This window comes from Podarcis liolepis (assembly GCF_965112155.1).
Source record: "Podarcis liolepis genome assembly, chromosome: 8".
NCBI classification, from domain to species: Eukaryota; Metazoa; Chordata; class Lepidosauria; order Squamata; family Lacertidae; genus Podarcis; species Podarcis liolepis.
Genome location: NC_139560.1, coordinates 34797976 through 34942154, shown reverse-complemented (window position 1 = coordinate 34942154; position 144179 = coordinate 34797976). Strand labels below are relative to the sequence as shown.

The following is a 144179-nucleotide window of genomic DNA, read 5'->3' as shown; positions in this document are numbered from 1 at the left end:
TCCAGACACTGATGTTTAGAGCGAATTACAAGCAAGTGAATATATATGCTAACTACATGACTTTTGTGAATTTACGAAAGCACACCCATTCACTAAAATAGAAATGGCATGGTATTATCATCACCACCACCACCATTTGCTATTCAGTTTGTACCAAAAAATAATAAATTACAAACAGATATAATGAATGAAAAGCCAAATTTAAAACAGTACATCACGCAAAATTCCTACAATTCCACAATATAATAAAAAGTGCAAGGTACCAGATATAATATGTACCACAATATAATATGTACCACAATATAATAAAAAGTCCGGGTACCAGATAAGTCCTAGATACCATGTTCTAGATATCAGGCTCAATTTAGTTTAATGTGTCTTTCTTCAAAAAGGAAATGCCTTTTATTGGGATAGGATCATTTAAGTTTGGGGACAGCCAACTTCTGTAGTCTTGGGGAACTGCTTTCATCTACAGAGTGCTGGAGGATAAAAGAGTATGCCACAAAAACTCAGTAACTCACAAAGTAAAGTAGATGGCATTGAGCAGGAAAAGCTTCATAGTTATGGTGCACATTGGACAGTTATAACCAGAATTTGACACACAAAGTGACCCACTACCAAAGATACCATCCCGTCTGTCTGTCTGTCTGTCTGTCTAACACACACACTTATCTTTGAGTAGAACTTAGTAAACATTTTACTACACCTTGTTAAAAGTTGGTAGGATCAGCAGCACTCTATTGAAATTGCTTTGGGTGCCCTCATTTGACCTGCACTTGGCCATTCCTGATGTGCTCTCTCCCCTGTAATATACTCTTAAAATATGTTTTTGATCCCCCAGATGATACACACGCCATGATCTCTGAGCAGTGAGAGCTTTCAGCAGGTCAAGGTCATGGCCTGGGTTGGTTTCCTTTGAATAAGGTCACAAGGTTTTAAGTGTGTACACACAGAGAGGTTGACTCCAACAGATTTTGCTCCCCATCGTATTTTTAGTGGAACTCTGCAGCCTTCGATTCTCGGAGAGCAAAATCAGGCCTTGTGTTTTCGGACTCCATTCCAATGCTGTCTGTTGTCTTCTTACTCACATCTACTCTGACACACTTACACATTGATAACTCACCTACAGCTGTGTGTAAGTTGGGGTAAGCAGACAAACATGTTATTTTTGCTGCTCTTGAATTATCTCTAGTTATTTAGTTCTTGTGAAACGATATTGTCCTAGCTCACACTACAAAAGTAGATGCTAACCCAACCTGGCCTGGGCTATTTACTTAATGTTCTGGTTTTCAGTTTTAGCAGTCCTTTTCTTTTTGCAGTTTCCAGTCACACAACTATAGAATCAGCCACAAGGGTAGAGGGAATCCCTCACCTCAATCCTATAACACTATGCTTCAACACCCAACTGAGTTCTGCAAAATTTATCTCATTATGCAACCTATGGCCCATTAATAAATAGATGACTGGGTAATACAAGAATCTGTTTTTGCTGTTAGTGATCCATGGGTCGTATACAGCTGACAAGCTTTACTCAGAATAGATCCACTGAAATTAAAGGGCATCATTGAGACAGGTCCATTAATTTCCAAGATTATATACAGAGATAATGTCTATACACCCACCTACCCACAACCCAGTAGGATTTTGATCCTTCCCACATGGGTAGCATAATGAGAAACATGACAGTTAGCAGAAAAAAATCCAGTATCAACACCATCCAAGTTGGTAATAGGCAGTTATTTTTGTCTCCCTTCTCAGTTCACAACTGAAACAACCACCTCAGACATGGCAGTTAGGTACCATCACTCCAACACGGTCAGATAAGTCCCAACACCTGGCCTACCAACCTGTCTAGGTTTCACTTGTCTCAAATAAAATTCCACCCCTCTTGTTATTATAGGCCACTGGCAAGAAAGGAAGTCGGTTATAGGAGGGCACCAAGTCTGGCAAGGGACCAACCAAATTAAACACGATTCCGATGGAATAAAGCTTAATTCCTTTTGAGGTGGCTTGAGGGCACTTGGTGTAAAATCTACATTTCACCTGCCTTGCAGCTGTTATATTGTTCAGAGAAATCAATAGCTGGCAGACACTTAATCACGTTTAATGGAGATATTGAAAAGACAAGCACAAAAGGCTCTTGTGTAGATCTGGCGGAGTTCTTTGAAGCATTGAAGAACTCACCTGCAGCCAGGATGAATGATGTAATCTGATAAACAACCCATTCATGAAATAACTTCACAAAAAAATCTATAGTAGCGGTCATATTTATTAAGTACTGTCAATGCTCTTGGCGCTTGGCAGAGTAACAATCAGCATGAGTGGTCTCTATGCCAGTTTACACAATCGAGACTTTAACAGGGGGAGACCACAGAGGATGGAGATGAGAATAATTGTACGGTGCAATCACATTCCTGGGAGTAAGTACCACTGAATTAAATGGGACTTACTTCTGAGTAGACAGGTAAAGGATTAGCCATGGTTAGTTTGGAGCAAAAAAACCATCAGCCTGACTTCACATGTAAAAAAATGAACCAAGCCTTGTGCTTTCTTGCTCCAGTACAGAGCAGGGGAGAGTGGAGACTTTTTAGGGGTACCAGCACATTGCTAATTCTCTTAAAACCATAGCTAAACATTAGCTATGGTTTAACATTACATGCCAACCAGGCCAGGAAATAGACATCCATTTCCACCCCAAGCTGACATCTAGAACTAAAAGTTGCAGCTGCTATTATAATTGACATACAGATACAGTTATTTAAGGTTTACATCAGTGTGCAGTGTTTTCTGAATACAAGAGGTCAGCTTTTGACTCAAAGCAACTTGCTTGCAATCTAAAATTCAGCACAAGGGAGACAGGAGGAGAGGTAGGGCCAAAATGAGAAGAATGAGTTATCATTTCTTGTGCGCTTAGTATATGCACTTAATCTTAAGTTACACAAGAAGTAGGGGGTTGTACCAAAGGCTAAATGGAAAAGGTGGGTTTCGAGGAAGGATCTCATCACACAAGTGATTTGGGAAGCAATTCCAAACATATGGGACAAAGTGCAGTCTTTTGAAAGAGCATGAGACCTTTGGACAGCTAAGGGTGGTTGAACTGGAGAAGCAGAGGTAGGGATTTGTTGTCATTATGTATGTCAGCTCGGAAAACATGTACAGCTTTCCTCAGGATAAATGTTCAGAGTAAAACTGAATAATAGATTAGATTGTGTTCACATCAGACTAGGGTGAGGTCTATGACCACACTTTGTCTATTCCAATCTAGCAGGTCAATAGGGATTCAAAGCCCCCTGGCACTCAATTTGTTGGTACAGATATTGGGAGCCGTAGCAAAATAGAACTGAAATATACATACCTCTGAAAAATGTCAGTGTCTGAGCTTCTCACAAGAAAATGCAAGCATTTGTGTATCAGAATATCCTTGCTGTGATGAGACACATGCTCCAACAATGCTCCACTCCTTCAATTCACTAAGAAACTCAGTTGACTCCCTCATTTAAAAATTTAACCCTAGAAGCGCACACACGCAAAAGTAATATTAATAGCATCCCTCCCCCCTCGCTGAATAAACACGAGGAAGAAAAAGCATCTGGAACTTTTGGCGAAACATAGATCATTTCAAATTGGTTGAATGCTTTTTGGCAAAGAAGGGACTCTCTGGGGACCCAGGTTGGTTGTCACAAGTTTCTGCTTGCTGTGAAAGGCCTTAGCAGGTGGTGTCTTCTTTCCTCGTCCTCCTTTCTGTAGTCATTATGACAAAAGGAAATGACATGAAAGCTTGTTGTGTGAATTGAGCTGTCAAGGCAGAGCTGTGCAGTGAACTTTTAAAGGCAGGGTCACAGCACTTATGAGATGGCTCAGCAACATTTACAGGTTTCTGTTGTTTTTTAAAAAATTAATAATCCACAGCTCAGCTTTTTACGTATTAGGTTCTCAGGTCCGTTGGGGGGGGGGTGCGCCTTCCTAGCTTTTCCTTGCTGCCATCATAAAAGTTAACTTTTTCACCTTGAGGTGTGACAATAGCTTTTTCATGATTTTTCAGCTGACAGCATTTGACTACTAACATCTGCTTCAGCTAGGATTTCCCTCTCTCTTTTTCACCTGGCTAGGCTCCTATGCATGTCAAAAAATCAGTATATGAAAAAAGCAAAAACCACTCCAAAAATCACCCCCATGTGATAAGAAAGTTGCACCTGTTGAATTTCTGCCTAATAACTTTCTTCCCTATATGACTGATGAAGAAAAGGAACAGCTGCATACAGTTTAAAATTCAATATAAAACCCTCCCTTACCCTACTGCTTAGGGCTAGTAACATTTTAACACTTTTAGAAGAACCAGATTAATGTTTTATTGTGGGAAAGGTGCATAATCAGACTCAGTGATCAGAGGGTACAGATGTTTCTCCAGCACAGATATATTATGTAAACATCAAAACTATTACCATGGACAAAAGGAAATATAATTTTGATTGTTAGGTGAGGTATTCCATCTACAGCTGTTCACAAAAAAGAGAGAATTTGAGTATGTGTGGAGAAGGAACACGGAGGAGCATACTTCTAGTAAAAAACCTATTAGCCATTGAAACAGTTAATTTTTTCAAAAAGGGAAAAGGAAGTTTTGTTCCCGCCAAAAATTATGCAGTAACAACAATCTCACAAAGAGCGTGCCAGATGACCCACTTGTCACGCTCATAATGGCATGCCATCTGGTGTCTAGCATACACAACGTCTGGCTGTTTGCCAAGGCAGGCCAAGATAACACTCACAAGTTGATCTGGTCCACTTCTGGTGTGGCAGGCTCTGGGAACACTGCCATACTGCTCTTCTTAGTGCTTCTGAGTACACTGAACTCACTCATAAACTTTTGTTGACTTTTATATATAAATAAAGGCAGACTTCCAGTTATGAATCAGACATAGATGACTGAAACATCTGGAAACTGGAAAGTACCTTGTTTTGTTCTTTGCAACCTGAAAATATATGCATCGATCCAAGCAGCTTGGTGACGTATTGCTTTTTTAAAAAATGCTCTCCATTCATACAAGACCTGCTGTATCTTGAACAAAGATGGGGATGGATATATTTTATGGGGTATGTATCAAATTTTACAAACACACAGGCTTTTAGACTTCAGAGGTTTGTGTATGTCACACAAGCATACAAAATGTCAAATAACTACCAGTCAAATTTAAACTTTTCAAAGAGAAACAAATACAAATAATTTCATTATTTCATTCAATTTACATCTTATTTTACCTCATCTACTTTCTTTGTTCTGCTCTGCAAAGTTTTTGTTTCTCATTCTTTTGAATGTATCTCAGATTTCGCTGTCTTCTGACATCTTTCTGCTCCCCACACCGCCTCTCCTACAGACGCACCAACTCTCTTCACCCATCTGTTAACCCATTTTAAATCCCCAACTGACATCTATAAACACTATCTGTTGGCTTCCATTTTCTTATCCCTCATTCCGTCAACTGAGATCTTAGTTTGTTGCTGTACATGCCCCATATGTTGCCCAATTTTTCTCCCAACGTCCTCAATCTAGCTTTCCTAGATCCTTTCCTCCACACTCAATACCAATCTTGCCATTGTCAGAAGAAGCCCCCATAGCCCAGAGCAAGCCAAAAAATGGAATTTCCAGAAAGTCTCCATACTATCAAAAAGCTTAAAGTAACTTCTTCCAATGTTGGGTAATTCTCTATATGAAAGCATGATCCACATTTAGGAATCAAACAAAGTATCAATACAGATTACACTTATTTCCCAGAATTAAATGTCCAGTAGATATGTACATAAATGTTTTTATTTCTGTGTTAAGGTCTCCTGCTTTGTATGCAAGATTCTTTTAAGTGAAACAAAATCTGCAGTAAAATAACAAAACACAACAAAACGTCAAAGATATTCATCTTATAATTAGAGTCAAAACTTTAGAAACGTAAATATTAACAGATGCTGTCATTTTCCAACATGCATGTTTGGCTGCTGCAGGTATACAGTATTCTACTTATATATATATATATATTAAAAATTGCAAATGCACCTAAGACTGCAAAAGTATCAAAATATATCTAACATGGCAAAGGTTCAAAACCTTTTATTTATTTCTTTTGCTAAAAGCAACACGAAAGCAATTAAATGAAAGATTCAACCAATACCAGCTCCAGTTTGTACTACTTACCAGAGACCTATGTTAAACCTTGGTACTGGAGGCTTTGGTACCATTTAAAAAGAAAAATACAAATAATTTGCATACCTCCTGCAAAGCAGCAAATCTTTTAAGCATAATAGATGAAGACATGGAGTCAGCCCAAAGAGCTGCAGGCAGTGTTTGTGTGTACACTGCGGAACTTTGTTCCCCCACAGACCAGTCCCCTGCTATGCCTTGTCCTCCCAAGAACTACTCCAGAAAGTCAGGGACTCTCCAGAGAATCTTCCAACGTAGCACAAGAAACTAAAGCTAGAATTGGAAAATCCAGGCAGCACTGGTGCACACACTCTTTGGATCTTGGCATAATGGTTGTAATCCAGAGAACACATTTTAAATACAGCTAAGCGCTTGTGTATACCCAGAAGGACAAGAGGCTAACACACACATACTACTTAAAACAGCCATCATGACTGTAGCTTGCCACATGGCCTTGAGGTGGGTAGGCTGTGATTAAAAAGAAGGCAAAAGTCAAAAGCCACGGTAGGAATGGTTCTCTGAATTACAGTCTTACTATGCTAATCACATCACTTAACTCCTTTGTGCTTCAGGTGGGGAATCTTCTAAAGAAACATACTGAAGAGAGAACACACCAAAACCAACAATGCCAAAGGGAATCCCAAACTGGCTTCTCACATTTTGAAGAGGAAGAATAATCCTCTTATCAACAGAGCTGATCAGAAAAAACGCTAACAGTTTTAACACTGGATAAAAACCTTGAGTGCCTATTAAAGGCAGCGAGGTGAATATTCCTATATATAAATATCCATTTAAAATAATAAATAAATAACTATGATACGGGGCCTTAAGCTGTATTTAAGTATGCTAACGTCAGAGATTGCTTTACATACCACACACACACAATATTAAAATAAGGAATATCATTTTTAGAGTTCTTGGTGTTATGTGGTATCAGGTTTCTTTCTGGTAATTGTGTTTCTCCATGCACAGCAACAGTTGATATCAGTTTAGCTTGAGAACATGCCATCATTCTATTTGTCATTTTACATACAGTGCATATGATGCTCGCTCTTTCCATCTCTCATAGCAGCAAGCAGATTCTGCTAGTATCTATAGCAGCACACCCAGGAGTGGAGAGGAAGAGTGTCAGATTTATAAATAGATAACACCTACAGTACACAATTCTATTTTCCTGTCAGTATTAAGGTTGACAGCACACCATTATGTTTCGCAAGAAATTAACTAAAAAAACAACAGCTACAACAAGCAAAACTAAGACATTCCTTCAAATCAGACATAAATAAGTGCAAATGTCTAAAGCAGGTAAACTGAAGCAACTGCTGTAACCTGTGAAGATTAGAAGCATGTACAAATATTAAGGGGAAAATGAATTTTCATTTTAAACAGTTTTGTAATGGGGTCGTTGAGGCATCCAAGAGCAGGCATAAATGGTTTTAGAAAGAGTTCACAGCCTAAGCGCAAGTAACCATAGGTCATCCTTAGTCATGTGCAGGCCCACACACAGGGTAGGTGGGGAAAATTGAGGGTGACTTGAGCTGTACAGAGACAGAGCCAACAGCAACTTCTGTGACTGTGTTGGCACTTCTCCCAAGCACAATTGCAGAAACCACTGCAACTAACCAATCTACAGCCCAGTTCACACCAACATCTCTCCACACTTAAGCAAGCACAAAATGTGGCCAAGGAAAGCCCATGGCTGCTTGTGTCAAGAAAAATAACTATATGAGACGACTCTTATTTCTTTTAGAGGTGTAATGTAATGCATTGGTGTTGATTCCTAAATAGGGCTACAAGGTGAGACATAGCATGTCCTCTTGTTCTGTCCCTACACAATGTATCCCTTTAATAACCAGGGTCCTGTAATATTTGTAGTATAACTAAGCTGAACTTTAAAACTACTATATTAGACCAACATGATTTAAAAGGGAATAGTGCAATCTTGAATAGATGAAATGCAAATTCATGTATTTCACAGCATGCAATCTCGCTGCTATTCCATGCACCAAGGTTAAAATTCGCTCTTTCTCATTTTTGCTGGAGCTATTTACCAGGAAAACAACATCCGCTTCTAGACAACCTGCATACATATATATATATATCTGCACACTGAGGCTGCAATCCTTTGTATCGTTTGTGCCCGCATAGACCCACTTCTGGGGCTGGCATTCGCAGAGCAACCCAGATACTTCACGCATCCTGCCATAGCAGCTGATCCTCCACCACCATCCTTCAGAAAGGATGCTCATTCTCCCTTTTGCCACTTTCACAGTGTTTACACAGCTCAGGAAAAAAACAGAAAAGAGGAAGTCTCTTTCACACAGAGATGTGTTTATACCTTGCACCGTGCTTCTTTTGAGACACACCACAGGCCACTTCCTTTTATTCCTGCTTTGATTTGATTAGGAATAGTAGGATATCTTCAGAGACACCCCTTAGCCAACAGACAGCTCAGGTACCACCACCATTCCAATCTATCTCCTCAGGTAAAATATGATGCATTTGTGGAGACTGAGAGCAAGTCAGAGCAACTGTTGTAAAAGGCCAGCCCAACTGAGCTTCCTCTCCCATTTTCCATTTGTAAACTTCTGCAAGGTACAATGTTTCATGACACAGTCAATTCTGATACTTCATACGATGTTGGGGCCTTGCTCTCCTTCCCTTCCCTGGGCTATTTGTAGGATCAACAGTCACCACCAGAATCAAGATGCTCTCATCCCTGTCAAAAGGCACAACCTGCAACTGAGAATATGAGCATCATCTTTTAAGATACGGATTCTTCACTGTCACAAGCTGCTCACATCCTCTGACCTAAAGAGAGCTCTTCTATCAATCTACCCATGTTAGAGCTTTGCAGGAGTAATCCCACTGCAGAAACATTGATTTCTTCTTCTTCTTAATGCCCCTGACTGATATATACTGGAAAGTTCTTAAGTGTCCTACCAAAATTAAGGCAGTGATTGGAGTCCCAAAGACTTCACAGACTAGAAGGAGAATGGGGCTCAACTGGCAGGTTAGCTTTAGACTCATATTCAAGAAAAGACTGAGGACTTGGTCAGGACTGCTGCTTCTATGGGGAAAGGATAATAAGGGGATGTAGTTCATCTCAAAAACTAGCAGAATGGACTGTGTATAAAAACACTGCATGAGGCTGAGGTTACAACAATGGAAAGGAGGAGCAAGGGCCAGCAGTGCTTAAAGGTGTTGTCTCTGAGAAGTGGGTGTTATGATACTACTCCTCTCCAATCTGCAAGCAAGAGCAAGTTTGTCCTGGCTTCCTCCTGAGTTTGTGTTGTTTTGCAAAGCAGCAGGAATATGCGAGCACTTGGTGAGATTGCAGCCTTAAGCTTTAAAATGAAAATAAATTAAAAAACAAACCCCCTTCCAAATTTACAAAAGTCTTCCTGCTCCCACATGCTGTACAATACATTCAACAATGGTCTCAGTTTGAGATTTCTGAATACTGATGCTTTATCCTAATAAAAATTAAATTCTTCCCTTTGTCTACTCTTATTAGAAGTACCATTCTCAAATAAATACATTTAACACTGTAGTTAATTTTGTGCAGCATACCTAGTTCTAGTAGTGCAACTTTCTATTCTTCCTTTAGTCTTTCTTTTGTGTTTATAAAAATTGCTACATAAGCAAATGCGTTTAAGCAAAAGCATTCTCAAGGAGTTGTGTAATGTTTTTCTTTTACAGATCACTGAGTACCTGTAAACCTACTCTACATTAAAAGCTTCTTAAGAACAAGAGAAATGTATAAAGAATTTTTAAAACGGCTTAAAAAAATATTCCTTTCACCATTTTCTTTAGAGTGGTCTTTTAAAAGACCAATTAAACTTGCTTTTAAAAAAGGTTTAAAAAAAGACTTAAGTTCTTCCTTATAATGCAGCTTCAACTCAAAAAAGTATCCATACATACATTACTGGGAAAAAATCTCAGTATAAAGTCTGTAGTATAAAGGAAAAAGGTAGAATGGTACATTTAGCGACCATCACAAGATCAGAGCCCTTGAAGTGCTGCCAGTAGCTGTATAGGTGCTCAGGTATCTTCTTGCTTGTTCAGTCATAATAAGCTGATCTTCAGTCTTCCCATAAACAACAGCTTCCCATTCACAATTGGCCTGCAACACATGGTCCAGGTAACAGTTACTTTCAAGTCACATCAAAAATTTTTGTTTATAAGCGAAATATGGAATCCAATTGTGGCTGCCTCACAGGAAAAGTAACTTCTCCTGGCATGACAGAATTTCAGCTTCCTCTTCTCTCTCCCGCAGCCCTACCCCCCACCCCGAAAATTTGCTCCATAGGGTTGGGGGACCCTCTGGAGCAGATATAGGGAGAGTATGGGTCACAAAGAAGGGAAAGTACATTTTATGACAGTATCCTTACAACCAAAACTTAAAATAAAATGTATCATTTAACAATAAGAATTCAGCATTTCTCAGTTTCACTAAGTGGCCCTAAGACAATGCTCCTATTCTCAGCCTCAGCCCCCTCATCTGGAATGTGGGAATAATCACACCAGCAGACTTTACAGTTCAATATAAATACATTACTCCAAATACAGAAAGATCTGTTTGATGGCACCAAGCTTTTTTGAAAAGTTTCTTTTTTACAAAATGGCACAAGCCTTTGTAGGAACAACTCACTTCAGATGCTGAGCAGTTCCATGAAATAGGTTGTCACCTACGAAAGCTTATGCTATTTTAAAATAAAAAGTTTTTAAATTGTCAGCCGCAAGGTGCCCTTGAACAGATTCCTCTATTATTTAAAAACAAAAACAAAAAAGGTTTCATACTATATAATCAAACATTACTGAAAATGCCTGTGAACCACTTTGCACACTTGGCGCTCCAGCCAGGTGGAGGTACAACTGCCATCTCCAGAGGACTCTTATAAAGGTAGGTATTGAACACCAGCATTCATTTTACTTATGCACCGGAGCCAAAGGGGAGGGCTGGATGTGAATATGGAAGGCACAGAGAGGCCTCTCAGTCAGAAGCTCTCGCTACGGGGTGGGAGGAAATCAGAGCTCCACTGAACCCATAGGAAACCTCTGTATGCAGATACTGTGCCCAGTAAACTGACTTCGCCCTTGAAATGCATGATAAGTGATTATGATGATTAGTTTTAAAGACAGATAGTGTGTTCAAAATTCTATTCACAAAAAGAGTGCATGCATGCTCCTAGCAAATAGACAACTTTATTGCTGACAGCTTTCAAAATTTGAGTGGACTTCCAAATGGTTTCTAGTCCTGCCTGTTTTGAGGAACACATCAGGAGGAACAGTTTTCCAAGGATGGGTTCTCCTTCCTGACATTTCATTCAACACACGGATGCTGAGGCTGAGGCCAGAAGGTATGTACCCATTAGATGCATGTGCACATACAGTAATACATATAACATGTTTGGAAGCTAGCATCTGAATTACTCTTAACTGTCTTGCCCACGTTTTTCTGCAATGTGGTTCTAGTGCACCATTATCATTGCACTATGTGGGATGCTGAAACCTCAGCAGTACTGTTCCAAGTCTACAAAGAGGGCACGGCACTAAAATCTACATGGGTACTACTGGACTTAAAATGAAACCTTCATATTTGCATTGCATATTTCAATACCAATGCATCATATTTGCATTGATAAATATTGAAATTTTAGTTGTAATGGATGCATCGTGAGCATCTTGCAGAAAATAAGCTGCATCAAGAACCCTCAATTCCTTATTTATATCTAAGCTGCTAAATACAAACAGAAAGGAAAGAATGTAAAAAGTAATCTTCCAAAGAACATATAGCTAAACTAAATAAAGCAGAATATTAAGATGCATTGAATACAGACCTGGAAGGTTTTTTCTGTTTTGACATTTTTTGAAGTGCAAGTATTCTGCTTTTTCTTCATTGCTACATTCAGCTTTGTTGCACTGGAATCCTGTTTCTCTGGAGTCCTACTGCCTCTATTGTCATGTATTTCCAATAATGGAATCATCAGAAGGGATGTAGTATATATATTTTCTGACTAGAAAAAAGTTTAAATCAAATAACTTAATTGAAGAATAAAAAACTGACATACAGGCAACTCCCCCATTTACATTCAAAGGCATCACGTGTTTAAGTGAAATTGTGGGCAATATGTGCATGCACGGTCACATATGTATCAGACATTCCTAAAACAGTCACTACCTGTAATACAAACAATAAGGCCCAGCAGCTTCTTCCCTATCATTAGCAACCTTATAAAAGTGGCATACTTCAAAATAACCAGCATTTGGCAATATGACTTCAATAGGCTGTATCATCTTAATTCCAATAATTCTAGATTGAAATATTTTATGGATCCAGATAAATGTGTTCTTGTATCTCTAACACAAAGACCTTTCTAGCATAAAAGCCGCATATAAATAATAATATTAAAAATGCTCCATTACAAAATGAGACAAGACTGCTGTTTTTCTTGCCATTTAAAATCTAAATTTGGTAGTAATATTTTTAAAGCCAGTGTCATGCTTGGTTGTGCTACTTGTCAACAGAGAGGATTTGAAATAACTATGACTTACAGAAACAAATTAGTTTACATTCTACCTTAAATATGTGCATATTTTAATTCATGCTGATCACCTGTACATCTGGAACACTGTCTTCTGTGAAAAACTGGGCACCAAGCTCTTCTTTTTCCCAAGGATCCAAAACTAATGACTTCCTGACTTTCTTCACAGAAGGATTCTAGGAGCAACATTTTAAAGAAAGAAAGGCAACTACAATCGTTTCCATAATCCTTGCAATGCTAGAATACTATGTATTTTTAAATTGTTGTACAGCTCCACATTTCACAGAAATCACTAAGCAGTTTACAAGTATCACAAGTAGATTAAAGAGTGAAAAATTCCACATTTTATAACAGCACAGAAATAAAACATTAATATTAAACCAAAATAAAATTAATGACTAATAGCAATTCCAAATTACAGAAATACAATCGACAACAAGCCAAATATACAAGTATGTATTTACAGGTAGCAACAGCTCTCTCACTTCTGCTATCTCCCCAACCTAAGCTTGCAACATAAAGTGGGGCAAAATTACACACTCCCTGCCCCTATGCAAAATCACACACTTCTCTGCTCCCTATCATTTCTCCCTCCAATAATACCCATTAAAAACAACAAGGGTGGGTGGTGCCCTCACCCTCTTTGTAAAGGAGCTTTGAAAAAGGGTAATGTAACTTACCTCTAGTTTGCAGCCCTTGTAGAAAGAATCCTCTTCTTCCTTGAAGAAGATATCTGTTCCAGTTTCCTCCTTTAAAACTTCTCTGATATCTTCTTCCAGATAGGCAAGGGGCTGTGACTAATCAAACAGGTAAAATACATCAAGCAGAAGGCAAGCCAGGAGATGATTTCTCCTAAATATCATGGAACTACCAGTATGTACACTACTTTTAAAAAAACCATTTAATTCCAATGCACAAGTAATTCAACTGTATTCTTATTGAATTTATGGAATATCCAGAAGCAATCCAGCACAACACTATGGAAAGAGATGAGGACATTAACAACCAATCAAACCATGCTTCTCTATATACCTATCTACTAGTACAAAGGATTACCATTAAACTTTCAAAGGAAGAAAGAAACAACAACTGGTTTGAAGCAAAGTAACATGGCCTATCATAGTATGGTCTTATATTTAAATAGAAGTCCCACTCTAATAATGATGTGATTTCTTACCCACCCTCCATTAGGAGTTACAGCAATTTAAAACTTAATATTTAAAACAGTTTAAAATCAATTACATTTAAAAAATGGGTCCTGATATGTGTATGTGTGTATGCGTATCCAAGGCAATGTGAACCAAAAGTTACGTAAAAGGAATATGAACCAAAATTCTACATACCACAATTTTCAGAGGACCATATTTTTTTTCTTGAGCAGCTAAAGCATTCTTAAATGGAGTAGGGGTCCTTGGTGTTGTACCTAGCAGCGATCTTCTAATAGTAGGTGTCCTAAAACTTTCCAAGAACCAAAGTTATTTATACAGTGTGTTACTATTTAGATAGTCAAAATCAGTCATTTTAAGGATTGAATCCACTCCCCCACTTTCCTTTGATGGTATTTGCAAAGTAATTCTTCAGCGCATCTAGGTTCTGTTTTGTTTTTAATTCATATCTAAAAGCCATTTAAAATCATATACCTACCCTGCATTTTCTTTTTGATCTTTGGGTGTTACTTCTTTATTATGTAAAGGTGTGGTAATAAGAACCTTTTGCCCACAAATTGGAGTTGATGTAAAGGCAGGATTTTCAATGTTAAACTGCTCATTTCCAGAACAGGTGTTGAAGAACTGCACATAAAACAAGAACACAAATTGTTCCATGAAAATTGAGCAGTTTTGCTTTTATTACTCTGCCCCATACACACAATTATGAGCTGTCCAACTTGTAGCAAGACAAATTCTCATTCAGCATCATGCCATTATGAAGATTTCATAAGAATGATTCTCTAGCCTTAGGTCAGAGAACAATGGGCTGTACCCAGGTATGTTTTACAAGTGTAGAACTATCACTGGATACAAACCAATCAGTTAATATCAACAACATCATTAAATAAATAAACAAATAAATAAATAAATTTCTATACCACCCTTCATCTGAGGATCACATTGCTGTCTTTGCAACTAATGAAAACTATCTTTCATTCTACTTTGACCTTTTGCTGAACTTTTGGAGTACAGTGGTACCTCAGGTTACAGACGCTTCAGGTTACAGACTCCGCTAACCCAGAAATATTACCTCGGGTTCAGGATGAGAACAGAAATCGTGTTCCAGCAGCGCGGCAGCAGCAGGAGGCCCCATTAGATAAAGTGGTGCTTCAGGTTAAGAACAGTTTCAGGTTAAGAACGGACCTCCAGAACGAATTAAGTACTTAACCCAAGGTACCACTGTAATCATTCCAATATTTTCAGTGATTTTCTGTAAAATTGTTGGCTTAAAGCTGTGTTGGATTTACGCCATTCAGATAACACTGGAAACAATACTAATTTGTATGGAAGAGCTGCAAGCCATTTATAGAGCCAATCTCAATTCCTGACATGACACAACCCAAGACAGGTCTGAGTCACTTATAGTTAAAAAGTGCAGAACCAATGCACTGAGCAGGGAAGAGCTGCATATTTAACTACACAATTGTTACAAGTGAATGAATAGTGTAACATCATCTTTTCTTGATTTATAGGATTTAGTAGACAACCCTGCCTAACCTATTCAATAAAACCAAGTTTAATTACATTAATTTTATTTACCTGGGAAGGAGAAAAGGGTAGTGTTTTCACTGGTGTTTGTTTTAGTGCAAAATTGGAACCATTGCTACAAGAACCATCGTTCTGTTCATTGACTGATGGTGATAGTCCAGTTCTAGTTTTCTTCTTCTTGCGCAAAATAGTTGGAGGAGTACTGAACTTGGCTGTGGTTGGAGATGCTGACTCTTCGTCGTCACTTGATTTTTTGCCATCTAGTACAACACTTACATTAAACTGGCACTCCATGGCCCCATCATTGTGCTGAATCCGCATTAGTTTTACTGGAGCTTGACTGACAGGGGACGTAGCCGCATCAGAGAGGTCAAAGCTGGTGACATCACTCCATGCTACAGGATCCTACAAGGGGGAGAAAGAAACATTGTGCCATGTGTTTATTGGAATAAACAGAATTATTTATTTCAACAGAATTGGACTGGTGGGATCAGTTGCTTAACTATGCACCGTCATTCTAGCACAAAATGACTAAATTTAACTCTAGTCCTTACGTGCATGTCTTTTTAGTTTGAATTCAGTCTCCTAATTTTCTCTCATCTTATTCCAGAATGTTAATTCCTAATTCTGCATTGTTTTTCTTTACAAAAACCAATAAAGCAGCTAATAGTGAAACACTATTATTATGTAGCACTTGCAATACATAGAACAAATGCTATATATTGTGCTAATGTTAATATTGTTTGTTTGTTTCTCTTTTGCATATTATGAAAAATAACTGTTTATTAAAGGTTGGAAATAAGATGATTCAGACTTACAGACTCAATGAGTTCTAGTGTCTCTGCAAATTCTGGAATGGTCTGTAGAGATGACAAAACCGCATTTGCCTCCACAGCCAAATATTTGGTAGGAGAGTTCTGCTGAGCTGTTGCAGTCTGGGTTTCATCCAGATTATAGAAGTCATTTGTTTGTTCCCCAATGCCATTTAGGGCATTTGTCATACTATCTTCCATGATGAAGCCTCCAGACCAGTTAGAAAAATTTCCAGCTTGCTAAGAATACAAAAAGTGTTGCTTTTTATTGATATTAAACATGAAAGATGACTAACATAAATTACTTTTAGGCAACCTAGGTCCCACCTGCACTATCCACTTAAAGCAGTATCACCTCAATTTACACAGTCATTGCTTCACCCAAAGAATCCTGGGAGCTGTAGTTGGTTTTTTTTAGTGTTGTGAGAGTGGTTGGGAGACTCCAATTCCCCTCTCAGAATTACTATTCCCAGAGTTCCCTGGGAAGAAGGTCTGATTGTTAAACCACGCTGATTGGCATTTAGGCTATAGTTCAAGCATACTGGGATTCTAAGGAAAACACATTCCGTATGCAGAGAAAGAGCCAATGGCAGAAATAGCACAGACGCTACTATTGTGCATGCAGCTACCTTCCTGCAACATTTCCTTTGCCCTCCATAATTTAGCAATGAAAGGTATTGAAAGCACCAACTTTCTTCTAAAAACTCTAAGATAGTTGTCCTAAGTAGCACATTATGTCATTCAAGCTATCTCAACTGCCCCTCCCTCTTGTCCCACTGTCCCAGTTGTACAGGGAAAACCAAGGGGACTCCCTCGAGGATTCCTGTATAAGCAAAGGAGAATGGGGAAGCAGAATCCACATATGAAACAAATCAGAATCATGAAGCTCATTCATTACTTTGTTTAAAATATGCACAGTAAAAGATAATTAGCCATCATGACATCATGATATTTATACAAAAAGTTCTTACAGATGAGACTCTCTTTCTCCTGATTTCATTCTCAGCCGACATAAGTAACAGCTCAAGTTCCTTAATTTTTTTCTCTTTGTCAGGATCATCATCAAATGGCTGCTGGTGCATACATTGAAGGAAAAAGACAACACCAACACCAAAGGACAAAGTGTTATGTTTAGGGCACATTACTGAGAATGGCAACATATTTGCTGTTATAATTTTCTGCAAACTCAATTAAACTTTGATAAGTTCTCATTTAAAACATGGATTGCCTGTGCTCGCTTGGGCAGCACATGTACTAGGGTTGGAGCGATACAGAGAAGATTAGCATGGCCCCTGTGCAAGGATGACATGCAGGTTCGTGAAGCGTTCCATTTTTTTAAAAAAAATGGATTGCCAACACAGAGCCCACAGGTTCACATGCACCCAGAGGCCTTTCCTGGTGCCCATAAGTTCCACCCCCACTGTTCCTCCTGACTGCTTTTCAAGATTAGTTGCAACATAGGAGAAATTCTGAAGGATCACAGGCTCACTGGGGATGATTATTCCGCCACCCCATGCCAAAAGAACTCCTCACAATACAAGTAGTCTTCAAAGAAGCCCTCTGTTGGCTACAGAAAGAGGTTTTTGAAGCTTAATTAGAGTGGAGGAGAGGTGATTGTGGGTTGCAGCTAGGGAGGAAAGGATTGTTGTTTTCCTGCCCAGCTGCAACTCTCCAAAGTCGCAGGACCTGAGCAGAGGAGCACTATCCCCTCCAGCGGTTTCCAGCAACTGGTATTCAGAATAGTTTGTTTTAAACTACAGTATTATTTAATACAATGTGCTAGCCAGGCCACTGTAGGCCACACAATCTCTATCTGCACCCCCCCAAAGAAAAGGGGGAACACCTTATAACCTTTGAAACTAATTTTATAGACACATTTTTCACCTACACAGAATTCCTCTCAAAATGCTCTCCTAGAGGTCACATTATATACAAGCCATTATTCATTTTAATGGAACTGCTGCTCAACACAATCCTGGTGATAAAGTCCTTAAACTAAAACATTTGCATGCTATCTGCCAAATATTTTCATAAAAAGCTTAAAAATTCATCATTATAGACAGAACTTACCTGAATGAAATTTGAAGAAGTTGTGACATGGTCAATGCAGTTGCCTTCTGTTGAAACATACTGATATCCTGGGATCTAACAAATCAGAACTGTTCTTTATACACTGATTTTATACACTTTATATACATTTTTCAATTTCAGCAATTTTTTTAAATTTGACACATACTTCTTTTCAAAAACTGATCAATTTGAGACAAACGAGGAACTCTCAGGTTATTAAATTATAAAAGAAAATTTATCCACCGTATCACTTTCATCACAATATCCATTTATCACACTTTTAATTTATCACGGTATCACTTGGAGACGAGATCATTTTCCGAGTTTAAAAAAAAAAGGCTTATTGAGGCAGTAAACATTGGATTTTTAAATAAAAATTCTGAAGATATTTCCTCAACAACAATTTCTTTAACAGCAATAGTTTCTTTGTGATATAAGTTTTAACAGAGTGAGCAACCTTGGTAGGGTTGTCAAGATGCAGTGCACATGCTCTTTGATGGAACTGAGTATCTTGACACATCTCAGTCTAAATTAGCTGCCTAGTAGCTTTCAATGTTTCACTGTTGATATTTAAAGCCCTAAACAACTTGGGACCAGGATACATACTGTAGCAGACAGCCTCCCTTGGCATAAACCAAGCCCGTCTTTTTTGTAAACCGCTTTAATGTTTTTTTCTACAATCAAGCAGTATATAAATTTTATGAAATAAATATATTTCTAAGTTTTCACAAGGAGAAGTGGGCCTTCTCAGCAACAGCACACACCTCAGGGATATCCTCCTTTGGGCCATTCATGAGGCAAAGACAGTAATAACTTTTAAATAACTCTTAAGAACTAACATTTACTCAACTCTTCCTGGACTCCAACTAACTTCCCCAACCTCTGTTTTGTACCCTGCCCAATTTGTAATACATAGTTTTGTTATTATTCTTCATCTGTTTTTGGAAACATTACTCAGTGTCATTTATTATGATGGTTCTTACACAAACCACTCCAATTTTTATTATATCCATCAGTATTCATCCATCACTATGCATTTTAATAAATAAATGAAACAGAAAACATCTATACCAGAAAAAGAGGGAATTTCAGCAGATTAGCTTGTCATGCCAGCTTCATCTAGGGAAATCCCTCACTTTACATAACTATGAAAGGTACAGGCGCATTGCCTTATTTTTCACCTGGCTAGCCATAGCCCTCAGTCAAATTTCTAAAGTCCTTTGCAGAAGACTAATCTCTTCGAAGACCAAGAATGAAAAGAGAGAAGGAGAGGCAGTGTAGAGGGGGGTGTGAAAAGAGAAAGGGCTGCTGGGAGAAATAAAAACAGTGGTCCTACTCACCACTGGAGAGAATGCAGCACTTGACAGAAAAAAATTACCATCCATTTTAATATATGCTTCCAACTCCCGACACACACAAAAGGTTCTGAAGAACTTACATGTGCCTGCACTGGTATGTAAAACTGATTTGGGGTATGAAGATGGTCTGTAGATGCACAAGTTTTGTGCGGCAGTTTTGATGAACAAGGTCGCTCAGTCTTGATTCCATCTTGTAAATATCCTTCTTGTTCTACTTTTCTTCGCATAGTGGAGTTCCAATGATTTTTGATAGAATTGTCAGTCCTAAATCATGGGACAGATCCAGCCAAAGTAAAGCAACATAAAGTCTCATGTATTCAATGGATGAGAGTTAATCACCTTCTTAACTCTTATTGAAATGAATTAAACCATGAACACTATTTAACTTTGGATGTATTGTGCCCAAAATGTAGAAATTATGTAGTTACATATTGCATTGACCTGAGAGCTTAGCTATATCAAGATAGAAACATGAGAGAAATAATGTCTTAAGAAGGAAAGATACCTCTCAGTACTTCTCTAAATTAAAAAGGGAAATTTCAAATATTTCTAAAACAGTACAATATTTCTTTTTCATACTAATAGAAAGGGACGGGGGATCTAAGAGGATTCTTCCTAACAGAAACTTGGACAAGTAGAATTTAAAAATGTTTCTCTTCCTCCTTTGGATTCCACCCAAGTATTAGTTTCTTTGTTATTGGAATCATAGCCGTCTGGAGGAAGAAATCTGTATTACTTTAACTGCTCTGAATATAGCATTAACAACTATTTGATTCAGATTTTAAAATAACTCAAAATGCAAGACAAATTGCAGAGCACAAAAGAACAAAAGAGGAAAGGTATGCTATTTGATAAGCAGGACATTTGTAATTACTTAATCAGCAAATACTACAAAATCCACTGTGAGATACAGTGGTACCTCGGGTTAAGTACTTAATTCGTTCCGGAGGTCTGTTCTTAACCTGAAACTGTTCTTAACCTGAAGCACCACTTTAGCTAATGGGGCCTCCTGCTGCTGCCGCGCCGCCGGAGCACGATTTCTGTTCTCATCCTGAAGTAAAGTTCTTAACCCGAGGTAATATTTCTGGGTTAGGGGAGTCTGTAACCTGAAGCGTATGTAACCTGAGGTACCACTGTAATCCATTTCTTGGATATTTCTTCCTAGTTCACCCTTTAGAAACAAACTTTTACACTATCAATTCCTTCTATGCTGATTCTGGGGAGCACTTTCACAGCTTAGCTCTGTAACATTCTAGGCATGGCAGGGGGTGATGGGAGAGGGGAAATAGATGTTGCAATATCAAGCAACATCATGGGTACTTGAAGAAACTAAAGGAGTTCAGTAGATTGCTGCCTGGTTACTTGAGCCAGAAGGCCACAGGACATCTAATATACCAAACTCCCTTCTTTCCTTTTCTAAGCCTCAGTGGTTACTGGTTTATGTAATCATGCCTGCCCAGAAACAGATGCAAGGAAGGACCCCCCCTCCTCCAAATACACACACACACACACACCATCCCAATGAGCCTAGCTGGGAGAACTACTAGGTACTGCTCTACAAGTTTAAGTGAAAACTATGGAGATCAGTTGGGGACACTGGATGCTTGGCAGGATTGGCCAGGCAGAGGGACATTTATTGCTATGGCACAGCCTACTGCACAAAAAATTGAGTTAAGACATGACATAGAGAAGGGTGGAGCTTCTTTGAACATGTTAAACTGGGAGTGGGGGGAGGCCAGTGCCAATTATTTTGGCATAGGTTTCAGAAACCTAGAAATAACAGTGCGATTTTACCTTCCGGGAAGCAACTTCGCAATTTCAGCCCATCGATTTCCCAAGCGTTTGTGAGCTTCATAGATGATCCTGTCCTCCTCCTCAGTCCATGAAGATTTCTTTACCTCAGGATTAAGGTGATTATGCCATCGTTCTCGACATTGCTTCCCTATTCTTCCTTTTAAGTGCTTTGCAATCAAAGACCAACGCTTTGGACCATATTTCTGAACAAGCTCAATAACCTGGAACACAAATTGAACAGCAACAGTATGCAACTGATTACTATATAAGAAAACAATAGCCATATTCATGATAAAGAATTAGAGAATCCTAATTACATTTATTTAGGCTATTTTTACTTGGAAAAAAATAGTAATACTGAAGTAGTACAAGATTGTGTCAAGCAAAATGATAAACAGTTATATTTCAAAAGTTCCAAAAGACAGAGTGTCACTGACTTTTTAAATAAAAAATTGTACAGTTCCCAACCAATGAGAAAGAAAATGCATTTTAGAAAACAGTCTGAAATATATCACTCTTCCTTTCCACATACTGTGCGGCCAAGTACAGGGTGAAATTAGAAAGCTTTTAACATGTAAGAAAAACAAACCAATTGTTACATTTTAACACATCATAGTTAAATACATGACAGTGTTGTGAAAAACTGATAGCATTATCCTATGGGAAATGAAATCAATTTGGGAAAATATTCAAGCAATCTAATTTATATTTTGGTTTTCATCCAAGTAAACTCTTAAGAGCACAACAATGGGACTGTGGACCCCATCCTACAATTGGGTCAGCCAAAAGGTAAAAGCAGTAAGGTAAAAGCAGGGTAGTGCACTCTTGGGCAACCCTACTGTGCTTTCAGAAACATAATTAATAATCAAGAAAAATATAGATCACTTACCCTCTGATCCTCTTCCTTAGTCCAGGGGCCTTTAATAAGTTCTGGATTCAGGACTTTTTGCCAACGGTGCTGGCACTGAAAATCAGAACGATTCTGCAGAAGAATGAAAAAAAATCACTGTCCAACTGAAGACTCCATAACGCTCCACTATACACCCAGAGCTTCCATTAGGAGCTTTGTTGTTAACTTCAGTGTGGAAGACATCTTGGCACATGCAATGGAGATGCACATGTGGCTTTTGAACTCTTGTATGTAAAATAATAAAAATCTCATTGAAATAATTTCTACTTACTTGTAGATGACTAGCAATAAATGTCCAGTCACTTGTACCATGCTGTTCTACTAGCTTCTTCAGCTTTTCATCCTGTTAATACAGTTTTTAAAAACTTATAAATAGGCACATGACATTAGATCTAAACATAAAGAAAAGCCATTACCTGGTTAAGGCTCACCTCATCACGCGTCCATTTTACTCTGTTACATATCTTCTTCGTTCCTTTTTGTTGTGGTACTTCATAGTCATGATCTGCATAGTGAAGGTCATCATCATCTTCCTCACTGCAAAGTGCAAGCTAATATTAAGTTAACATTGACAGTGAAACCATGCTTACACAACAGCTTGAGAAATCTTTTTAAAAAAATAACAAATCATCAACAGAAGGCCCAATTCCAATTGTGGAACAGTAGCATGAGGGAAGGACAGTTTTCCTTCATTGTTTTCCCATTGACAGCCCCTGCACTGCTTTCAGTTAGGAAAAAGATGTAGGGCATCCAAGCAAAAGATTCAAATATTCCATTTAGGCAGGATCCAATACGGTCCTGAGATTAATGTCCTGGGTTTCTCAACTTAGTAACATTTGTTTTATATAAGGTCTGTCTTGTTGAAGAAGGGTGACTACATAAGAACTTGTTAAATTTTTATTGGAAACCACAAACATAACTAACAAGTGTCCAGATTGCATTAAAGGTGGCCCTGTGTATAGGGAAACACACCATGCATTTTTCTATGTTAAATTTATTTCTATTCAAGAATGTTGTGTAGCAAATAGCATTAAGCTGGGAACTCAGGATGAAATAAAAGAAATAGGAAGAAGTTTGTCATCACCCTTGTACCTCCTTGATGTCTGTGCGCCATCTACTGGAAAAAAAAAACCTAATTTCAAAACTATTGGGTGTTTACATCAAAAAATTTGTCCATAGTTGTATCACACTTCCTTCCTTCCTTCCAAAAAGAGGGTATAACAATTAAAGAACAGGGAAAAACCCACTAGCTTCTCACCTCCATCCCCTTTACAATATCTATTTGTGACACAATATTAATATTTGTAAATGCCCTATTTAGACAAATGTTTCAGCAGCTGCTTCCCTTCAGCCTTTCTAATAAATGTGCAGAAATAGATATTTTACAAATTTCCAATACACGTGAGGTGTAAGGTTACCAAAGAGCTATGCTTTTTAAATTACAGACAACAAGTGTACTACTGGTACATGATCGTCCCGGGATAGCTGGCCGGTTTGGTGGCACTGGATACTTTAAAGCCAGTCTAGACAGATATATGTGCACACATGCATGTGTACAGGATTGGGATAAAAGCAGACACTGAGGAACAGAGAGAAGGGGGCTTACAACTATATTGGGATAATAAAAAGCAGCACTATCTCTGAAGCATACTCTTTCCACATTTCCTCTGACTTCATCTAACTTAGGCTTTGAGTGTTTATGGAGACAAACACCTGCAGTTTATAGGTTGCTTAACCCATGATGTAATCATGAATGTCAGCATAACTCTCAGTCACCAAAAGTTTTCCTTTTTTACATTGCTGGATGCCTTCCTTGGTGTGACAGAGAATCCACACAAGAGGAAGTGAAGCAACTGTTCCTAAATAGTATTGAAGAAATCCTATTTTTCCTAAAGATACTTCCCTGTAAGGAATGCCCTGTAAGGATTTCCCCAGTGTAGAAAACAGTAACACTACTTTGACGAAGCTGGTACTAGTGCCATGATGCAAAGTCACAAACCACTGTATAAATTCAAGTGAGACAAATAAGTTATCCCATGTAAACTTTTTAGGAACAGTGTTCCCATGTACTGTAATATAATACACCCCCCCACACACACACTATGCATACATTCCTCATACACAACAGTCTTCTTTTTCTGAGGCCCTTATGAGATATGCTTAGTTTCCTATGTGTATATGATGAGCATGTACATGAGATGCCCACATCAACTGACTTCTCTCAAGATGTCATTCTTCAGGGAACTTAGCTCAGCTAGTATTTCTTTCTTTACTGTAGAAAGCAGTCACACTATTTTAAATTCTCTTTCTTCATTGAGAGAATGAGTAATTCAAAGTAGTCCCTAAAAATGTGACTATTATTTGAATTCACAGTATTTCAAACACAGAATATGATTTGCAAACAAGTTCTAAACAGTGGGTTGTATTCAACAGAGCGCTTAACAAAATGTTCCATCAATACAAAAGAATTTTTCCTTGCACAACACAATGTTCTCCCTCTCTCCTCCCCATATGCCCTCTCAAATATGTTTGGGGTGGTGTGGAGTGCACATAGGGAGAGGAAAAGGGGTGAAATCTCACTGCAAAAGCACAGCTATTTAGTTGAATGCTACCCCATGGTTTCAACATTAAAAACAAACCTTAGAAAGAACATTACTGCTCTGCTTTGTAAAGCGGTATGGCAGGGTTGAGCCTTGCACATACAGTAATAAATCTTATGTTATATACATTGAAAGCTAGGAGACGACTCAGATGTTTAGGATAGCAGTTGTGCAGTTCTTGATGCTTCATTTGTCTTGTTTTTCTGCTAAAAAAATAAAAGTTTTGACAAAACAAAGAACAAGAAATACTGCTTAACACTACATTTGAACCAGGCCATAATATCCCATTTTAAGCCATGTTCACATTCAAAAAGTCATTCACATTAGACTCAGTCTGTCCATTTTTACTTAGACATAAGTCCCACTGATTTCAAAAGTGGCTTATTTCCAAATAATTGGGCATAAGATAGTTGGCTAGCATTTCCAGAGTTGCAAATAAAACTAATAAACACAGAATTAAAACTGAGCCCACAAGTGTGTGCATGTGAACACATGAGAGAAAAGTAACAGGCTGCCAATTCAAACTAAAAAAAAAATTAATCCAGTTTCAATCATTTTTAATATTCTAATGAAAGTAAAAAGGCATTTTATGAATGTCAAAGCCATTAGCACACTACCCAAACTGCATTTGTAAGACCCATTGTTAACTTTAATCTGATAGATAAGTAATTCCACAATAGTTCTTCTATCCTCTATCCTGGATATCTAGTTTGATACTGTACATAAACTATCTACACCAGAATGAAATTATTACACATTCTTGTTTTGAGATCTGTATGTTAATTCTATGATCACACAGGGTGTAAATTTCAGAGTGATTTGTTGTAGAAATACGAAAAAAATGTTTGTACGAGAATAAAACACACTGTACATGTCTTTATATGCAGGCAACACTCTCTCTCTTGTCAGGTCCTTAAGGTCAACATGGACATTGCTTTCCTCCCCGTTGCAGCCCCCCCCCCCAACAACAATAATTAGCTTTCTACCTTGCCTTCCCAAGGAAGAAAACACAGTGCCATGTCTCATTTAGAAACAGCTGTACAATCTACTATTCTCATACAGAGGAAGGATAAAAAAAAGAAAAAACCACTGTATCGACACTACAGTAAATAAGCGACAGAGGGAATTACCAGGATAAGAGGACATGAATTACCAATATGAAAGGCTCTTTTGTCATTGTTATGTGACTCGATGCCAAAACACAAAAACAAAGAAAATAGGGTGGAACCCAGAGGGCAGTATAAATTTCCAAAGGGGAAGAAATCCGAGTGTTGGAATAGTGCTGTAGCTGGGGGCAAGGTGGAGAACCAAGTGAAAAGATTACTACTGAATACCCGAGAATCAAGTGAAAAGATTACCACTGAATACACAAGATTCTGTGTCCCCTTGTGCTCTGTGAATAATATTAATGATGGGGGGGGGGAACACCTTAATTGGCATTGGGAAGATGCACTCAGGTCGAGGCGCTGGGGCGTAAGAGTGAATGGACCAAAGGATCCGATGGTCAGGGCACGTGGAAACGGCAGCGAGGATCTCCTGAGGCGAAGGGATCTGTGGAGACGGCCGGAGGGCTGTCAGGAGCCCCCTGTTCCAGCGGATAGGCAGGGCTCAGGTTCCCCAAAAGTCCCGGGCAGCAGGCAGGGCGCTGGAGATGCCTTGGGGAGGGGGCGATCGGGAGGGTCTGCGGGGGCCACTCACCTGCGCGGCCTCTTCGCCATCCTTGGCGCGCACCATAAGGAAGGCGAGAAGAAGGGAGCGCGGCTGTCACCACCGGCCAAGGCGCGCAGCCCCCAGAGGGCGGGGAGGGGGGCGCGGCTGCCTTTTAGCCCCGGCCGCGCCTCGCCCCCCGCATGGGGGACATGGCCTTACGCTCAGCGAAAGGGATGGGAAGCCGGGCTCCAAGTCCCCCGCCTGGGGCCTCGCTCGGCTGTCACGGCTCGGAGCTCCTCCGGCAGGGCTGCTTTCCCCCAGGCGCCGCCGCCGCCGCCTCCACCCTCGCTGGCTCCTTTTTCTTCTTTTTTTTGTCCCTGCCGCCGAATCTCGCGCCCAGCCTCTTTCCAGAGCCGCCGTTTGAATCTGCGCACGCGGACTGCTACGCCATTGGCTGCTCCAGAAAGCACGCGACCAAGCAGGGGGGCTGGTGCGAGGGAGGAGGGGGAACGGCCAGTAAGAGGGGAGAGGTGGCGGGATATGGAAGGGAGCCGGAGGAGGGGCCGAGGGCGGGCTAAGGCGCAAGGCATGCTGGGGGAGGGAGTCCTTTCGCCTCGCAGGGCTTGTGAGGCGACAAAACAACCGAAACGAAAACGGCCCGTTTTTAAGGGCAGTAGCCAAAGGCAACTCAGGAACGGGCAAAATACCCTCTGGGATATGTACGGAGTCAGCCTGTTGTGCCGCTTTCCTTTTCCCCCACGTAAAAAGTAGCGAGAATCCGTTCCTCTTACGCCGTACGGTATACAAGACTGGGCACTCGTGAATTCGCCTTTCTCGGGAGAGAAAAATCTGTATTAATTAACGATAATACAATTGCCTTTAAAAAAGAACACGGCATTAAGAAAAGGAATGAATAGCAACACTGCGAAGAGATTTTATACCTGTCAGAGAAGCAAAAAAAAAAAAAAAAACAAGGTCTCCTTCGAGCCGGAATCGAACCAGCGACCTAAGGATCTCCGTGTGGAGCAGCGCCTCTACAGTCCTCCGCTCTACCAGCTGAGCTATCGAAGGGACGTTGAGTTCGCTGCTTCTGTTTTCTGTATACAAAGTCTCAGTACAATTCCTGGAGGGAAAAACTGCACTGCCTAATGCATTTCAAACTCTTCATTGGCATTTATCATTATGTTTATATATTATTAACAGCCGCGTATGTAAACAATTTTTTTAGGCTGGTTTTGACGGCAATAGATATAACCATGCAACTGCCAATAGTTCTATAATCTCTCTAAAAAGTCATTTCAGTAGTCGACAGTAAATGTGAATTCAGGGGCGGCCTTAGGGAAAGGTCCACCTGAGCTCAGCCGATGCGTTTTTTTATGTACTCTCTGCTGCAGTGAGAAGCAAAAAGCAAGCGCCTGTAACATCCACCCCCCCCAATGTTCTATTAGTTCCTGGGGTACTAACTACAAAAATTATCTTCCTTCAATTATCTTTAAAGTACAGTACTGTATGTTTCTTTTTCAACTTCAATGTCATTTGTGCTAGGTAGCTGGTTCCCTTCAAATACAACCAAACGTTAGAAGCACTATATAAATTAATGTATAAATTACAATAAAATAAAGCTGTAAGGGGTAAGCTGGATGGCTTTTTATTTTATTTTATTATTTTTAAAGATAACATAATGGATATTCCAAAATTAATTATGCTTACTGATATAGGAACTGCTACAAAACAGAAAACTTATTAAAAGTAAAATCTGTGACACATCTGTTGTGTTACATAGTGCGATGCCACTACTCAGAATGTGGCTTTTCGGCCTTTGGCTTGTGCAAATGCAGAGAGATGAGGGTTTTGAGCAATGCCGTTCTTTGATGGATGGGATAGCAAGGGATGGGAGCCTCTCATCCGCCATGGATCACATTCTGATGTGTTTCAGTTATGAGAAGCTGAGCTCACTGCTGGCAACTGTACCTTGAAGTGCCAGGATAATTAGTAGTGCTACCCAGACATTCAGGAAAACACAAATGGAGATGATGTTGGCAAGTCATATGCACAGGATGTGACCTCGGTACAATGTGGTGCCCTTCCATAGCTGTCAGCCTTCCCTTTTTTGTGGGAAATTCCCTTATTCCAGCGCAGTTTCCTGATGCTTCCCGCTGCTATCCCGGATTGTTAGATATCCCGTAGACTGTCCCCGGGACAGGTGAGGCTGCTGATCCCTTATTTTCGAGGCTGCTCCTCCTTTATTTTCAAATCTGAAAGTTGACAGCTATGGGCCCTTATGGGCCCATCATCTGAATCTGAAATCAAATCATGGTAGTTGTTGAAGCAAGGATCCTTCTTCCAGCTGACAACAAGCCATTGTTTTCAGGACTCCCTCTTCCCTGTTCTCCTCAACTGTTTTCCTGCATAACTCAGGAGCTTCAACGTAACTCAGTTCTCCTGTGCCAGTTTTATTGTCCACTGAGGCTGCCATGGTAACCTTTGCTCCGTCTCCTATATTCTGGAGGCCCTTTCCCTTCTAATCATAGCCTCCACGTCTGCTCTTCCTCTACCTATCTAGGTATGGCTGTATTTTTAGATCTGTTCTGAACTTCTTATCTCCGTGTGTGTGACCGTGCCTCTCTGATTCTCCCTGTTCAGCTGCACAAAGCTGAGGCCTAGTCTGCCAAGTGAGCCCATTTGGAAAGAATGAGCCAGTGTCATGGGTGTAGCCGGGGGGGGGGCAGGGAGGGGCAGCTGCTCCCCATCAATAAAAATCAATTAAAAATACATAGCTGAGGTTCTGCCCCCCAAAAAACCAAAAGCCTGCCCCCCAACAAAAATCCTGGCTACCCCCATGGCTAGTGTGCCTTCTCACTCTCATGCCCTCTGTGCTTCCTCCTTTCTAAATGTATGTTGTGTGTGTATCTGTTTAGTTGTGTTTTTATTTAGCTAATTTTCTCACACTGCTATACACAATACATGTGTACTGTTGCTGACCTGGATTCACAGAATTGCAGGGCTGGAAGGGATTCCAATATCATTTAGTCCATCTCTCTGCAATACAGGAATATGTAGTTGGCCCATATAGGCATTGAACCCATTACCCTGGCATTATCAGCCCCATGCAATGGAAGTAACAGCTGCTGAAGTGTTAAATGTGTCTATTTTGATTCATGTCAGTGTGCAATAAACAACCCCATTTTTAAGACCTATATGAATTTACATTTCTTATTAGATCTGCCATGATGCACTACTGCCACTGTCCAAAGGTTCACAAGAGTTCTATAACAGGTGTCTACTGAGGAAAGCTTGCTTACAGGATGTTAGAAGTGTTTGAATACTGAATCATTCAAAATGCTTTTCAATAAGTGTTTGCAGCTTTGTGCAAAGACTCGATAACTACATTTTTCTGATCTAGCAATATTTCAACTCCTTTTTTTTTAATCTAGCAATATTTCAATTCCACATTTCCAACAACTGAGTCATGCATTTAGTGGAGGAACTGCAGCTGTTTAAAGTCTGCTGACTACTGATAAGGCTGTACTATGTTGCTCAATAAACTGAAAGTTTCTAGTTGAGATCCAAAATATTTTGAATATAGAACAGGATGCATTTTGTGAAGTTCTATTCCACTGCCTTTATAAAACAAACAAACGAAACAAAACCCTATTTTGACAGGATAGCTTGCGGTACAATACACATATAAGCCTGCCAGGGAAACAGCTATACGGCCTCAGATGGATATTGTAACTCATGAATTATGGCAATTTCTATTTTTGAACGTTTCATGCAGACTCATTAGTTACATGTTCCATAAATAGGATGGAGGAGTTTCTAGTATGGTCAGCTGAGAGGGGCATGAGGATGACAAGATGTTATTTAAACCGCTAACCTATGGAAAGGCCTCAGCAAGTAAGTGTGAGGTGGGTAAATATCACTCACTCTCAAGCCTTTCAGATGGAATTGGTAGCCAGTTTGTGCCAATGAAGAATCACTGCACTAGTCATAGAGATTACAGCTAACTCAAGCAAACTACAACTCCCTGTATGTTGCAACATTCAAAGGTGTTCCCTAACAACAATTTGGCCCAGTGAGCCACTGCACCAAGGCTGCAGGTCCAAGAAGCAGATTCTAGTACCTACAGAAAGGGGAAATTCATCCTGACATTCTGGCAACAGGACCTAACTCATTGTAGGTAGGCAGGGACAGCCATCAATATGTGCTGCGAGGGGCAGTTGTATCCTCTCCATTCTTGCCAATGCTGCAAGAACCATTCTGGGCTCCTCACATGGCATTCTACATGCCTTTCTGTGGCTATGCTTGCCAAACATAGGATTATGTTCACGTTGCAATAAACAAGGCACTGCAGCCCAACTCAGCCAACTGAATTGGATGCCCAGCTGACATCCACAATACACTTCAGCTACAGCATTGGGCAGAATTCTGTTACAGTGGTACCTCAGGTTACATACACTTCAGGTTACATACACTTCAGGTTACAGACTCCACTAACCCCGAAATAGTACCTTGGGTTAAGAACTTTGCTTCAGGATGAGAACAGAAATCTTGCTCCGGCGGCGCAGCAGCAGCAGGAGGCCCCATTAGCTAAAGTGGTGCTTCAGGTTAAGAACAGTTTCAGGTTAGGAACGGACCTCTGGAACGAATTAAGTTCTTAACCCGAGGTACCACTGTATCTTCAAGGAGGCTGAAACACAATTCTAAGTGCAGCCATCCACATTCACTTGGAACACATCACCCAAATGCAGCACCACATGACATTTGTAGATTCAACTCCCCAATGATTACACCCATGCAATTCTAGACAAGCTGTCAGCAGCTTACTGTAGTTACTAGCGGCTAAGAGCAGGCTGGGGAAGGGGGGTGGGGGGAGTTTTCCAGGCTTGTAGTCATGTAGTCCATATCATGACATTTATGGTTGTTATCTACTTATGTCCCCCAGCAGATTTTGATTATTCTCTGTATTATTATTATTATTATTATTATTATTATTATTATTATACAACTAGGTAATCTTTTAGAATGGTTTTCATTATACATTAGTACTTGACTAGTCCTAATTGAAAATGTTTTGATATATAATTATAGCTAAGCAAAGATTAACAACTCTGAATTAATGCATTTTCTTCCACATAAGGATCAGGAAGTGAACCAGGAAGTGACCTATACAGAGAATGAGACAGTTCTATCCAATATATTTTGTATCTTTCTGTTCCATCCACTCCACTCTATCTCACCTGGTTGGCAGTTCCTTCTGTGGCAGCATGTCATTCTTGCATTGAGCTGTTAGCGGGTGGTTTGGGGGTAGCAGCTGCCCTGCTTAGGGATTTTCCCTACCAGTTCTTTCCACTGTTATTGTTTGTGCCTGCCTCAAGGTTACCCCTTACGTCTGCTGGTACATCTCACGTAGTTTGAGTGGTGCGGTTTTGTTTCAGCTACATGCACAGGACTCCAAACAGTGTTGCTATAGATACTTGTAAAACACTTGTCCTTCAAAGAAAGAAAACAACACCATACACCCTTTTTCATTAATCTGCTTTTTGCATAGGCACCAAGGCTGTTCTGCACACCCCTTTTAACTCAGGGTGGGAAAACTGTGACATGGAGAGGCCTTGTGATGGGGGGCTGCTGCTCACCTGATCTATACAGTGCTTACTTATTGTTGCTTGCTGTGAAGTAGAGAGGCCAGGAGATGGCAATGTCCATACAGGGGAAACATACCTGTTGGAGCGCTCCACTGGTGCACTTGCACTACACTGATCTCACTGCTTCCTTGCCCCTTTATCTCGCACTATCAGCTGCACCACATGCACCTAGAGAATCAGGTGAACAGTGGCACACCACGCCATCCGCTACTGTCAGTGACCCTTCAAGTGTTGGTCTCCAGTGCTCATCAGCCATAGCCAGCATGGCCAATGGTTAGGAATGATGGGAACCAGTCCAGCAACTTCTGAAGGGCCACAGGTTTCTCATACAGCTTTAGCTCATGAACTAGCCATTCCGCCTTGACCCTTTGCCCACATCCTGTAATCCAAAAAATCTCCTGAAGGTATGCTTCTCTGAAGTGAAGCAAATTTAAGACGAGCCAGGTATTAATGGATACAGTCTGTAAGTTACCCATGCAAATTTATGGGAGTAAGAGAGTACAAACCCGATAAATATTTAGAAGCAGAAACTCCACAGGCTCTTTCCCGCCTCTGAATCCAGTATTCTGAAAAATAGTTCCCATAAGCCTTATTTACATTTGCTCTTCTGCTTGCAATCCTGGGATATAATCATTAAAACATACTGGCTACATCAACATTTGACCTCTCATGTGGTCAATAAAAAATAAAAATAAAATTCCCATACTCAAGGTATGGGAAGGGATGAATCGCATCCAACTCTACAGAATTTACTCCCACTATAAATTAGGCAGGCACTATCCTCAATATGTTCTGGATGCCTGGTTAAAATATTTTAGTCCAGGCCTTTGCACCATTAATGCTGTTTTTTGCAGTTTTAATATCAGATGTGTAATGTAGGTTTTTAATGTTTTGTACGCTTTCATTTTGTTAAGCTGCTTTGGGACCCAGATGGCGACAAATGAAATACGATTTAAAAAAATAAATTCATGGACACAATTATGGAAGAACAGCTTGCAGATCTGTTCAGGTGAAAACCAATGGTTGCTGCTCACGTGTGGCTCACTTCCACCCAGCCATAGCAGCTAGCTCTGACAAAAGACAGAAAAAGCTGGCCTTTGCCCACATTACTAATAACAATAATGTTGGTATAGAAATTAGGAAAAAGTTGTTTAGCTTATGTTTTTAATATAGCAATCAAAGAAAATCCCAAATACTGTACAATAAAGTGTAATATAGTACACTGTTATAATACACTATTGATACAATACAGATAAAAAAAACAAATTAGTACAGCAATCACAAATAAAATCTGAGTGTGCTGAACAGCCAGCATTGTGAACATGGTATCATTGCTATTCTAATTGTATTCAATTTGTAAAGCACTTGCTGTTTTCAAAGGTTTCCTAAATATATACAGTACTAATGCTTATTTATACATTTTTTTTTACTCAATTACTTCCAAAAGTGCACTATTTCTCTTCCTGGCAATAACCTTCATTAAAATAAAATCTAAAAATACGAATCACTGTTCAGTCTTTTAACTTTACTACAATCATAGGGGCAAAGTTGGAATGCTGCCTTAAAGTATTTTAAATGCAATACTTTAAAATACTATGGGATATTCACAAGTATATATTGAACAAAGCTTTTTGCTGGAATGTCAGTACCCAAACTGAGGTTGTGACAGTCTGATTAGCATCCAGCATGTCAAACTGACCCAAAGAAAAAGTAGCTTAGATCTGAATTCTAAGCATACACCTAATTGAGTTCCACTAGAATTGGTGGAAATTGGAGATAATTCACACACATTGGGCTTATATGAAATCTAGGTGGGTTGCATGCGCACAGGGAAGAGCAGTCATCAAAGCCCTCCATTATGCAGATATACTCAAATTTGTCCCTTCAGAAAAAAACCATTTTGGTTTTGGAAAATACATCCTTTCTATAGCAGTTAGTATACAGCTGCAGCAATGGTCTTCTGTGATCTTTACTAAAGCAAAGAATAGACGTCATGTCTGGACACAAACACAGCAACTAAATACTGCCCCTATAACAAGTCAATTTCAACTGAAAATGTAGATTATTTAAAGCTAACATTATACAGGCAAAGAAGGGGAAAGATCAAATATTATTTGTAAAAATCAGAAACTTTGTTACACCTTGCTACTTTATTTTTAGCTGGGTAGAAGTATAGTACAACAAACATTCAAAAGTGAAATTAAGTGAGCAAGCCATTTTTTCAGTTGTGAAATAATTACGGTAAGTTTTTAAAGCTGAAACATCCAAGGGCTGACTCTCCAGAGAAATATAGAACAGTAATGTAGTAAGTGCACCTTGTATACCCACTAAAATACTACTAATGGAAAGCAAATCAGTATGCAGCAATTCCAGAAATTTCTAGAATGCACTTACTTCTTCATTTTTCTTCTCTGATTGTACAGAATTTACTCCCTCCTGAGTAAACCAGTGTATTGGTGCTGCTGTACTACTACTGTATTCCCACTTCCCATTCATATTTTTATATATACATTAAACTGGCTGTTCAAGAACAAGCTTTTTTGACTGACTTAACAGTGTTTGAAAGAAAACCATGGCCTTTCAATTGTCAAATTTTAGACCCACACACATCAGAAAGCCTGACGGTTGGTGAATAATAGACAGAATATTGAAATGTCTAAAGGAAATGCACTTCAGGCATCCCCTTGCCACATCTGAGATTTTCCATAAATTCATTTTATAGAGGACTCTCAATCACTCGCTGAAGCTGCAATCCTGTAACTAGTTGCATGTGCTTAAGCTCACTAAGTGAAATATATCACGTTAGTGGCAACCATGTATCATCCAAGTGAATGAGACCACCATTTATTTGTGCACATTAATCCCATTAACTCTGATGGAGATAAGCCTACATTGCACACTTGCAATATAAAAAATTAAATGTTAACCTTCCCCAACATACTTACAGCTACAGCAGTATTTTTTCCATAACACTCCTAAGCCAGGATGGGAAAACCTGTGGCCTTCCATGAATATTGGCCATGCTGGCTGGGGTGGATTAAGTTGAATGGCATCTAGAAGGTCACAGGTTTCTCAGCCCTGTCCTAATCCTTTACTATTTTCATTTTACAAACAGAGCATTGCAAACATCTTTTCAACACATCACACAAGAGCAAGAATACAAAGTGAATAACTTTGTATTTTTATTTTCTGAGTAGGGAAAAATGAAGAGTCATAACACAATTCCTCAAGAGAAAGGATTTCTACAAGGAACAGAAAAGAGGTACTTAACTCTTAGTTCACACCACATTAAATTATAAAATCATCCATGCCTTCCCAACTTTACAGCTCTTGCTCATTTATACATGCATTTTTGTGTTAAGGATGTTGACAATTATCCTCCTTTGCACACAATGAAAAACCACCAAAGTATTTCCAAGCTAAGAAGAAAAATATCAAACCACCAGGCTGTTTATCAACCCTACAATCCAAGCCAATTTTAAGCTAGCAGTGGCCATGATTCTCATCCAAAGAATCCTGGGAACCGTAGCTCTGTGCTATAAATCCCCCACAAAAATATTTCCAAAAATACTGGAATTCCCAAGCTTATGTGATAAAAGCCAGAGATGTTAACTGAATTTTCAGGATTTAGATATCCAGTGCAGATATCCATATGGTCAGAGAAAGAGTAGTTACATTCTGGTTTGTCTCACAAGCCATCTCATAATATATTAAAAGCTACCTTTTAAACTGTGGCATGGGATATTGCTGTGCCAGAAAGTCCAATATCACCCACCCCTGCACAATCCCTTGCAAATGGAAAACACTTTGGGCCATGGCCACAAGTCTGGTTGTGCGTTTGTTAGAAGTTACAGTGGTTTTTTATATTCCGCCTCAAGCATCCTGTTCTGTGTGGCATGATCAATTTTAGAATTCCCTATTTACATCACATATTTCATTTCTTGACCAAATTAAGCAGCAAAACTATATATTTGAAATCATTTATTTATGAAAGTTGTATTTGTATGTTTTATATATAAGCAGTGCATGAAATAACAAAAGATTTAGTCCCTGAATGAGAAAAGCAAAAAGGGTGTTTGAATGGATTAATATAGTTGAATGAACCAAGGCAGTTTTACCTTCGGTTAATTTCCCATATAAAAAATAAACCTTCCCTTACTTGGGACATTTTATCATAGCATTGCTTAGAGGTTTCCTGTGTGATTATAACTGCAGAAAGTGTGAGCATATTTTCAGAATATAAACATTAATACAAACTTAGTATTTGTGGACCAGGTAAAACTTGCATGTTGAGTAAACACTGGCTTCAATAGCTAAGCACTTCAGATTTCTTTTCAGTATCTCTTCTGTATTATAAGTCGTTTACTGTTTCAAGTTTATTTTCATTAGATGAAGCAGTAATAATGCACATAAAATAGAAATAAGCAAAGAGGCAAAAGTGCAACATCAGTATCAAGATAAATATTCTATCTTTACAGAGCAAATACTATGGCTGCTTAGTAAAAAATAGCACTGCAGATCTGATGAATATGCTGTTTAAGTGGATGACAGTTTAATCAACGTGATGCATGAAGACTTGCATAAAAGTGAAACACTAAGGATTTCCCATTTCAGGGAGTCAAAAAGAAACTTACTATATCGCTGAAAATCTGATGAAACTTCTGTTAAATTCCATTAATCCAACATGCTTAGAAAGTGTTAATAGCCAGCACTGATAACCAACTGTTATTTTCCAAAATCTTCCTGCACAAAAAGCAATTCCTTATTAGCCTGCTGCAGTTTCTTAAAATACTTGCATACTACTGCCTTTGCAATGTAAAGCACACGATAGTACTTTACCAACTCAAAATTAAACATGCAATCATTAGCCAACAGGGCAATGAAAAAGCTGTGCTGGCTCAGTCCGCCATGCATTGCTGCATCACCTTTGCTTTAGATTCATCTTATACTATATAGCACTTTGCCCTATCATTCTTTAAATGTACAACTTTTAAAGAGATCTCAATAAATATACATGGGTTTTTTAGAAACCTGAAAATCTAAATGGATGCAAAGTGTTCAGATCTAAGGGAATGCCTCTGTATGCTGGAACCAACACACTACATTTGTCAGATTTTCTTTTCACATATTAATCTTTGAAACATAATGATTTCACATGGGCTGGAGGATTAAGACTTTAACAGAAATAAAATTACAAAAAAAGAACCCACATCTACAGCAGATATTCATCCCAGTGCATATTCTAATAACTAATTTACAGGTAACTGAGAGCTAACCTGGGCAGCAAAATGGCATATTAAAAGCTATTGTCTATCACACACTTGCTATCATGCAATGAGTAAGATATAATCTTTGAAACATACAAGATTCAATTACTAATCTTATGTGGCCCAGCCAACAAACATTACATTTGCACAGTAATCTCTTGTATTTCATCAGTTGTTAACTATTCATGAATGATCCATTGGCTCAAATGTATTAGTGATTTCTGCATCTTGACTATCCATCTCTTCAGGCTCTTCCACAGAATTTCCCTTCTGTGCTTTTGATCTTGTGGAGAATGTTGTTCCCACTGCATTTGACATGTTACTGTCAGTTGTTTCTGCATTCAGATGTCCGCTGCCACTTGATAAAGAAAAGGATTCAGACAAACCAGTCTGAGGGCTCCTTGTTTTAATAGATGGACTTGCGGCTTCCAGTTTCCTTTGAGAGAAGTCTTGTGTCGCCGACTGCTCTGTATTCTGATCCCGCATGTGTCTGTCCATTGAAGCCTGAATCGAAGAAACCATTTCCTGCAATTTTTTCCGTTGTGCCTCAATCAAATTAGGATCAAGCTGCCTGCTGTCTCTCATGGTTCCTACTCCAGGAGCTATCCGTATTAGCTCACTGTTTCCAGAATCACCTGTGTACACTGAAGACTCAGATTTAGCAGAACTTGGACTGAAGTCTGTGCTTGTGCTTTGCTTTCTTAACAGTGGAGCTTCCCTAGCTCTTTGATGAAGTGATTGGCTACCAGCTGCACTTCCTAATGAATGGCCTTTCCCTTGAAACGCTGTTATATTGTGAAGTTGCTCTGACTTCTTTTTAACTACGCCACCGCTACCTAACTTTAGGAGTCCATGTGAAGGACTTGCTTCCCGGCTTCTTGAAGAAGCTTCTGCTCGCACTTGGCTTAGGGCCTCCTTAACCAAGTCTTCAACATCGGCGCCCACAGGAAAATGCCCAGCAACATCCACACAAAGTTCCACTCTATCTTCTGCTGCATTGTACACAAAGGTCTTACCAGGCAAGTGTGGAAAAGTACAATGCCTACCATCAGCCAGACCTACAGAAAGGGGAAAGAGATATTTTTAAGTTTATATATTGCTTCTTAATGATGGCTGTGAAGCAGATAACAAAGCATACCAGGGTCACATTATAAGCACAAAAGGTTGTATCCAACTATGTTCAACTCAGAGTGGCCCCACTGAAATTACTGGACCTAGTTAGTCAGTCATGTCAATTAATTTTGCTGAGTCATCCTCTGATTCAGACACAACCCATATAGCACTAAAAAACCCAAAAACTAAGGAAAAAACAAAAACGTAAGAGCAGACCTGTTGGGTCAGACCCTAAAGGACCATCTAATCCAGCATCATTTTTTCCACAATGGCCAACCAGATGTTTTTAGGAAATCCAGAAGCAGAACATGAATGTAACAGACTCTACCCAATGGCACATTGGAATACTGCTACTGCTCCTGGATGTTACATATAAACATCATGGTAGATAAAATATACATTTCTTAAGTTAAACACACAGCTGCTACATCTAAAATCAAGTTCTGGAAAAGCAAATGCCCTCTGGAATGGAGCTATAGAGCAGATTTCTGAAAGTGAAAGGGGACATTAAAAGACAGGCTTGTTTGGGCAGTAAATGCCATAACAAAAGACTTAAGCAGTAAACACTACTTTTATCCTTTCTCTTTAGTACTCTCTCATTATCTTCAACAAAAGGTTGTAAAAACTTGAATTGGAACTATTCAATGTAGTCTGAATAGGTCAATTATACATTTGTCACTACACTAGATACAATCCTTGTGACCTGCTCTTCTGATTTAGAGCACATTTGTAAGAAAAACAAGAGTCTGAAGTTTAAATAATGACTATACAGGAGAAAGCAGTCTTTAGATACATCCACTGAAATGTAATAAAAGATTGCCATGTATATTACATTCCAGTATTTCCATTTTAATATTGCAAAATATCTTCTGCAAGTCATCAGGTACCTTAAGTAACCAAAGTGGCAGAATTTGGTAAGGTAAAGGGACCCCTGACTGTTGGGTCCAGTCGTGAATGACTCTGGGGTTGCGGCACTCATCTCGCTTTACTGGCCGAGGGAGCCAGTGTACAGCTGGTCATGTGGCCAGCATGACTAAGCTGCTTCTGGCGAACCAGAGCAGCGCACGGAAACGCTGTTTACCTTCCCGCTGGAGCAGTACCTATTTATCTACTTGCACTTTGACGTGCTTTCAAACTGCTAGGTTGGCAGGAGGCAGAATTTGGTAGAAACACTGTTAACAGCAGTGAAGAACTGCTGGCCCATGGGCTTAACTAGGCTTGCCAGGCCCCTGAATGTGGCCTGCAAGGCCATTTTAGGCAAACCACACCCAACTGTCAGTCAATTGGTATATGACATCAAATAGCAAGATTTGTTATCTCCAAGCCTAGATCCTAACACTGTGATGCTTAGTACTAAGATTGAAGATAAACCTTTGCCTGCTTTTTATAGTAAATTGTCAAAGTGCAGACACATTTTTTTTATCTTGTAGTTGTGCTTGTGTCTATTTTTAAAGTTGTTCTGTTAATAGCGTTTTATAGAAGATGGTTGCTTTTACTCATGATTTGTTAATTATTTTATATGATTTATGTTTTAATTGTGATGTTCTATTATGTTATTGCTATTTATTGTATGTAAGCCACTTTGTGATGTGTGAGTAAAAAGCAGCAGAGAAATATAATAAATTTAATAATAAATTATCTCTGATCTTAACACTATTGGACCACAGCACAAAGACTGGAGATAAGATTCTGCTTGAAGCTGGAAGTTTGAATCACCTGACATCCTATGGCATCAGGTGATTGACAGGTTGGACATCCACCCACCTATCAAAATGACATATGGAGGGTGGGCAGGTTCCATTTGTCCACCCCTGATATAAAGCACACAGGAAAGTAGAAAACCAGAAAGAAGGAGAGTGGCTTAGAGGTAACGAAACGGAAATCAGTGGGCACTGACAATTATTAGCATCTTTTAATGAACTTTTAGATGTCATAGTGCAGACTGGGACAAGTTGTCAGAACAAAGATAATTATCTAATGTTTTTTTCAACAATAAAGCAATCCTGTTCTCATTCAAGGTACTTAATGTCAAGCTTGGCAGAAAAGATGGAACACTGAAAGGATTCTAACATCTTTACTGTTGTTAGCTGCTCTGAGCCCGGCTTCGGCTGGGGAGGGAGGGATATAAATAAAAAAATTATTATTATTATTATTATTATTATTATTATTATTATTATTATTATTAAACTTGTATAGAAAACAAAACGATCAATTTGAGGGCAGAGAAAACGCTGAACTCATGTGGTAATTACAGCCTCAAAAGTGTGTCTGCATATGTGTAATAGGCATGCACTCTGAATAACATATTACATTGTACATTAAGCCTGCAATTTATGCGTGTTCAGCTTTATGGGCTTGGGGGGGGGGAAATAAAAAATAAAATAAAAGGCAGTGGAAAGGGGTGGATACACACAGAGAATGAATTCTGAGGCTTTGTCACAACTCTGACTTGATGGAAGGAAAAGCATAATATAAACAAAGACTTTAAACTGTAAGGTGAACAAGCACTGGACTGGTGCATAGTGATAAAAAATTCCTGCAGCGGTCTTTCTCCATAGCTGTGCTGCAGACAAAACAATCGAGATCCTGCCTTTTTGTATCCTCTGAACTCAAGTCTGAGATTGTTTCTTTCAAACAAAACACATGTAGTAACCTAAAAATAAACCTTGGGTTACCACTTGTGTTTTGTTTGGAGCAAACAAACCATGAGGCCATGTTCAGAAGACATGACAAGCTAGGCTCTGGATTGTTTTGTCAGTGGCACAGCAGCAGCAGGTGAGAAGTGCCCTGGGAATTCTGCTCATTCACATTATAGTTTAAAATAAACCATGGTTTACCTTAATGTGATGTGCAAACTGAGCCACTGTATGTCATTCTGGAAAGTTCTCTGAACTACAGAAGTAAAAGGGTGGAGTGGAATGACCTGCTGCACAATGAGACCAGCAAATGCAGCTAGTTAGATTGAAGCTCTATGTTTCAGGATTAATTGTATCACATTCTCCTTTTCAGTTCTTGATTTTGGCTTATAACACAGATTTTGTTCCTCAATCAAGAAAATGAGCGTGCACACAATTTAGTTCAAGAAAAACTATTGTGACAACAGTACCACTAATTTAGAAGTCCTTACAGACCTTTACCCACTCTGTCAATTTCCTTTAAAGCCTGAAGCATTATACATTTCTCTCTACTATAGCAAGTGTGTGCCGCAACCACATCAATGGCTTTGTATCTGTAGCATTCTAAAGCATCCTCCTCTGTTTGAGCTGCTCTGTGTCATTCTGATTTGATTTGCTATTCAGGTTGAATCTGATCTGTTAAACCTGAAGCTGTTTTATTCCCATAACTATAAAGGGGAATTTAAAAAAATAGCTATATTTCCCCCCTTTTCATATAAGTGGGTGTAATTTGCAGGCAAAGGAGCTCATCCAGAGTGGATTAAGCTTGCCAAAGTTCAGGCAGACCCAACCAGTGGACTTAGTGCCAGGAAACATTTAAGTTGTTGGGGTTTTTTAAGAGTGTTTTATTTCTAGCAGAATTGCATACAAATTGTATGTATTGTTCTCTCCTTTTGAGGGAGTGAAATTGTGATTAAAGGCTAGACTTGTCCGTCAAAACAAAAGATCCTCCCACCTCTCCATATCTCCCCTCTTGAGCTCTGGGTGTTTCCTCAGTCAGTTTGGTTTCGATTTTGAGAAAAGAAAACAACAAAGGAGATGTTGTGCATGGTATTGAACTTTCTGGAAAAACGAAAGTAACAGAGCTACTTGCAGTATGAGAACTCCCTGATCTGCCCTGACACAACTTGTTAATGGCAAAATCAAACTAGGGAACAACAGAGTCTGCCCTGAACAGACAGAGTCTCACCCTGATTTGCCTTCTCGTTTGGGGTACACATGGCATGGTTGCAACACCCTCCCCACTATATGTATACATATGTACACGAAATTAAAGCTTCACAATAATTTTCTCTTAAAAACCATGATATACACAAGCACATAGTTAGAAATCATACCCATTGTTTTCTTCATTATATTGTAGAACACACCACCCTGATGGAACAAGTGAGGAAGTCCTTTTGCATAAGACCAGACATCTTCTCCTGTGGAACAGAAAAAAAGGGTTAGTTAACTAGCATAATTATAATTGGTAGGAAAATATGAACTTCATTTATATATAAATACAAATGCCTGTTCCCAGCATGTCACTAAAGTCTTTCTACCAACTTTCTACCACATTCTAGCATAACCAAGAAATCAAGACCGCAGTTGAGTTCTACCATCTTCTAGAGGAGTCAGGATGGTGATACTTCAGCTATACTGTAACATGTGAAGACACACAAAATTTTATTTAAAGATAAAGTTTTCAGGTCCCACTTTCAATATTACAATGAAGGCAAATGGAAAGCATGCTAAAGATATGAAGGTCCAGAGAAAGAAGGGGGGGAATAGTCTCTTCCCCTGGTTCCCGCCTCCCTTCCCTGGTCATCACATCTCAATAGGAGTCACTCTTTTAGTTTCCCTGGGAACCTAAGGGCCATTTCACACATGACAAAGTATTACCAACACAGCATTTAGCTACACACATTTTACTGAATGTATAGGAGTACTTGGGTACTTGGAGGAATACAAGACAACCTTGATTTTAAGCATCAATGAAAGAGAATAGTACTCTGCCAATATATCTTAATAGAAAACTCAAGCTACATTAACTTAACTCTCAGAACCGGGGCTTGTTCTAACTGTAGCAGTTAATAAACCAGGATTTTAAGAAGTGGTTTGATAGCCTATTTGTTTTAGCCAATCACAGATAGAGAACCATGACTTGTTCTGTTTGGACACTATGAGGAACTGTTGTTAATTCAAAAGGGAAAACTTTTAATCTCCTCTTTGCATGCAGAGGGAGAGGAGTTGAAGAATGCAGTTCCAAGGGTCAAGCGAGCATTTTTTCATAACAACAATTCATGCTTGTTTGAACAAGGTTACAGTCCTCCAAGTATGAGACAGTTCTTCCATAGAAATAATAGGCAATTGCTACAAAGGTTCCAACTTCACCCTGACTACTCTTCACATAGTATGCGTGCTTGTCTTGTTTAAACCTAAAACGCCTACCTTCCCATCTCCTTTCTGCCATGCAATGTTTCCTCCCAACCAGCCCCCTTGCATGAACATGAGGTAACCCACAGTTTTGTTTCAGACTTTTTCCCCAGTGCTAAATACAGTGGTACCTTGGTTTATGAACTTAAACCATTCTGGAAGTCCGTTCTTAAACTAAAACCGTTCTTAAACGGAGGCGTGCTTTCCGTAATGAGGCCTCCTGCCACCAGTGTCCTTCCACCGTTCGGATTCCGTTTTTAGACTGAGGTAAAGTTCACAAACCAGGACACTGCTTCTGGTTTTGCGGAGTTCGTAAACCAAATCATTCGTAAACAGGACTGTTCTTAAACTGAGGTACCACTGTATTCTTTTCTTAAAAGGCTTCCTGACATGCATGCAGCCACAATCTCTTTTAGATACTACCTTTATACTTCATATTCAGATGAGAACAAGAACTACTAGGAAAGACATGGTTGTTAAGAAATGGTTACAGCTGAAGAGATATTTTTCTCTGAATAACAAAAGTCATATGACCACAACACTTCATAAGGTTTGTTCTCAGTTAAAAGAAGTAAAGTTGCCAGTTTCAGTTTTGTTTCATAGTTTCTACTCAGTTTCGTTTCACTATTAAGCTTTCGGTTCATAAAGTTACACACAGAAACTTCCATTTTCTTTTGAACAGTCATTTCCATCATTTTATTTTTAGTGCCTTAACACACAAGCCTAATTTTCAAAGCAGCACAGATAATGCAACTGTGAGTGCCAAAAACATTCATGACACTGTGCAAATGTTACGCCATTCTGCAATTATCACAAGAGTTTTATTGGGGGGGGGGCTTTTTTTAAAAAATGCCTCAGCTGACTGGAAACCAAGCAATACTTTTGATGTCATGCACCCTGCAAGTTAATGGCAAAGACTGCAATACGTTGATTTTATTTGCAACAGTGCCAATTAATTTGGTTTAAAAGGTTTCTTAAAATATAACCTTCCATAGAGCTGGCTGAATAGCAGAAATATGTATATTATATATACTCTCTGGACAAGCAGTTCTGCTTTTAAGTTTGTTTTACTTCACCAAAACCCTGTTATGCTTTAAATTAAGACAGGAAGTAAGATGAGGTGTTGCAGTAAATATTTCACAGCTTCATATATATGCTTTAAGTATAGTATTTATAGCAAAGGAAGCAAATGAGGAAGCAAGTGAGAATCCTGACACACAAAAACTCTAGCTAGTTACTAGAATATTAAATTTCTTCATGAGGAAAAATTAGGAATACTGAGAAAAGTCCAGTTATCAGAGCACAACATTACACAAATGAAGACATAAGATAAAGCTGGGAGAGGAGAAAAGTGGCTTTCAAATACCCCTAAAACAAAGGTTGGGGAATCTGCTGTTTTCTAAATGTTGCTGAACTATCATTCCCATCACTGGCCACGTTGGCAGAGGCAAGTCTAAAGGGCCACAAGTTCTCACCCCTGGCTGAAACAGTAGTTACAGGTACTTTTTTTAAAAAAAAGTAGTTTCATTATTTTTAAAAGGAGGAACAGTTGTGCAGCAATAAAACTACTAGCACATTTCCAAAGCTTAGCAGGGTTTGGTATGGTTTCAAATTAGAGGACTGACCGTGTGTTAAGATTCCTGCATTGCAGGGGGTTGGGCTAGATGACCCTTGGGATCCTTTCTAGCTATGATTCTATGAATTATGACACCAACTTGTATTTATCTAATAGTTGGTCAGATCATGTATGGATTTCTAGCTTTATAAAATTCAGAGTTAGACATATCTCTACTCTTTGAAAAGTGAAAAGTCTTTTCCTTACCCATAAATGTTGCTAGAAGACACAGAGAGTACATTTCCTTGTCGATTTGTTCTTGGATTTCCTTGGAAGCAATTTTACTAGTAACAGCAACATCATCAAGTTTCACAGCATGGGCCGAGTGAACTGAAGCGGTCTGGCTGCTCTCCTCCTTGCCTTTGAGAATCTCTATAGTTACTCTGTCACCATGCAGTAGAGGAACAGGTTCATTTTCCTGCCCTTCTTTGGGTGGCAAAAGCTCTTTGGGAGGAAAGCCAACTCGAATACATTGCAAATGGGGAGGAATATTAAATTCTCTAGCGATGCTTTCTTGCAGTTCTAGAAATGTGGTTGTGGATTTCAAAGTGAGCATGGCCTGCCGCCCATCATTTGTTGTTATGCGTATTTTCTTCTCTTTTGTAGATGTTGGGGAATAAGGAGTCTTTGTAGGTGTAGCAGGTGCAGAAGATGGCCCATCAGGAACAGAACCTGCGGAAGATGTTCTAGGTGGCACTTTTTGTGCTTGTTTCAATTTTTCTGTTTTGCGTTTCTGCATTATAGGTGCCTGTTCTGCAATGTTTTGCTGAATAGTTCTTTCAGTTTTACTCATATTTAGCTCTTCCCTGTGCAATGTTTTTGTTTTCTGACCAGTAAGAATAATTTTGGTTGGAAGTTGAGATTCCAAGTCTTGCCCTTGCTGCACATCATCAACTCTTCGGGCATGAGCACCATCAATGTTTACAGGTGTATAATCATCAGGGTTCTTTTTGGCTGTTTGATGTAGAATGGTATTGACAACTTTCTGGACAAGAATCTCACTGCCAAATTCTCCAGGAAAATGCTTGGTAACAAGTTTCATTGCAACATCGTACACATTGCTGTTTAGAGAAGGATCACTTTCATACTGAAACCAGTATACCGTCTCTCTCACCACTCTCCCACCCCACTCTAGAGTAATTGGGAAAGCTTCAGGGAGATTGTCATACTCCTTATCTTCCCAATAATGCTTGAATCCACAACCACATTTACCACCTGTCGATCTGGTATTAGTTCTGTCCCCATCCAAATACACAACAGAACCATCATTTCTGACACGACGCACCAATGTTCCATGGCACCAGTTACAGACAGTCAAATTACTCAAGTTATAATCAGGTACAAGTACATCCTTAACTGGATTATAGGCACATACCAAATTGTTAAGAGGGAAACTATAATTTTTATCAGGCCTTAGCTGGCCATGGGTACTTTTTGCCAAATTATACAGTTTCCCTCCGGGAGCCAACCATTCAGGAGCAACATGAAGTTCTGAAAGGGCACCACAAATGAGACACTTGTGAAGGCGGTTGTCCACCACTGCCTTTTTAGCAGCTGCTGTGACATCTTCAGGCTGAACTCCTATTACACCAGTCCTTCTATAGAAATACTGATGTACATCAGCTACTAAACTGGGATGAATGCCATGCTTATCCATGAAAACCTCTTCCATGGCAGCAACCAACCTCATCAAATATTTGTCTTGCAAACTTCTGTCACCCCCAATCACACAACTACCATCATCTTCCAATTTGATGTATTTTTTAATAAGGTCCTGAGGTACTCCCCAAGCTTTAGGAAGTAATTTCATAGGCAATTGAGGCAAAGCAGCACCTTTTATCCCAACCAGAGGAATATAATGGTTACGGCCAGAACTACTCCAGGCAATACAGAGAGGTTTGTTCAACATGCCATCTTTTCCCATGCATTTTTCTTCTGGTATCAATCCAGGTAGAAAAGTGGCAGAGTAGTCTCCTGAACTACGCATTCCGCTCAGGGAATCCAAGAGGATGATGGGCCGGTGCAGTACATTGGCCAATCCAAATATGTGGATGTTTCGAAGGCCCATTGGTACACCCTCTGGGGGGACAAACAAAGGATCACATTCGTTTATGATGTCTTCCCATTCTGCCGCATCAATGAAGTCATGAAAGAGAGCTTTGTAGCGGCTGAGATTCTCCCTAAAGTGCTTCTTGAGATTCTCCCGCAAAGCGTGCCAGAACAGCTCCCTGCCCACCAGCGCCCGGGAGATCGCGTGCACCAAGCAATGGCCATCCCCATCCACGTGGACCGGGATGAGGCACTCCTGGCTGTTGTTGGCCTTCTTGATATCCTCCAAGGTGTCGTGCAAGTAGAGAAGGCTGCCAGAGCGGTCTTTGCCATACCCTACCGTGTCGACATGCTCAGGCTCAATGAGGAAGGCACGGTCGCCCAGAAGAGCGCAGTCAAAGATATCCCCCTGGTTCATCTCGGTCAGGAGCTTGGCCTTGCCCGTCTGCTTGTCCATGCCATAGCGGGCCAAGATGGGAGACAGCAGCTTGCAGTGGTAGTTGGACAGGCCCATGACTTTCACCAACTCGGTGTTCTTCCTGGGGGGCCCCGCCCCGCTCACCCCCAGCAGCGCGTTCCGCAGCAAGTTGTGCAGCACCAAGTCCGGGTCCGTCACCTCCTCCACCGCCAGCAGTTGCCGCTGCTCATGGCGCTGCCCGCAGTCCGTGCACTCGATGCTCCCGCTGCTCAGAGGCCCGTGCGCCGGGAAGAACAGCCGCGCCTGGCACTTGGGATCCGGGCAAGTCCCCGAGAAGATCCTCCGGTCCCTCTTCTTCGAGACCGGCGCGGCCACCGGCTGCTGCTCCTGCTGAGGCGGATGTTGCTGAGGCGGCTGAGACATCGCTCCGCGCCTCCTCCTCCTCTTCCTCTCGCCTGCCTGCGGCCGCTCTCCTTCCCCGCTCCCTTCGGCTCGCGGCCCCTCACAGCTTCATGCCCCCTCTCCCCTCCCCACCGTAACGGACAGAGCCTGACAGAAGCCGCCCTTCGTCCTGACGCGGCGCACCAGCCCCAACAGTGAACGCGGAAGCCTCCGGCACCAACACTGACTGCCGCTTCACTGCCCTGGCCGTTGCCCGCAACGTAACGGCCTTTCCCCTCCCCTCCTTCCATGCACACGGCGCAAGCGCGGCGGGCTGAGGCACACGGTAAATGTAGTATCCTCCGCCCAGGAAGTCAGGTCTTGTAGAATAGGGATCCCGGTGATTAAAAGACTACCGGTACCAACATGCAACGCGGTACAGGAAAAACCGAGAGCCATGAAGAGGGATGTTTTTGCACAAGGACGACCGGGAAATGTAGTGTTTTCTGCCGCGAAGGGCCGAGCGCGATCAAATAGACAGGGGCGCGAAAGAGACTACATTTCCCAGAATGCTTCACGACTTGCTCTCGTGGTTTATGGCGTCAGTGAGTTGACGAGGGGTAGGATGAGGGAGAGAGTTGTCGAGACGCTTAATGTGACATATGTAGCTCAGTTCGATGCGATCAATAGGTATTTCTCCGGGGCAAGTACATCAGACTGCAGCTTTCGACTAAACAAATCCTGTCGCCTCTTGGATTTGCTGTTCTCTCAGCCCGCAAGCTATACCTTATGGATACTAAGTCTGAGTAATTGAAATAACTACATATTCTTCCCCCTAGTGGGAGCCCTTCTAGGTCAGGCCAAAGGCCCATCTAGCACTCTGTTCTTACAGTGGCGAGTTAGATTATTATGATTATATATTTGTTTATGCCCTGCCTTTTTCCTTGATGGGACTCAAGGTGGCTTACAGATAAAAATATGAACTGCTGGAAACATAGGGGGAAATCTAAAAAGCAATTAAACATTGATAAAATTTAATCTATACACATATAGATGCTCATGGCAAGGCCTCAAGGAGGACCAGGGTGCAATAACATTATCCCCACTTGTGTTGCCCAACAATATATTTGTCAGAGGCATGGTACCTCTGACACAGTAGTCCACTGACTACTGGGAGTGAGATTATAGTTTAGCCATTTGCTGTGAGCAGTAGTTATTTTTGTTTGACCTGAGTATTTCAATATGTAGCTTCATTGGAAAGCCCCAGGTTCTAGTATAATGTGTGAGAGAGAAACTTTGCTCTGTCCACTTTTTGCGCATCATGCACAATCATATTTACCTTTTATATAATTTATATCCCAGAAATGAGATTGTGTGAGACTATTAAGAATGGGGGCAGGGGGGAATACCTATGCTGTCTGTAAACATAGGCAGAAATAACAGAAAGCAAAAAGTACTCCGAGATTAGGGCTGTTCTAATAATTGCTAGTGGTGTAAAAGCTGAATGGAGAAGAATGTTAAATGTTAGTGCTTAATTCCATGCAAGTGTTTAATGTGAGATGAGTGCTCTTCATGTATGCAGATTTTTTTAGTGTCCACACAGTGGAGCTAACATTGAAACATTTATATTCCCACCCCTATTTTATTAAAGATTATTTGTGCTTTTTTGCATAGGCAAAATGTTCCCTTTTGCATTCATTCTCCACTAGTGAATTCCTTTAAAACAAGCACTTTCAAACCATGCAAACTATATAAAGGATTCATTTCAACAGTAGAAGAAGCATTTGGATTTGATATCCCGCTTTATCACTACCCGAAGGAGTCTCAAAGCGGCTAACATTCTCCTTTCCCTTCCTCCCCCACAACAAACACTCTGTGAGGTGAGTGGGGCTGAGAGACTTCAAGGAAGTGTGACTAGCCCAAGGTCAGCAGCTGCATGTGGAGGAGCAGAGACGCGAACCTGGTTCCCAAGATTACGATTAGCCCAAGATTAACCACTACACCACACTGGCTCTTTGCATCAGCTCCTTGCTGATGCAAACTATGCATCCAGGCTGTGGAGAACCACTAACAATGACTCTGCTAAAGCCTTTGGTGATCAAGCAGGGATATAAGGGATCAGGCCATCCTTAAGGTACCCTGGACCTAAGTTGTTAAGGGCCTTGTAAATTAATATAATAACTTTTAACCTGACCCAGTAGTGTAAGGTGCAAACCAGTGCAAACTTTTGAGCACCTGAGTTATGTGCTGGCAATACTCTGTCCCCATTGTCTAGCCACAACTATTGTTGTCCAGACTTTCTAAACTATCGCAGGAATTCTGTCAACAATACTGTCAACTGTCAACAATACTAAATCCAAAACATATGCGATCCTTTAACAGCCGCTTTGCTGGTTCTGAATTATTCTAGAGAAATATGTTTACTATTACAGTAATTTGAGGATAAATTGTAACTTCTCTTGATTTAGTGTGCCTGTGAAGCAGGCACCATTTCTGTGGTTTGCTATGGTCACCCTAGTCACACAAATGTTTTATTTTTCACCTTTCTAATTGAAATGACATGGCCTTGAAGCCTAAGCAGCTCCTGCTGTGATCACATTAGACTCTATCAGCCAAGCAGCGTCTGGCCTGACCAATACATCACACTGGGGACAGACTTTCAAAAAGAACTGCTAGTACTGCAGGGATGTGTCAGTAGAATTTTTCTTTTGATGTTCTGAACCACCACAGTCCTGTTGCTCTGTAGTCTATTAAAGACCATTTCCTACTAACCATTAGGAAAATACTGTGCCTACATTCCAAAGAGGCTTGTGTGTAGAATTGGGCTTTGTACATGGTCACTTGGGAGGTGGTTTGATGCTGCCAGTTTTGAAAGCATTGGTCACCTGTTCTAGATGTAGCCCCCTACCCCCCAAAATGAGGCAATTGGCACTATCAGAGCTGGCTTTGCTGTCTGCTTTTTTGAGCCTATGATCCCAATTCAGCAAAGGGAGCCACTCGTGCAGACCTGGGCTCTGGACCAGAAATCCAGCAACAGCACTTGTACAATGCATTCCTATACATGCAGGACATATTTCAAAAGGTGGTTCATTTGCAGAAGCCTGCTTCCATGGATTTGGGTGCATCTTCTTATTATCATCATCTAGGTTTATACAATGTAGCAGACTTCACTGAATTTAATCTTTACTTTTGGAAAAGCACAGTTTAGAGCACAGTTGCTTCAGAGTAGAGCTGTCAAGGTAACTTGGTCTGACCAATTGGTCTGAGTGGTGTAATATAGCAAATAAGAGTATCGTCTGTAAGCTGAGAAGTCTGTCTCGGAGTTTGCAAACATGGAAATTATTTGGCAGGCCAATACTCCAAGTTAAAATCAGATGCCATGAAGGAAGAGGAGGGCGTGAGAGATTTTTTAAAATCAGTATTAGGTGAAAAAATCATTTTAAAGCTTTCCTAATATTTCAGGTAACATTAGTTCTGTCTTTTGCATTTCTGCATCTCAGGTTATAGTTCTCTACATTATACAAAACCACGAAGCTCTGCAACAGTCTTAGTATGCATTACTATTTATGAGTTACAAATGGGTCCTGCAACAAAATGTTACAGTAAGGAGTATTCCTGCTCAGGTTTCCATTTACTCCATTCCACCCATTTCTGTTTTTCCTGCCAACAGTCAGACAACATTTGATACCCACTGGTATCATGCTCATTGACTTGTTTTGCAATCCCCACCTCTTTTAGGTTTTCCCCCTAAATTGTTTTTGTACTTCTGCAAACCTTGGGCCTGTGCCAAGCCTACTGATATCTCCCTCATGTGTAGGCATTGTGTGGTTTTGGCTACATAAGGGCTGGCACTGAGAGAACTGAGTTTGCTATTAAAATATATCGTGATTTACCGGTAATCAAGTGTCTTTTCAACCTGCAGGTCACATTACATTCCCAACCTAGAATGATCCACTTTGGTTGTTGGAACTGGGGCTGCATACACACCATACATTTAAAGTGTATGGCTTCCCCCTACCCCACAAAAAACACCTGTCAGGAAGCTCCCAGAGGTTTCCAGATGTGGAGCAATTGCGAGAGCTGTGCAATCCTACAGGAGGCAATTAGCCTCATAAGGCATTCCTGTTTCTCACTAAAAGGGCCTTAGCAACACAGCTGCATCTTTTGGTCTAGCATGTCTAGAAACATCCAAATCACCACATCTGGGATAGCAGGGGTGCAGTCCCGGACAGCTCAGGGACCAGATAAAAAGCAGATGTTGCATATAGCTTACCCACCTTTGCTCTAAGTGGCTTTAGCCAGCCTTCTGTTAGCAAGACTTCAAGCACCTAAAACCATATCACTGCAGTTACTACTGCTGCTGCTGTTTTTAGGATATCCCAGTATAGATAACCTCCGTGGTTTTTTTCCTGGGGGTCCTCAAGGGTACGTAGTACTGGCACCTTTTTCTCCTAGAAGAAAAGCACTGGATAACCTTGACCATAAGATTATAAGTCTAGATTTAGAATGTGTTTGCAAGCCAGTCATTACTGATGGAGACTGAACACTTCATGCCAACACTCTGGGACAGTTTTCAGAATTTAGCAGCATGAATTCACATTTTTATGCCTAAATTTCTCCTGTGAACAGAATCAGGGATCTCAGCATATAGGGATTCAAATAGCCCTGGGAATCATCCCCCCGCCAACACTTTGTTCTTTCTGTTCTTTGCAATTTAATCAAGAGAAATGGCTGCCTTTTATCCATTGGCAGGACAGGCAAGGGCCAAAAATTCAATTAGGAAATTACAAAGGGAATGGCTGAATCATGTGCAACACTTATCTAGAATGTACCTATAGGCTGCTCCAGAGTGATGGCTTCCCTCCCTTCTGTTTCAGCTCCGTAGCACAAAAATGACAGAAAAGCACGCTGGGGGAAGGTAGAGACATTCTCTTCCACCCCATCCAGTGGGTCGTTCATCTGATCTGATAGGGTCAGCATGGGCTGAAGCCCCCTTCTCATTAGGATTATCGCTTCAGAAACCCTGAAACAGCAGCTGTGGCCCTGACAATAAAAACTGTTTGGCAAGCCTTCCTTTTAGGGTTGCCACATTTTCTTCTAGCAAGGCTCCTGTCCCTGGCTTTTCAAGTACAGGTGACTCCCAAACTCCAGAAGTGGACAGGGAAGCAAGATATAGGGAAGAAGATAAGGGAACAGTTTGGTAGCAGGCTAACAGCTGGGATCCCACAAGCTTACCCAGCAGTGGCGGCAGCAGTATTGTTTTCATTTCTACTTTTTCTACATTCTAACTTTTTTAAATGGTCCAGCATTAATATGAGAAGTGCTGAATTGGGTGGTTGCAACTACTCAGGACCAGGTTACCCGAAAGACTGCCTTCTCTTGTATAAACCTGTAATATCACTTAGACCATCTGGGGAAAGTCTGCCCATGATACCTCATCCTGCAGAATAATGCAAGGCGGTGACATTTTTGTCCATTTTCTGCTATCGCCCCTGTACTGTGGCATGACCTTCCCTCTGCCATAAGTGAAGCAGCAATCATCAGTTGCTTCAGACATCTTGTAAAGACATGCCTTTTTGCCCAGGGTTTCCCTGTCCCATAACCTGTTTTAATTTGTTTTAATTCTCTGAATTTCCTGCTTTAATTTGTTTTTATATGCCTTTACACTAATTTGTACACCTCAGAGTTCTTTAAAATATTAAGCAGTTTTATAGATGCTTTTAAATAAATATATTTTTTTATTATAAAAAAATTGCCATCTTAATTTCACCACAATGCCTCTAAGTGCAAATATTGCACCCTGCGACACTGGGAGAAAGATAGTGGCTGCATCTGCCCTGCTTAGCATTTATCCTGTTGGTACTGGGCCGCAACAGTAGAAAGTTATAACTCCTCTCCTCGCGCTCTCTCTCTCTCTCTCTCTCTCACACACACACACACACACACACACACACACGATGCCAGCATCAGTTCCTGTGGACCCTTCCTGGACAATTGGCCCTGGCATTTGCACCCCTAGCCTCATTATTCTTCAGCTGTCAAATTTAATTCAGAGTGGCATAACCCACTATTTACGGTAATTTTTGTCATTCCTAGTACATATTCCAGTTTCCATATGTCTGACATGAATCATCTTGCTATGATAGATGCATATTTACGCACACACAACTAAAATTAAAATTCCCATGTATTTTGCTACCAAATGGATACCATGCATTATATTGCCTCCGATAAATTATGTTGGTTGTTCTTGTTTTAAACTCAGTGTTCAAATGCAAGAAACAATTCTGGAGGATTCACAACACATCGCCATGTGCGTATCGGAACTGTTGGAGGAACATTCATATTTTACTGGCACAGTATGATCTCATTTATCCAGATGTCCTCTATGACATCTAACCCTGACTGCAGTAAATAAATTATGGAATTCAATTGCCACAGTAATTCTGGAATTAAGCCCTGACACTACCACAAACTACCAGCAGATCCCAGTTGTGTGCGTTTGAAAACTGCAAGCAGATTTATAGTGCAAGCCAATGCATGTTTCCTGGGAGGGATGCATTTCCACTGTGAACTGTAGGGCTCATAACAGAAGTGGGAAAGCTAGGAGAGCCTCCTGTGCCCTCCCTTGTGCAACTGCTGCACAACGGCCCTGAAGAGTTGGCCAGTTGCATCTTAACTCTCCAATAATTGCTGCCACCTCCACTCCCATTCAAAATCACAGCCCCTAGATAGGAGGGGAACCTGGGCTGCTCAAGGAAGACCCTGAGACAACACACTTGCAGTTCCCTGCCAGATCCATCTCAGTTTATGGGGAATGAAGCCGGAACCCAGCTCTCTGACTCTCCCAGAGATCAGAGCAAGCTGCTGTTCTTTGACAACCCCAGTCCTATACTCCTGTAGCATGAGCCAAGCAAACCTGGGCACATGGCAGATGCAACCCACCATACCCCTTAGCATTGATTATTGTATGGACTACATGGAACTGGCGGAAATGACTGGCAGAATTCGAGACCAGGGAGAAGAGTCGGTGGAAGAAGACTGAAAAAAATTTAAAGTATATTTACAGAAACATTGCAAATTAATGAATGTTAGAAGGATGCTAGAATGAAGTTATATGGTTTTAGCAGAACTGTAATAAAGAATTAAGTAAAAGTTGATTGATAATGGACCAAAAAGAAAAATGTAAGGTTAGACCGTTAAGATAAATTATAGAACAAAAATTGAGAAAGATGGAAAGAATTTGCGGAAAGAATTAATTGAATTAGAATACAAAAAGGGAGGTGTGAGGAGGTCGATGAAACAAGTAAATGAAAGGTAAAGATATGGAATACTGGATGTATGTTTTTTTTAATGTTATTATTCTTTTTCACTGTATTGCTGTATTGTTGTTTTTTATGTTATTCTTTTTATGTAATGTAATGTAATGTTTGTCTTGTTAATTTTTTGGTTTTCTCTCCTTTTTTTTTTTTGTAATTCCTAAACTTCTAATAAATGTCTTTTTTTTATATAAAAAAGCATTGATTATTGTAACTCGCTCTACGCGGGGCTGCCCTTGAAGCTGACCCAGAAACTCCAGCGGGTGCAGAATGCCGCAGCGAGGCTCCTTACGGGGTCCTTGCCGCGGGATCACATTCATCCAGTGCTTTACCAACTGCACTGGCTCCCGGTGGAGTACAGGGTCAGGTTTAATGTGCTGGTTTTGACCTTTAAAGCCCTATGTGGCCTAGGACCCATGTACCTACAGGACCGCCTCTCCTGGTATGCCCCGCGGAGGACCTTAAGGTCCACAAATGACAACACTTTGGCGGTCCCAAGTCGCAAGGTGCTTAGATTGGTCTCAACTAGGGCCAGGGCCTTTTCAGGACTGGCCCCAACTTGGTGGAACACTCTGTCACAAGAGACTAGGGCCCTGTGGGACTTGATATCTTTCCGCAGGGTCTTTGGCTTGGACTCAGTCTGACCCTTATGTTTCCCTCCCTTTATGATTTTGATCTATGGGCTACTTTTAAAATGAGGCTGCATTTTAAATTGCATTTTAACCTGTATTTTAAATTGGTTTTTTTCCTATTATGTTTTTATTGTAATTTTACTGGTGTTAGCTGCCCTGAGCCCGGCTCTGGCCCGGGAGGGCGGGGTATAAATAAAATTTATTATGATGATGATGAATACATGCAAATGTGTTCATAAAGCCTTGGAGATAAAATGGCAAAGTAGTCTTGCAAAACTATGTCTGGTGACCTTGGTAAAAGAATTAAGGAGGTTATGGCTGCTCTGGTTCAGCTAACTGAGGTCAATAACTGAGGTCAACACAGCTCTCAGCCCAGGATTTCATTATTATTATTTTTGCCTCTGATCATGCATTTCTTACATTAATTGAGATTATTAATCATCACTTTCAATATACTGTATACTCTTATCAACACTCCTTTTATGCAAGCGGCTTCCTAAATGTTCACTCATCCATACTTAATGAAGGAGAGCAGTGGTAAGACGGTTGCGGTATGAACACAGGATATGGCTGTTGAATTGCCAGGGATTGTGCTAAGATTCTAATTAAATGAATTAAACCTTCATAGTTAAAGGGAATTGTCAAATAAATTATAAAATGTCAATCCCTGTAGGCCCTACGTAGAGGCTTACGTTTGTATCCAGGCAGCATGCAGATGCAATACACCTTGCCCCGCATTTGAAGTGAGTTTCAAAATATATCTATATTATTTAAAAGTAAACGAGTTTCAAAAATTATTCCCTAATGCTGCTTCCCATACATGCATTTTATTTGAAACTAGCCTGAATTTAATTTCCACAGCATTTAAAAGTGCATTACAGTGCTTACCCTATCCATTCCCACAACTTTAGAGATCGCCATAAGATTGTTTACATCTATGGCTCAGCTACACATTGGATGTGTACTAATGTTTTTTTGGTTGTTTCCACATCAGATTCTTCTTGTTGAAAGATACACAGTCTGTCCCCACAACCCAAACTCCTTGTTCAAGTAAAAATTAGAAGAAACCAGCAAAGCACCTATGGCTTAATGTTCCTGTTTCACTGATAGGAAACTAAGGCTGAAACTGGTTGTTGTTTTTTTATATTACTTTTTTAAAAAGACTTTTGTATTTTCCATGTACATGCAAGGATATCCCACTTTGTCTTTGTGGAGAGGCTCTGCAGCAACATGAATTTATAGTGGTAAGCAGTGACACTGGGAGTCTTTGGGACCACAAGAAGAGCTTTGTTGGATCAGACAAATGTTCCTAATCATCCAGGATTTGGTATCGCACAATGGCATTCAGATGCCTTTGGGAAGCTCACAAGCAGAACATTAAGGCAGGCATAGGCAAACTCGGCCTCCAGATGTTTTGGGACTACAACTCCCACCATTCCTAGCTAACAGGACCAGTGGTTAGGGATGATGGGAATTGTAGTCTGAAAACATCTGGAGGGCCGAGTTTGCCTATGCCTGCATTAAGGCAACAGCCTTCTGTTGTTCCCAGCAGCTGGTAGACAACTTGGAAATTGCCTATCTTACTATTGCTTTTATTTGTCCCTGTATTTTTAGACTGCCCATTAGCTGTCAGTATTCACAGGGTGGTTTGCAGCAGTCATATTAAAACAATAAATATCATAAACCAATAACTAAACCAATTCATTCAGCAAAACTGACAAAAAACTCACATATATCTCAGCAGCAAACCGGAGCATTTCAATTTTGGCCTATCTCAGCAAGCAAGTCCTTCATTGGAGGCTTTTAAGCAGAGGTTGGATGGCCATCAGTCATGTATGCTTTGGTTGAGATTCCTGAATTGCAGGGGGTTAAACTAGATGATCCAACTCTACTATTCTATGATTTAAAGCCCATTCTCTGCCCCCACAAGGCCTAAGTTAAAAGATAAGTCTTGAGGTAAAGTCAACTAACTAAGGTGCTCTACATAGGCTGGTAACTCAAGCTGTTGTGAAAAGCGAGCGGCATTGCCAAACATGCTGTGGATGAAAGGAAACACAATACACACACCTTGCACCTTCACAGAAAAAGGAAGGTGCTTTATCACTTTCGTTTATGTCCACTTGTTTCCATGGGTTCAAAGGGCGTGGCAGCTGAGTGGAAAAGAGGGTTGTTGACTGACTGAAGCGTGGTGCATGGTGATTGGGAAGAGGGGCTTTTTGATGGCAGCATCCTGTCTGTAGGAAGCTGTCTTGAATCAGACTATGGTATTGTAGACAGCATGCTAACTGGCAGCAGCTGTCGAGGGTTTCAGATGGGGGACATCCCCAAATTCCGGGGGTTGAACCTGCAACCTTTTGATTACAACACTGATGCTCTACCACTGAACTACGCCCCTTCCTGGTTGCCACAATGTAATCTTTTTAGTACCAGGCAGTGAGCCTTTTTACCCTCAAGTCTTTTTAAACAAAACAAAACAAAACAAAACAAAACAAAACAAAACAAAACAAAACATGCTAACCACAAACAGAAATATCTGATGCTGCTTTTATATGCTACTTTTAATTTTATCGTTAACTTGAGTGTTCCTCGCCCTCTTTCTCTCTCTTTAGGCTGCCAATAGCTTTATAGTTATTTATTCCATAAAATTTATACAGTTTGATTGTAAAAAAAAAAACCTTCTTACAAAGAGAGAAAAAAATAAAATTGAGAAACATTCACTTGAAATCATCCAAAAGTTAAGATAATAAAAATAAATTAACATTACCTCCACTTTCTAAGCACCTGGGTAGGCAAGAATGGCATAAGCTGCCAAAAAAATTAATAATTGAAAGGTGAGCACCATTTTCTGTGTTTTTACAATGGTACCTCAGGTTAAGAACTTAATTCGTTCTGGAGGTCCGTACTTAACCTGAAACTGTTCTTAACTTGAAGCACCACTTTAGCTAATGCGGCCTCCTGCTGCCGCTGCGCCGCCGGAGCCCGATTTCTGTTCTCATCCTGAAGCAAAGTTCTTAACCTGAAGCACTATATCTGGGTTAGCGGAGTCTGTAACCTGAAGCGTATGTAACCTGAGGTACCACTGTATTTGAAAAAACAGGCCCCATCTTTGTAACTATTTGCTGGTAATTTTTAAATACAGTGCAAATACAGTACAGTATAGATAAAAGAACGGCCTCAAGAGAATGCTTCCTTTTAACAGCCAGCATTTCCTTGGCACGAGGAAGCTGTGATAAGGTGCAAACAGGTGATATACCTGTTGAATTTCTGCCTACGTCGAGCAGAGGCCTGCAGGGGTCACAACCGCCCACCAGGTGGCGAGACGTCCCGCCAGTTCCGCGTCACATGCACCTAAAACGCTGAAACTCGTCCTCGGATGACCCCGCCAGGCTCTTGCATCCATTCTGAGCGTCTCGCAGCGGGAGAAGCTGCATGGCGCCTCCGCTTGTTGTTGCAGCCGCAGCAGCAGCAGCAGCAGAAGTTGCAGCCGCCGTCCTCGGACCCGCTGCAAGCTTAAGGTAGGTTGGCGTTTCGGGACAGGGCTTGCCGGGCCCTTCCTTGCACGGCGCACCGCCAGGAGCGGAGCGGGAAGGCGCTGGCAGGGAGGAGGTGGTGGTGGAGGACGAAAGCTCCGTGGTGCGAGTGCGGGGAGTCCGGGAGCTGGGCTTGGGTGGGGCTGCCCACTGGGGCGCCTTCCCGCTTGGAAGTCTGCGTGCGGGTCTCTCTCCGCCTGCTGCTCCATGATCCCGACACGTCACGAGCCAGGGCAGGGAGCGTTCAGAAAGGACGCGAGGAAAGGAGACGGAGGGAGGGTTTGTTATATCTCTCGGCGGGGAAGCGCGATGTTGGGCTGGGCAGGAGGAGGTACGACCTGGAGGGAGGGAGGGAGCCGTTAAACGCAGAGCTCTGCATGTTGCAAGCGGGGCCATTGAGTTAGAAGGCGCTCGTTGTTGGTTGGAGAATCAAGGGGACCCGGAGGTTTGGCGCTGCAGTCCTGCGCGCGCTTTTGTGGCAGGGAGTCTCCTGGAACTCAGCTGGGTTTCCTTCAGTGTGGACTTGCCCAGGATCGTGGTGCAGTTGGTGTCAAAGCCACCGGAATTGGAGGCTGCTTAGATCCGAAACCTTGTTTGCTTCTGTGCTGTACTGAGGTCCTGAGCGAACGTCTTTTTCTCTTGCCTAAACAATCCAACTCAACTAAGGTAAGAAGATCACAGGGCTTAATTTGAGCCCTGGGGATTGTCAGGGTTGAGGCCTGTGGCATGCGGTTTCTACTCTGTATCAGGAAGTTTTTAATGCTCGATATTAAATTATTATTATTATTAGTAGTAGTAGTACTCCAGAGGAGGGTGAATGCTGAGTTCCTTTATTCTACCCGCAGAATGACTCTGAATAGACTGCTTTACTTTCAAATGTCCCACAAGCACTCATTATATACTAAGTAATGACTGGGTGATTTTCCTCTTTTTCTCTTAACTGGTGATCTTGTATTATTTTGTGTATTATCATCAGCACCGTTACTGTCTTTGTTTGCTCTTAATTTTCTATTACTTTGTTGTTGCTGCTGTTATTCATATTATCGCCTGTTTTGTAATGTAACGTGGGAATTTATGCGGAAGAACTTGGTCACAAGGCATGAACAATATAGGAAAGTGTCTGAAAAGCGTGTTGTAAACACTTTTTCATACTTCTGCTCTCAGTTAGTTGCCAGAGAGGTAAATGATTACTCAAGTTAAGTCTTTAGGGCAGACTTTCTGTGCAGGCTCTTTTTTTTCTTGTCTGTTTTATTAAATTGATGAACAGGATGAAGGAAGAGGAGATAATCCTAGAGGAAGCCTACTTTCCATTTGAGTGTAAATATAAGATTACACTGCTGAACTTTAATCTCAAATTTCCTGGCTGTTTGGTTCAGTTAATGGGCTCTTCTCAGCTTGCGTCTGTTGAGGGACTGAGAGGTTTTACAAAGCCTTGGTGTCTCTCTCTCAAATCCATTGTGTAGTCAACCATGCAGAAGCTTCTTATATTTCTTGTTGTCCCTTATTAAAAGTTCTACGTAGCAACTGGATTTTCTGAAAAATAAGTGGTGGTGGTGATGTGTAAAACAAAGTATGCCCACAGTGATTAAGAAGTTTCTTTCAAAATTATTTAAAGAAATTGTAATGCAGAATGTATAGGACTCTCCACCCTGATCACAGCCTAATCACCTCTGCTTTGACTCTTAGTTACGTATGTGTGTTACTGTGTCTCTGGTCTTTTCTAGAGGGATTTAAATCAAATATTTCCTACTTATCATTATTGGGGCCTGTTTGACATAAACCTGAGCCTCTTGCTGTATTTATTGCAAAATACTGTACATACGTAATTGTTTGTTGAGCTACATTTGAGTTGTTGTAAATTTTAATGGTTCAGAGTGCAATCTTCCAGCATCTTTCTGTGCATATCATGAAAGGGCATAAGAGGAGCAGCAAAAATGTCATTTAATATTTACTAGGATGTTTGTTTAATACTGCCCTTTCTGGGATGACTAGCGGTACTAAAGACAATAAACTCAAAATAATAAAATACCAGATTGACACAGATCAGTTTAATAAATATGAATAATCCCAATCTCTCCAAATTTGGGGAAGAGTTATTGCTCAGTGGTAGAGCATGTGTGCTTCATTTAGAAGGTCTCTTGTTCATTCCCTGACATCTCCAAGTTGGGCTGGATGAGACCACCATAGTCTGAAATCCTGGAGAGCCACTGCCAATCTGTGTAGACAATACTAAGCTAGATGGGCCTTCTAGATGGAGCTTCCTATGTTCCTATTCTGCTTGCAGATCAAAAACATTTACCCACTTAACAGCTTCTACAGAGCTGAATATAAAAGAGCTGTTTGATTGCTAACACTCTGAACATTTGTCACTTCCCCTCCCCTTTTAACTAACACAACTAGATCTGAAAAAAACTTTTTTCAGCTCGAAAGGGACTAAGTAAAATAGTCCTATAAAAGGCAAAGGGAAGAGAGATTCTGTCAGCAGCCATATTTCTTCATGAGAAAGAAATGAAAAGATTGGGTCTTAAAGCTTATATTGCCAGATCTGCTGATGTGTCCATACACATGTCTGTAAACCTGCACCTTCTTACACGTGTTCACAGAAATATTCCTTTGGGGTTGTTTAGTGGACATAAACGATGCCATTGCAGTGGACATGACTACTGAATACCAATGTCATTTTGCATATCTGGGGCCTGTTGTGGCTTGGGAGAATTACCCCAATTTGTTGTTGTTAATATATTCATCTGCAGAAAATGGCTGAAAGTACCGGTAAGTAAAAATGACTCCGCTGTGCTATGGAACAGAAAAGGTGGTTAGTTCAATGCAAGGCAAAACAAAACAAAACAAAACAAAACACAAAACACAGGCTATCCCAACCCACTTTGCCTTGAACATAAGCTCAATACAGTTGACTGAATTTTCACAGTGACTTGTTGGGGTACAAATGTGACTGGGTGTGGGGATTTTAAGAGGTGCTTAGTTGCCAGTTGGTGTAGTGGACAGCTCCCTGTACCTGTATGTTGTGAACTGCCCTGATACTTGTGGATGAAGGGCAGTATACTACTTCTTTCTTTCTTTCTTTCTTTCTTTCTTTCTTTCTTTGATCTGTGTTTCAAGTTTTCTTATCCCTGATTAGGCTCAGGCTTATTGTGGATGGATCTGATTCCATCCTGGGTTTCTAGAAACCCTCCATCAACACAGCAGGGAACTTCCTTTTAGAATGAGACTGGCACTTGCTTTCTCACAAGTCCTACAACGTGGGAAAATAGCAAACATGGCTAAGAGGCAAGGGAACAGGGAAGAAAGGCAAGGGGTCTAGCCAACGTGAAAAGGTCTGGCTCCCACAGTGATCTCACGGGGTCAGAGTGTATTGAAGAATAAGAATCCTGGAAGATTCCATAAAGTTAAAAAGCTTGGGTGTACAGGAGGGGTCTGTTTATAGGAAAATGCTTATCGAATTAGCATTAACTCAAGTGCAAAAAGTGATCTCATTATCATCACAGGGCTGGAAAAAAGCATGTTGCACTACAAAAGGCAGGGTTTGTTTTATATAATAATAATAATAATAATAATAATAATAATAATAATAATAATAATAATAAATAAATAAATAAATAAATTATTTAATAGGACAACAGAAGATAGGTGTAGTCAGCAGTCACTGGTCATGACATTTAAATTTTCATGCCACAGACTTGCAACAACCATGAGGGTCATTTTTCCTCTTAAGCATAATATGATTACGTAGCTAAACTGTGTTTGTTGTAAGAATTTAGCTTTTATTTCTCAGGTAATGCAATCGAAGCTGCTTCATTTAATTGGGGAAGAGTAGGCTTGCTAGATGAAATCTGCTACTTGCACAGGATAATTAATGGGCAAATTAGAGGCATTACCTGCACAATCTATGGCTTGGTTCTGGGTGTGGGGGAATAACTAGGCATATATGTGTACAAGATCTATTTTTTTGGGGGGGGGGTAATACTCCTTAACTACTGTGAAGAGGATTTATGGCAGGAACTGCTAATACTTCTCTTAGCTTAGGCTTTCTCCTGTTTTTTTGCAACAGGACCACCCTTGTTCAGAGCAAGCTGAATTACACATACAGTCTTGAGGCACATGAAGAGTTCCAGTTGGTAACCTGCTTATTGAGTCAGCATATAAGTCAGCGGTGGGAAACCTGTGAGCTGCCAGATGTTGGTGGACCACAGCTCCCATCAACCTTTCAGACATGCTGGCTGGGAATGATGGGAACTGGGAGTTTGCCAATATTTCCCCACGGCTGATGTAAGTGTTCAGGATTATGTGCTCCAAGCCCTCTCAATCAGTGTAACATTAAAAAAATAATAATTCTAGAGTTAGAAGGCATCTCAGAGGTTGTCTAGTCCAACCTCATGTGATTGCAAAAAATCCACTGGTACAGTATCCATGCTGAAATAGCCATTCAACCTGTTTGGGTATTTCAGAGGTGATGCAATGGCCTTGAACTTTGATATGTTGCTGCCATGTTTCCCTTCACTCCCACACTATTTCCACATTGCTGTTTGTCTCATGCAAGCAGTTGTCTCTTGAAGACTACTTCTGAATTTATTTGTCTAGTATATGTCATCTCTCTCTCCCTCTACCTTTCTCACACCCCTCCCACTGCCCCCAATACTCAGGCAGTCCAGCCTTTGCATAGGGGCACCTAGGCCCAAATGGCTTAAGGTATGGATATAACTCTGTCTAAGACTGAGCTGTGCAAGAAGAGCAAACTTATCCCTGTTAGATTATTGTTTACCTCTGGTAAATTATCTCTAGCCAGTTATTGGAGAATGAGGTAATCTTTCTGCTCTCTAGGAGTAAACACAGCATTTACCTCTTTGTAACATCCTCCGAAGGAAAGAGTGATTTACTGGGAAGTGTTACATATTTTTCTTTTACTAAGAAGACTATACAGTAGGTGGAGATGTTGGGATAGATTCTGACCGGAGGGAAGTCTGAGAGCTCTGGTTTCCCACCATCTTCCTCAACTTGTTGTAAATATGTCTGATCAGGAATATAAATTTTTTCTGTTTTCTAAAAAAGTTTTTATGACATTTCTGGGAACAGAAACAGAGCTGAAAACACAGAGGTGTCGGAACTTGAAAAAGAGGTAAATAAAAATTCCTGCAGTGCCAGGGGACATTGTCAACTTGCTCTGTTGCATGCAGTCAGGGCGACACTTCTGCTTTGGCTGGCACCCGGATACCCAACCAAAGAGTTTTCCTTCCACATGTGGCTGAACCGCACAATTTAAGCGGCATGCCCCAGGCTCCTTTAAATCAAGTAGAGGATTGTAAGATAAAAAGGCTGCATGTGAATACACATGATGGAAATGGCATCTTCTGCAATTCAGGAGCCAGTGTGGTGTGGTGGTTAAGCGCACGGGTAGGCAACCTAAGGCCTGGGGGCCAGATGCAGCCCAATCACCTTCTCAGTCCGGCCCGCGGACATGTTTTTACATGAGTAGAACGTGTCCTGGTTAAGAGTATAGAACTAGCACTTCAGAGACCAGGGTTCAAAGCTCCACTCAGCCATGAAGCTCCCTGAGTGACTTTGGGCCTGTCACTGCCTCTCAGCCTAACCTACCTGACAGGGATGTTGTGGGGAGTAAATGAGAAGGAGAACCTTGAGCTCTGTGAAGGAAAAGGTGGGATGTAAATGCTAATAAATAAATGTTGTAAGGGATGTGGTTTCCATGGCAGCCCCCCCCCCCTTTGTTTTTGTAACTGCTATATTTAATTGTATGATCAGGCTAGCCCTGAAACGGTGCAGATTTTCTTTCAATAACTGTATATATAACATGAGTGAGACTTGTTGCTTGAGGAGAAATGGGGTATGGCAACATGACTGTATGGCGCTGCCAAGGGTTTGCCTTGGGTTACATGAAATGGTTCTTGTGCACAAAATTTAAAAGAAAACTGAGCTAATCATCACAATCTACTATGATGGATTAAAGAAATTTTAAAAAGACATTTAAAAAAATAATAATAAAGCCCTTACTGTTATCTTTTTATATTTCTTTAAATTCATTTAAAATATTTGGTATATGATACTGAGGTGAAACAAGTGGTGCATAAAAGTTCAGTCCCCAAGTGGTCAGTGAGGGGGAAAGACCTGCTGTGCTCCAATGAAAGTGGTGTTACAGAAGAATACAGGCTACTTGGTTCATGTTAATTGTGCCTAGTAATTCTAGGCAGAGGATCCTGTTTTTCAGTTCAGTGATTTCAGATGGCTATTTCTATCTAGCAGGGTATTGTCTCCTGCTGTACTTCGGTGAAGACTTTAGTCTTCACACATCACAAAATCAGGTGTTAAGCTGCGAACATAATGCTCAGTTAACATGTAAGCTAAGTCAAACGGAGGCTCTGCACAAATGAGCAAATATTTGGTGGACTCACAGAGCCCTGTCCTACTGCTGCTATGCCTCGGTGTTGTTGGGGTTTTTTGGTGGTGGCAAGTTGTTGCTGTTGTTTCTTTCTAGTATCTATAGTTTAGATTTAGTTGTGATTTATGTGTAAATTGTTTAGTTTGGCTGTGTATTTTAAAAATGTTATATTTATTGTTTATGACTACTTTTGTTATGTTGCATTTTGCATGTTGTAAGCCCCCTTAAACATGGTTTGCTGTGGAAAGGCGGCATACAAATAAAACTATGTATGTATGTCAAAATAAAAAATTCCTTCCAGTAGCACCTTAAAGACCAACTAAGTTAGTTCTAGGTATGAGCTTTCGTGTGCATGCACACTTCTTCAGATACACTGAAATAGAAGTTGCCAGATCCTTCTATATAGTGAGAAGGTGGGGAGGGGTGTTACTCAGAAGGATGGTGGGAATGGGAGATAGGCAGATAGCTGGGAGAGCCTGTTGACGACTCTTAACGACTGTAATAGGTCTTACAGGAAAAGGCAAGGGGTGGGAAGGTGAGAAATGGTATACATACATACATATGTATGTATGTATGTATGTATGTATGCATGCATGCATGTATGCACCCAGGGCAAAGCGATGGTTTGACTTAGCATTACATCCAAACCTAGAGTTGTAGCTTGTCTCCCTGAGATGAACCACAAGGAGTAAAGGCCCTGGAGTGTGTAGAGTGACACAAACCATGAACAAGGTTTTGGATGTAACAGTGAACCAAATCATGGTCATTCACACAAACTCATGGTTTTGCAGGTTGCATGTGAACTGGGTCCCTGTACTGGGCTGGGAGCAGTGGGTGCTGTTCATGAACCCTGTCTAATCCTTCAGCTTTGTGATTTTACTATAACATTGAACTGAACTGATTTGTAGAGGAAGGCAATGAAAATATTTGGTGTTTGAGGTAAAATCTCTGTGTCCTCTTCACTGTCTTCAAGTTTTGGCATGTTAGCTGCTTGCTCTCCCTTACTGTTTACTGTGCAATAAGCAAAGCAGGTGGGCCATTGTATGAAACTGCTCCGAGAGGCAAGGTTTTCTTATTGTTCTAGCAATTCATCTTCTGAATGAAATCTGCTGTGGCTTTAAGCGGACCTGGTTCCGAATTAGGGTTGCTTTAGTCTTGGACTTTTATTGCGGCTGCACAGGAAGCAACTGTTCATGAAGGGAAAATATAATTCCAGCCCTTACAATTGACTGAGTGGGCTGTGCAGCTGCCTCAAACCTGGAAGCCTGCTTCCTCCACGCCCTTAAATATGTCAGTTTAACACTTGGGGTTTTAAGGCATTCTTTTCATGACCTATGATTTTGATTGCACACCTTAGCATTTTTAAACACCAGGGGTCTGTAGTGGCTGCTTGGGGAATAGGAGGAGCCTGATGGGCATAGCTGTTCTCACTTCCTGCCTCACATGTCAATGGAATGGCATCCTGTGTTATCCCTGGACACTGTTCTCTCGTCCTGCAGTAAATATCAAGTATTGTATTACAATACAGGCCCTTGCTTTTTTGGCTGAAACTCTGGGGCAATGGTTAATGCAGCCCCATCCGCAATGGCTCCTCCAGGGCCCATATGGACTCTGCAGACAAAAAGCAGTGAAGAGGATAATGAGTCTAGCATGTAGAAATTATGGGAAAGGTTGGATAAAAGTTTGGATTTCTGGTTGGGAGCTGCATCTGAATCACCAAATGAGCAGGGCCTGCTGGAGTAGAGAAATGGACTGACAGTAGAAGGATGCATGCCAAAGTGGGTAGGAAGTCCTTTTCAACGTCTTGTGTGTGTTTAAGCTCCCTCCAGAAACTTAAGCTGTATCACACCCTTTCCTTGGTGCCTACATAGCAAAGATGTGGCAACTAAAAGGATCGAGGAAGCAGTTAAAAATGTGTCAGTGCATGCATGCCAACTTCAAATCCTGTTGCTCTTTGGGTTGGGTTGCAAATGAATTGTGGTGAGTTTGTGTGTGTGTAAATTAGAGTGAGTATTTATGTAGGTGTCGCTATACTGCCCTTCACTATACTACACCAGGTGGTGCACAACATATCAAAACACATCAATGCAGAGTCTTAAAAATGATTAAAACTTCAGCACAAAATAGAAACAGCGTAAACTAAGGACTCATCCACACTTCTGCTTGTTCTATGAGTTCTAGGCATGGGTCCGAGAGGTTTTTCTTTTCTCCTACTGCTTTCTCTAGGAAAACCTGCTGTTTACCACTGAATCAGAACAAAGGTCAACCCTCAGGACAAAACAAAGACCTCTCAGACCCATGCCTAGAACAAGTGCAAGTGTGGATGAGCCCTGAAATAACATAAAACAGCAGAGGGTATGATAAAAAGCTGCCCTCAGAAATACTACACCACTTCCCAAAGCCTGGCAAAAGAAGCATGTTTTCCTCACTGAGGTGAGATGTACCTTGATGGTTCTGAAGTTTTATTGAAATAAACAGGCAGCTTGTCAACTAGGTATGCAGTGACACGGGTTGCAATGACTATAAAAGCTTCCTGCTGCTGGAAGCTTGCTACTACGCCAGCGCATTTGGTTTTTAAAAGCAACCTTTAAGCCAGTGTTTTTCAACCTTTTTTCGGCAAAGGCACACTTGTTTCATGAAAAAAAATCACGAGGCACACCACCATTAGAAAATGTTAAAAAATTTAACTCTGTGCCTATATTGACTATATATAAAGTAATTCTCTTGAATAGGAATCAAATAAACACAAAGAAAGTATTTTATAATTACTTTATTATGAAATAGTAAGTAAACAGAAATGTGAAAAATTATAAAATACTTTATTTTTAAATCTTTTGAATTTTTCAATTTTTCCCACTGCACACCAGGCAACATCTCGCGGCACACTAGTGTGCCGCGGAACAGTGGTTGAAAAACACTGCTATAAGCTATTGTGGATTATATCTAAGTATCTAAATGTTATCCAATTTTCCAGGGGAAGGAATGTGGAACATTAAGATATACACTGTAAATCATTTGCCCAGAGGACGTATTTGCTGCTGCCAGCTGAAAACTGAATCTGATTAATCTACAGTTCTATTTTTAATTATGTAAAAGTTGTTGATCCTCTACTTCTTCTTTTTTCTGTTTGAACCCTGACAAGTTTCATGTGGAAGAGGCAGTTGACGTCTTACTGCCTCTGTCCACAACCTCCTTCATTGTCATTTTAGTTAGTGAAGACAGGAGATGGCTTTCAGGTAGGTGGGCTCTAGACAGGAGTGTAAGGACATAAATACTCAAGCAGCTTACAATGGGTGATAGCCAACATTAGTCATACTTAAAGTAGACATCTGAAGGCAGCCGTGTATAGGGAAGTTGTTAATGTTTGATGTTTTATGCTTTTATATTTATTGGAAGTGTCCCATAGTGGCTGGGGCAACCCAGTCAGATGGGTAGGGTACAAATTATAAAAATATTTATTATTATTAGACTAATTGAAATCAGTGGGTTTCAGATACTTAGGTCAATTGATTTCAGTGGATCTGCTCTACATATGACTTAGCTGGATTTTACCGAGGGGCTTTACAAAGCACTAACACAGCTGTGGAGAGAAAAGAGCAATAGGACATAGACATTTTTCTGTAATTTACTGAGTTGTCAGGAAAGCATTTTTAATCTGTAATAATATTCTGCATTGCACTGTATAAAGGGGAAGGGAGGAATTGTGCCTCCATTTTTAAAAGAAGGGTTGTTAGTACGTTGCATAGCAGATGAATAGGATTCTTCATGCACTCATCTGCTGCCAAACACTGATGTTATTTGAAAACAAAGACTTTCTTCAGAGCAAAGTTTAGGCTGGCATGGCTATGAATCCCAGAATTATTTTACATTTGGATGAAAACAGTGGTGCCCTTGTACTTGTAGAGTGCTGGAAAGCTGCTCATCCCCAAGTCAAACCCTGGTAAGCAACTCTTTTTAATCTTGTTTGCAAATCCGCTGTTCTCCTGGTAGATACTGAAAAACAAACTTGAAATTAAAAACTAAATTTGGGCTAAAACTATTCGAGCCTATAACAGAAATTGGCAGTCTCCTAGGCCGTGCAAGTTGATCAGTCACAGACAATTGCATTCATGCACAACTATGGCTGCAAAAGTGAGAAGCAGGTATGTTGAGTGTCCAGTTTCTGCATGTGTGTGTATTGGTATAACAACTTTGAGGCAAGGAAGTGAGTTATGCAGCCATCCATTTAGGTGAGAGCCAAACTAGACATGGAGAAACTGTGTTAAAACACCTGTTTGTTCTGTTCATCTATAAAGTGGGAATGGAAGTAGACTATGCTTTGCACAAGGGACGCGGGTGGTGCTGTGGGTTAAACCACAGAGCCTAGGACTTGCAGATCAGAAGGTCGGCGGTTCAAATCCCTGCAACGGGGTGAGCTCCCATTGCTTGGTCCCTGCTCCTGCCAACCTAGCAGTTCGAAAGCACGTCAAAGTGCAAGTAGATAAATAGGTACCGCTCCAGCGGGAAGGTAAACGGCATTTCCGTGCGCTGCTCTGGTTCGCCAGAAGCGGCTTAGTCATGCTGGCCACATGACCAGGAAGCTGTACGCCGGCTCCCTCGGCCAATAAAGCGAGATGAGCGCCGCAACCCCAGAGTCGGTCACGACTGGACCTAATGGTCAGGGGTCCCCTTTACCCTTTATGCTTTGCACAGGGGCTGGGGAATTTTTCTCAGCCCGGGGGCCACATTCCTTTCTAGGCAACCTTTTGGGGGCCACACGCCAGTGGTGGATTGGGCCAGAAGCAAAAGCAGGCAGAGCAACAAATGTTCATTTTATGTTTGTACAGTAGGTTTATTTCTTTTTTTTATTAATATTTTATTAAGGGTTTTCTTGTTTACAGTGTAAGTGTAGTGCCTCGTATTTTTTCCCCCTCCATGTAATGTTTTTACAAATCCGTTTCATTTGTTGAGGCATTAGGGGGAGAAGAAAAAAAGAAAGAAAAAAAAAAAGAAAGGGGGGGTGGAGGGAGGGGAGATGGATGGGGGTGGGGTCTGGTAGCGGTGTTTCTATTATGCTTTATGTATGTAGAGTTTGGTGTCAGCGTGCTTGTGTTGTTCACTTGTGTTCCTTTCAGTAGGTTTCTTTCTACACAAAAATTCATGACAGAGTAAAAGGGCACATTTAAACCAGGCAAAAGCATTCAAGGCCAATGAGGAGTTAGGATCAGGGAGAAGTGATGCGGCCTGCCCCATCACTGTCCCTTAGTTCCACTATTTATATGGCTGTCAGAGTTGCAAGTATCTCAGATGCAACATGGACAAGTTAACGTCAAGGATAGCAAATAGGATTATAACATGATCCAACAGCCTAATTTTCATTTTGTTATCACCTGAATTCTCCCTTATGGGACATCTAGTTTGGGACATCTAGTATGGGACATCTAGTTTGGCCCTACATTAATAATACTGATTTTAGAATGAGCCTTTAAATTATCTGTCTTCTGTTCCTAATCTGCATGTGATTTTTGACTTCTTAAATATTAAAGATGGGTTGGGTATACTAGGTTTGCTAGGCCAACCTTATAAATTGGGAACAGTAGGAAGCTGAGGAAGTTTCCCCCTCATTTCATAGCAAGAGTTGAAAATGCAAAATAGATAGGAACTTGCAACAGTAGACTAAAGAAGTTGAATGGGTTGCTAGATTCTCAGCTCAAAGTGACGAGCAGTCACTTATTAGTGCAAGGAAGGTCTGATTAGATCTATCCAGAGGTATTCAAGTACAGCTTGACTTCATTTATTTTAAAGGCCTCATTTGTTAGATGCTGGAGTAAGATTTCCTTATCACCTTGTTTTGACTCTGATGGCATTTCTTGGCAATGCAACCTATTTGGAGATGTTTGTGGAATTTCAGTGGTTGCCTTACAGGGCTGGCATAAATTTCAAGCATTCTCTTATTTTACTTGTGAAGCGCTATTCAGAGTGGATTTGGGGAGTAAAGAGCTGTCTCTGATACCAAGATAATGGAAAATCCTACTAAGATGTAGCATCATTCCACAGATGTGTATTAGACCACCATCTGCGTAATTCATAATTACTCTAACACAAAGTTCAGCCTCCTAATGTAATGGAGGGCATTGAGGGTTTATTTTTAGTGGAGTAACTGGTTTTTTGACAACAGTTTTTAGAAGATGGATTCAACCAGGAGGTGTAGGGAGCTGAGATCTTGCCATGTTGAAGCAAACAAATGGCTAATTACCAAAAGCCAGTTAGCTGTGCCTTTGCAACATCACCATCATATCAATATGGTCATGAGAATGAACTTTCAGTATCCTTTTATAACTGTCTAAAGCAAAATAAGCAAACCTTTAAAGTTTCTGATCTTTTTGGAAAGCTATATATCTTTAAAAAATGATCTAAACCTAATTATCAATTTTTTCACACAAATTCCTTTTTATTTAGAATGTATAGTACACAGCTGAGCATTAAAGAGAGAACCATTTTGTTACTATCATAAACTCAATAGGCTGCAAGATTTCCTACTTACTTTTGCATTCTTTTTGGTTCAACTTAATTTTTCAAGTTCAAGTCTGAGCATATCCAGACTTGACTACTGTTTGGAATCTTCTCTGCTACAGTAGCTGTAAGTTTCTGTCGTTTTATAAGAGAAGATTATATGCGAGATAATTAGGTGCCAGATTGTAGGTCCTCAGTTTATTCTCTTTGTAGACTAGAAATGCGTTTTGTTTTGTTTTTTAAAAAAAGATGAAGTAAGGGTGTGAAGTTTTTTGTTCGTTTCATTTTGTTATGATGAAATGTCCTTCACACAGGAAATAAAGAAAGAGAGATTTCTTCAGGAACTAAATTCTCTCTCTCGTTACTCATTGTTTTGGATCTACCAAGTTCTCCCCCTCCCATTTTCCTTCTTTTATTTGTCCATCATATGATCCCTAGAGTTAATCAAATTATTTTTCATGCCTGAAGTCTACTGCTTGTTTTAAAGTGATCATGAGAGTTGGTTTACATTTTCCGCAACTGACGTTTTATAAGTTCACACTACCCCATCTCTGTGTGTCACAGATAACTCTGTAAATATATCAGTCACTTCTCCTGAGATGAAACAGAGGTGATTTCAGAGCCCTTTAATGAACAGGAACACTTTGTCCCACTTTTATCTTATTTCAGCACGCTAGTCTTGAGCACAAGTGAGTTGCTTCTAAGAGTGATAGTAGCATGACTGTACCTTGTATCATTAGAAGCTGTTTAAAATGTGTGTTGATGTAATATTTGCTATTTGATACATTAATAAGTCACGATCTAAACTCAAATTGCATGACTAACTCTGAGTACCCCACCCAATGGTGCTTTTAACTTAATATTTTCTTTTTAGAAAAACCACCCATACTCTCTGTGCTTTCTGGCAAATAGACTTTTGAAACTTAGAAGTCTCAGTTTCTAGAGGAGTAGCTGCATTAGTTTGTTGCAATAAAAGCAACAGTGTCTTGTGACACCTTCAAGTCAAACTTTAACGTTTCAGGCATTTTCTGCACTTTAACTGTAAACTTCCCAGATCCCTATGACACCAAGCTTTGAGGTTACTTCAGTTTCTTTTTTCACTGCACCTGTCATTAGGCAGAACTAAGTACCTCTCCACTGGAGTTGTAGCCACAAGATGGCCTACCAAACAAATTTTGGCTTTTTACAATGCCTACGTGAAATGATTGTGTTAGTGTTCCACAATGCACCAGCTCAGTTTTAAATCTAGCAGTGTCTTGTCATTGACACATAGTAATTATATAGTAATCTTTATGGTAAAATTACTATCCCCAGGCAAATGGTACTTGACTGCAGCAGAAGCTCACGTGGTATTTATGGGGTGGAGTGGGGAGTATTTTGAAAGTACTATATAAGTGCTTACATGAGGTCTATTTCTGTTTTATAAAGAGCAGAATTCTCTTTGTATTGTGGGCCACACAATTCTGAATTTTGTAGAAGATCATGCATTTAATACCTTGCATCATATAGTACTTGTTGTGCTTGTTACTTCAGTCCCTAAAATTTATTAATTTTCCCCATTTCTTTCTTGCCTTTTATGTATATTTTACAATTTATTTTAGCCTCTTTATGGCAGGGAGTAGGGAATCTGTAGCCTTCAGGTGCTGGACCAGTGGCGCCATCTCCAACATTGGGCCCAACCTCTGTGCATTGAGTGAAGGTCTCAAGGGAGAGCAGCATTCCTGTTCATAGGGAAGAGCTTTCATGGGTACAGCCAGCATCCCTTTTCAAAACTTTACTCAGTGTACAGAGCTTGGAGCACAGATCCTGGAGGGCAGGAGATGCTTTTCTTTAGCTGCGTGGAGCCCTTTCGCACAAGAAACACTTGAATGTGGGAATCTGAAACCCATCTTTACAGCTCATGAATGTGCCTGAGTGCTACTGCTCTAATTAGAGACCCAGCCATTGTAATATTTGGAACTTGTCTTGTAATTTAAGTCTTGTCTTTAATTCCTCTGTTTCAGCTGCAAAGAAGAAAGCATTAGCACTTACTTAAATTTCTAATTTAGGCATTGTGTTAACAAGCAGGAGTGAAGGTCTGGTCACACATGACACCAGAGCTGAAAAGAGACATAATATTCTTAGAGCAATGGGTCTGATTTGGGAGCACCCTTGCCATTTTTAAATCCTATTCTACCTCCAGGGCTAAGTCCTTGGGGTGTGGGGACAGCTTTGCAAGTTCTTCTCAGATGTTCTTTCTGCCTTCACCTTAAAAGTGTATTTGTACGTCTCTCATTTTTCAGCATATGTTGGAGCATGGCCACTGTGGGACAGAAGAAAGGCAGCCATTTAAAAAACGACAGCTGTAAATTCATATTCTCAATATGGCTGCAGAAATGCAAAACAAACGAAAAGACACACAGCTTATAGTTTTATGTGAAAAGATCATGGGTTTTTAGAAACATTAAAAACTAAAATATATGCAGCCCGTTTAGTAGAAGAGGCAAGTCAGTTTGCTTTCCCTTGTGTAAACTGAGCTGCTTCCTTGCTTGCATTGAGGGGACAGCTTTGAAATTGAGGAGCACTCTGTGCATGTTAGATGATGTCTTTACAGCAGTGTAGCCCTAAAGCCTGGCTGATTGCTGGCAGCTGAATTAATCAATAGTTTCACTCCTATCAAAGTGATTTCACAGGAGACTTCTGATTTTACCTCTCCCTGCAACAGACGTGCTCCGTGGGTGCTCTGTGTAGGAGCGATTGTTGGAGGGATTTCTGGGGCTACGCGACCCCTAAAAGACCCTGAGCCGAAATATATCCAGCGGCGTCGGAAAGGGACCTCAGTATTCTACGCCTTTTCGGGTGAAAGAACAGGGAGACCCAGACGCATCAAAGTGATTTCACAAGATCAGCCTTCACTTAGCAGGCACTCTCCAGATCTTTTTGCAGTGCAGCTTCCAGTGGCCTCAGCCAGCACAACTGTGCTGAATGGAGTTGTAGTCCAAAACATCTGGACGACACCACCTAAGGGAAGGCTGCCCAATATAATTTCCTAAGTGCTGGAATATGCATGTCAAGTAACTTGGAGCAATGGTGCTTCCTTTAGAAATACAGAAACATTATGCAGTGTTATAATACTGCATCTTCTAGCACATAAGACCATGTGGTTTTAGTTTACTCAATCAATTTCCTACCCTAGAGTGATTCTTCTTACATATGCACATCGTTTAGTGGGAAACAGGAATGAGAAATATATTTATTATTTTGTGTATGTTCGGTTTCTGAACGTAATTCGTTCCAGAAAACCGTTCGAGTTCCGAAACATTCGAAAACCGAAAACTCAATACAGAAGCCTCAAAACGGAAAAATTAATACGAATAAACTCAATAAGGAAGCCGCTTTGGAAGTTCGACTTCCGAGGCGTGTTTGAAAACAGAAGCATTTACTTCTGGGTTTATGGCGTTTGAGTTCCGAAACATTCATCAACGGAGGAGTTCGAAAACCGAGGTTCCACTGTATTAGCAAATTTGATCAAACTTTGATAACGGCTAAGATTTTCAACCAGAGTTAAATGTTGCAAAGGTAGGTTTACGATGTCATCTTTGACAAATGTAACCAGTCTTCTCACAGGTGAATGTATTAGTCACAGACCTCACAGTGCTCCCTGCTAAGCTGAATTCATTAATATAATTTCAAGAACGTGGTTTAGAAACTGAATACCAAAGAGAGGGAATGCATCAGAGAAATTGTTTTATGCTCGGGATAATGCCTACTGATTTAGCAGTACATTATTAGGTACTATGATATGCACAGTGTTTGTGCATGTGGGGTGGTGGTGGTATGTAATTGTGATGAGAGACTGTTTTAAACTGGCATTCTAAGTTACCATTCAACTGCTTCATTTTTCCGCTTCACTTTAGTTAGGGCGATAAACGTTGGGAAGCTAAAATTCTGCATGTGTTCCTAGATGAATAAGGAACTTCAAACAGGTGGTATATGCATGTTTTCCTGAGTGAGGAGAAAAAACTTGATTGAGAGACCAGCAATATTCATGTGAAGTCCCAAGCAGGCTCCTGGCAATTGTGCCAATTGTCTGTTCAGATGGGAGAGCACAGATGGCTTAACCGAACCATCTACTCTTCTCTAAAAACAGGATTGATCCTACTGCCAACTGTTTGGTGCTGCGTGCTGCTGTTTTCTGCAACAGTGCTCACATTCCTCTGCTTAATTGTGCCAGAAATACTGCTGATAACTAAAAGACTCAAACTGAAGCGAGAAAACATTTGAAAGCATAACTCCTGCTTTCCCTTCTCCTTCCCGCTTTCCCCAACTTGTAAAAATAAGGGAGCTTGGCTAGAACCTTTTATACCTGATAGGTTAGTTCTCTAAATGCAGGACGTTAAAAAAAACCCACAAACCATCAGGGAAGCATTTAAATCTGCCGTCAATCTCTTCTGTAACCCAAAGTAGTCCTGTCCTAGCTAAGACCCCCTGAACCCCAGGAGAGATTTGGGTGCCAGAGGAAGCAGCTTCTAGGGGCAGAAGGGAGTGGGACAGTCACGTTCCTCCCATACAGCCAATTCTTTCTGGGGGGAAAATCCATGTTTATTTTAACACTGTTCAAGTAAGCATGCTTAGAATTGCAATCATATTTTCCAGTTTTCTTCTGTGAAAAGTGCTTTTCCTTTAAATTGTCACAAGGTCTAGCAATAGGTAGGAAGCAGGGAACAGTGAGCTGCTTGTCTGGGTTGGCTCCTGCTCCCAGTCTCTAGTGTACACTTGGTCCTTAAGTTTCATTTTTCATTTCTGGCCAAACTGCTGTAAATGTCAAGCACATTTTCTCCTGAAGAAAAGCTTCAAGTGTTGGTAATTGCTGTGTCAGGGCAATTTTTCAGATTTTTGTTTCGTCGCCTGCCACCATACTTATGTTGACATTTCCCTACTTTACTAATTTATGGCTTTTGTCAAATGCACTGCAGACGGCATCCAAATTATATTTTGAGTTATGGAGATGGTGTTGATTTTTTCAATGGAGAGATGCAGAAGCAATGCATTGCGCTTCAGACAACAGCATAAAGAAATGTGCTGGGGACTTTCATAAATATTGCAGTACCTAAAACAGGGCAGTTGCATAACTAGCAAAAGAGGCTGCCGTGCAGCTTGCTCTCATCACTGCTTATCAACCTTGGCAAATGTAGTGGCACATCAAAAGCATCAGGGTAGTTATCCACTCTTCCAAATACCATTCTTAGAGTAAAAAGGAAACACTGATTATGATATTTACAAAAAAAGCTGTGGGGAAAGCTGTTTTCTTAACATTCAGCAGTCTGAAAAGAAACTGCATTTATCCTTGCTGGGTTAGAAAATATCTTATTAGTGTTGGATTCTGCATGTTTGTAGCAATGTAATATGTGCTTGGGTGACCCAGTAAAAGATTTGCGTTGCAATGCAATTAATTCAATCTCTTCCTACGCATAAAAGGGAGGGGAGATTAGAATTAGGGATGGAGGAGAAATTTGATTCAGTTTGCATTGAAACCTAGATCTTTCAAATTTGTAGTTTCTAAAACATTATGAGAACTGAAGCACCTTCAAAATTTGCACTTATCCAAATTGTGCAATGCAGCTCTCCAAACCAATGTTTGCAAAAATGTTTACATTAGGGGGACTGCGTATAAAAATGTATACATTAGTAAAAATAACATACAGAATGTATTATATGAGGAAGAATTGCTAGTAACAATGTGTGCATTATTTAAAACAGCAGACAAAAATGTGTTTATCAGGAGAAATGAGCTGACTAAAATGCTGACAAATTGCTGCAGATACCTTTAGGACTGGAAAAATGAGAAACCTCAACAACCCTATGGCAGAGGCGGAGGAAGGGAGTGCGGTTGGTGTGGTCCGACCTGGGTGTCACCACTGAGGGGGGAGAAAAGGCCGGCGGAACTCACCGCAGGCCCTCCAGCGCGCATGAGCCATGCGTCTCTCCTGGGAGAGATGTGGTGGCTTGGGAGCCTGCAGGCTCTTCGCTATCCAAATGGTCCGCCCGCTGCCTCTCCCCCCCCCAGCTGTAGGTCAGCTGAGTGGGAGAAGGCAGGTAGACTCCGGAGGCCCTGTGGTGTGCCATGCCCCTATGGGTGGCTTTCCCTGCTGCTGGGCGCGCTGCCCGAGCGGATTCCTCTGCCGCTGCCCTGTGGTGCTTCTCTTGTATTTAAAAGCTTCTAACCACATCATGGGCTTGATTGTAGGGTTCCTTCCAGTGGGGAGAAGATACCACGGAAAAAGACCCCCACAACTTGCTTCATCCATGTGGCTGACAGCCTTTAGATGGTACAGGTGGGCCCATGGGGAAAGCACTTAGCACAGCGACTGTGTCATCTTTAAAGGGTTGTTTGTTGTTCTGTCTTCACTGCCTTATGCCAAGAAGGCCTCAAGGCAACTTAAAGCAGAAATGCGGTATAAACAAATACAGTATAATATATCAAAGAAAAAACAACAAGGAACAATGACTAAAATATCCATGTACTTAATACAAAGACAATTAAAATCCCACAACCTCAGCATGCTCACCATAAACACAACCAAGCCAACAAACAGCCCCATGACTATAAAAAAAGAAAGATCAGCGCAATCAGATACCTGGGAGAAGAGGAAAGTCTTGACCTGGAGCCCTCCTTGCCAACTTTTCAGTGCTAGGCTTGTGAATCTTCCTAGTGAAAAGAGGTGCTTCATTTAACAGTTCTCCCTAAAATTGGTCTATCTGGGTTAAACTAAACCATTTTTTTTAACCACACAGTAACAGTAAATTGTATTCATGGGGCATCAAAAGTTTCTTCTAATGCTTTTTTAATTTTACCTTGACAAAAGCAAGCTTTCTAGATAGTGGAGATGAGGCTTGCAACATCTGTTCAAAAATAAGAAAGCATAATTTAAAAATGCACAGTTCGTAAGTTGCAGTGAGAGAACCTCCCAAATTTACTTAATTCACAGCTTGTATTTGAGAGCTGCTAGTTCAGTGTTTTGATTGCTGTTTTATAATTAATCATGCCTGCCCATTTCTCTTTGAAGTTTTGTTTTTAAAAAACACTTCTGGTGACTCATTGAATTAAAACTTGGTGTAACGTTGGTAAGAATGCTGGCAGATATGCCTCAAAAACAGGATTTTATAAACTGATGCCTCTGCAATGTGGACACTGATAAGCTTCTGTTGACTCCACTTCAAAGGGTGTTGTTTCGTTTTGGGAAATCCAAAATGCTGATTTTGTGAAAGCAGAGCCTTTAAAAATTTTAAACAAGAGCAATGTGTTTGCATTTTCCTTGGTGGTAATTAGTTCAAGGGTGGATTTTTCCTATTCCCATTCAGAACTCAGAACAGCATTGTTTAGGAGAACATAAAAAGTCAGTATATTTACTTTTGTACATAATGTAATGAGAAAGCTTTTAGCATTAATTAGAAAATATTATTCTAGCAGGAACGCACCACCTTTTGCTCCAGACCCGTGATCATTTTGATCTGAGAGAGCTGCTGTGACCCAGTAGGCTAGACGAACAAATAATCTGACCTGGCATAAGGCAGCTTCTGGCCTTCTATGATGGGCATGCATATGCGAACAAATTAACTCATACTCATTCCTCACTTGTAGGAGAGAGGAGATTATAAATGAGATTTCCCAGAATGCAATAGGAAGAAGAAGAAGCAAGGCTTCCCATGATACAACAGTTTATGTTTGAAGACTTCCATTCACTCACTCTTTGTGGATAGACATCCCTGTTCAGTATAGTGTTTTGTATTATTCAATTAACTTTCTCTTCTGTAGTAATCCCTAACAGATGTCCAGGGCTGGATCTGTGCAGTTTGTGACACTGATTTTTTTTTTAACCAGTCTTCAGTGAAGCTACATTTAGAAAACCTGATGTTAAATAATTCAGACATGCAGCATCATCGTGGTTACTTGTGATTCAATCTGTTGTGATTCAATCCACTGAAATATGCTACTCCTTGTAAAGAGTGGAAGGAAGAACTGCATGGAGTCGCGTGACAAAGACCCCTGTGAATTGCCCACATTGGTTTTTAGTGGCTTTCAGAAAACCACAAGTGGAAACATGGGAATTCCAACTAATATACCAACTTGTTAAATTTCTAGTTGATTTTTTGACTTAACTAGATGGACTAAGGAGAGCACTGTCCTCAATTTCTTGCCTGAAGGAGCGTCTCCACCCCCATTGTTCAGCCGGGACACTGAGGTCCACCTCCGAGGGCCTTCTGGCAGTTCCCTCCCTGCGAGAAGTGAGATTACAGGGAACCAGGCAGAAGGCCTTCTTGGTAGTGATGACTGCCCTGTGGAACACCCTCCCATCAGATGTCAAGGAAATAAACAACTATCTGACTTTTAGAAGACATCTGAAGGCAACCTTTTTTAGGGAAGTTTTTAACATTTGATGTTTTAACTTCTTTTTTAATATTCTGTTTTGAGCCGCCCAGAGTGGCTAGGGAAAGCCAGCCAGATGGGCTGGGTATGTATGTATGTATGTACAGTGGTACCTCTGATTAAGTACTTAATTCGTTCCGGAGGTCCGTTCTTAACCTGAAGCACCACTTTAGCTAATGAGGCCTCCCACAGCTGCCGGAGCACGATTTCTGTTCTCATCCTGAAGCAAAGTTCTTAACCCGAGGTACTATTTCTGGGTTAGCGGAGTCTGTAACCTTAAGCATATGTAACCTGGAGCGTATGTAACCCGAGGTAACACTGTATAAATAAATAAAATTCCACTTATTTTTGCTATCTAGATTTTCTCTTTACTTCGTTTGTTTTGAAAAATTATAAGCTGCCCTTCAATTAAATGGTTCTCAAGGCAGTTTTCAAGCAATAAATAATAATGCTATATGTGCATACATACACAAACCTCACACAGACAACCCAGCAGCCTTTAGTCTTCTGCCTGATGGAAAAGATTCAGAGTATACTTCCTATCCCTTTGTGTCTGCAGTCCAAGGGCAAAACTGGCAGCTGAGTGTTCTTTCTGGCAGAGATGTCACATACTATCTCGCACTATTTGTCATATTCTTGTCTCTCAGCTGGGCATTCCAAACGAGGGTCTTCTCACAGAAGCCGGTTTTGTGCAGCAAATGCACATCTGGTAGTAATCTGCTGTGCACATCTGACATCTTCTTCCTAGCCCCTTGCAGGAATATCTCTTTTTCCCTCCACTTGGAGACTCCGTGTTTGGATCTGGGAAATGCAGGGCTACCCTCCCCATGCACGTTCTCCCTCCCACCCACCCACCTAAACATACTGTTGTTGCAACCATTATTGGAATGTATTTATGCAAATGTCACCGATATCTACTGGATATGGGATATGAAGTAGTGACAAATGTTCACATTCATACTGCTCTATAAACTCCTATTTATTTGCTTAAACATTTTTCTAAAATGCCTTTGGCTGTGCACCACCCCTCCTGGAATGCTTTCCCAGCTGTGCTGGAATCTGTTAATTCTGATCTCATGCTATCTTCATGAGGATTAAGATGACCAGAATTCTGCCTCAGCCACACGGTGACACTTTCCAACATGATTCTATGTATGTAAGTCCTATCGGCATACATTTCAGAGGTTTGCAAATAATGTGAGTTTGGAGACACAAGCTTGTGTTCATGCCATAGCCAGTCATCATGCCTTGAGAACCTTAGAAAAGTATTGTAGGGACAGATCAGCCTCCAAGAATGGCCTGCCATTATTTCCCCCCTTCTGGAAGAAAAGATACCAGGGGGAATATTTAGCAGACTAGTGGCTAGAAGGGAAAGATTTTAGCTAGGGGTGGGGAAGGCCTGGTCTCCAGATGCTTTTGAAGTTCCAAATGCCACCAGTCTCAGACAGCAGAGGTCAGGGATGAAAGGAGGTGGAGTCCAACAACCTCTGGAGGTCCACGGGTTCCGAGCCCTGATTCCAAGCCCTTGCCCACCTGCCATTCCTGTGCTCTCAATCACAGCATTTGCTACTGTTTTTCATTTAACACAAAAAGTTGGAAGAGTGGCTCACATGTCCCCCATGTAATTTTCAGTTTAGCTCTCACTGTAAAAGGAAATGAAGCTATCTAGTGTGAGGAGGAAGGTCGATTATCTACACTACCAGCTTTAATTGTCATTCCCAATCCTGGGAACTGTGGTTCTTTGGTAATATTCATGGCTAATGGACTTCGTCCTAGCAGTACACTAGGGCCAACCTAGGATGGGGGTGAAGCGTTGAAACAAGAGTCCATAAAGCCATCTAACGACTTAGCTTCCGTTGGTTGAAAAGACCTGCAATTTAAGAAGAGGAGCTATGAGGGACCTAACTTACACTGCTTATCATAGGAGAAGACTCCCATGAGCAGGTTTTTTGGTGGAGGCTGATTGGCAGTAAAGAGACTTGAGGGTTCTTAGCACCCTCACCATGAATAAACATTTATAAGACTTCTAGGGAGAAGCCCTGAGAGTTAAACGGACAGAAAACCGATATAAATTTGTGGAACAGTTGTACCCAGTTTGTTTGCCTTTATTTCCCACTAGACATAGCAAAGGGAGGACAGTATGAACAGTAGGTTGTTGTTATTATTATTATTTTATTTATACCTCGCACATCTGGCTGGGTTTCCCTATGGGTGGCTTACAGAATATATAAAACATAATAAAGCATCACAACTTTAAAAACTTCCTGAAACAGGGCTGCCTTCAGACATCTTCTAAAAGTTGTATAGTTCTTTGTCACCTAAAGGGAGGGCGTTCTACAGTGAGGGTGCCACTACTGAGAAAGCCCTCTGCCAAGTTCCCTGTAACTTCACTTCTCGCAGTGAGGGAATCAGCAGAAGACCCTCGGAGGAGGACCTCAGTGTCTGGGCTAAGTGAGACACTGTCTGGGGTGGAGACACTCCTTCAGGTATACTTGGCCCAGACAGTTTAGGGCTTTAAAGGTCAGCACCAACACTTGGATGTCAGTAGAGCGGGGGTAGTGAACCTGGTGCCCTCCAGATGTCGTTTTACTTCAGCTCCCATCAGCCCCAGACAGCATGGCCAATGGAGATGGATGATGAGAGTTAGAGTCCCACAACTTGCCGGTGGTGGCACGTTGCTCTGCATATGCTCAAGGACACTTTCCTCTTTATCTAACCTTGAACTCGGCAGTCCTTATCTCTGCAACAGAATGTACTAGGTATTTGCATAATTTAGACCTTGAAGATAATTTATTTTGCTCCGTGAGCCAGAAAAGGACGTCAAAAGAAACGTAGGACACTTTCAGGCAATGTGTAGACTCCTTTCTGCTGGTGTACGATTCTCCTCATTCCACTCTGTAGCTATTTCGATTCAATTTGTGATCTTGCCACTATCAAAATGTGTATTTTGTCCTGCTTGAGGAATATTGGTGTCTACTTTTGGGATTTGCTGTAACTCTGATTTTCCTTTCCCTACCCCAGTAGACCACTTTAATGAACAGTGTAGGTTTATTCCTTAACCTATCCAGGTACTTTCTGAGTAGCCTTTGAGCCCCACCATCAAGTAGCTGCTACAGTCAGACTATTAGACTGCTTAATTAAAATCCTTTAATTAGAGGAATCCACTAATTAGGCAGAGCCCACTTTCTAGTAGCATATTAGACAGAGCAAGCATGGGTGGGCCAATAAATCCAAGATCCAGTTAAAATAGAATTTATTTAACTTTATATGAGTTTAACAAGGCATTAATTAAATTTAAAAGTGGGAAAGCTTGTAAAGTGCCCCAAACACATAACAATACAAGCTTCCTATACTACATGGTTCCTGTGATGTTCTTTCTTCAGGAGGCTCATTAATGTTCCTGGTTGCAGAAAATAACCACTTGTTCAAGTGCAAATCATGTTAAGTACGTGTACTCTTAAAATAAAGAGGCCTCAAGAAACACTCTCCCACACACACAAGCACACACTCCTGGTCTCTCTTTAATGATTAGCGTCTCAATCAAAGAGGAATATTTGCATTAGGGAGCAGAATCATCATAGGGAGAATGAAAGGGGCAGGGGGAAGCAATAGCAAGGCAGGACAGGTTTATACTAAGTACTCATACAAAAGTATGCAACATAGGGAAACTGTAAAGTTTCCTTGTGTTGAAATGTTGATGCCATAGCCTTTCCTGCTATGTAACTGGCTAATCCCTGGTTTGGGTACCCGTGTGAGACAAGTCTTCCTGCAGGAAGTTGAGCACATAAACGGACAACAGTGACAAGCAGCTGGCTTGCAAGGGGTGGGTGGGAATTTTGATAATTCTGCTGGTGGATGATGGACTTTAATGCACAAAGGAAACTGGCCTGCATCCACACATGGTCAAGGAAAACTGAAACTTTCAGTTGTAGAAATATGGGGCTGATGATCAGGTTAAACTGACACACTTGAAAAATCCAGTGAGTTTCCTTCACAGTTGTGTATTCATCCCTTTATGGTTTCAGTTCCTGGTTTTTGAAGTGTGGTGATGTTTTCAGTTCTCCCTTCTATTTACTGGGGGGGGGGGGAATCTTGCTTTGCTTGCAATCTGTGTGGCGAGTAACAATTAGACAAGCTGGTAGCTGAAGACTGCAAATCTAGCCTGATAAATTCCCACCCATTTATCTCCAGGACAAGTTGACAGCATGTTGTGGTTCTCCCCAGTAATTTCTGCGGTTTTGGAACTTGCACAGTCTGTTTTACAAGACAGTCTGTTTGCTGTTTTGAGACCTTTGAACTACATTCAGTCACTAGAAGTGTCACAAGTCAGCCACTGGCTGTATTATTCATGCAGTCAGGTGCTTTAAAGCTAGCAGGGCACACAGCCTTAATGTGACTATGAATTTTGAAGATCTGCTGTGCCTAGCAATTAACCCTTATTCGTTTCAAAATTCCAAATAGATTTTCTTTGACTATAAATTACTTTGGTTATAAATGCTCCAAAGGTTTCCCTGTCCCCATCCCACAGATCTGATATTTCAGGCCTTTTAATTGAACACAAAAACATAGGGTAGTATTTCAGAGTACACCTATTGCTATTGATGGATCTAACTTAGTCATATTCATTTATTTCAATGGATCTACTTTGAGTAAAACTTTGTTGAATACCATCTCTTTTCTGCGCGGTGTCGTAGCAGGACTCAGTACAGAGATTTACTTCAGTTTTAAAGCAAACTATTTTTTTTTTTTGCCTTGAAACTGTAGACATACTCCAGAGTTCAGTGGAGAGAGGAACCTTGTCCATTTCTCTTAAAAATGAAGTAAAAAATGTGGAATGCTCTACCTTTCTTCCGCTGTGCACACACACTGTTTTTGTTTTTCGTTGGGGGTGGGGATAAAAATTAAGCTAGATCAATTTTTCCTATGTGGGAAGACCCTCCACAGTTCCTTGAGTTGAAACTGATAAGGAACTTGTCAATTTCACCTCTTTTAGGCTTTTCTGTCTCTGGAGAAACAATAGCAGTGTTGCAGAAGCTGTCGTGTGTGGTCAGGCAAAGCCTGTCCAGCAGCAACACTTAATGGGATGTGGATATGTTGATTGGCTGTTTTTATTGTAAAATCAATAAAAATGATTTATTTATTTTTTTAAAAAGAGTGATTGCATGCCCAGCTGCACGGTTCCCGTCCCCACCCCTATGCGCCCAACCTCTAACGGGGTAGAATGAGTGGACATGACAACTGTCTGGGATTTAAAATGGCCACAACTTTATTGATTTCCGGTGTAGGTAAGCCTTGCCATAGGCATTGGGCGTATATCCCTCTCAGCGCAATCAGTGCCATTGGGACAAGAAGGCAATCAGTGTCATTGGGGCTGCACATTATGCAGTTGGAACAAGGCATGCATAGGCAAACTCTGGCCCTCCAGATGTTTGGGACTACAATTCCCATCATCCTTAGCTAACAGGACCAGTGGTCATGGATGATGGGAATTGTAGTCCCAAACATCTGGAGGGCCGGAGTTTGCCTTTGCTTGGAACAAGAAAATCAGACTAGCAGGTGTATAAGCAAGACCCAAAGTTGGACGTGCAGACCATGGGAAGTTGTTTTCATAGTTGACCAAGTTAACAGTTGTCCAGCATTTCTAAACTATTATTTGGGATCGCTCATGTTGTGATGCAAGGTAATAATTTTATGTCTCATGATGAGTGGTCTAGCTCTCCTGTTTTTACTCTGTAGTAAATGCACCATGTCATATTCATTTTGAAAGAAAAAACTTCTATGAATGAACAGCCTTCATTGAAAGTCTAATTTAAAAAATTGTTGCAGAGTAGGTTTTTCACTCACCACAAGGAAGGCAGGTGCAGCCGTAAGCATAAACTATAAACCTATAATCAGCTATTACTGGTTACTGCAGAAGCAAGGAGTAAAGGCGAAAGAGAAACTCAATTCACAACTCAAGAAGGCCACTTAACTTCCTGGGCATAGATTCATTAACCTTTTGGCGACCTTTTCTCTCAGTACAATGAGTATTAATTAAAGAGTGTTGCTTATTCCAACAGAGATAAGGTATTTAAGAATAGGCTTCTTTAAGAATTAGTAATAGTCTGAACTTGGATGTGCTTGGTTCATTGAAGGTGCTATCAAAATTAATAACCAATTTACCAAATTTTCAATAGGGCTATACTAAATATGGACAAAAGTTGATTAAAGAGCTAATAAGTAATATTGGTTGGTTAGCCTCTTTTAACTTAATATTTTTGCTCTGTGTAGGTCTATCCTGCAGCCAGAATTGATCTTTGCAAAGCTGTGGTTTGCAAGCTCTTCATCTCTGACGTTACCCATTGCTGGATTTGTACCTTGCTCCCAAGAGACTGAAAGGTAAGGGATCCCTGCAAATAATCTCACTTTGCTTACAGTTTCTTTTTGTTAACAGTTGTGCTTTGCTGTAAAGATGTACAATCCAAACTTTCCATATTACCTTTTTCTCCTGTGTTGAAATAACATAATGGAAAAACCTTCATATAAGCCAGGCATATCCAACTTTTAAGAGACTGAGATCTACTCCCACTATTAAAAAACTGGCAGTGATCTACCAAAGTTGTTGTGCTTTTGGGGGGCGGGTCCAGTGATCTACCATGGACACCCCGTGATCTACCAGTAGATTGTTGGACACCCCTGATATAAACTATTGATGGGGGAGGGGAAGAGTTGCAAGACTGCTATTCTCCTTGAGATTCTAGCAGATGCTTTATGAAAGTCATTCATGCCACAGTTATGCTATGATTTTTACAGATGGGACCAAATCAAGATGAGATGTGGGAGCAGCATTGGTCTGTACAGACCACGCTTTTACAAGGAAGTTCCCTTCTAAATCAGCAAGTATTCACTGCAGATTTCCCCCCCTGTCTCACTAGCCTTGAATTACATTACATTCCTGGACTAGGAAAAGCCTGTTACTTAATGCTAATTCCTGGAATTCATGCCCTAGAGTCGTTCAGGTACAACATGTACTTGTTCTTCTTTAATCTTCTCTGAGTTGGAGGCACTTTATTCTTTTGACTTTTGAGTCGTTTGCTGGGTTTAGCAACTCGTTGGAAACAAAGGCTATAAGCTGTCTGAGCAGGGTCCACGTTGACATTTGTTGTGTACAGATTCCATTTAATGACTGTTATTCTCGTTGTCAAATCCATAGTGATGGGACCACCATGGCAAGAGCTCAGAAAAATCCCAACCCCAACGAGTTCAAAACCTACATTCTTGTTATGGTCAAAGAAGTGTATCAAGACAAGGCAAGAAGTTCTCCTGCTTGGCTAAGGATTGGACATGATACCCACACAAATCAATATCTGCTGGAGAGAGAGGTCCTATCAGTGTACCACTCTGCTAGTTCATTTATGTATTAGATCTCTCACCTTTACTCCAAGGAGCTCAAGGTGGTGGCATACATGGTTTTCCCCCTTCCCATTTTATTCTCACCACAGCCTTGTGTGATAGGTTAGGCTGAGAGATAGTGACTGGTGCCCAAGGTCATGGCTGAATAGGAATTTGAACACTAGTCTCCCAAGTCCTAGTCCAACATTCAAACCAGTATACCATCTGGGCTCTCTGTACTAATTATTTCTCTAATTATATGTTGCTGCAATGTCCACTTTGGCGGGCGGGCGGGGATACTTAGCAAACTTCTCTTATAATTCAGCCTCCTGCTCTATGTATGAACTCCACTTCATTTCTTGATGAAAACATGAATATGCATAGTATATTTGCATTTTAAAATACTATTGGATTGTTTGTGTAATAAAACCTTGGCTGAATTAATAAGATCTGACTGCTAATTGAAAGAAGGATGTTCTTAAGCAGAAAAGATAGCTAGAAACAACAGCTCAAGCCAGGATGCTAGGTGGTTTACAATACTTTATACATCTGTTCTTATTTCCTGTTTTCAGAGCTAGTAGCAACTATTAATGGATTTCCATCTTTTCCAGATTATCTCATGAATTGAGCTTGATTACTTTGTTTTGTTCTCCATATTCCACAAGAAACTCTGTAATCTTTAGAATGGCCTCTCTTATCTCTAAATGACTGAGAGTTATCCTCTGAGTGGGAACCTTGGTCTTAAATACTTCATAAAGGGAACAAAAGTCAAGTGATTGTTGCTGATTATTTTTATAGGTGTTAAAGGTGCTATTAGCATTCTTGTTTGTCCTAACAACCAGCTTTGGGTGTAGGTTGCAGTTTTCCTTTCATAGATTAGAAACTGTGGCTGAGAGCTGGTGAGTTGCTTCTTAGCTAATGAAACACAGAAACCAATGTTTTGTTTTAATGGGATAAATTAGGCCACAACTTTGTTGGTTATAGACGTGAGCGGTTTTGGCTTAGGCATTGGAACTGAACCGACTATATCTCTCCTGCCTGTCACACAGGTAGTCTCATAAGGGTCAACCACTGGTAGGGGGAGCGCTATTGATGTACATAAATTGTGAGGGTCCCCCCCCAGGGTCCCCAATGGAGTCGTGGCATGGCTGTAGCCCATACCCGGGCTTCGGACGGGAACCACACCCCTGGATCCCTTTAACAGAATACCCTTAAAGAGGAGGGGCAGCTGAAGGCCACAACCTCCCCCCCACAAACCATGTTTACAAATGCCTAACTGCCAAACCTTACAAAGTTGTGACAATTGCTACAAGGCAGGCGAAAACCATATGGCTGGTGCCAATTTGCTAAGTGGGAAAATTCCTACCTGCCTCCCGCGAACAGGCAACCAACCGTTGTCCATAGCAAGGCCAAGATGGAGAGCGCATAAAATAGGGCGGGGGGGGGGAGAGATCCGGCGCAATAGACAAAGGAGACCGAGCCCAGCCACGCAGAGGTTTAAATCCAGGTGAGCCATGCCCCCAGTCGACCTGATTGGTCGGCCATGGAGCGTGACGCAGCCGGGAATCCCAATGATGCAGGCGGCATCACCATGCCTCCCCCCTGGGAAGGGGAGCGGTCTTGCCACCTATGGATGCCACTTATGCCACCTATGGATGCCTGTTCTGAAGACAGGTCTTAAAAGTCCAACATCCTCTGTCCAGAATTCCATACTGGTTCTTGTGGCTCTTTTCATATTTGCTGAAAACAATTGCTTGCATTTCCCCCTCCCTCTACAAAAATGGTTTAAAAGACAAGTGTGTCTGCACAGAAATCGGGGACATTTATTCACAGTGTGTACATGAATGTGGGCCTGAGAGTCTGCTTGTCTTAGAAATACCTATTAAAGTTATTCAAATGGATTGAAGTATGTTGTATTTCAATGAAAAGTTTTGTTTTATTTAAGTAATATTGTTTAAAGGCTTTTTTTATTTTATATGGCTTGCTCTAAAAATTAACCAATCTAAAAATTAACCGATTAACACACCAGAATGGCAGTACGTGAGCAAATATGAGTTAGCTTAGTTGCACAAAATAATTCTGACAGAAAAATAGGACACAATCTAGCTGTATTTATGCAATTTTCCATTGTGTGTGTGTTTTAATACAAGCAATTTAATCACATGTTTTAACTCTTAAATTAGTGAGACTGATCTACATTTGATTGATTTACATTTGCCTTGCTCATGCTCTCAATTTTCGAGTAAGCCAGTGTAGATCAATAGAAAACATTTTTTCGTTGCTCTTGATAATGTATTGCTTTCTGTCAGTGGCTGCTAAATCCAAACAAACCTATTTTATAACCTTGAATTTCTCAGAAGCAACATAATTCTGAGCACAAAACTAAATTGGCTCATCATAATCTATATTTTAGTAGGATGTTTAAAGCCAGCCTCATAACTGAATTTTGAAGTGCTTTGTCACTTCAGCCAACACAAACATGGGTGTCTCCCTAACAGGAGAATTACATCACAGTGGCTTTATGGAAAAATGGGAGAGCACATACAATTGAAACATAGACTTCTATTTTAAGATGGGAACTATTGTAGGTGTATATTATTTAGACTGGGTATTATATGTTGACAACTTGAAACAGTATCAGCTTTACTAATATAATAACAATCATGTTCTCTGTGCCTAACAAGGGACCATAAGTGCTTTTTTTTTTTAAATGCTAGAGAAAGATTGCAATAACTACTGGCTTTTGAAAGAGAGAGGTAGCCATTGATACTTTGCTCCAGTTTGCCTTGTTGAAATCTGGGATCTTTAGTCCTAGACACAACTTGCCCTATAACTTCTTCAATCACTTTCTTAAATGTTGCAGATGGAGCTTCTACCAACATCTGTTTACATTCCTCAACTTTTTAAGATAAAGCCTGGAGAACAATTCTGTTAAACTTTGAAAGAACCATTATTTTAGTTTGCCCTGATGTAACATTATTTTGTGATTGTGGCTGTCTGACTGTTTTTTGTTTTCCTAATGGAGCAACTCAGTTTCCTGCATATTTTTGTATCTCTGTTGTTGCTCTAGATGCCTGCATATAATCATTTAAATTTGACCTAGTATAGCACTGCCTTGATCTATTTGGTCATACTTCTTTAAATGCCTTAGTGTACAGAGTAGGTCTTAATAAGCTTCCTGTTATAGTAGCACAAGTTAAACAGATAATTCACCCACTTTAGATTAATAACAAAACACATTTTAGGTACTGAACCACCACTTTTGGATGGTGATAGGAATATTCTTGTTCTTCAGAATTACCTTTCTATTATAAATATATAAGGCTATTTAAGAAAGAAAAAAAGAAAGAAAGATAAATTTATTGGGGATAAATTAAGCAAAATGGTCAGAGCACCAAAGCAAGAACCTCAAACTGCTGCCTCTAGAGCAACTCACTGGAGATAAGAGTCATTTGCACACTGTCAAAATGCAGAGAAGAGGAGCAGAATTGCACACCACCTTTTGTACACATGTACAAATTTATTGAATTTATATCCTGCCCTTCTTACCATAAGGGCCAATGAAGTATCATATGAGTAGGTTGTGGGAGATTTTAGCAGTCAAACCTAGCTGTATTTCAATGAAGTATTTTACCTGCATTATCTTACTGCTGTTGCATAAAGGAAAATGCATGACTGTGACCACAATTAAGTAAGTAAAGCATATTTAAACTTACTTCAAAGTGTGGTCTGCTTCAGTGCATGAGGGTGGGGGAGTCAGCTGCTTCTTGCAGCTGAATATATTTAAATATTTAATAGCCTATTCCTATGCTTCATTAATCTGTCGAACAATGGGATTCAATACTCTGCTACTAGGGCTCTCTGTGTGCTAGCCCCGTGGTTTTAAAAATAGGCACCACCAGCCACTTTTTTTTTGTTTGTTAACCCACACACGTGGGTCTCTAGAAGAGTAAATATAATTAATGTATCCTCTTACCAATTCCCATCACAGGTAGGGATTTAATTTTGAGTAAACAAGCATACATAAACAAATGCCTGCCTGCAAGTTTCAGCAAGGAAGTTCCTATCTCATCTTGGCCACAGACTAACCATGTGGCTTTAGGCAAACCTTTATTTTTGTGCCCCTACCTGTAATGTAATAATAATACTAATCTATGTTATATTCCTCTTGTAAGGATTAATAAGAAAATGCATGAAAAGCTCTATGAATATATCATATATGTTACATAAACAAGTTACAGTAGTATTTTGTTATTTACCAACCATGTTTTAGTGATGGTGGTATTTTGGAGTTAAAAGAACCTAACACAACTGGTACGTTTCTTATGTCTGCATATACAACCACCAAGCCTTACTATAGCCACACTGCTATTATTCTTAAGACTTGACTGCCCTCCAGTTCCCAGGACATCTCACTTGTATCATCTTCACTTTATACAAACATGGAAAGATAACCTTTATTTAGAAAATCATTAAAATTTAGTTTGCAGCCATGATTCAAATCAGTCACCTGCTGAACTTTTTGTTTCGTTTTATTTAAGGTTTGCATGATGGAATTTAAATTTACACAAGAGAGGCTGCATGTTTTAGATCAATACTGCTGACATTTTCTACATTTTGCTATACCTGGTGTGGTGGTCTTGAATTTTTGCCCAAAGACAACATATAATGGATGTCAAGGAAAGCTGCCCAAGTGTTAGCATCCCCAGCTCTGATGAACACAGAGTGAAGAAAAAAAGATTTACTGTAAGTATGTGAGCATAAAGCACTTTTCTCAGTCAATGGGGGCTTATTCTTGTGCTCCATTTCATATTCAGTTAATGGCGTGGTTTGGATGTAATGTTGAACCATTATTTAGCACTATGTGAGCAAGCCTTGGGCTGACATGGTTTGCCCTCCCTTCCTGCATGAGGAAGAGATTAGAAGTATGTGCTCCCTGTTTACACATCCAAATACTGTGGTTAGCTTAAACTAGGCATAGGCAAACTCAGCCCTCCAGATGTTTTGGGACTACAACTCCCACCATCCCTAGCTAACAGTACCAGTGGTCAGAGATGATAGGAATTGTAGTCTCAAAACATCTGGAGGGCCGAGTTTGCCTATGCCTGGTTTAAACGGTAGTTTATTTAAACAAGCCAGAATCAAAGCATCGTTTATTATTCTGGCTTGTTTCAACAAACCATCGTTCAGATTAACTCAGTTTAGATGAAACAAGAAACAAGTCTGATGTTGATTGATCCCTTAAAACAAAATATGTTTAGTGTTGTTTCCAAAACATGCCTATTAGCATATATGCAAATTTGGGTGTGAAGGTTAATGTGTTAACTCTGATTTTATGCATATTGTAGAATTTAGTACACATAAAAAAGAGGAACCCAAGGATATTGTAACACTTATGTTGTTAAAGGCTTTTAAACATCTGAACTGCATAGCAGATCAAATTTATGTAAGTTGCTGATCAGCATTATAAAAAGCAGAAAGCAACAGCATAGACAGTGGATCTTTTTATTTATTTAAAAAGCCCCAATGAATACAAACACATTAAATTACACTATTTCCCCTCTTTGTTAGTCTTGGTGCCTTTTGCTTCTGTTTCCCTTTCATTGTTTCCTGTTCTTTCTCCCCACCCCATCCCAGTAGCTTCTCTGGATGTGATTTGTATTTTTATTCTGTGTGTAATTTTGGCATTGGACAACCTTCTGTATTTTGTTATAGGACTAAACAATATTTCAATAGTATTCTTCTTCAGTAGGTTTTGGAAATTGCTGGATTGTAATGACAACAACCTAGTACTTCTTTCAAAAACATGGTCTAATTTTGTTTTGCTGAGCAGTTTCCTCTGCAGCTGAATGATGTTGACCATCATAGCACTCTTCCTACCCTCTCTGGCACTCCCTCCATCAATATAATGCAAATATATTGTAGCCGTCTCTCCTTACCTCCGAAGGAAAATACTGTTCCAAAGCAGAAGTCTTGTTAGATCAAAATGGAACTTAAAAATGGGCCTTGTTATATCAAAATGGGACTAACAGGAAGCGTCAGGATTGTAATAGGTGTGAAAAGGAAAATATTGAGTGGACCAGTGAAAGAGGAGATATTTAATACTTTCATCCTACACCATTCCTAATTAACCCCTCCCACAAGCTGCTCTTAGAATAGAGTAGAAAAAAACAAAGCATGACGGGTACACCCTTTTTCCCCACTGCAGGTTGTTTTGCTGCCTGGAAGGGTAATTAAAGGTAAAGGTAAAGGGACCCCTGACCATTAAGGCCAGTCGCAGAAGACTCTGGGGTTGCGGCGCTCATCTTGCTTTACTGGCTGAGGGAGTTTGCGTTTGTCTGCAGACAGGTTCCGGGTCATGTGGCCAGCATGACTATGCTGCTTCTGGCAAACCAGAGCAGCGCACAGAAACGCCGTTTACCTTCCCGCCGGAGCGGTACCTGTTTATTTACTTGCACTTTGACATGCTTTCGAATTGCTAGGTTGGCAGGAGCTGGGACCGAGCAACGGGAGCTCACCCCATTGTGGGGATTCAAACTGCCAACCTTCTGATTGGCAAGCCCTAGGCTTTGTGGTTTAGACCACAGCGCCACCCACATCCCATGGAGGGGTAATTAATTTGGGGAAAACTGAAAAGGATTAGGGTCAAGGTGTCTCCTTTAGGACCGCTGAAGGAAAAGTGTGTCCCATTCATAACATAAATAGATTAGAAGGTTGGAAAGGCTAAACTATATTTTTATTTTGGAAATGAAATGTGAGTCCTCTGCTTCATATGGATTAAGGGATATAGTGTTATATGGATTGACTAATTAAGAGTGAATGTCTTCTTGATAGTAGGTAAAGAATAGTGAAGACAAAAACATTATTTACATTTACTTACAACATGCAAACAAGAAAGGATATTTTGTTAATTGTTGAGTTCTTATATTTGTATTTGAAAATGTTCTTAAAAACATCAACAACAAACCAAAAGCACACAATGAATTTAGAAACAAACAAACAAACAAACAAACAAAAACTAGAACTCCTGTGGCCATATTAAAGTGAGGAGGTAAATAAATCCATTGGGAGATCTGAGTTCACATAACATACATTATAGCCTTCTAAATTGGTTTCTTGAATTCCAAAGTAAGTGCAAACTCAGGATTTAATAGGGGTTTTTTGTTTTGTTTTTCATAATTCTTTGAGAACCAGAGGGTATGCTGTTTATGCTGTGGAATTAATGAGCTGCACTTCCTGATTGTTACTAGCAATAAAGATTTTTTTTGGGATAATATCTTAAGAGGTTGGGCTGTCACCTGATTTAAGAAACCTTGATTAGTAATATGTGTTAGTTTTTTCTGAAAACAAAAACCCAAATACAGTGGTGCCCCGCAAGACGAATGCCTCGCAAGACGAAAAACCCGCTAGACGAAAGGGTTTTCCGTTTTTTGATGCGCTTCGCAAGTCGAATTTCCCTATGGGCTTGTTTCGCAAGATGAAAACGTCTTGCGAGTCTTGTGATTTTTTTCGCTCCCCCCCTTTTTTCTAAGCCGCTAAGCCGCTAATAGCCTTTTAGCCGCTAAGCCGCTAAGCCTTTAATAGCCGCTAAACCGCTAATAGCGCTAATCCGCTAATAGGTTTGCTTCGCAAGACGAAAAAACCGGTAGACGAAGAGACTCGCGGAACGGATTATTTTCGTCTTGCAAGGCACCACTGTAATCAACACATTCAACCTGTTTTTCTCATTTGCATACTTATATTTTTACTTTGCTGTATGATCATTATGTGGCAACTCATATAAAAACTTAAATTATGATGGTGTAGACCAGCCTTTCTCAACCTTGTGTCCCCAGATGTTTTTGGCCTGCAACTCCCATGATCCCTAGCTCACGGGACCAGTGGTCAGGGATGATGGGAGTTGTAGGCCAAAAACATCTGGGGACACAGGTTGAGAAAGGCTGACAGTACCTAGCAAATAGATGGCGTGAGACAACAAAAAAGATTTTTATAATTGCACATACTATACATCAAACTCTTTCCAGTTTAGCTTTGTGTGACAAACCTTGTTAAGCTACTTCATTATAGTTGGAATGGTTGGGAGTTTCCACTTGGCAGCAATCAATATGCCATTAGTAACACATTACCAGCTACTTCAGTTCTTAATCTGTACTATTATTTATACATCTTAATCTGATTACTTCATAATGCAGTTCGAGTTCACATCCAGAAATGCTTATCCAGAGTTTCTTAATCTGTAAACATTTCCATCATTTGTGTTTTAAAAAATCAAATTTTCTACCATCCGTCTTTTTCAGCAGTTTGAGTAATCCAAACAGTGAATCTATTGTATATTGTCTAGTGTTAAATACCACTGGGTTAATAGTAGTAGTAGTAATAGTACTATTCCATTTACCATGGTTTTTTGTTATGCTTATACTGGCAGAAATAGCCAGAATGGGGGGGGCACTAGGGGCGCTTTGGAAGATGGCCGACAATACCATCTCTCTGACCCACACAGGGTAATTAAGAGGCTGTTATGGGAGTAGGCAGCCTCCCTTGTTGCCCCAAGGAAATGGGGAACACTGCCTTTGCCTGCTGTGCCCATAAATCACCCCCTAATTCGAAAGAAGGGGGTGAGGGCCCTAGGCAGAATGCCCCCTTGTGGACCTCGGCTCTCCTGGACGCTGTCTCTGATTGTGCACTAGCTGCAGCAATTTGGAATAATTAATTATAAAAGAAGCAAATGCACATATTTCAAGTGAAGTCTGCTAAATTAAGTAACCTCTGCGAAAGAAGACGATGGGTTGGAGAAACAGGAATATTTTACGATGAAGATACACCAAAGGCTGGATATGTTGACAACGGGACTGAATGGGGGCGACGGGAACTTTTTTACTTTCCTTCTATGTGATTTACAAGAACCCCTCCTCATTAGAATCGTCGGTTGAACTGACCCAAGCAGGATGATTAAGGTCTGTGTGGAGATAAACTTTAACCAAAAGTATGCTTTATGGAGATCGAGAAGCAATAAGAGCTTTTGGAATGGCGCAGCAATTAATTCGGAGTCGCCATCTTGCCAAAGGATTTATAGCCGGGAGGAAGAACGGACTTGTTTTCAGACTGCATTCCTGGTGAATCTCCTCAGAGGTTTTGAGAAAGGAGGCAGATTGGTGAAGATTAATGATGCTAAGACTGTTTTGATGTATGGAAGTGATGTTATATGGAAAACGTCTGGATATGGCTACTGGATAAAAAAAATAATATCCACGCAGGATTAAGAAACTGTTCTAACCAGCTTGTGGAGACTATCAGAGGTCACAAAGAGAAAGGAAAAATATATGAAAATAACAACAAGAGATGTGGAAAAACAACAAGAAAGGACTGGATAGTACTGTGAACATCATAAGGTTAGATTTGTGGACATTAAAACAGCAGTAAGAAGCAAGAAGTTGATTGGATCCCCTTCGGAACTTGAAATATGGGTACCCCCAACAAAAAATTAAAATTCGGCTGTGTAATTTGGAATTTATGTAATTTGGTTTGATTTGATGTGATTGGTCGGTTAATAAAAAATTATTCTTAAAAAAAAAAAAGAAATAGCCAGAATGGATGTGAAAATAAATTGCCATTGATTATTGGTTAGATGTTTCCCCTGGTGTCCTTTTGCCATATATACGTACTGAATATGTATACTACTATTATTTTTTTCCTTGATTTGCAAGTAGCTAATAATAGATGACCATACAAAGTAGAATGTGCCTTTAAAAAATGTACCTAGCAAAGCTATGTGCAAATTAATGTTCCCTTTGAATCAAGAGTCTCCGTTGTAAATTTGCAAACCATGCATTTAATATAACATGTACAGCTTTGCAGCATCTAGTCCTGCCCACTATAAATAGTGGCTGTTCTAATTTCTAGAGAATATGTTCTCTAATCATGCACAGTTCAGTTATTATGGAAGGTTACTGTTCTTGCACTACATTCTTTTTAAGCAATTGCTTAACTACTGTACATTTTCAACCCTTTCAGGATAAATCTAACATAACTCTATAGTTTATATCTGCAACTTTTCACTTTCATTAAAGTTTAATTTAAAAGCTACCCCTAGAAACATTTTGTTTCCCTGGATTTTAGGCCCTGGAAATATTGTAATAGTCTCTTTTTACTGGCATAGATCAAGAAGTATCTAGCACAAGTGAAAAGGCATATCCATTTGTACAAGAGAGGCCAAAACCTTTGCTGACTCTCCCACCCTTCTGCAGCCTCCACACCTCTCTAATGATTCCCCAGCATTCAAGACTGACTCTTTGATGAGCACCGTGGGAAGAAGGAGAAAGGAAAATCCCATTCCATAAGTCATGTTTTTCTCACTGGTCCAGGGATCCAAGATACTTAACAGGAGATAGCAATGCTGAAACATGCTGTTCTATATATGCAATTTTAACAATAAGCTCTTATTGCTGTGGCATTTACTTGGAGCCTCCGTTTTGGGTGTTCTGCACTGACGCTCTTGGTATCTTCATGTTGAAAAATCTGAATGTGTTCAGCAGCCCTGTATTGGAGAATGTAGTGGGCTTTCAGTCTTATCCTGTAATTATGTATAGAACTCAGGCTCAAAGATTAAATAGGTAAACAAGCAACAAACGTACACAGGTTCATTAACTCACAACTGTGTTATTTTAATCTTTGCATTTCTCACTAATTTTACTTTTGTATCCCTACAGGTTTACAAAGTTTTGGTCTCAGTTGGCAATAATGAATGGTTCGTCTTCAGGCGATACGCTGAGTTTGATAAACTGCATAATACAGTAAGTAAAGGGAGTCGTGCTAAAATTGAATCAAGGAATGACCCTCTGCCAATACAACTGTGTCTGGAAGGTATCTATACTCCAAAGTTAAACTACTTGTGTGTTTTGTGTATTTCAGCTAAGGAAACAATTTCCCACCATGAACTTGAAGATTCCTGCTAAAAGAATATTTGGAGACAATTTTGATCCAGGTTAAGTCACATAAGTTCTTTTCTTCTTTTATTCCTCTTTTTAAAAACAGTGTCTGCAGAGGCTATTTTTAAAGCCTACTAAATGGTTGGAGTTAGATACCATAGGCCAAAAGTCGGTGGACTTTTTTGGTTGCTTTTTGCCTTTATGGGAAATCCTTGCCTACTAACTACAACTTGCCAGTAATTTTCACATGGTGTAACTGACGTGCATTGATTGGTGAATGTGTGTTCTCTGTCTTTCAAAATCCACAGAGTATTAATTCAGAGTAGCTGATTGCCAGAGTGCAGTGTCTGATTTTCTTTCCTTGAAAACATTTGTCTGTATAGTAAAGGAAAACATTAAGCTGATTTACCTTGCAACCAACGTCATACATCTGCTTGTAGACCTGAAAATACACTTGCAAGAAAAGGGATGGGTAAATAATGGAGGACCACAGGGGTTTAAAAATCCTCAAGCTACAAGTACAACATTGCACATGTGACATTTGGATTTTATGTAGAAATGTATGATGCAGGCGATTGTGAATGTATGGCATTAGGTTGCATCTCCTGAACGTCCACATACAAATGGTATGTAAGCGAGATAACAAGCACAATCTCGACAGGTCTTTTAGATGTGACCCCCCCCTGCCCCCCTTTTGAAACTCCCCTGAGAATTAAAAGCAGCTTTTCACTCAGCACAAGATTGGGCTAGAGTTCTGGGGCTTGGGGGAGAACGGAACGAGGTATTTTTGGCATGCAGGATTAGTTGTATCATTGTATGGCTTGTGGATGAAGGTGCTATGTTTTTCCTGGCATGTCTATATTCTAAAGTACTGCTGCAAAGTAAGAAATGCTATTTGTGTTTATAATTCCAATAAACTCTAACATAGTGTCTGTTTAAAGTTATTTTTAATAGTAATACAGTATGACTGGGTATTAGAGTTCTTAGCTTTTGAGCCATCTGATCTGCTGGTACCACATACTTGTAGCACATAGTGTTTGTTTATGACCCTCCTCTTGGGGCACATTTTATGTTGATTCTATGTGGACTGACATGTGGCACAAACCCTTACCAAGCAAAGGGCTGGTTTGACCTTTTAGTCTCTCTGCACAAATCTGTGATTAGATCCCTTGAAAATCTTGGTTCAGTGCTGACTTAATTCTATTTATAGCTTAAGACTTTTGAAACAGGTTGAAATCAAGACTTTGTTAATCAGTGGAATTCTGCCAACTCAAGCGCATTAAGGATCAGGGGTTGTTGTTGTTTTTATTTAAAAAACCATGATAGTGCTTAATGCAGCAGGTTTCATGCACATCACTACCATTCATTTGTTATATTGTAAGTGGTATATTCTGGTCCATTGTGGAATGTATAATGCTAATAAAATATAAGGGATGTAAATTACTTTCCATTTTAGCAATTCTGTAAACAACCAGACCAATTTATGCTTATTTAAATGCAAATAAAGTTTCTGTTATATCTTCTCAAACTCAACTGTCAACCTTGATTCATTCAACATGTCCTTTCTACTGCATATATTATATCCATGCATGTTGCACCAGATTTCTTTCTTTGTTAAATTTTGTAAAGATTGGATGATAGGATAATAAATGGGTAATGAAGCAAGTATCTACAGGGTAGGGAGAGGTGTGCTGTGGGAGGTGGAGCAGACCAAGTAAGGGGCACACAGCACAGGCACTTAGTGATTGTGCCAAGTGCCAGACCCTCCTCCAACTGGGGAATTGCTGTTGTTGTATAAGTCAGCCTTTGAGACTGCTGCTGCTGAATGCCAGGTCAACTCTGAATAAGACCTCCCTCATCCATGATCTGATTGTGGATGAGCAGGCCAATCTGGTCTGTATCACTAAGACTTGGGTGGGTGAACAGGGTACAGTTGGCATCACCCAGCTGTGCCCACACAGTGCAGTATCTGGGTAGACTTGAGAGTTGGGGAGTTGCTGTGGTCCCTAGAAATTCTCTCTCTCTCCAGGCCCTCTGTCCAGTTGTGGGGTGGGGGCAGGATCTAGAGTGTGTGTTCCCAGCATTAGACAATCAGGACAGATGAGAGAATCTGCTGGTTCACCTCCTGCCACGCTGCCCAGCAGTGTCCTTGCCTATGCTGAAAGAGCTGGTCTTGAGGCTTCCAGGACTGCTGGTTTTGGGGGACTTCGACATCCATGCAGAGGCAATTGACAGCTCAGGACTTCATGGCTGCCATGACGACCATGGGGCTGTCCCAACATGTCATTGGCCCAAGCCTTCTCTCCTCCATTTTAATGGTCTGAAACATTTGTGGAACTAAAACTGTTGTTTGAAAGGATTGGTGCGTATTCACATGTATTTGTGTATCTCTTATTGTTTTTGTAAGAGCTCTTATTTGTCTGAAGACCAGAAGCTTCTTGCAATCTGGTCTAGTCAGTTTCACCAACCCATTGACCCTTAGAGGATACAGTCAGGATAACAGGAGCATGTGGGCCTTTGTCTTTACATTATCGAACTGATTAACACTGAAGTAATCTGAAAAAAAGTGGAAACTTCAATTTTTTTAAAAAAGAAATCTAATGTATGGTCCTTCCTAATTTTCTTTCAGATTTCATTAAGCAGAGAAGAGCAGGGTTGAATGAATTCATTCAGAATTTAGTACGACAGCCAGAACTTTGCAATCAGTAAGTTAACACACACACATATATTTTCCTAGAAGTAAGGGTATGTTATCAACCGTATAAGGAAGCTATTTACAAATTGCTTCTAAGTACTCCACTATAAGCAGTTTTGTTTAAAAAAAATGCACCTGTGACTACCAGATGCTACACATGCAAAAAGGAAAGGCTAATCACCATGAGGTCTTCCTTGAGAGTATTTCAGGGGCATCTGGCTGACCATGATTAGACAGAATGCTCAACTAGATGGACTGGTTTGCTCCAGGAAGGAAGGTCTAATGTTCATCAGTCATTGACTTCCCTAAATAAGACTTATTATGAGATTTTTTAAAATCCTACCTTTCCATCGCAAAGGAAAGTTCTCAAAGCTGTTAATTTCATAAATATAAAATTATAATTAAATATTGTGCTTGCCTTTGATAATCATAATTCAAACCTCAATAATACTTTGAAGTTACACTTTATCTAAATAGAAGAAACAGAGGTTTCTAGACTGTGCAGTTTCACTAGTTGGCAAAACATGTTAGTACCTTAAAGAATCTGAAAAGAAGCCCGGACGTACTGTTTTTCTTAGCCACATGTCACTATGCAGAGTTAGATGTTCCTGAAGTGCTTCAATAAGTTTAATGAGGGTACAAAATTTGAGCTTCTCTGACTGGTGCATCTTCAGAAACTGATTCCAGAACTTTCTGAGGAATTTGCCTGTTGATGCCAGCCTTCCTGTCACCAGCCTGGTGGCTTAATGAAATTGACAAATGTGGTCTGGCTCATGATGCAATTGAATTTAGACATTACCTTATCAGACAGTGGTCTTGGGTGTGTTCCTCATTTTAATCCAGAGCTCTGTAATATGAGGCTGCTGGAGAGATGGGAAGAAAACTTGGGCGAAGTTTAAAGCTCCATTTTAATTCTGTGCTAAGGTGGTAAAAAAGCCCAAATGTTGCCAATTGAGCTTTCATGTTAAAATAAATCTATCTCTTAAACATTTTATCAGATAAAATCTCTTGCATCCACCCACACAAATTTTGTTATTGGTGAAGTCTGAGAGCAGTATCTGAATTATCTGCCGATCCACTCCTGATAGGTATTTTAAACTCTTGTTGTCCAAGGATGTGGACAACATACTTTAAAGATTTGAAACACCCACTCTTGTTCCCTGATTTGTAATCCTCCCTGGGCCATTTAAACTTGATGCACTCTTGAATTGGCTATTGCACAGTGCTCTACACTGAGCTGCCTTTTGGAGACTGTTCGGAAGCCTCAGATACTGCAGCATGCTGAGCTTCTCTTGAGAAATAAGGGTCACAGGGAGCATGTTGTTCCAGTTCTGGCTCAGCCATGTGGGTTTCTTTTAGTTTCCAGGTCCAACTGAAGGTGCTGACAGTAGCTTTTAAAACCTTCAAGGTCAGAGGCCTGTATCTCTCCAGGAGTGCCTCTTGCCAAATGTACCTCCTCATGTTCCCTGATTAAAGGGGGAGGCATTGTTATTCTACCCATCCACAAGGGATATAAGAATTGTACCAGGCATAGGCAAACTCGGCCCTCCAGATGTTTTGGGGCTACAACTCCCATCATCCCTGACTACTGGTCCTGTTAGCTAGGGATGATGGGAGTTGTAATCCCAAAACATCTAGAGGGCCGAGTTTGCCTATGCCTGAATTGTACGAATACAGAGCAGTACCTATTCCATGGTAGGACATAAGCCAGCTGAGGCAAGTTTGGCAACTTCCTGGGTGACTTCCCTGTAGCTTGTTAACACGAAGCTGGAGAGCCAGTGTGGTGTAGTGGTTAAGAGCGGTAGTCTCGTAATCTGGAGAACCGGATTCGCGTCTCCGCTCCTCCACATGCAGCTGCTGGGTGACCTTGGGCCAGTCACACTTCTTTGAAGTCTCTCAGCCCCACTCACCTCACAGAGTGTTTGTTGTGGGGGAGGAAGGGAAAGGAGAATGTTAGCTGCTTTGAGACTCCTTAAAGGGAGTGAAAGGCGGGATATCAAATCCATACTACTACTACTACTACTACTACTACTACTACTACTCTTCTTCTTCTTCTTCTTCTTCTTCTTCTTCTTCTTCTTCTTCTTCTTCTTCTTCTTCTCTTTCTTTCTTTCTTTCTTTCTTTCTTTCTAGAAGGTTTTTAGCAGAGTTCATTGACCGTGGCACTAGCTTTTGCTGCTGGAGTTTCTGTTGCTTTGCATTTGGTTGTGTGCAATTTTCTCTGTGCTAGTTTAAGTTTAGTTTTAATTAAATTAGCAAATTAGAAACAGAAAATGACAGTAACGCTGAAGGTGTTAGAAAGGAAATGGCTTATTCCAGGTGGTGTTCACAAGTTATCCAATTAGTATACACTCTAGAAGTGGAAGTGGAAATTTGGTTCCAATTAACAAACTCTGAAATTGTAACATGGAAATTGAATAAAAACAGGGAATAATGCAGTTAGATTAACTCCCTGATTTGATTCAGTTTCCATCTTACGTAGTCATTATAGTTTCTGCTCCTGTTTTATTTATGTTTATGTGCAGATAAAATAGAAATTTGGTAATGTTTCTTTCTGAAAGTAGTGAAATAGAGAAGCTTCCTCTGCTCACACTGAAAAAGTATAAATGTACTATTATTTATAATGGATGGATTTAATCTCCACCCCTTTTTTTAGCCCAGATGTCCAAGCATTTCTTCAGATGAACAATCCAAAGCACCATTATGATCCATCTGAAGATGAAGATGAAAGGAACAGTCAAAAGGTAATTAAAACTTCTGGGTTCCTTCCTAGAAAGTGTGGATTCTTGTTGTACAGTGTAATGGAAAGTAAAGCACTGCTTGTATCTCCTCATCCATAATTAGAATTGTAAGTCCACATGATATTTCATAAACGGTAATTCCACTATTTGAATCTTGGACTACTTTCTATTCTTCTGCCTATTTTATTGCCATGCATCCTGTGTTCCAGTAAAGATTATGACTATTATATTTATAATATTGGTTTGGATCCTTTGGTCTTCCAACAGCCAAGTTACAAGCACATCTAGGATGTTAAAATAACAACAACAGATGCTGCTTGCTTAGCATCAAAACTGCTCTGAGATTATCCTAGTTCTAAGGAAATACTCAAGGCCAACTCTCTCACTACTTACTTTAAAGCCTTGTATACATATTTTGTTCATCTATTATTCAGTGCTTGGTGTACAAAGTGCTGTCTGATCTTATAGAATCATTAGTCATAGTTAGGGTAGATCTATTGAGATTGATAGGTCTGCTCTTGAGAATGTAGGAATAAATGTTCTTTCTAGCAAATAAAAATAATTAAAACCTTGATGTGACTCTTATTATTCTTTTGTGTCCTCTTTCTTTCAACAGCCAAACTCTACCTCACAGAATATCAACCTGGGGCCATCTGGAAATCCTCAGTAGGTTTTTAGTTAAATATAAACCGAACGTTAGACTGAATTTATTAACCATGAAAAAATTCAAGCAGCTCCATGCATGTATTTGCCCTTTTGAGCAGCTTTAGAAGAAGTTCCTCCTCCCCAAATCAGTACCAATAGAATATTTCTTGTGAGCTTAGTGCAAACTAAAGGGGGAATGACAAAGTTCTGGGAATCTGGTGAAACAAATGTTGAGCAAAAACAAGCAAGCAAAACCAAATTTGGAGGACGGTGATGAATAAAAGCAGGAAATGCTATGTGGATTGGTTGTTGCTCAGAGAGGCTGCAAAGGAGTAGATGCCTGATGGCTAAATGGGAATTGTGGAAGAGAGTACAGATAATATAGAAGGGATGGTCACTTGGAAGAGAAATAATGATGGTTGGAATGTGTGCCATGTCTGTAATTGGACTGCTAAATAAAACCATCTTGACTACTTTAAGTAACCCTCTTTTTCCTCAATCCCTTCCAGTGCTAAACCAACAGATTTTGACTTCCTGAGAGTTATTGGGAAGGGCAGCTTTGGCAAGGTAGGCCTAATTTTAATTGTTTTATGTATTCTTCTGTCATACTTCTCCACCTGAGCTTCTTTTGTGGAGAAATCCACTTTTGCTGATGGCATGAGGTGAGGGATTATAGCACACGTATTGCATACAGGGAGTTATATGTTCAATCCTTTACATCTCAAGGGGAAAAAGGAATAGCTGGCAGGTGATGAGAGAAATTTCTGTCTCAGGTCCTGGGCTGCTGCTGCCAGAAAGAGTAGCAATAGTGGTCTACATTTTAGAATGAATTGATTTTAGAATGTATTTCAATTAATTGATTGTGATTTTATGTAAACTGTGTTATTTTTACTGTTGTTAGCCGCTCTCAACCCGGCTTTGGCTAGGGAGGGCGGGATATAAATTATTATTATTATTATTATTATTATTATTATTATTATTATTACTACAGGGACAGATAGTCTTGATAAAGGCTGCACCCTCTGTGTATTTGTGAAAAGCTAAGAAGTTGAAATTTAGTGGTGTTCCTTTACTTTTAACACTTTAGTGCAAGAACAGACTTTCACACTATATGCAAATTCTTCTTCAGGTTCTTCTTGCAAAACGAAAACTGGATGGGAAGTTCTATGCCGTTAAAGTGCTGCAGAAAAAGATTATTCTCAACAGGAAAGAGGTGAAAGGAAATAGATATTTTATTTTCCCCTCCCAATTACCAAATTGTTCCTATTTACTTATTGACCTTTCACTTCCTTGCAGCAAAAACATATTATGGCTGAACGTAATGTGCTGTTGAAAAATGTGAAGCATCCATTTTTAGTTGGATTGCAATATTCATTCCAAACTACAGAGAAGCTTTACTTTGTTCTGGATTTTGTTAATGGAGGGGAGGTAGGTATATTTTTGGGTCTTTGTATTGTGGCAATGTGGGGCCCATTGAAATCGACAGAACTGCTAGTTTAGACTCACTTAGAAGCTGCAATAATGAACTGAGTCAACTTAATTCAAGATGGTTATATTGTTGCATCACTTAGATTCTGTAGCAAGTCTGCTGGAAATATGGTGTTGATTCTCAGCATATGGAACAACCAGCTTACGCCATCAAAGTAGCAGTTTATATTAGCCCCACATCTAAACATAAATCTACCTCATTTACCAGCTGTGGCCCAAGTATGCTGGGTCTACAGATGTGACAAAATAAGGAAATGATTAAAGGAAGGATGTGAAGGATGTGAATGATTATGCTCACAGAGAATCTATTTTCACTGTTTTTATAGTTGTTTATAGGGAAATCGCCAGTTCTGCTAATCTATCATTAAGAATGACACCATCTATTTTGTTTTTAATGCTGCATTCTTTTAACTTGCACTCTGCATATTTGCAGCTCTTCTTTCATCTGCAAAAAGAGCGTTCCTTTCCTGAACACAGAGCCAGGTTTTATGCTGCTGAAATAGCCAGTGCATTGGGTTACCTACACTCCATAAACATTGTATACAGGTAATAATTTATAATAATTACAGGTAATAATTTACAACATTTAGTTGTAGTCTAAATGACCACAAATCTGAATGCCAGCATTTTGTACTATTGTATGTGCATTTGTTTCTCATGCTCACAAATCATGGTTTCCACAGAGGCCTGATTTCTTTTTAAAAGCTTATGTAAGAGAGTGGGTATTATTTGCTAAACGTGCTACTTACAATCCTATTCTGAACTATCTCTTTCTTTTTGTGCGCGTGACCAGGGATTTGAAGCCAGAGAATATCCTTCTAGATTCACTGGTAGGCATTAAATATATTTTCCTGTTGCCCCAGGTTTTATTTTTAATATGATCACTAACAACCTGCATTATTTTACAGTAAAATGTTTGTTTTCAATGCAGGGGCATGTTGTTTTAACAGATTTTGGGCTTTGTAAAGAAGGAATTGCTACTTCAGAAACGACAGCAACATTTTGTGGTACACCAGAGGTATGTAAATTTCTTTCCATGACTTAAGAAAATATTTTGCAGTGCATTTTGCAAAACCTTGCTGTGGTGGGGAGGAAGTGTTTGAATCAGTGGGTCTGTACCAATGTAAGAGACAAGCTACATGCTACTCTGTGCTGGTGCTCTTTCTACTGAAAAGCAAACTCATAGGCTTTGTCACAAGGGCAAAATAATTTCAGCTGCTATGTTTTCTTAGTGGGGAAAATGTTAGTGCATATATGGGCCTTGTAGTGACAGACTTGGAAACAATATTTTATATACATTGTAAGAAAATGAACACAGGCTAAACATTGGGGGGGGGGAATCCTATTTTATTATTTATTTAATGCATTGGTACCCCCCCCTCTTCAGCCAAAAAGGCTTTCAGATCATTTTTTTAAAAAGGAGGGTCTCCTCCCTCAGGCTTACAACCTAAAAGATGCAACACAAAGGGAAGAAGGGGGGAAAGTACATTTGGACACCAGTTCTCAAAGTTACAGTTAACTATAATCAGGCCCATGCAGAGATTGGGGACAGCCAGGTACACATACCCTGTGCCTCAGAAGGCTAAGATGGCTGGCTGGCTGGTCCAGCCATGCACTGGCTGCCTTTTTGTTTGTGTTTATAACTTTATTCTAACAAGACTCCCACCCTGGGCCTCAGACAATCTTCACAGACCTGACTACAGTGGTGCCTCTGGTTATGTACTTAATTTGTTCTGGAGGTCCATTCTTAACCTGAAACTGTTCTTAACCTGAGGTACCACTTTAGATAATGGGGCCTCCCGCTGCCGCCACGTCGCTGCTGTGCGATTTCTGTTCCCACCCTGAAGCAAAGTTCTTAACCCGAGGTACTATTTCTGGGTTAACCCGAGGTACAACTGTATAAGGATTCTTTAACAGTGGACCAAGCTTTCTAGAGAGCTTACAGAATCTTTTCGTTAGAACAGAAGAGCAAAGGCAATGAGTGCACAGAAATGTGTTTCAGTGCTGCTATTAGTGATTTCTAATATTACTAGATTATAATCAAGACATTTTTGCGCTGCCTTTGTCAGAGTAACAATACTCTCTCATGCAATATTTCATTTGGCAAGAGGAGCTGTATCTCTGAGTTAGTCGTCAAACTTCTTTTCCTCTATAGTACCTGGCCCCAGAGGTGATCAGAAAGCAACCCTATGACAACACAGTAGACTGGTGGTGCCTTGGTGCTGTTTTGTATGAAATGCTATATGGTCTGGTAAGAATTTTCATGTTTTTCACGCATCATATTTAAAGCAGTACTTCCAGATGTCTCTGCAAAGCGGTTGTTGTGGGGAAACAGAGAAGAGTCTTTGTCTTCCTGCCCTATTGTGGGGTTCCGCTGTTGGAAATGGGATGTTGGCTCAGAGGCACCAATGCTCTGATTTCACAGAACTGTTCCTATCATTCACAATATTAAGAACACATCTTACATTCCAGATTCATATTTATGAACAGGTTACTTGGTTTTATTGGGCTTGACTGCCTAATAAAAGTTGATAAATACTTAGCAGATCTTGTTGCATTGTCTAGTGCTGCTTTTGGTTTTATGTTGTTAATTTCCTGACTTTCTACTGGAAACAGATTATGTCACCCAGCACAGATGGAACAGACAACTGAAGTGGCAGTGATGCTATTCATTGCTAAATAGAATGGAATTAGCTAGAAAAGGCTGCCAGTGTCAATGTCCAGGACATAAGCAACATGTTCTCATTTGCTCTTGTATTTCGCCTGGATACCAGAGTAAAATGTATCCATTACAGGCTTGTAATACTTATCCTGAAGAGTATGTTTTTTTCTGCATTTAGGAGAATGCTGGAGAGGGTTACTCTTCCTCTTCTTTCTTTATTATAAAATGCTTTACTGACCTTACAAAAGGCCACACAATTGCTTGCACTACAAGCAATTTTTGTATATAGTTGCTATTTATATTGTTCTGGTGTATAACAGTTTTCAGCAAAATTCTTAAATAAGCTATTAAGAAGGGCTGATAGTGCTTCATAAGCTACTTTATGAGTATCCAAGTGACAAGTGGTCCAAAGTGGTGGTAAAAAAGGCCCCTTTCTTGCCTTTATATGACATGAACTAGCTACACAGATTAAACAGGTGTTCTTGACTATTCTGCCTTGTGATCTCTGAATTGAACTCTATCCAATCTAGCATGAGTGAACATTCCAAATTATTCATTTATCGACATTTCTTGAATAAGCCTAGTGATTTTTAGTTTAGCATCCTAATTGTGTGTTTTCCCTGCCCTCTCCAGCCACCCTTTTACTGCCGTGATGTTGCTGAGATGTATGAAAATATTCTCCACAAACCCCTACATTTAAGGCCAGGCATCAGTCTTACGGCTTGGTCTATTCTGGAAGAACTTTTGGAGAAGGAGAGACAAAACAGACTTGGAGCTAGAGAAGATTTTGTACGTAATGTATCTGAAGAAACCAATCAATCAATAGGCAATGTCAAGCTTAGAGTTATAACATCAATTTAGAATTCCAAATATTGACTTTCCTTTGAAAATTATCAGTTGCCAAGGCAATCCTAAAAGGTGTGGAAATTTATTGATAGGAACCATTTAAATAATCTGAGTCTGGCTACTGCAGTTGCTTTAAGTAAACAAAATGCATTTTCCAATTAGGACTATTTCTTTAGCTTGGCTGGCTCAGCATAAACTGAAAACATATGTAACACCCAAGTAGTTATGCTCCTGTAGGATATTTGCCGTGTGAAATATATTACTCTAGCATATTACAAAGGTTTATTTTGTTGGCAGCAAAAGACTGCTTTCTTTTTTAAAAAAAAATATTTATTGAATTTTATAACAATTAATGATACAAATCTCATTCATCATGTTATTTACTATTATTCTCCCCCCCCTCCTCTGGACTTACCTCAACACCCCCCCCCACTGAGTTATTTAGTTTTATTTAATGTATCCTGCTTTTCCTACACAAAAATAAATTCCCTTATCATTTCTCTAAAATATGTGTTACTCAAATGAAGTTGTGAAAGTTTATTCAAATCCTGCCAGTGAATCCAGTCCATTCTGTTGTTTCTGCAAATAAACTGTAAATAGTTCCCAGACTCTTTTGAAGTCCTTTTTGTCCTCTTGTAGTTTGTCTGTTAGCTTAGCCAATTCTGCATAGTTCATTAGCTTTACTTGCCATTATTTCTTTGATGGTATTTCTTCTGTCTTCCAATATTGTGCAATCAAGATTCTTGCTGCTGTTGCAGCATACATAAATTAGTTTTGCTCTTTGTTCTGAGTAAATAGCTTGGACTCCCCTCATATATTTTCTCCAAATTCCATCTCTTCTGGGACTTTTTTCATAAAGTCCCAAGAGATATTATCAAAGGCTTTCTGTGCGTCTATAAACATTAGGGCCACTTGTTTTTCATTTCTAACTTCCAGGTATTCTATTATATTCAAAATATTTCTTATATTATCTTTCATTTGTCTACCTGGTAGAAACCCTGCTTGGTCTCTATGAATATATTCCTCTAAAGCCTTTTTTAATCTGTTTGCTAAGATGTACGCAGTTTGTAATCATTGTTTAATAGAGAAATAGGTCTATAATTTTTAACTGACATCAAATCTGAATCTTGTTTTGGAATTAGTGTTATGTATGCTTCTTTCCATGTCTCTGGAACCTTCCCTATTTTTAGAATTTCATTCATCAGATCTTTTAGATGGTTCACAAGCTGTTCACTCAGTTTCTTGTAATACCTAGGTGATAGCTCATCCAGTCCAGGCGATTTCCCAACTTTTGCTTGACTTATTGCATTTAAGACTTCTTGCCCTGTTATTTCTTCATTTAATACTGCTAACTTATCTGTTTTTATTTTTGGTAAATTACTCTTTTTAAGCTATTCCTCTATCTTTGGTGTCTTTTCTGTTCCCTTTTTATATAAATCAGCAAAGTACTTGACAAAGGCAAAAGACTGCTTTCTGATCGGTATAAGACAAGTGTATATGTATCATGCAATTGTATCTTGTATTTCAGCTTGAAATTCAGAGGCATCCCTTCTTTGAATCTCTCAGCTGGACTGACCTCGAACAAAAAAAGATCCCACCGCCGTTTAATCCTAATGTGGTAGGTACAATAATTCATACTTCAGTAAACTGGAATATAAGAACTCATTCAAGAAGTAAGTACAGTTAGCTATAAAAAACAGCAGCAATAAAAAATATGCAAAAAGAACTTTGAAAAAAAAAGTTTCAAGCAGAGCTTTAAAGTAATCATAATGATGAGATATACTAACACTAGCAAAGCAATCCTATCAGGGTGTAAAGATCTGTGGTGGAGCTACTGCTATTTCCTAAGCCCTGCCCACTTGTCCTGGCCAGGGCAGAAGGTATGGACAACTATTTTTATTTTTGGTTCCCTCCATTACTTCCACCCATAGAGAGGGAGGTCCACAATATCCTATGGACCCTGGGACACTCTCTCTGGTAAGATTGTACCATTGATTATTTTGCTGATAAATTGTTTTGTTGATAAATTAATAGACCTTCCAGTTTGAACTGAAATACGAAATACTAGAGGTAGAAATCATACCTTTTTCTTACAACAATTTGTATGTTTTATTTCCTAGTCTGGTCCAGATGACATCAGAAACTTTGACACAGCATTTACAGAAGAAATGGTACCCTGTTCAGTTTGCATTTCTTCTGACTATAATATTGTAAATGCCAGTGTGCTGGAAGCAGATGATGCATTCATTGGATTTTCTTATGCACCACCTTCTGAAGACTTATTTCACTAAGATTTCTGGATTCTAAGAAATACTTGCAAGTCATCTTTAGATGGACTGGAACGTTTTGATTGTGAACGGATTCAAAAATATGTGCAACTAGTGCCTCATTTGAAATGTTGAACAAACTTTTTCTGCTGTAATATGAGGAACCTGGGCATTTTGGATTACTTCCTTATGACTGTTACACCTGCTGTACAAAAATACTTTTTGAACCAATACCTTTAGTTAGCTGTTCTTAACTTTGACTCTCTGTAAGAAAGGACACTGACTGTTTTCCCCCAAGTTTACATTGATAGCTCCAAATTGTCTGTCTTTCAAAGCAGCACACTTTCTCATTTAAAGGCCTTTGTAAGCTATCTTGTGACTTTGTGCTTGAAATGTTACTATGCAAATATTTTTGTATAGCACTGTTTTTTAAAGAAGATAAGCATACTCTGCACAATTTGCTTGTTCTTTAAGCCAAGGTGATTTATTGGTATCACTTCTTCTTAACTCCAAGCAAGAATCTGTACAATATTTCCCATCTTAAGGCCAAACTCTGCCACCTTTAGTTATACTGGGCCCTGAATTGCAACCATTACCACTTTACTCAATAATTTGATACATTCCATTAGTAAAACCTAGAAATGTGCTCTCTAGGTTAAATAAAGGTGGAACAAATTAGCCTTAAGTATTTTTTTATATATATAGCAATGCTTCTCATAATGACTATAACGTTTTTCCTCTTCTTGTAGAAGATAAATGGCTTTTTCCAAAGAAATATATAAGGAAAAAAATGACTGCATTTGTAGAAGGGAAATTTTGTTCTTGTGTTTAGAAAACTAATATATTTCAATTTGATTGTATTAAAATTCACTTTCATGAGATCTATACTTTGATTAGTTCATGCTTGGATTAAAAAAAAGCTAACACAGTCCATTTGTAAAAAGACTGACTGGCCACAATAGACACATTTTTTTACTTGGCCAACTCTCCTAAATCTAGTGTGGAATTTTGTGTCTGGGGAAAACAGAAACCTCAAAGGAATTAATTAAATATGGAATTTACAACTTGAAGAAAATAGTCCACATGTCTTGTTTCCACTGTGGCCATTATTTGGATTTTTATACTTCCATCTAAAGTCTTGAATCATGAAAAGAAAATAGAGAGAGAGAGAGAGAGCAACAAACCCCCAAAAAAACCAGAACAAAATCTGGGCACTAAGAGATCTTGCATTATCAAGCCAATGCAAACAGACTGCAACTGAGTACCCTTGGTCAGATTATAATGGCACAATCAGGTTGCCAGGGCCCATGCCAGCAAGGGGGCTCAGACTCTGAGCTTTGCTTTAAAAGCAAAGTAAATATCTAACCTTCCTAGAAGGAAAGTTCATATTGAGAGACTAAGTTTAGGAAGATACCTAGCACAAACTAGGAACAAAAGAGGAAAAGATAAAAACCAACAGAATTAAACTACACTTGGCAGAGGCTCCAGACAAACAAACACAACTGGTGTCCAGCTAAAAAACCCACTTTTGTGCTAGATTAGTGCATCTTTTACTGGGATCCCAACTCTAGCTGCAAAAGGAAATTACAATCCAGCCCCCAGCAACTGAAAGAAATGCTTCTCTCACCTCAATCTAATACCCTCATGGCAAAATATCCTATTGCTAGGTAGCAGGCACCCACCAAATTATCTGGGACTTACTTCAGAATAAACACATTTAGATGGAGGTTTCTTAGTTTAGCCACTCCTTTTTATACAAGTACTTTAATACAGAGGTCTAATTAATCCAGAATAAATATATCCTTGTCTATTTATATATCTTTCATTCACAAACATATGCCAACAAAAGGGAGGGAAGCAGATATTTCCTTTTTTTCATGCTTTGAAAATGTGTAAATGCTTTGAAAATGTGTAAAGAAAATACAGTTTTGTTTATTAACGATTGGATACTATCACTATACATATACACGCATACATACACACGCACTCCTACCAACTCCTTAGGTCAGGGGTTCTCAAAGGGTGTGGCAGGAGAGGAGGGCAAGTGTGGCGGGAGGATTCAAGGACAATCAAAGAAATAAAGTAGTCATGTTCTGTGCTATAAATCAAGCACTGCTGTTTTGTTTTCCAATGTGTGTGGCACGAGCAAATTTGTATTCTGAAAGTGTGGCCCAGAGAAAAAAGTTTGAGAACCACTGTCTTTACTTAAACGTGTTTCAGCAGCGCTTTCATCGGTGGCCTAGTGTGTTATTTAAAACTCAACAGTTCCGCAAAATAAAAATGTGCATTTCAGGCTCAGCACTTCTGAAAGGAAAATCAACCACATTTCAATAACAAAAAAATCAGAGTCACTGACAGGCTTTAGCTTCTAATATATAACTACTTAAATGAGATTGGCACTGCACTTTAGTGCTTCATTATGTACAGGATTGAAGTGGAATGTTCTGTCCTGCCCCTTTAAGTAATATTAGAAATCAAACCCTATCACCAAGTGGGAGTTCATTATTTTTGAAATATTATTGCTTTAGAAGTGTTAACCTGGGATTTTTATTTCTGCAAAATTGTTTCATTTTTATAAATACCCTAGACCACTGATGAAGACTGCTGAAATGCACTTGGTTGATATTGTTACATTTTTTTCAAAGATTACTTAAACTAACAAGCCTAAATCAAAATAGGTTTCCTCTGAAGTAGGATCCAGAGAGTTCAGTAGGACTTGCTCCCTTGTAAGATTTGCTAGGATTGCAGTTTTGGTGAGATAGTAAGTAATTGGGAGGAAATGTAATCTGAGGTAAATTTTGTGCCTGTGGTGCTTTTTATCCTATCAGAGTTGAGAATATCTCTGCTGACAGCAGAGTTGTGGAACAGAAACTTGAAAACATAAGATTTGGCAATAGGATTCCCGAGCAACAGACAGCGTCCACCTGAAGTGGATGTTGACCACTGTTTCTTTCTGAGGAGTGTTCATATGGAGGGAAGTTTGAAGTCTGGCTCCTTCTCTGTGCCTGGATCAGCTCCCCTTCAGAGAGACACAAGGAACAGAAAGAAGGGTGGAGGTTCAGTGGTTTTATTCCTCTGAGTGAAAGGCTAATGAGGAAGCAATGGCAGTACTAGAAAGAATACGAGGGAGGACAAGAGAGGGCAAAACAAGTCTGAGGGGAAAAGTTCTGTAATAGGCATATATTGTTAATGAAAATACAGAAAGCTTGTTCATTTGCCCAGGGCCTGCTATTGCCAGCAGTGCTCCTTAGTGGAGGTAGGGAGAAAAGTAGGTTTTTTGGGGTGGGGTGGCTAGACACTTCCCCACTTTTGTCCTCTGGAGTGCCATCTCTATGACAGGGCTCTAGAAGCCCACTTAATCAGTTTACCGTCATCTTTCAGTCACACATAACTATGGGTGGGTACAGATAACAGTTTTGCCACAAATCTGCTCATGATGTGCGGTAGGATCTTGACCACTTTTCAGAATTTATTATTATTATTATTATTATTTTATTTCTAGCCCGCCTATCTGGCTGGGTTTCCCCAGCCACTCTGGGCGGCTTCCAACAGAAGGTTAAAAATACATTAAAACATCAGTCATTAAAAACTTCCCTAAACGTTAAATTAAATACATAGAGCCACTTATATCCTCCTGCTTGTAGGCTGAAAATCAGCTTGTGGGGGAGAACCCATAAGGTTAAACAGCTCCTCCTTTTGCTGTTGTGCTAGTCTTCAACTTAAACATACAGCCACTTCCAATGATGCTTTTGAAAAAAAAACAAGACAGGGAAATTGTACAACACATGCAGTGGCTTGTGTGAGGCTAAATTCAAGTGTGCTGTTAGATTCTTTTCACACAAACAACTTAGTTGGATTTTTTAAATGCACCATTGCAAGAGAACTGTAACACATTGGTTTTGGCATGTCTGAAGAAGAGACAGAGCTACATTAGTAATGGCAGTAAAGGGTGGCAATGTAGTGGGTGGGCCATTGCGACATCAGTGCAGAAATGGAAGGGTTTTGAGGCCAGGATATAAAAGCATCTATAATGGAACTGTGGACCTGAGGGTGCTTTTTAAAAATGGAGCTTTTAAGGAAAAAACCAAAATTGTTGAGCTTTTGGGGGTTTTTTTACGTTAGAATATGTGTTTGCTCTACAATTACTCTTTGTTTTTCATATTGAAATCCCTACCCCATTATATCCATGGTGGAAAATGACACTTAAGAACTTAGATTTAAATCACCATTTAAATTATTTCACCCAATCTGAATGTGAGGCACATATACATAGGTGTGACACTGATATCTTTGGTTCTGTTTCTTGCTGAGCCCCCCTCATTTCAAATTGTTCAGCAACTGCCCAGTTGGTGGCATAGGGTTAGATCCAGAGCTCTCTGGTGGGTAGATTATGCTACTGCTCCAGACAGAACATACAATTGGGACTATTTGAATGGGTATTTTTGACTTTATACCAAGCATAGTTCTTTGAATAGTGTTCCTTGTGCTTTATGACCAAATGGGGATTTGAACCACTACAGTACACTGGCTTTGGGTGGCCAAATTAAATGCAACTCTATTCACACTGAATGTCTTTTAAAAAGTGAATTGTGTGGGACAATTGGGACACTTGTGGGGAGTAAGTGTATTTTATCCCCCATTGCAGTCTTAATCTGGATTTCCATCCCCCCATGACTGTTTTCACTGTTGAGAGGGGAACTCTCACTGGATGGAACAGGAGTTTCCTAACCCCCAGTACAAATAAGTGTAGATATAGTGCTCACTGTTGGGACTGCAGAGAAATCAGAGTACTGGAAAATCTAAAAGCCATGTAGAATATTTCTAACATGTAGTTTTTACAGTTAAGATCATCAGATGCCCAACCCAAATTCCTTATGCATTATCTAATTTCCTCTTAATTACATAGAAGTCCAACTGAAATATGTTAGGATTTAAATTCTTGACAAAACTGATACAGCAAGATGTTTCCTTTTATAAGATTTATACTGCAATAATTTATTATAAATTATTTAAGACCAGAACATAGTGAATATATTTTATTTGTCCTTTAAAAAAAGAAAGTAATAAAGATTCCACCCATATTGCTAAGTACACGTCCACAAGACTAATGCTTTGGCTTGTAATCTAAAGCATATTCCAGTACTCGGATCTTTCTCCAGTATCTGAATAAATTAAGCAAGGCTTTGCATTATATCAAGGATCGCCAAACTTTTTGGACCAGTGGGTGCATTTTGAATGTTAAGTGCTATGAGCATCAATCAGAAAATGACTGCCATGGGAGCATAGCGTAGTGTAACATAGCTGTCATGGCATTACATAACAAAGAAATTAAAGAGAGTCGTTATGATAAAGCTTTTCCTATAATTGTATTTCTCTAATAGAAAATGATTAACCTGTTGTATTTCTGCTTGTCTTACAGCTGTTAAAAGGCACAAGAACCCTCTTTTCCCCTAATGCCAACCCCAACCAAAGCCTAGGCTGCCATCTTGTACCCACTTACCTGGGAGTAAGCTCCATTAAACACAAGGAGACGTATCTCTGTATGGACATATACATTGTGAGGACAGTATACACTGCACTCATTTCAAAGAAAATACTTGGAAGGGTACCTGCACAATTGGCTTCATAAGTTTCTTTAAAAAGAAAGAAAGAAGAAAGCTCAGAGTTGGGGTGGGGGCCTGCCCAGGGATATCAATCAAGGCCTATGCAGGTGCCATGGCATCAACCTCTGTATTATATAATTCATTTTCTGTAAGTGCTAATGATAACTTGTCACTGCAGAATTCTTACTGCATGTTCCATTTGTCTTGACCTTACTGACACATCAAATTCTTCCCCATAGTGTGTACCTGTGATCTAAGGGTTTAGTACTGAAACAAAACCATCAAGAGAAAATGAAGCCAGACCTTCTCAGAATGAAGGAAGTTGCAATGATCTATCTTGACAGGAGTGGTGGCCTTCAGAAATTTGTGAATGCCTGCAAATTATACAATGGTAGTATTTAGCAATTTTTAAAATTATAGTTTAAATCAGTATATGGGCAATGTTGATGGTTTTTACTTTCTACTCTTACAGATTCAAAGCAAAGTTATGCCATTTTCCAGTTTCCTATATTGATAAATCCATCTGATATTACTGAGTTGGATGCTACCCTTGGAAATTACATTTTGCATAAACCTGTGAAGGCCACTCAAATTTTTCAGTCTGTAAGGAATCTCATATATTTTGGTGAAATTTGTTAATCACTCTTTTAAACTGCAGTTGCCTTATGAAATGAATTGGGTTTTGAATTATAGGTGTGTTTTACAGCAGTTAAAACACTGTCACTAATTCAGCAGCTACAGACTGAAGCTCAGGTAGGTCTGACCTCTGCTTTTCGTATTTTACTTTTTAAAGAAATTAGTTGTATCTATAAAACAATATAGCTTCACTGACCTTTTAGTTTGTTGCAATATATCTTCTGAAATGCGTTCAAGGCATATCTTAATTATAGTAAGCTTCCTTGGAAGTAAGCCCTGTTGACTTGGAAGTAAGCCCAGTGTAACAGTGTGACGCGGCAGCTAAAAAAGCCAATGCAATTCTGGGCTGCATCAATAGGAGTATAGCATCTAGATCAAGGGAAGTAATAGTGCCACTGTATTCTGCTCTGGTCAGACCTCACCTGGAGTACTGTGTCCAGTTCTGGGCACCACAGTTCAAGAAGGACACTGACACACTGGAACATGTCCAGAGGAGGGCAACCAAAATGGTCAAAGGCCTGGAAACGATGCCTTATGAGGAACGGCTAAGGGAGCTGGGCATGTTTAGCCTGGAGAAGAGGAGGTTAAGGGGTGATATGATAGCCATGTTCAAATATATAAAAGGATGGCACATAGAGGAGGGAGAAAGGTTGCTTTCTGCTGCTCCAGAGAAGCGGACACGGAGCAATGGATCCAAACTACAAGAAAGAAGATTCCACCTAAACATTAGGAAGAACTTCCTGGCAGTAAGAGCTGTTCGACAGTGGAATTTGCTGCCAAGGAGTGTGGTGGAGTCTCCTACTTTGGAGGTCTTTAAGCAGAGGCTTGACAACCATATGTCAGGAGTGTTCAGATGATGTTTCCTGCTTGGCAGGGGGTTGGACTCGATGGCCCTTGTGGTCTCTTCCAACTCTATGATTCTATGATTCTATGACTTCTGAGTTGGCATGCATAGGATTCCACTGTACAGTGGTACCTCGGGTTAAGTACTTCTTTCGTTCTTAACCTGAAACTGTTCTTAACCTGAAGCACCACTTTAGCTAATGGGGCCTCCTGCTGCCACCGTGCCGCCGGAGCACGATTTCTGTTCTCATCCTGAAGCAAAGTTCTTAACCTGAAGCACTATTCTGGATTAGCGGAGTCTGTAACCTGAAGCGTATGTAACCTGAGATACCACTGTAGTATCTGTTATTTATAACTGGCATCATCATGGTATTTCTGTGTCTCTTTTTTTCAGATGAGCATAGTGCTGAAACTAACACATTTACCTTCCCTGCCCAGTTATATTTTCAGTCTTTGCAAATTTCCATTTGATTATACTTCTCAGAGATTTTATATGGCAGAGGGAATAGTTGTTGCAATGTCCACTGTAACAAAATATACACAAGGAGCAAGATTTGTTTGTTGTGATGAAAACTGTCCATTTTCTGAAGGTACACCAACCTGGAATCTTGAATTCTGTTATAACTTACTGACTTACACCAGTAAATTCAGCTTTTAAAAAATATACCGTAAGCTTGTACAAGACATTGTATATAAAATCTAATACACTGCATGTTGCTGACATATTTGCGAGATCGTTATAGACCTGTGATTTCTCATACTGGATACACATGAACATCGTTTCACAAACTGATTTTCCTACTATCCAGCAGATCATTGGCTATAGAAGGGAACTCAGAGGAGAAAGCAGAGAAGATAATTGATCTGCGTTCATAACTTTTATGCCTGTTTGTTGTGTTTAGATGCATCTGTGTGCCCTGCACTACACTGGCTATTTCATTTGCTATTGACCATACCACTCAGTAGTAGTGTTCAGTGGATTGTTCTCAATCGTATATTCCAAAAATTAAAAGATTATACTCTACTTCTGTTATCTATCATGCAAATATTTCTGTTTGCTGGTGGACAGCGGGTGGGATTCAGACTTCTCCTTCTCCATGGACAGAACGTTCCACCTTCTCCTCTCCCTGCATACTGTTCTGGGAGTTGTTCTGACCCCCTACAGTAGATTTGGTGGAGATGTGGGGGAGGGGAGGGGAGGGGAGGGGAGGGGAGAGGGGAGGCTCAGCAGGAGCCATTAAAATTATTTCCACTAGCATGGCAGGTCTTAACTGAATCTGACTATCATACATTATAGTCAACTGAGGACTCTGTATTAAGATGGCAAAGCAGTGTGCCATTCAAACAACTCTAAAAGGGGATGCCAATTTTTTTGGCACTTGCCCCAAATGAATGAACGGGATGTCAATATTCTTTTCAAGTAGGTACATTATCAGAGATCATTTGGTGATGATTAATTAAATTAAATTGGAATCCATTATAAACCAATATATAGCACTTTGTGAATGTTTAGAACTTTAAATATGGTCTTTTATACACTTCCCCTAGGATTTCAGTATATAAGAGTACATACTCCTGGAGCGACGGAATCTGCAACAGTGAGAAACAATTTTGTGTGCACTTTGTGTACTTCACCACTGCGGGAAGATATGAAATACAGAGTACTTGGTGGTAAACATTATATAGTAGTTATTAGCCCTAAATTATACCATTTCAAGAGCTATATTTTTATGGTGTGGTGTACTATTGGGCAACAAGAGAAGGAAAAAGCATGGAGGAGGGAGTTCAAAGTCATCCCTACATTGAGTGAAGCTTATAATGTATGCCCCATGGTTGCATTGGGACTCTGATAGGCTCCCCACATTCAGACTCCGAATGTGTCTGAAATACAGATTTAGCCCAGTCTCTTAGCATTTTATAGTGTGTGAAGAAAATCTAATTAGTAAGCTTATTTTTGAATTCACAAAGTTTCCTGAGGTTTCAGTGATGAATTTCTTTCATCAGACGTTCACATGCTTATAATTTAAAGACAAAATGCTAAAAGGGAAGGGGAAATGGTGGCTACCCCCATACGTCTGTGGGGATTGTCCTTTTAAACTCTGTACAATTCAGGAAAGGACTGCACATTAAGATATACCGTCATATTCTGAGGCCATTTTAAAACATTTTTTTAAAATTTCCGTTGTGTCAACACAAAGGAGATATTAGCTGGTTTAAGCAACTATAATGGGTCAGAGAAGAAAGGTGCCTTTGTACTACCTTGTTCTTTTTGTTCGTAAAACTGGGTTGTGTGTGTGTTTTTTTTAAGGATTTTCGTTAAAAAATTGCCCCATGAACTGGACAAAATTGCCCCAGTTTTGTTAACATGAAACCAGCACAAGAAAAAAGTACCGTATTGGTCCAAATATAAGCCACACCCGCAAATAAGCCGCACCTTTAAAATTCAAGGCTTAATTGTGGGTGCGGCCCACCTCCCAGCACTACTGCCCTGAACAGGGGATGGGGGGGGGGGGACTTCCGGGTTAGCACCTCCGGTAATGGCTGAATTCCTCTGGGAGGAATTTGCTTCGTGGAAATTAGGGTCTGGCCGCCACGGCGAAGGCGGGGACCCACAAAAAATCACAGGCGGGAGAAGCCTGTGAACGTGGGATTCGGCTGGCACCTTTTGCGCCTCCCCTACTTGCGGGGAAACCCGGTTTCGGGGATCTGGAGCGACGTGGGGTGAGTGGTGCGGTGCTTCAAATTGACTGCTTCTTTCACGGAGCAAAGCCGCATTGCTGTTGCCGGAGAGCGCTGACTTTTTCCTGTGGACAATTTGATCTTAAAACAACTACCCGTGAGTAGAACGGAAATTTGGATTTTTAAATGTCTTAATTTGGCACCGAAACGGGGAGGTTTCAAACAGGAAGTCCGCCTTCCCCTTTTGTAAATAGACTGAAGCAAAGAGGCTGCAAGCTAAAGTCTTGGAAAGCCTTTCATAAAGGATTAAACTTCCATCGGATAAAATCATCAAACCCCCCTTGGAAGCAGGAGAAGAGGGGGGAAATTTTAGATTGCGTAAGCCTGCAGGAGAGAGTGAAGAAAGCCAAATTACCACCGCTCTGAACCTGGAAACGGGCTGCTAGTAAGACTGAAGTTTTGGATATGCTCATTGACTGTGAATAGATCATTTGTTGACAGTAAGATAAAGAAGAGAAATACATTGTTTCCATTGTCTCCTTCTGCATTTAAAAAGGAGTAAAAGTAAAACTAACTTTATTGCTTGAACTGTGCTTAAAAGGATTGATACAAATAGAAATTGTTTCCCCCTAGAGGAAGCCTTTGAAATTATTACATGAGCTGAGCGGGGGGAATTTCCAGCTGCAAGATAAAACTGTGAGAATCTGGGATTGACCTTGGACCGTTAAGAATGTTGACAGAAGAAGCCTTAGTGGTTGCACTATGTAAGATTAATGATTCACTGGAACAGCTCCATAAGAAGATGGATGCGATGACTATAAAAATTGATAACTTGGAACAAAAAGTGACTAATTTGGGACAAAAAGTGAATATTAATACAGAAACTATTCAGGAATCGATACAGGGATCTACTTTGACATGGCAAATTGAGGAGAAGGCGGGGGAGAAAGTTGTTGTTGTGGAACCTAAAGTAGCACAAGTGGAGAGGGAGAGAGCCCCAGCCTTACAGATGCAATTTGATGACTATAAGTTGATGCCTTTTATGACTGAATTTAGAGAAAGTCAGACTTTGAGGATGAGAGCCCTGCTTGGACCGGAGAAGGAAAGTTGGATAGATCCCTTCATGCAGGGATTTATTGACCTTTGGGACCTGGACTTGGGTCAGGAGGAGACTGGAGTTGTGGGGACCGCCAGACTTGGAGGAACTTTGAAATACGACTGGAAATATCTTTTGAATTTTAGTTTTAACTATGGAGATTTGGCTGACTTGTCGAGAAGGAATAAAAACATTGCTAGGTGGGAATTTCCCTGAGATCTACTTTTCAGCATCAAAGGAAGGAAAATAAGAACCAGATCAGGAGAAGACAAAGTAAAGTGTATGTATAAATATGAAGAAGACTTGCAGAAGGGACTTGGAAAAGAGTTAAGAGCCTCGGACAGAAGATCACCAGGTTGATGGACTATATGGAATTGACGGAAATGACTGGCAGAATCTGAGACCAGGGAGAAGAGACGGTGGAAGAATATTGGAAAAAGTTTAAAATCTATGTATGGAAATAATGTAAAATTAATGAGTGTTAGAAAAATGTTGGAAGGGAATTATACGGCTTTAGTAGAAATGTTTTAAGGAATTAAGCATAAATAAGTATTATAGTATTAATGGAAAATAAGGTTAAAATATGTTAAGATAATCATATGACAGGAAATAGAGTAAGATGGAAAGGATTTGCTGAAATAATTAATAGAAATGGAATACAAAAAGGGAGGTGAGAGGAGGTCGATGAAACAAGGGAATGAAAGAGAGGATATTGAGATGGTATGATGTGTGTTTTTTGAACTGTTTTTGCTTTCGTTTTGTTTAATGTGTTAATGTTGTGTTGTGTATTGTTTATATATTGTACTGTATTGTTTTTCTTTTTCTTTTTTCTTTTTTTTCTTCTTTTCTCCTTTTTGTAAGGTTTAAAAGTAATAAATATTATTTTTAAAAAAATGAACAGGGGATGGGGGGTAACCAGCGCCAGTGCTCAGCACTCCACTATCCAAGCTGGTGCCCGGTTTCAAGCGCACTGCATGCCCACCTCCTGGCACTACCACCTCCCCGCACTACCTCCCCAAGCTGGCGCCGGGGGAGGTTTGGGATTTGCGGGTGTGCTGACCATTGCCATGCACTGCTTTGGGTGGGTGGGGGGGTGTAAGGTCATGAATATAAGCCAAACTTTAATGGTCCGAATTTGGAAAAAGATGCTGGTTATATTTGGACCAATACGGTAGCTTGATCCATCCATCCCAAGCCTGAATGCAGGTTTGGTATTTGTCTTGCTCAAGACAAACCATGAGATGTAGAAATGTAGCAAGGTTTGTTGTATGGCTTGCTGCTTGTGTTTTGGCTTGAGTAAGCAAAACATGAGCCTGGGTTTGGATGACACACTAAGCCAAAACATAACATAGCTCTCAACAGCACCACAGCACACCCAGAGAAGGAGCAAAACAGCTGCAGACTCCTCTCTGGGAGCCCACATGTGCTAGTGTTTGCGCTAAGTCATGGTTTGGTTTAACATTTTATGTGATTCAGATCACTTTATAACTTCACTTTTTTGACTGTTTTGTCAACAGAAGGTATAAAGCTTAGGAAGAGTAGTACAGTACTAAAGAATTAAAGTGGATATAGTTCTGACTGTTGGGATGATTTAGAATGCCTTTTCTTTAATAATACTAATCCCAGTTGGGCAAATGGCTTGAGATGGACTTCTGATTAATTTTTAAAAATGTAATCTTACGTTTTTCTTTTTTAAAGATAAGCAGGTTATTGAAATAGTTGATGCTAAAGCAATTAGTGCTTTTCAAGGATTTTCCAGCAGTAAAACCCCTTTCAGATTTCAATCTTTCACAGTTTTTCTAAGAGGTAAGTTTTGTGTTTAATGTAAATTTTTATTATTAGGCTGACAAATGTGGCAGAATTCTGTTAGTCTAGCATGCGTTATACAAAATAGCATTTGGATGGAATAAATATTTCACTTTCTGAATAGATATGCCTATCAATCAAATGTGAATGTATATGAAGAGAAGCTCATATATTAGGAAAGGGGAGTATGTGAAAATAAAATGTAGAGACTCTTTTTTAAAAATAAACACAATCTTATCTTGTCCCTGGAATTTGACTTCCTCCTTTCAGTTCATATAATAAAGCTTTTCTGTAAGTAACTAGGTTTTGTAACATCCTTCCTCAATCTAACTACTTCCCTTATTCTCTTGAGATGTCTGCCATTTCTGGTTTACATAATTCATCTTCACAGATTTTAAAATAGGAGCCTATTTCTGTGTTTCATTTTTTGTTGTTTTTAAATGGTTTGTTTCTGTCCTTTTGAGACATTCTACTGAGATTTTTCTCCTGCACACATCTAATTGAAATAACTTGAACAACATCTGCTTTGTATGAAATGCCCTGAAAGTGTGGTTTTTCTTTCTTTAAAAGTTTGCCTGAAGTCTTTTTTAAAAGCCTTCTGAACACAGTTGACTGCATGTTGAACCACTAATAACAAAGTTAAAAGTGGATGAACCACAAGGCTGAAATAGGTCAATTATGGAAAAAGTAGCAAAGGGACAGTACTGGCAATATATAAAACACTACTCCAAAACACTACAAGTCCCCTTACCACAATCAAAGCTGAATGGGAACAAAGCTGAATGAAATAAACCCAACCCAATGGTCGAAGCTGTGGACTAAACCACCCTTTAAGTCCCTCTCAGGCAAGAGAAGGGAACTGAAACTTATCTACAGGTGGTACCTAATACCACATAAGCTGGTGATGATACACCCAGGAATTTCACCTAAGTGCTGGAGAGGATCCACTGGCACTGACACACACCTCCACATGTAGTAGGAATGCCCCAAAATTCAATCTTTTGGGATAACAGTCTTACAAGAAATTTGTAAATTAACAAAACAGGTAATAGAAGCAACTCCAAAATTTGTCCTACTAAATTTCTTCCAAGGCAAAAATGCACATTCACATGACAAAAAACTTATAAACCACTTACTCTCAGCAGCTAGGAGTCTCATAACCAGGCACTATGGGAAACTGCCGTATGAGAAAAACTTCTCACAAACTGAAATGACCATGGGACAAACAAAGGATGCCTTTACCCAAGTGTGCTTCCCTTCATCACATACACAAGCCAACAAGACAATGACTGATCCCCCACCCCTGACAACATATGAATCAATATGGCTAATGTAACCTAACAATGCCCCCCCAAAACACTACCAATCAACTGCAACCAACCATACCTTGGACCCTCTGACCTGTTATTCTGCCAACAAAAATAAGACACCTATCCAAGTGACACTGACAAAAAAGCTCCACTCATATATGCAAAAATGAAAGTTTAATGTCTCCTTCACCTTCCCCCTCTCCTAAATTTCTTTTTCTCTACTTTCTCTCCTCTCTCAACCCCACATTGTCTACAACAAAAAAAGTCTCAAACTGGTTGTATTTTATTTGTATGAAGGATGCTACAATTTAAAAACAGAGCCACTGAATGTACTTTTGTTACTTATGGAAAACATGTCAATAAAAACTTTTAAAAAAAAGTAGATGGATTTGGTCACATGAATGCAGCTTTGTGTTCAATCTTATAAATGCAGAAGGAAGATGGTGGGAATGGATCATTCCTAGAGGTAACTCTTATTTCTATCCTCATAAAGGTAATCTAGCCTTTATAGACCAAACTACATAAAGCAGTAAGCTGGGCAGAGCAATCCTATGTGTGACTTTTTGCAAGTTAGGGAAAACTTTCATCTTCAGTAAGCCGTTTGGTTAACAAATGGCTGTTTTATTTAAGCCGGTTTTCAACTGTCCCTGGTTTTTGAATAGTTTTTACTGCTTCCATGTTGTGTTGCTTCCTGCTGCTCCTTTACAGTGCATGTTTACCTGAACTTTAGTTCAATGGCCCTTACTCCCAGGTAAGAGCATTCAGAATTGCAGTCTTAGTACCCGTAACATTTAAAATTGTTTGTGATCTTTTTTCCTGTTAACTACCTAGCTTTTATGAATAAAGGCAGGGTATGTCTTAAGCAGATACATACATCTCTACATGTTTATTTGCTAATTTATAGATGAACTATCTAATAAAATGGAAATAGGAAACAGGTATAAAGTTATAGGAATTCCAGTCTGTATGCCAAGCTGCATACAAATCACACTTTGCCTGGAAGCCAACAGTGTACATCTCTGTAATCTCACAGGTAAGGCAAGGGGATAGTTGAAGTAGGTGTGCATTCAGTTCCTGATTGAACAAGTGGAGATTTTTGTGTTTGTGTGTGTGTGTATGTATATGTATAGCAAACTTTTTGGGACTTTCTGTTTGATTGAAATTTGCTTCTTCCCCTCTCCCTCTCAAATATGAATAAACAAGCTGTGAAAGTTGGTTTGAATAAATACAGATCACACAATTCACACTGTGTTTTAGAGGGCACTCTGTCTGCTATTTCAGTTGGACAAGAATTAAGTGAATGGTAATAGTAGTCAGAGAGTGCCCTCTACCTATTAATTTGTGATCCAACAGCATTTAAATGACTTCACATTTGAGACTTAAATTACTTTTAAATGTGTTTATAAAACCTACATTGCCTTTTACTATCAATTATGCACTCTCCTACATTTACATTTACAAATTGCCCTAATAGTACTGGCGTCTTGTGCAGATTTTGTTCATTGGGTTTCTTTGTGGGCTTGCATTTCATCTGTAGTTCTGTGCTTATTCTGTGGTATCTGACTTTAGTCATATGAGTTAGGATTTAGCCACATTTCTGCTTCTCTCCCCTGCCCCCACTCCTGGAGTAAACTACTCTTTAATGCTCAACCAGAGCAAACAACAATTTGGGTTTTCTCTTGATCAATGTTTGCTCCGATTGAGCACTGAAGAGCAGGTTTTCCCTGGGAAAGGAGTAAGGCAAGATGAAAATTGCTCAGATCTGTGCCTAGAAAGCATGGGTCAAGGGGAAAACCACTCGGATCCAGACTTTCTTGACACAGGATAAGCAAAAATGTGGACAAGCCCTTAGATATGTCTAGGTTAAGTCCATTGTTTGCAGTTGGGTGCTCAGAGTATGACTTGGTTGGATACCACCACATTGTAAAATGCCTTGTTGTTTGTAGAAAGGAACCACATAAAACTATATACAGTGGAACCTCGAGTTGCGAATGTGATCAGTGCAGGAGGTACGTTCGCAAGCCGCAGCGTTGTGTCTGCGTACGCGCGTGACGAGATTCGGTGCTTCTGCACATGCGCTGAAACTCAGAAGAAACCTGTTCCGGTACTTCTGGGTTTCGGCGCGTCCGTAACCTGAAACGTCTGTAAACCAAGGTACCACTGTAAATGTTCAAACAATAGTTTGTACTTAATGTCATTTAGACATCATGAGGGCTAACTCACTGTGAACAAAGTCCATACATACTGAAATTGGGTATGGATATATTCTTTTGGATCTCGCCTGAGGATACAAGGTAGGATTTTCAACTGACAGCCTGAGCAAACAAAGCACTGCAGAATTGGGAGACCCCATAGACACAGTAGAGAATGGCCCAAGTAATAGGGGCTGTTGAAGGAATAGCCTATTTTCATTTAACAAAATGAAACTGATTTTAAAGTGTTCACACCTGAGAAGCAATCCTATGAGCACTTAGCTGGGAACCACGTGAATCTACATGCATAAGACTGAGCTTAAGGTGGGTGTTTGTAAAACTGTTTTTCTAGTTTTGTAATTACAAATGGAAGATGTGAAACTGAATATATTTGTAAAAACTGTAAGATATGTTGTTCATTTAGATTGATTTGGCTTTGGTGTGTTTTTGTATTAGGCCCTTCCCAGATCAGTGAAAAATTTAAGTATCTTCTTTCTTTGACTTCAAAGTCGTGTTGGAGATTTACAGCTCTTCTGGCCAATAGTTTTGCTTCACAAGTACTTCCACCAGGCATTAACAACACTCTCAAACTAGCTATATTGTTAAGTCTAGTACAGACAAGTGACAGAAATGACTTAACAGCCGATTACCTGGATATTTTGGTCTTGACGAATGATTCGCTAATATTAGAGAGGTAACTAAGTGCTCTTTTCTTTAATAAGCAGATTCTCTCCCCCTTTTGTAGAATGACTGTGTATACCCTTTTATTTAGCTTTGTGCAAAGAACAATGTTGTTACTGCAGTTGTTCCAATTTCTTATTTTGCTTTTAAAGGAAAATATGTGAGGTAAAACAATGCATATGCTTCTTTATTCCAAGGATAGAATTATTCTACTGAACTGCAATGTCATGTAAACTAAAATTATTTTTTAAAACACTTGATTTCTTTTCCAAATGTATTACACATTCATAACTAAGGTATCTACTTTGCCCATCACCTAGAGTTATGAACTACAGCATTAGTCTTGTTCCACGGGGCATACGGCATATTCCATCTGGTGAAGTTTTTCCTACTGTGTCCAAAGATAAGCATGGAACTGGAACTGCAAGCATTCAGGCTAATAGTGCTTTGCTGGCCAAAGGGGGAGTATGCTTCATTGGAGAATTATCTTCACATAGGAAGGATAAGCTTGAACAGTTGCAGTCAGGTAAACCAACTGAAAGTTTTGTATAATGTAGTACCTAAAATCTGGCATACCTTATTTCAGTTATCCAAATGTCCAAATACACTTTGACTTAAAAGCTCCCTTATGCCAGGTTTCTGTCCATCACAGTATTTTTTCCACAGTAAGAAATCAGAACTGCAACAGCTTTCTACACCTCAGAAGATATCACATTTTGTATGAGTGTGTAAACCCACTATGTTTAGTCACATGGGCTTGCAAATGACAATTCTTGCAGAAGCACTTTACTTGCCTTGATCAAATGCAGCTTGTAGTAGTTTTCATATGAGAAAGAGCAAAACACCGGGATATTGTTTGTCTGCTAGCAGGGCAATGTATTGATAAAGAATAATTCTTTTAATCATTAAAAAATAAAAAATAACTAAGGTGACATTCAACTGTGCCTGTAGCTAGTGGAAAGGACTTCCGCTTGTGCAATGAGAAGGTCCCTTCCACTCCTGGCAGCTTCCACATGTCCACCAAACCTACTGTTGTCATATCTGGAGGTCCCCAGAGCAGATGTGGGGGAGGGCATATGTGGTATCACACCACTACCTTCCAAGATAGAAATTAGTATATTATTCACCAATTTCTATGTCCTTCAAAATAGGGAGCAGTATATCAACCTGTTATCTGCTACATTTTGATATGCAGCACTTCCAGTGCATTTCTGTAATTTGAATATATAGCATGTGAGCGATCTTCTTTAAGACAATGTCACTATGTTGTTTTCATTCTTCAAAGACCTATTTATAGTGAAATAAAAAAAACACATCAGATTTTAAGTAGTCTTTATTGTCTGACTTTACAAGTACTTGAAGGAAGAACAACGACTATATTCATCCCTGGAAAGAAATATGGAGAAGAAATTGATCAGCAGGTTACCCTTCCAATTCAAACCAGTTTTTGGTCATTTATTGATGTGGATGCTTCTTGCAAAAAGCATATCCAAGGAGATAATACTCTAATAGGCCAAATGGTAAGTAACATTTCTTTGCTAGAATTGCACAATGACATTAATTAAAAATACCTAATAGCTTTTAGAGTGACACTGATATACAAAATTTGCAGCCACTTTCTAGAAAGTGATTTCCTCCAGTCATGCAATCTATTTTCATCAGTGAATTGAGGTAGCTTCAACAATATTAAAACTAGGACTAGAGTGCATGCATGCGTTAAATAGACCAAGAATGCTAAATGAAATGTTCCAAAATGAGTTTCTCAGAAAAACCACTGAATTTTACATTTTTCTAGATACCCTCAATCCCAAATAATTCACTTGCTGGTTTTGTCTGGAAACTGTATGAAATTCTGTTCTGAAATATAAATATTGCTTTTGTCTAGGATTTAAGCTTTATTTCAGCTAACGTTATAGACGCTTTTTGGCTTCTGATACACTGCAATGAATCAGCATTTTCCAATCCAGTTCTTCCTGTTGTGAATCTCCTTTTAAAAAAGGCCATCAATCCAGAAGATACAGTCTATGCTATCTCCAAACAGTTTGGAACACAAGATTATGAGGAGGTAACTAGACATTATGAATTGAACCAAACAAGAGGGGTGGTTTGATAAGCTGCTGTTCTATCAATCATATTTCAGATTATGTGCATTTGAATAATTAAGATCCCTTTTGTTCCTCTGCTACTTTAACTTCAATTTGTACAAGTAACCAACTTACCAAATATATGTTACGTGTCTAACTAGACATATTTGCTAAAGGACTCTTCTGCACTTTATCAAATTCAGACAATTTCAATGTCCAATTTTCAGAATAGGAATGAGAACTTTTCTTACACTAAATCTACATCTTTAGTAAAGCTGTGAAGTCCAACAGTGGCTTCAAAATACAAGTGAAAAGAAGCAAGGAAGGTGTTTGACCCAACACTTACTTGACTGCAGAACGGTGTACCAACCATGCTAAATCATGAGTATCTTAACTTCCATGGTGATTGGTGCTTAGGAAATAGGTTGAGTTTGTATTTATGCAACCACTCATATAATCCACATTTTTTCCCATTTTAAAATCACGTTCTTTGTAATGTGAAAATATGTCAAGAATAATGAATTGACAAATTATTAATATTTTAATGAAAATTGTGTCTTGGAAAATACTTTTTAAAATGATACACCTGACATTTAAAGATCACTGGTAAATCTACTGATTTTTCCACAGAATTCATAAACCAATGAAATAATTTATGTCATTTTAGTTCCTTGCTTTCTCCAAAAATTTGCATGTGAAACTCTGTTCAGAAGCGGAAAGGCTGATTCACGGTTACTACTTAGCAAGTCGCAGAATCAGAACACATCCTGTTCATGGATCAAATCTCTCAGCAACTGCACTGAATATCTTGTAGGTTTTCATTTACATGTCAAGTATGTGTTCTTCAAAATTTGTATTTAACCTGTGTAATAATTCTGCATAAGTAACTATGACAAACCCAAATCTGATGGCTATAAGCCAAAATATCCCTTTGTCTTCCATTAGCTGGGAAAGAAAATAGGATCAGTCATTCCACCATCACCATGTTCCTAATACATTTCCCCTTAGCTCTGTAAGTTTTAGACATGTGATTGTTCAGTTCCTGTTTCTTAAATTGCAATAGCTTATCTGTATAAGTTACATGTGAACAAATGTGTAATTTCAAGCAGCACTAATCCTAGATTTTGTAAAAAAATTATAAAGTTTAAGAGCTCAAAAGCCATTTTATATAACTTTCCATTTTGTTAAATTTCTGAATATGAGGTATCAGTTTAAACTTGACTCTCATAGTCAGTTTTTCAAGAGAAGTCATAAGCTCCTTCCAAACCTCACAAATAGTAGTCTAATAGAGTTGCCCAGCTCTCTATTAATACATTAATACATAAAGATCTATGTATACATTATACATTAATTAACAATTGGGCTTGCACAGTAGAGGGTATTTGCCTTGTGCACTATAGCTATTTTAACCACAACGGCTCCATCAGCCTAAAACCACACCTCTATTTGTACTAGTAATTGACCTGAATTATATCAAAAATATGCAAGTCCCATTTCTCCCCATACATGTCTGTAGCAGCTACATTTCTCTGTGTGTAAAGATTCATACAACATCTCTGGCAACAGAGACTTTCAGTTATTAAAATTTTGTACAACTGATTTAAAATTATTAAATTTATGTTTGTGCTGTAGGATTTCACTGTCTAAAGCACATGCTAAGCTGAGTTTAAGAACAGAAGTACTTGAAGAAGATGTTTTGATTGCTGTATTACTATTTGAATCATCTCTCACTTTAAAATACGGTATAAACCTTTTAACTGAACCTTTCTTAATGAGGGCTATTAAAATAACCACGTAAAATCCTTAAATGCAGGGTGCTTTTCTGCTTGGGCTGAAAAGCAGAGCTCCAAATACCAAATGTCTGGTTACCTCCCAAGGTTTTGCTTGTCCACCCCAAGTCTCATTTCCATGGATGAGATTTCTCTTCCCTTCCTTTTGTGTTGACATCATCATCTATTGAAGAGTCTGCACTGAAGGGCACTGTCAGAAACAAGACACTTTACGTTCCTACACTTGGTTCCTATAAAGAGCCCCTCTTTCTCACACAAAATATATTGCGTCCATCTTGACCAAGATGCCACTGTAATGAGTGAATTCAGAGAAGTGTCCAGTGCATCATCTAGTCTGGTTTTGTGCGATAAATTTCAATTACTGCTATTCAGACTCACAACTCCAGGTACTCCTGTAGGATACTGATCATGTGGACCCATTTCAATTGGATATGCACCCAGGATATGAGACTAACAGCTTTGGTTGATAAGTTGAACTGGGATTTGAATTGTGTGTGTCTTCATGCACTCATATTAGCTCCCTTGGAAACAGCATCCTTAAAAAGAGCATTTAAAAAATGACAGGCCACCTTTAAAACCAGAAATATATTTATTAGTACAGTGACAGAGAAAGATTGAATGAGCCCAATTCTAAGAACCAACTATATTTTTGCATATAAAAAAATTTAACATCTGAAAGTACTTATAGATGGAGAAACATTCTGCCCATACTTACTGTGTTCAGAAACCTGTTACCTACATGGATGCCTATCACTGGATATTTCTATGTGAAATTTCGATTGATGTAAATCACATTTTCAATTATACTTTAACATTTTCTAGTTAAAATAAATTATATAAGTTTATTCCTCTACTTTTATTTTCACAGGTGCTTCTGTGTTTTGTGTGGCCCCAAATGCCGTGTTTCCATTTGAACTCAATAGTGAAAACTCTCTGAATCAAAGGGATATTTACTTGATGCAGTGCCATCAACAGTTGAAACAATTTGTTGCTACATATGGACCTGCAACAGATGTTCTTATTAGCGAAGATTAGTTTATCTGCAAAATGAGGTCTATTTTTAAAAATAAACTTGAATGTGTAAATAGTTGTAAGATCAATTCATGTATGTTTGTCATACATACATTTTGAGAGTCAGCAAAACTGATTTGCCTGTTGTCACATTAGAACATTGGAAATATGAAGGATGCAATGCTTGGTCACAGAATTCTACTATTTCAGACATTGCTTTTCCTTTCTAGTCTTGCATTTCTCAGGGCGGGGAGGAACAGAGGAAGAAAACATTTTCCATTTTGTGAAAAGAGATGTATGACATTGGTTCCTGTTATAGCCTCCCAAGTTTCATGAAAAAATAAGAGCAGCTTTTACTATGAATGTCTTAAATGGAGTGTAATTCAACTCACTATTGCTATATAGACTATGTGGGAAAATAGTCTCTTAAATATATTACTATTATTATTATTAATTTTTCTATTTATTACCCTCTCTTTAGTGTAAGGTCCCAGGGCATTAAAAACAACATTAAGAACATATTAAAACAATGAAAGGGTTTTCAATATCCTGAATAACAATGTTACCGTTACTTTCTTTGGGTATGTCCCATGGATGTACGTTAATGTAAGGGCTTGTTCACACTTCCACTTGTCGAATTGCTTTCCACTGGAAAACCCACTCTATAGCACTGAATCGGAGCAAACATCAATCAGGTTTTCTGGGTGGTGGGGCAAATGGAAAACCTCTTGGGCCCATGCTTTGTAGTCAAGGAACAAGCAGCAGCATGGATGAGCCCTAACACTTTGTTCTCAATTGGGGGGGGGGGAGATGGTTGCATATAAGGCATACATTAGAACATCAAATATAAAATATTTGTGGTATAAGGATTGAATGAAAATCAGTTCTCTAAATTTCAAAAGATACTGAATTTCAAGCATTACTGTCAACTGCATCTAGCAGGAAAAGAATGCTGAATTTGATGGGCCTTTGGCCTGATCCAGCGGAGCTGCTCTTATGCCATCAGTATTCAGACAGAATGGCTCCCTTTCATAATGTAATCTTCTTAGCTTTAATCTCAAAAATTTCTTATTACAATAAAATAAAATTTCTTTTTCATATAACATTTGCAAAACAGTCAAGTTTGGTTTCTTATACGTGGATTACAGGTTTAGTGAATAACTACCTCAAACTTGCAAGTAGCACTTTCATGGTTGAAAACGATTTGACAATCTGGTCTCATTTCTGAATACATCCGAATTCAGGAAGGCACACAATCAAAACATCCACTGCAATAAAAACAATTAACATAACTTTATAATGTTCTAAGTAATTATGTTACTTGGGCCATTTAAAGCTTTACTGGCATCTCAGAATTAGGAAATACACATCAGTATAAATTCAGATGGGTAAACGGCAAAAGGAAATCATCACTGTGCCAGCAATGCAATTTTTAATATCTATACTGTACAATGGAAAACACGATTTCCTAAATTAAACTATTTCCATGGCTTTGTAATTGCTTGCAGAATGAACCCTCCAGTTTTTTTTCAAAAGCAGGTAACAAGAAAAGTCATATACATAACAATCTGAGGTTGTATGAAGTGTCATCAACCTCCCAACAAGGTTTACTGAAAAGGAATATTGTACAAGTAAATTTAAACTCAAACTATGTGTCTATTAAAAACTAGTTTTACTAAAGCACTTAGTTAAAATTTTAAAGAGTAACACTTACCATTATCCATACTTTAGGGGTCAACAGGGCATCTTGACGGACCTAAACTAACAGAATAATAAGACATTTATAGATAACCAGCTGAAAATACTATTTTAAAAATGTCAACTATGTAACTAATTGTTTGGCTTGTACAAAAGTTGTCTTTTATCTGAAATATATACAAACGAGATCTGTTCCAGAGGCCCGGCCATATCCCGAAAATTCCGTAACTGGAGGGCTGCTTCTGGGTTTGCTGCAGCCGTAACCCAAAGATTCCGGAAGCTGGAGGTTACGCAACACAAGGTACGACTGTATTTTCAACATACCACGAAGCACAAGTCATCATGCTAGTCATCCCCTGCAAAAGAATAATTTTATCATTGAAAAATAATTTTCACAGATCCTTGAATATGTGAAGCGGGGGGGGGGGGGGTTCTTGCCCATTGAAATGGTACTTTATACCAAATGCATAATCATGGTTGGGTGTTTTAGAAATATTTTAGGTCACAATCAGCACAGATACAAGGAGCTTATGGACTGTTTAGAATCTTGTATTTGACCCTGTATTTGTTGTTCCAAATTTCCATAGCTAATGCAAGCACACAGAAGTTAGAAACTAGTACTAGCTCTGTCCCAATCTGTAGGGATTTGAGGCTATTGAGGTTAACAGGGATAACTTTTTAAGTGTACTGTGGTACCTCAGGCTAAGTACTTAATTCGTTCCGGAGGTCCGTACTTAACCTGAAACTGTTCTTAAGCTAAAGCACAATTTTAGCTAATGGGGCCTCCTGCTGCCGCCACGCTGCCGGAGCCCGATTTCTGTTCTCATCCTGAAGCAAAGTTCTTAACCTGAAGCACGATTTCTGGGTTAGTGGAGTCTGTAACCTGAAGCGTATGTAATCTGAGGTACCGCTGTACCTTGAATCAACTGTTGCCTGATAACAGAACAGATGACTAAACTTACTCCACAAATTTATCACTCACAATTGAGATCTTGAATTTGCATGAGATGCTACAGCCTAAGGCAGCAGTATGAAGTGGAGAGCAAGTCTTTTTGTAGTTAAAACTGCTGTAAGGTGACCCCAAGATCCAGACTTCGGCCTCTTAGGACTCCTAAGCTGGCAATATTACAGTGGTACCTCAGTTCTTAACCCGAGGTACCATTGTTTTCATAATATGGATCAACTTACCTTTAATGATTTGCGTAGTTTTGGTTTTCCCCGCAGAATATTTTCGTGCAATGGCAGAGTCCGGGAACATGTCAGCTACACACTTTTTGAAGTCGTCGCAGAAGGTGAAAGAAATGTTGTGTTTGGCACACAGCATGGCCATTTTAACCTCTGCATTTCTGACCTGGTCAGCCTCTGTGGTATTGCTAGTCACAAATGCGGACATCGTCGGGGCATGTTTCTGTGCCTCTAGCCCGCGCTTGTGCTTGGCCGATTTTTTATGCTGAGTGACATCGGTCCTTCCCCCATGGGAGACACTAAAATTGCAACTGCAAATTGTGCAGAATGCATGACCATGCCCCACTCTGCTCTTCTTCAAGAAGCTAAATTCCTTTTCCCATTTCTCACGATACTTGCACAGCCTCTTTGCTTTTTTCGAAGGAATGTCTTCTTCTCCACCTCCATCCATCTTTCTTTGTTTGAAAAAGAAGAAAAGAAACACATCAGAGTAGCCACACATGCAATTTGCGAAGAGATTGCTCTCCTGTAGCAATCCTACCTCCTCCACATTCATACGTGGGATTTGAGTGACTGGAAAGGTTTGCAGTTCCAGAAACATAGGTGTGCACTGCCTCAAAATAAATTTAAGAAGTGAACAAAAGAAGATTCACTAGGAGGGCATTGCTGAAAAAATGTCAACTTTGTAACCAGAGGTTCAACTGAATAGAATCTAAATCACATGCACCACAAAGCCTATGCAGCCTCAACTTAAGATGGCTCCCTGGCCTGGCTTTGCAGCACAACACGTGCAACAAAACGGCGTCCAGCATTCAAAAAACCCCTCAGCTTGCATTAACTAGTCACACACACACGGTGACAGCCTCCCCCCTCGCCATGAGATCGCCGCCCACCATTTTAGTCAACCAGCTCCTTTCCTTTCCCCCACAGCAGTCAATCGAAGGAGCCTCCAAAACAAATCCAAAAGCCCCCCCCATGAGATCGCCGCCCGCCACTGTACTCAACCAGCTGCTCCTTCTCTTTTCCCCATGTGCCCCTGCTCCAGACAGACCTTATGCCTGGCAAGGGTGAGTGTGCTGTCGATGTATCCATCCGATTCCGAGCACAGGTAAGTTCTGAGCCCCTCCAAGCCAAAGGCCCAAAGGCGGAAAGCCCAGCCAGCAGCCAAACGAAGCCTCAAGCCATGGTTCCCACAGCACAGCGACCTGGCAAAGGGATACAGCAGCAAGAAAACCACACCGCTGAAGCAAAGGCGAGTCCCCAGGCAACGCGGCCAATTTTATTGGCACAAGGCATGCAAGCTCCATCCCCTAGTCGTTCTCAGACTCCTTGTTGGTGAGCAACACATCCGAGCAACGCAGCTGAGGAGCCTCCCTGGCCGGCAGGGAGGGAGAGGAGCTGCTTCCTTTGAAATCCGGGAAATTTACGGGATATCTATTAATTCGGGATAGCAGCGGGAAACAGCACTAGAATAAGGGAATTTCCCGCAAAAAAGAGAAGGTTGACAGCTATGCTCCTTTCATCCATGGAATGCTTTTGATCCAGTACAGGGATCGCACTGGCAGGCAGGAGCAACTTTTTCACATTTCCCCACTCCTTTCCACAAACTTCCCTCCCTCCTAGACTGTTTTGGAAGGTTCCCCCAATCTTCCAAAGTAGATTTTTAGAAGGGGTAATAGGGGGATTAGCAAAGGTTGTCTGTCTCCACCACATCCTATTAATGGAAACTCCACTAGGTGGATACTCCCAATGGCAAAAGCAAAATCTGGATCCAAGCCAATATGTCTGTTATCCTCAACAGCTGTTGCCTTCAAAGCATATTGCTACTTCCCATACAAAGCATTTTGCCAAAGTCTACTCAACCTTTCAGACATGATGTGATGTGGCTACTGCCATTCATGAACACAAACTGCAAGGCAATCCATCTATCCATTTCCTCTCCTTAATTAAAGAGCAGAGGAAAGCAGATGGTACTAATATAGGAATCTACCTGTACCAAATGTTGGTTTCCGGTAATCATTTCTTAAGCTTAAAATTGAGTTGCTCTTGGAAAGGGTAGCTATGCCTTAGTTTATCCAATCAGCAGATGCTAAAGTAAGTTGGTTTAAATTGTTAATATATTTTCTCTGTTTTGTGTGCTTTCATTACAAAGAAAGCTCATATATGCAGTATTCTTAAGGGTTCATGTTGTTATACCTTGTTGGTTGAAACAACAATGGAATCCCAGACAAATGATTCTGAAGCCACTGAGCGTAAACATAACAGTAGATTCCATTGTCAGAATATGATGAGAGGAACTGCGAAGGCCATTAGATCCCAGTTCCAAAAATCATTATGGGGTGGCGTTTCCTTGCAAAGTTAAAAGCTTTTATAGAGACACCATGTTTCCAAAGAGGTTTTTTTTTTAGGTTTATGTTATCTGGCAAGTATAAAATATGAACTAAAATTTCAGGGTTAAAGTGAACTTTGCTTTGGGACTCCAGCTATGTGAACAAGCACAACATATTCCCTACAGGCTCAGTTCAATCTGAAAACTGAGTATATGGTATTTCCTAGTACCATCAAGCCAAAAATAGATTGCTACACAGTGAAGAGGTCATGGGTCAGGGCCATAAGACAACTCTCTAACCAATTTCCCCACTGACAAAGAGGCAATTTATCATTATAGCTAGGACATTCAGCTGATGCTACTGATTTATGAAGACATCAGTTCTAGTAATGATCTTCAGCTGTCTAATTCATCATCATTCAAACAACTTGGCAGCCTGGAAATAACTCAAAATAATCAATACTAGAAGTACATTTTCCCCATTGTGTTTTCAACAGACCAACTAATTAAAATATAGGTCAATTCCAGAAAAATTATACAAAGGAAAAGAGGGCCTCACAATGCCATAGGTAATGTACCTCCACTTTCAAATATATATAGATATCAGCTGCATGCACACACACAACTTGTGCATTTGTGTATAATGCAGAACTTTCCAAACTTTTCATGTTGGTGGCACAATTTCTAGACATGCATCATAGCACGACACAGTAATTCAGTTTTACTAGCAAACTAGAGGTTAAACTAACCCCTTCTAAGAGATTCGGATACATGCATAAATTGTAATAATGAAATATATGGGGACACAACATCTCATGACTGTGCAAGTCACCTTCTCATACATCATTAACAGATTTCAATAATTTTAGCTAATTCTTCTTCAATAAGTGAAAAGTTTCTCCTTGCAGTTTAAAGAAATGGAATTCTGATCAAATCAGTCGTGGATTTCAGCACTTGGGAAGTAATGATGAACTTTCTCTCTGAGCAATGTTAAATGGTCAGCAATTAGTGAGCTGATATCACATTTTAGCTCGCACTTAGAAGTTTTGGGAAACATTTCAAAATTTCCTTTTTTCCCTTTCCTTTTCCATTTGTTCTCTCATAGAACAAATTTTATCTACCACTGTTAATATATTTTCTCCTTTTTCTTGCATACTGGTATTCATTTTATTCAAATGCTCAAATATGTCAGCAAGATATGCCAATTTTGCACACCAAAGTTTGTTTTGAATGAGATCACAGAATTCCTTTTGCTGATTTTCCTCAAAAAGTTTAAGCATCATTTCCCTCAATCCATATACAAGACAAAGCACTTGACCTCTTGACAGCCAACAAATGTCTGTGTGTAGTAGAAGCTTTTGAAAACTTGCCCCCATTTCTTCACAAATATGAGCAAATAATCTTGATTCAAGAGGTCTACTTTTAATGTAAATGACCATTTGAACCACTTTGTCCATAACTTTTCTTAATTCATTTCCAGTAGTGTGTGACTAGTGCTTCGTGATGTAAAAAGCAACAAGTAATTATATTTTTATTCTTTCTTTGCTAAAGCTATAAAACCCTTTGTTGAACCAACCATTGAGAGTGGGCCATCTGTGCATATTCCTACACAATTTAACCACTGCAAATTACTTTCCTTCATGGAGCAATCTAAAGTTTTAAATATATCTTCACCTCTAGTTCTTATTGGAAGTTCTAGACAGCAGAAGAATTGCTCAATAATTCTGTCAGTATGAATGAAACACGTAAAAATAAATAATTGTGCTACTGACATCTGTTGCAATGTAAAGATTGTATTATCGTTTTGAAAAATATCCTTCATTTGCAGCTTAATGTTATCAGATATGTCTTGAACATATCTTCCAATTGTGTTATCTGCCAAAGGGATTTTATTAACTTCTTTTTCAAATTCTGGCCCAAACATTGTTCGAACAATAGCACAGCAAAATTCCTTTATGGTGGTTTCTGCAATAGTGTGTGGATCCTTGTTTTTGGTAATTATTTGAGCTACCAAGTAACTTGCCTTTTAAGCTTTCTCTAACGTCTGCATTCTCCTTATGAGTGATGCAGACGGCTTCTTTATAGGTTTTGAAATCTCAATAAAGTATTCCACTGCTTTTTCTGACAAATGACTGTGTTTTGAGGTAAAATGATTTCAACTTGTTTGGTACCATACTTTCATTTGTAAGTAAATCCCTACAAACGACACTGGGGAAAAGGATTGTTTTCATTACCAGAAAATGAATCCCCGTTTCATATACTGTAATCTTTACTGTATAAATGAGGCTTGGAATTTTTTTCCTTTACACTTCTCATGTACTAAAGCACTGTTCAACAGTTGATTCTTGTATAGTTTCCTCTACAGCTGCTATATTCTGTTCATTGTAAACGCCATCTTCACCAACTTTTCTTAATTAGAAACCTATCCATTTTAGGGGGTAATTCAACTGCAATTTAAGTAATTAAACATGAAAATAGCAGCATCAGCACTTAAACTCCCTCAGAGCAGGTGGTGGTGGTCTCTGCAACAAGTGCAAGGCCAAAGTGGTGGGATCCAGCAGCCAGTGAGGGTGGGTGGCAACTAGTCTTGGCTACTGCAGGGAGAAGACTTCTTCCATCCTGGGCCGGGGCCTCATGCTGGCCTGGTGCTGCACTGGCCCAGAGGCAGGAGGGCTACAAGAGAAGAGGGGAGGGCTAGCACCCAGCCCAGCCAGACAGGCAGGCAGGCAGCACATGGTGGGGCGGGGCAAGCGAATGAGACGCCAATGGTTCCTTGGAAAGCATGGATCATCTGATCCGAGCACCTGACAAGCAGCCTCGACCAGGGAGGAGAGGAAAGCGTGCGGGCAGGCAGGGTGGGGAGGCTCCTGTGCAGCATGGCAGCAGCTACTCAGCGGGCTGCCCGCTCCCTTTCCAGCCCCAGGGGGAGCTGTGAAACACCTACATACTGTGTCACAACAACACATATTTGGGAAAGCTCTGGCATGACGTGTATTAACAATCCTCTATTTTTCAAGTTACTACACGAGGAATATAGATAACATGACAATAGCACGTTATGACAAAAACTGCTTTTAGATAAATGCAGTAGGGTCCACCTGCTAATGGAATAGACAACTTTACCTTCATCTCTTTTCACTGGTTAGGTCGGAGGGGGGAATAGAAGAGTGGGCTGGAGGCTCTAAAGAAGAGAGTGCATAACAAGGCTCTCCAAAACAACCACACATTCTATAGTTCTGCCAGACAGCTATAAATTGCATTCAAGAAGTGGGCAAAGGTGCCGCGCCCCGGCCAGTTATCAGGCGCGGGAGCCCCGCGGGATCCTCTTTGTGAGGGAGCGCGACGTGGCCCCGCCTATGAAAAAAAGCATCCAGACCCACAACGGTTCCCCCACCCGCCGCCGCCTCGGCCTCCAGCTGAAGGCGGGAAGCTCCCCTCGCGCTCTATCCGCCACGAGTCCTGGCCTAGCTGAGTTCAAGGTACGTGGCGAGGAAAAGGGAGGAAACGCAGCCAGGCTGGTCGGCGAGAACACACACTTTCGCCCAGGCAGCCGCCGCCGCCAACGGTAGCCCAAACCGCCGCCTCCCCTCCCCTCTCGCCCTCAAACGGCTTACCTGTTCTGCAGACCACGCGAAACCCCGCAGACCTCCATAAGAAAGGAGCGCGAGGGTGGACGGAACCGGAATTATAAGTCTACGGAGCACGTGACCAGCCCTCCCCCCCCCACGCGCCTTTTGTGCTCGCTCTTTTCCGGGCGAGGTGGCGCCGACAAGTTAGTTTCGTTGCTGGACTACACTTCCCATCATCCCCCTGACAGTTGGGCCGGGCTTGCTGAGGCTGACGGGAGTTGGAGTCCAACATTTCATCACCTTGGCTAACCCAAAAGGCAACAGGGCAAGTGCTTTTTTTTTTTTGCCAGAGACGTGCGAAAAGGTTTTTTTTTCGGGGGCGGGGAGGCGGGAGGGGGGGGAGAATCCATTCTGGTTGCGCGCCAGAGATTTTGGGTTTTGAATCTCGCACCCTCTCGCGGTGGAAGAAGAGATCAGCTATAGCTTTTCTCTGATTTCCAAAGTGGTGGCAGTAAAGACAAGAATTAAAAAAAAAAGTCTTGTGGCACCTTTAAGACTAACGTCATGCCCTCCAACATTTCCCCGATGAAAATAGGGACACCCTATTCTATAATAATCTCCTGCCCACCTAGCAGATCGAAAGCACGTCAAAGTGCAAGTAAATAAAATAGGTACTGCTCCCAGAAGCGGCTTAGTCATGCTGGCCACATGACCCGGAAGATGTACGCCGGCTCTCTTGGCCAATAAAGCGAGATGAGCACTGCAACCCCAGAGTCGGTCACGACTGGACCTAATGGTCGGGGTCCCTTTACCTTTATTCCATAATAATAATTTTACTGTTATACCCTACCCATCTGACTGGGTTGCCCCAGTCACTCTAGGCGGCTTCCAACATATAAAAATAGAAGAAAACATTTAAAAAACTTAACTTGCCTTCAAATGGCTTGGGGCAGGATAACTCCATACCCTCCAACATTTTTCCAATGAAAATAGGGACATCCTAAGGAAAAGCGGGACAATCAGAAACCG

General features: G+C 40.0%; 5 protein-coding genes across 38 annotated transcripts; 2 read left to right on the top strand and 3 right to left on the bottom strand.

The window, feature by feature from the left end:
* Positions 1-5790: 5790 nt before the first annotated feature.
* MYBL1 (MYB proto-oncogene like 1) lies at positions 5791-27105 on the bottom strand. 8 transcript variants are annotated; one of them, XM_083517847.1, is made up of 16 exons: positions 26674-27105; positions 22807-22912; positions 22647-22718; positions 22355-22447; positions 21466-21686; positions 19752-19935; positions 18314-18388; positions 17215-17313; positions 16250-16483; positions 15483-15836; positions 14380-14525; positions 14079-14187; positions 13416-13532; positions 12807-12911; positions 12031-12207; positions 5791-10313 (listed from the first exon to the last, which is right to left on the bottom strand). In XM_083517847.1, exons 1-16 carry the CDS (start codon positions 26691-26693, stop codon positions 10185-10187), a joined length of 2241 nt encoding a protein of 746 aa, XP_083373973.1. In that variant the 5' UTR covers positions 26694-27105; the 3' UTR covers positions 5791-10184. The 8 variants fall into 8 exon arrangements, with proteins under 8 accessions (XP_083373973.1, XP_083373969.1, XP_083373970.1 ...); XM_083517843.1 differs by having other exon boundaries at positions 14079-14193; positions 17215-17316; positions 22807-22926; positions 26674-27093; XM_083517844.1 differs by having other exon boundaries at positions 14079-14193; positions 22807-22926; positions 26674-27093.
* A 6318-nt stretch (positions 27106-33423) lies between these two features.
* On the bottom strand, positions 33424-48705 carry VCPIP1 (valosin containing protein interacting protein 1). Its single transcript, XM_083518126.1, has 3 exons — positions 45569-48705; positions 42666-42752; positions 33424-38598 (listed from the first exon to the last, which is right to left on the bottom strand). The coding sequence occupies exons 1-3, from the start codon at positions 48249-48251 to the stop codon at positions 37724-37726; spliced, it is 3645 nt and encodes a 1214-aa protein (XP_083374252.1). The 5' UTR covers positions 48252-48705; the 3' UTR covers positions 33424-37723.
* A 10801-nt stretch (positions 48706-59506) lies between these two features.
* LOC310713468 (serine/threonine-protein kinase Sgk3) lies at positions 59507-114578 on the top strand. 8 transcript variants are annotated; one of them, XM_083517599.1, is made up of 19 exons: positions 60028-60356; positions 87269-87376; positions 87791-87873; positions 92911-93115; positions 99076-99159; positions 99278-99350; positions 101924-101999; positions 104646-104733; positions 105347-105396; positions 105885-105942; positions 106505-106588; positions 106672-106803; positions 107297-107409; positions 107657-107693; positions 107795-107881; positions 109019-109114; positions 110159-110314; positions 111900-111989; positions 112492-114578. In XM_083517599.1, exons 4-19 carry the CDS (start codon positions 93038-93040, stop codon positions 112660-112662), a joined length of 1473 nt encoding a protein of 490 aa, XP_083373725.1. In that variant the 5' UTR covers positions 60028-60356; positions 87269-87376; positions 87791-87873; positions 92911-93037; the 3' UTR covers positions 112663-114578. The 8 variants fall into 8 exon arrangements, with proteins under 8 accessions (XP_083373723.1, XP_083373724.1, XP_083373725.1 ...); XM_083517600.1 differs by having other exon boundaries at positions 87791-87996; XM_083517597.1 differs by lacking the exons at positions 60028-60356; positions 87791-87873 and adding an exon at positions 59507-59675.
* Positions 114579-114709: 131 nt separating this feature from the next.
* Positions 114710-134458, top strand: MCMDC2 (minichromosome maintenance domain containing 2). 16 transcript variants are annotated; one of them, XM_083517587.1, is made up of 16 exons: positions 115423-116035; positions 118058-118195; positions 118481-118632; positions 118714-118844; positions 118935-118994; positions 120115-120310; positions 121269-121391; positions 125194-125301; positions 127516-127644; positions 129260-129497; positions 129805-130010; positions 130838-131004; positions 131370-131549; positions 132236-132378; positions 133201-133310; positions 134227-134458. In XM_083517587.1, the coding sequence occupies exons 3-16, from the start codon at positions 118533-118535 to the stop codon at positions 134391-134393; spliced, it is 2058 nt and encodes a 685-aa protein (XP_083373713.1). In that variant the 5' UTR covers positions 115423-116035; positions 118058-118195; positions 118481-118532; the 3' UTR covers positions 134394-134458. The 16 variants fall into 16 exon arrangements, with proteins under 16 accessions (XP_083373707.1, XP_083373706.1, XP_083373705.1 ...); XM_083517583.1 differs by having other exon boundaries at positions 118058-118243; positions 131484-131549; XM_083517578.1 differs by having other exon boundaries at positions 118058-118243.
* LOC310713473 (uncharacterized protein) lies at positions 130803-143301 on the bottom strand. Of its 5 annotated transcripts, XR_014529275.1 has the most exons (6): positions 143196-143301; positions 138597-142254; positions 138304-138562; positions 137256-137707; positions 136084-136423; positions 133929-135637 (listed from the first exon to the last, which is right to left on the bottom strand). XR_014529275.1 is itself a non-coding variant. In XM_083517618.1 (5 exons), the coding sequence occupies exons 1-3, from the start codon at positions 143231-143233 to the stop codon at positions 136413-136415; spliced, it is 501 nt and encodes a 166-aa protein (XP_083373744.1). In that variant the 5' UTR covers positions 143234-143301; the 3' UTR covers positions 130803-133894; positions 135535-135637; positions 136084-136412. The 5 variants fall into 5 exon arrangements, 3 of the variants coding, with proteins under 3 accessions (XP_083373744.1, XP_083373743.1, XP_083373742.1); XM_083517618.1 differs by lacking the exons at positions 138304-138562; positions 138597-142254 and adding an exon at positions 130803-133894 and having other exon boundaries at positions 135535-135637; XR_014529274.1 differs by lacking the exons at positions 138304-138562; positions 138597-142254 and adding an exon at positions 133318-133927 and having other exon boundaries at positions 135535-135637.
* Positions 143302-144179: the final 878 nt, after the last annotated feature.

Excerpts from the sequence above, each read along its gene's own strand:
- MYBL1 (XM_083517840.1), bottom strand. The coding sequence starts at position 25,076 with ATGTGCAAGGCTCAACCCTGCCATACCGCTTTACAAAGCAGAGCAGTA. Across the intron at positions 16,484-17,214 it reads GGAGAAAGAGAGTCTCATCT|CAAGCTGGAAATTTTTCTAA; the intron begins GTAAGAACTTTT and ends TTGTATTCTTAG. Across the intron at positions 12,912-13,415 it reads ACAAGGGCTGCAAACTAGAG|AATCCTTCTGTGAAGAAAGT; the intron begins GTAAGTTACATT and ends TGTTGCTCCTAG.
- VCPIP1 (XM_083518126.1), bottom strand. The coding sequence starts at position 48,251 with ATGTCTCAGCCGCCTCAGCAACATCCGCCTCAGCAGGAGCAGCAGCCG. Across the intron at positions 42,753-45,568 it reads TCTTCTAGCAACATTTATGG|GAGAAGATGTCTGGTCTTAT; the intron begins GTAAGGAAAAGA and ends TCTGTTCCACAG. Across the intron at positions 38,599-42,665 it reads TATAATGAAGAAAACAATGG|GTCTGGCTGATGGTAGGCAT; the intron begins GTATGATTTCTA and ends CCCTTTCTGTAG.
- LOC310713468 (XM_083517597.1), top strand. The coding sequence starts at position 93,038 with ATGGATGTCAAGGAAAGCTGCCCAAGTGTTAGCATCCCCAGCTCTGAT. Across the intron at positions 104,734-105,346 it reads ATGAAAGGAACAGTCAAAAG|CCAAACTCTACCTCACAGAA; the intron begins GTAATTAAAACT and ends TTCTTTCAACAG. Across the intron at positions 109,115-110,158 it reads ATGAAATGCTATATGGTCTG|CCACCCTTTTACTGCCGTGA; the intron begins GTAAGAATTTTC and ends TGCCCTCTCCAG.
- MCMDC2 (XM_083517580.1), top strand. The coding sequence starts at position 118,533 with ATGAAGCCAGACCTTCTCAGAATGAAGGAAGTTGCAATGATCTATCTT. Across the intron at positions 118,995-120,114 it reads AGCTACAGACTGAAGCTCAG|ATGAGCATAGTGCTGAAACT; the intron begins GTAGGTCTGACC and ends TCTTTTTTTCAG. Across the intron at positions 133,311-134,226 it reads ATCTCTCACTTTAAAATACG|GTGCTTCTGTGTTTTGTGTG; the intron begins GTATAAACCTTT and ends TTATTTTCACAG.
- LOC310713473 (XM_083517616.1), bottom strand. The coding sequence starts at position 138,344 with ATGGATACATCGACAGCACACTCACCCTTGCCAGGCATAAG. Across the intron at positions 137,708-138,303 it reads TCACCCTTGCCAGGCATAAG|AAAGATGGATGGAGGTGGAG; the intron begins GTCTGTCTGGAG and ends TTTCAAACAAAG.